Source organism: Squalius cephalus, assembly GCF_949319135.1.
Source record: "Squalius cephalus genome assembly, chromosome: 2".
NCBI classification, from domain to species: domain Eukaryota; kingdom Metazoa; phylum Chordata; class Actinopteri; order Cypriniformes; family Leuciscidae; genus Squalius; species Squalius cephalus.
Genome location: NC_137123.1, coordinates 30,783,319 through 30,901,808, shown reverse-complemented (window position 1 = coordinate 30,901,808; position 118,490 = coordinate 30,783,319). Strand labels below are relative to the sequence as shown.

The following is a 118,490-nucleotide window of genomic DNA, read 5'->3' as shown; positions in this document are numbered from 1 at the left end:
CCAACAGGCAGGAGATAGGGTATAAATCTGTTAGTTGAATAGGTATAAATTCTCTCTAATTCCACTGTCAATTAAATTATTGAATAAAAAGGAATGATCTGTGTGTGTAGGTGCGGATAAATGGGTAATGTATTGGGTATTGTGTCATGTCTTAAGTGTAGGTATAGTGTAACATTAGTATTGTGTAATGATTGATGTATGTCATAGTTATGTTTTTGTGTTGTATGGATGAAGTGTAATTGTATAGTGAACTGTTGTATGTTGACCTGCTCTCTCAATTGCCAAAGACGAATTTCTCCTATAGGGAGATTATATGGATAAACTAAACTAATCTAAACTAAACTAAACTAAACTAAACTAAAAAAAAAAAGAAGTTAAAATGCAAAGATGGGTGTCATTTCCAACTTTTATTACACATCAAATGGTGTCACTTAAAATGAAGGCATCTGGACAAATACACACAAACAAATATCAATTGGGACTTTACTTCTGTTACAGCATTTATTTTCAGTTCCATGGTGTAACAAAAGTGTGACGCATTGCTGTGCCATCCGACCATGCGGCCTTTATGGTTAAGATACAGTATGTCTGGGTTTTTTGTCATTTTGTCTCAATACTGACAAGATGATAAATGTTGTATGAAGTGCCCTCCTGGGCCTGTGACGCAGATATCACAGGTTTGTCACAAGTGGCCTGTGAAATAAGCCTCTTGAAAAAGGCACATCCCTATATATATATATATATATATATATATATAGGGATGTGCAGAGAGTTCCTCAGGGGCAGGGGCTCAAATGTAAAAAGGGGCATATGTATATACTGTATTTACTGTCCTCTGAAAATAACTCAACATACAGCCATCATTGTCAAAATAGCAGGCAACAAAAGTGAGTACACCCGAAGTGATAATAGCTGTACATCGTTTAACCATGCAAAGCAACATGTCCTATTCATCATTTTCATGTTTTTGTCTGCTTAACAGGACCATACAAATTTGTGTATCTTGTATTAGAGCAGTTAAAATTTGTGCTTTGAATACCATTCTCTTATCGTGACCACTGGATGTTCAACATGGCACCTCATGACAAATAACTCTCTAAGGATTTGAGAATTAGAATTGTTACTCTCCACAAAGACGGCCTATAGGCTATAAGAAGATTGGTAACACCCTGAAACTGAGTTACAGTACAGGCCAGGGTCATACGGAGGTTTCCCAAGACGGGTTCCACTCGTAACAGGCCTCGCAAGGGTCAATCAAAGAAGTTGAGTCCTCGTGCTGTGCGTCAGGTGCAGAAGCTTCAAAAAACATGCATGCGTGCTGCCAGCATTGCTTTAGAGGTTGCAGAAGCAGAAGCTCAGCTTGTCAGTGCTCAAACCATACGCTGCACACTACATCAAGTCAGTTTGCATGGCTGTCGTCCCAGAAGGAAGCCTCTTCTGAAGCTGGCTCACAAGAAAGCCTGCAAACAGTTTGCTGAAAGCAACCTGCCCAAGAGCATGAATTACTGGAACCATGTCCTGTGGTCTGATGAGACTAAGATAAACTAGTTTGGCTCAGATGGTGTCCAGCATGTGTGGCAACGCCCTGGTGAGGAGTACCAAGAAAATTGTGTCTTGCCTACAGTCCAGCATGGTGTTGGTAGCATCATGGTCTGGGGCTGCATGAGTTCTGCTGGTACTGAGGAGCTGAGCTTCATTGAGGGAAACATGGATTCCAACATGTACTGTGACATTCTGAAGCAGAACATGATGCCCTCCCTTCAGACACTGGGCCGAACGGCATGATAACGACCTCAAACACACCGCCAAGATGACAACTGTCTTGCTGAGGAAGCTGAAGGTGAAGGTGATGGAGTGGCCAAGTATTTCTCCAGACCTGAACCCTATTGAGCACCTGTGGGGCGTCCTCAAGCGGAAGGTGGAGAAGCGCCATGTGTCTAACATCCAGCAGCTCCGTGATACCATTATGGAGGAGGAGTGGATCCCAGCAACAACCTGTGCAGCTCTGGTGAACTCCATGGCCAGGAGGATTAAGGCAGTGCTAGATAAATCAAATAATTGCAGGCTTGATGCGCATAAGGAACTTCTTTAAAAAAAAAAAAATAGTAATGTGTGTGCAAATTTTTGACAGTGTTGTGCAGTGCTTTGTAGTCAATTAACATCAATTAGTTCAACGACGCAGATTCAGATCGCTTCATAAATGTAAATTCGTCTGCCCCTATTATTTTTAAACAATTTATTTATAAATGACCAGAAAATTACCGCTCCACTTCAGTGAAATTTGAACTTGCTGTGCCAGATGACAGTTGGTCGGTGTATTACATGACAAACAGGCTTCAATGAATTATGTAATATTTTTAAATATGTGATATGTGGATTTTTAATTGAATCGACACACAACCTTTTATTATGAAAAAAATAAAAATAAATAGCAATGACACCTCAGACTGACAAAAACGTAAAAATAAACCAATGCCACAAAATGAATGCTACCTTTTCACACTTTATCTTCTCAGTTCTTGCACATGCGTCGTGGCGCTCTCGTGAACTCACGTCAGAGGCCCAAACAGAAGAAAATGAATAGTTGAATAAAGTCGTTATTTTTGTTGTTTTTTTGCGCACAAAAAGTATTCTTGTCACTTGATAAACTTAAGGTTGAGCCACTGTAGTCACTTGGACTATTTTAACAATGTCTTTACTATCTTTTCTGGGCCGGGAGATGCAATTACCTAGAAGCTTATGGAGAAGTGATCCAGCTCTCAGATTTAACCAAAAATATCTTAATTTGTGTTCTGAAGATGAACGAAAGTCTTACAGGGTTGGAACAACATGAGGGTGAGTAATTACTGACAGAATTTTCATTTTTGGGTGAACTATCACTTTAAGTAATACGTTTTTTTTACTGTTTGCAATGCATTATGGGCTGTGTTAAATTACAGTACAATGCAGTATTTTTTTTATTTGGTGTTGGAGTGTTGGTCTGTTTTGTCAGTTAGGTCAATTTTCATTTTTCGAGCATTCAAAATCATTTTCAGTTGGGTACTTGTGATGACAATTGTTCACAAACGTCATTTTTAAAATGTTTATTCAACGCTGAAATGAGAAAATTTCTAAATTATATATCTACACGCATTTTAAAATCACCAGGTTTTATCAGCTTGTTTTAAATCATCTATAAACTTTGAAGACTGGTAGTGGTTGTCACTAACTGCAAGTTAATCTGTTGCCCGTTGTAAATAGCCTTTTAACACATTGATAAAAAGTTATTTTAAAAAAAGTAAAAGTGTGGAAAAAATCAGGAGTCTAAAATAATGAAAATCTAAAAACTTAGGCTAAATGAAATCAATTAGACCAACCACAGTTGATTCACATTGTAGCTGAATATCTGTCCAGGTGTTAGTTATTCAGTTTCATTACAAAAGGTAACATCTTAGGAATAATGTTGAGCTGTAATGTAAAAATTCTGCAGTGAATCTGAACAGTAGAAACGTGTTAAAAAATACGTTGCTAGTGTTATGGAGAAATGAGTTGATTTGAGACATGCAGGAAGTGTTTTGTTAGTCAACACAATTATTAATCTCCTTGTTATGGGTTGTACTATACATTGACATTTTATTTTGATAAAATATTCTGTTTGCTGCTGTTTTACAGTTGTACCCTGGAATACATCAGGAGATAACATGCAGCCATGTTGATGTTCATCTTGGTTGGTTGGGTGTAAAATGATTCAATGTTCATTCACCTAGGACTCTTTTAGAAGGTACACATGCCTTCTCACTACAACATTTTTAAAAAAGTGGGAAAAAACCCTGAACAAATGTTTTTTTTTTTTTTTTTTTTTTTTGTCACTAAAATGTTACATTTGTTGCATGTTACATGCACTTGGTAGTGCATAAATTTTTTTTTTTTAAAAAACCTTTAATATGTTTGGTCTCAGGTTTTCATGTTGTAAGGGGGTATACTTTGTTATTTATTTATTTATTATTGCCATTGTTTTTATTTTTAAGTTGATTTGTTAGCCAAAATCTGTCTTCTCTGTTTTTTTTTTTTTTTTTTTTTTTACCTGGGTCATCTATTTTTGGTTTAGAATCCTTGTTGAATGTTGACTGCTCTTTTAAACTAAACTTTATTTTGATTTAGAGCCTCTCTAAACTGGTGCCAGTATTTTACAGTTATCTGGGGTTTAGTCAAATCTTACCGGAATTCGTACGAATTAGCCACACACTCGTCCAAATTTTTGTGAGTTAGTGTTGGTTTTGCCCCCCACGAAAAAAAAAAAAAAAACAAGAAAACAAAACAAAACAAAAAAAACCTTGCGCTTTGATCATAAAACTAGGCATTCAAATATCATCTTATTAAGACAAATTATTGGGAGATATAGAGTGACAACTGATATTTATATGCATTTGATGTAAGTAGTCTGCTATACCATTATAAAGATCTCATTGATTTACATTAGGCTACATTTCCTTAAATATAATGTCAAAAAGTGACCTATACGGTTAGTCACTCAGGTGGCACATTCTCATCTAAATGAGAAGTTAAACAGATTTAAAGCCAAAGTGTCTGTGAGACTAAACTCAAAGGAAGAGTTTTGTTTAATCATGTCATTCTAAACTTTTGGTATTAGATGTAGTGCGTTTATCTGTGCATTGATAAATATTTTGATTTCATTTGAGATATTTTGATCTGTTTGTCTTGTAATTTCAGAATATACGAGTAGTATCGGTTCATTTCACACTATAAATTGTTGTCCTTTGTGAAGCTTTAACATTTTGAACCCCATTGATTTCAATCATTAAACTATTTTTCTTTTTTTTTTAAATATCTTCTTGTGTTCCACAGAAGAAAGAAGCCATACGAGATTGGCTCTTTTTTGGGGTAAATATTAGCCTGGGTTTCCCCATGCTGCCTTGAGCGCAGCGCGATTTTATTCACGCTGCTAGGCAGCCTCAATTCCATGGACCAGATTTTCGCCTCAGCGAGGGGACCAATCACAGAACGGGGAGGGAGCAGCAAGACGATGGCACACCGAAGCAGTTTGTTTATATCTATGGATCCAACATGGCAGCAGACGTGAAGTTACCTTTCGATGCAGCCTTAGATAGTGTTCTAAGTAGTTTAGAACGCAAGTTTATTTCGTCTTCTTCCTCGTCGAATTTCTGCCACTCTATATAGGCCTACGTCATCTGGTATAATTGAAACGACTGGCTATGAGCTACGTACAGGCGCATTTGATAGACGTTCGTAGCGCCCAATAAACGGCTCTGGGCATTCGTAAACCACGCCTCAAATACGAGAAAATGAACATGTGGTTCCCAGACCACGGCCGTTTCTCAATACCAGGTACGCAAACTTCGGACTTGCGTCCTTGATAGTTCGGACTTGCCAAGTTCGACTCAGGAGAACGAACTCCCGAGGACGGGAGGACGCAAGTCCGGTTATTCTGCAAATGGAACAGCAGCGTTCTTGATCCTGTCACTCAGCTCGCTCTGGCTACTCCGGTCATCTCTTTATGTAGGTTTTAGGCAACAATAAAACGAAATATGGTATAAAATACAACTCTGCCTCTTTTCGTCAACAATAAAACGAAATATGTTATAAAACACCACTCTGCCTCTTTTCATTTAAAAAAATCTTAAAAATCTTAATGGCCACATAAATGTGGTTCAGGCAAACGCGTACATTGATTATCTTCACTGCATATATTTATAACACGAAATATAAAACACAACCCTGTTTCTTTTTGTTTTCATTTTAAAAATATGAAACATATTGATAATTAAAACTGACATTTACCAAACAGAGACAGGGTTGTGTCATTTTATTTTATTATACATGTACATACAGTGAAGAGAATGTACTAAAATAAATATAAAAAAAATATTCTATATATTTAAAAATATATCAAATAAAATGACACAACCCTGTCTCTTTTTGTTAAATGTCAGTTTTAATGATCAATAATATCCAGTATAAAAGTATAAGTAGGCCTAGCCTAAAAGGTATAAGAAGCTATACAATGAGAAATAAAGCAAACAATTCAGTCAAACATAAGTCAGTTCTCTAATAGGCTACAAAGTTAAAGTTAAATAGCCTAAATATATTAAGTTGTGAAACTTCACTTTGCCAAAACAATTTGCCATGGTACAAACTATAGATTAATGTGACCAAAGATTGACGTATACACAAGACGAATTATATCTCATGTTTAACCAATAGACTAGAGACATCAGAGCCAGCGGCAAACATCAGAAGTACTAGCCGAGGAAAAGCTGTTCCAGTCGGGGTTAATGAACGTTGAGCGCCCGGTGTTCTCCTGGATCTCACAACTCTGAAAACGTCAGATGCATTTTTCAAATAGGCGCTATCTTTATAAATAAACCACAGATTTGAGCTTTAAACAACTACATTCTCTCCTGAAACACTCTTAAAATTACATTTTGTGACACAATAACAGTAGTATTTTGATATTACGTGGGGTTTCTCCTCTGCTATTGACGCTTGCTGGTTGGTGCGACATGCATTCTGGGATACCTGGCTGTCTCAAGTCCGCACAAGTCACCTCTCAATGCATCCTCGGTAAAAGGGGCGGATCAAGAACACATCCGGGGATTTGAACTGGACTTGGCTAGATGTGAACTTTGAATTGGAACAGTACTTGGGCAGCGACTGATGACGTTTCACAAGTCCACAAGAACACAAGTACAGACAAGAACGCATATTGAGAAACGGCCCACGTCTCAATGAGAAAGAGGTCTGACGTTAGCCAGGCTAGGTAAATATATTTATATACACAATTACAAAGTGGCTGCAATAATAAAACCACTATGGCATACAGTATTTAAATAAAATAAACCAAAGTGATATATAAAATTATCAAAAGTGTACCAAAGTCTCAGAGGTGGACAAAGTACACAACGTCCTTATTTGAGTAAAAATACCGATACTACTGGTCAAATATTACTCTTACAAGTAAAAGTTGTAAAGACCGATTTTTACTTAAGTAAAAGTACAGAAGTACTCGTTTTTAAAAGTAAACTTAAGTATCAAAAGTAAATAGTTTGCCGCCTTTTATGACTAATACTTGTCTTTGTGTGAAGATCAATCCTTAAGTGAAATCTTCCAACTCCACAAACTTGTGAAGCATAAAAAGGCCTCTAAAGATACCGACCACCATTACAAGGTAATTAAACTGTCGACCATTTTGACCTTCAGGGAATTTATCCATTTCACTCGATGCTAATACCAAACGATGTGCAAATAATGAGGTTACAGGCTCATGTGCAGCACAAAGAAAAATAAGAAGTATCAGGGTTGATAGACACATTTAGGCAGATATAGCATTTTGTATGTTAAAAGGCCATACACATATTGTGTAACAGTTGTTATCCAGTCCATTCATCACTTAAAAGCTTAGGTAATGTTTTTGGTTTATAGCGGGTAGGAAAGTATCTATTTCGATCTTAGCACAAAGATGTAATTTTCCCATGCCTTTCCATTGAAATTTATAGCTTCCTTATCATATTTCTGCAGCAAGACGTTTGAAAACATCTCCGTGTGGAAAAGTGCTCCATGAAAGTTCTTCAAAAATGTTTACTTTGTGGTTTGAAAAACAAAAAATAAGGATTCAAATGACACAAGGGTGAGTAAATAATGAGACAATTTTCTTTTTCGCGTCAGTAATTACTTTAAGAACATTTCAACTTTCAATAGGCGTCCTTTCCTAGCAAACAAAAATAATTTATCCATGTGGGAATGTTTGCATTCAACCTGGAGGCAAAGCTGAACCTACAAAATAGCCTGACGTAAACAGTTAATTCTCCACTGGTTAAATGAAATGACTTGACATCTGCTGTAAACAAAGCCTAGAGAAACTGGAGTTCCGCAGGAGGAATTTTAGCTTTGGCTTTTATATGGGGATCAGATGAATGGGTTTTTTATATCTAAGATAAGCTATAATGACAAATCTCTGCTCCGGGGAAAGACTGACAGAATGAGAGGAAAGTGACAAGCCGTGTGAGAGCATCATCACAAAGGCTTCCCGTCCCTCCTCCCTGCGTAGCCCACCTGTTCGTGCTGGTTTATATCCTTCACTCTCTCTTTTTTGTGTCTCGCTCTCATTTTTTCCTCTTTCAAGCAAGCCCTGGCCTTGTTACAGGCACTCTTCCTGTTCAGATCCCAATCTCTGTACCTGCCTTATTAGAAATCCAATTCCCTGCCTTTCTGACCTCCCATTCTCAATACATTTCCTCTTTCAACATGCTGCAAAACTGTTGATGTGAGCAAAACATCCTGTCCTGACCAATCACAGTTTCGTTTGCCTCTATTAAGATGCAATCTCACTCTTGGGTATCTTAGAATACATTACCTCCATGTGCTCTAGACCTTCCAGAGTTTATTTTTATAAATGCACCGCTGGCTGTCATGAAGCATGAACCCTGTCATTTATTGAGTGTGCTGATATTTGGTGGGATCTGTTCTGCTTGTTGAGGTCTGAGCTTCACCGGTTACATAACAGCCAGATTGCAGAAGGTTTCCTGGCTGAAAATGAATCATAGTCTATTGAACCACCCTGGAGGACCTTGGATAGCATCCTCCACAGGACCCAATAATCACTACAACACACCTTATACCACGCACTGTAAAATGTACTTGGGAAACTGGAAAGTAATTTCCCCTGATTTACTATCTTATTATTTATTTATTTAGTCGAAAATAAAGTAGTGGGAAAATCTTTACGTGAGTCGTGCTCACGTTAAACTGGACTCAATGGATGTAATTGCTGAGTAATTCTTCTCTAAAACAGTGCCTCCCGTCCCTCTCATTAAGAACCTGTCTAGCGCACCACAGCGCGCGGCTTCCCACGCACTAGATGAGACGCTCGCGCTCTCATCTCATCAGAAGCATTAAACTACAGCAGTCACACGCAGCTCCGAACACCGACATTCCGGCACTCTCACAGTTCCGTCAGGGAATTCCGTGTAGGGAATTTTTATCCAGGGAAATCGTGCTGAATCGAAGACTTCCTCTTTGGAATCACTAAAGGTAAGTCAAATACCAACTGAGGTTGACCACCTGTTTTTCGAAGTGTGTTTTACGATGTGTAGGCATATATATATATATATATATATATATATATATATATATATATATATATATTGTAGGCTATACATGATTTTCAGGCTTTATTCTGAGCACAACCATATTGATAAATATTTTAAAAGTCATCTGGAATTACTGTTCAATTAACCTTTCTATTTATTTATTTATTTATTTATTTATTTATTTATTTAAACGTACATAGAAAATATCAAGCCTAAATGAATTCATGAGAATTTCTTGCTCCAACCAAAGCAGACAATGAAAGCACAGTATGAGCTCAGGTTTCCATAATGGTTTTGGTCCAAGAAAATGATGACAAGGAATTATTAGCTTCTGTCTTCTGCTTTGGCTTCTTTATAGCATTAATTAGTATACATTCACATAGCTAGAAACGTGATAATGTGTTTGTTAATGTTTACACATGAACTTAATAAACATTGATTAACAGATTATTATTTAATATAAATTGATATGCTTACAAATGTCATTGCATTCTAAATTTGTATATGCATTTCTTAAAAATCTACAAATGATTTAAACAGATGTTATACAATGATTAAAATCTTATTTGTTAATGTATCCAAATGCTAACACATTTCTTTAAACTTGTCTGTAAAGGGTGGTTAGTTAAGTTTAGCTAAATGCTTGCTAAACAACAAAAATAATTGTAATTTGGGTGCAAAACATATTTTTATCACCACAACACTTTGTATATATCCTTAAATGGAGGATATTCCTTGAATCATACATCAACAGGAGGAAACAAATAATATGTTTCACAATAATGTTCACTTCACTGTTAAATTATTAAAACAATAATATAACCGTGTCCCCTTAATTGAACCCTGTACACTGTTGACCTCTTAACCAACCCTTAAACCTACACATATCACCAAACCTGTCCCTAACATTAGCCGTATCACACCTCGATAGCAGCAAGTGTTTTGGAATAGAACATAAACACAATCCTTTTTTTTTCACCTTATATAAAGTGGGACCAGCCATTCTTATATTTTTCAATTTTCCATCTAAGTCAACACCTTTTTGCATTTGTACATTTGTAAATGTAAAAAAGGGCATTTGGTAATGAATTGAAGTTTAATGATGTGTTAGCATTGTCATTAAACTTCCAGTTCATATGATGATGCACTTCTTAAAAATGTACAAATTATTTTTTTCAGATTTCATACAGTGATTAAAAGCTTATTTCTTAATGACATCATAGAGTAATGATCTGGTAATCATTGTATATTGTTTAATAAGTTCATTAGTAAACAAGCACACTATCTCATATTTCTTGCTATGTGAATATATGATGTTTTATTAACAAAGTTCGGGAGGAGCACGTTCAGATAATTAACACAAGTGGAGAGCACTCAGCAATCAATGGTAAGAGGTATCAGGTATATATACATTCAGCAGTCTCACCTCAATCCATGGACAGTTTAGCAGCATCCCTCCACCCCTTCTAGTCCTAAACACTTACATACAGCTCGGAGCCCTCCCCCCTGGACAGCACGCCAAATACGTATTAAACTTTACCCCCTCTAATTGTATGTAAGTGTGAACTCGTGAAATAACTATTAGCTAATGATCCATTAACCATTATATAATGTTTGTTAATGATTTAATGAAAGTTATAAAGTGTTACCAAAATGGGTAAAAATATATATATTCAGAACACCAGGGTAATGTTTGCAGATCAGGCAGGGGAAAATACTCCCCCAGAAAACAATAAATGTAGTATAGAGAAAGACTGTATTCATCAACATGTTTTTAAAAAAAATAAAAACAACAGGTCTGACACTGTTTTGGCAGTCCCCGTGAAGTTATTCCAGAGCTGCGCTGTGACTCTGTGATGCAAAAAAAAAAAAAAAAAAAAAAAAAAAAAAAAACGCTCTGGGGCAGAATACATGATAAATTACAAGAGCTTCTTAAAAAAACTGCAAAGACCTATATCTTCTCCTTAATAATACAAATTATGATTACTAGTCTCAGATATTTGTTTTTAGAATTTGAAGATTAAAATAAAAATAAAAACCTGATAAATATGCGGTGCATATTGATACTGAGTGCCATCCTTATCTCTGCCAGTCCTGCACCTTTGTCTTTGGCCTATAGCCAGATGCCCTATGTTGTCTCATATTTAATTCAGGGCCAGTCAGGTACATTTTGTACCTTACAACAATTATTATGAGCATACAGGGCCAACGGTAAAAGATACTGATTGCAATTTGACTGACTGTTAAAAATAAAGATTTTCAAAAGATGACGTGGATGATAATAACACTAATATACTGATGACAGTTTGTCTTAATGTTCAAAATAGTTTTTAAAAACATTTAAAATATAATAAATCATGGCCGGTTTCACAGACAAGGCTTAAGTCTAGTGCATGTTTGAGCTGTTTTAACTGAAAGCAACTTGCACTGACATGTCTTAAAATATAGGCCTACAGATATTCACAGGGTTGATATGGGGCATGACGGTAGGCATCATTCTGACCAGGAGTCACCGATTTATTGATTTCTTATTTCAGACTGGTAGAACACCAACTCGTCTCGCTTGCTTCCTCCAGATATCCATCCCGCCAGACAATGTATTGGCACGACATGATTGACATTTAGTTCTCATTAGTTCTCTGAATGCACACCTTATGGAGATTCAATTACTGGATGAAGAATAGGGTTTTGATAGTGTGACTGTGTGCATGTGGAGTATGAAATATCCCATGAGCCAAGTAAACAGTGAAATTAAAACAAAATGAAATTCTTTCTAAGAAGCAAAATAATTACCCAAATCTCCGATGGGGTGCTTTTGGTGTGCAAATAAATGAGTTTGTATAATGGGGATTTGTTTCTTTTTTATTTATTTAATTTGTTATGAGAGGATATCTTCTAATTTTGCATTAAATATTTGGAGACTTATAATGAAATATTTAATTGTTTTGGCGCATCTATTTTATTCATAATAAATTGAATAATAAAATGAAATTTATTTTCATCTATTAAAAATCGTTGGCTTGGGCTGTTTTGAGTGTGCTTTGAACCCATAATATGTAAATAAGCTTGGACATTTAGGGTAAAAAACTGCTATGTATCATAAACAACTGAATACCTAATGAATAGTTAGCTCTGAATTTTTATCCAGGAAATATCAATTGACTAGAGTTAATGTGACCAAAACTTCAACAGATCTTTTTAGCACCTCACACACTCCAGCTAATTGGACGTTGCTGAGAACTGGCAGCTACGCAAATTAAACCAATTACATCTGCTTAGTTTCTGAAGGTGCAGAACAAGAGTGTGTTTGATGCACTTCCAACTCATTTTAGAAGAGTGCGGCTTTATTGATTGAGGCCATGCGGTCAGACAGCCCGTAATGATCTTGTGATTGTGCCCATAAAGATTTTAGTGCCCAGAAGCATTCCATCTGTTGACTTCCATCTGAATCAAGACAACACCTGTAGGCGACCCAGGTGGCCCTATGTGTACAAACATCCACACCATGGCTTCATTTAGCGTAAGGTGCCACTGGACTGGGCTGAGACTAGTCCTGTATTATCTGTTCTTTGTGTCCAAGACATGACTTTGGATAGGAGTAGTAGAGCCTTAAACAGTATTAAAGGGAATGTCACAACCAGGCTGCCTCCAGCCTGAAGTGCCGTCACCAGTCCAACACCCAGAAGGCTTTTTGGCACAGTCACTGCTGAAAGTTTGAGTAGGACGGATCTTCAGTCATTCTGCATCTGGCAATGTGTTCTGATATCTCTCTGTGACAGTCTGTTGTTGTTTGCTCTCTGAAGCAGAAATTGTGAAAATTGCATAACCTCTTAAGACGTGTTGCATAAGATTTATGTAGCATACTCCAAGGCACAATTCTTAGGTTTGTGAAATTCCAATATCCAGATGGTTACATCATGCCTCGAGAAGAATGAAACTTAATGCGTAAAACTTTTTCCTTGGAGAAATGGAATTCTGTAAAGATACTTAAATTTGATGCTATTTCATTTTTTAATCCACAGTCCTGTCTTTATGTAAATAATTAATTGGTGCAAGCATGATATTCAAAAGGGAAAAAAAAATTCTCTGTAATCATTAATCAAATGTAGGCTAATAACTTTCCTGTGAAATGGCCTTCCTTTTCTATTTACGTCAATGTGAATAGACAGAATAATTTCAACCCTTTAACTACCTGTTTACTGCTAGCTGCGACCATCACAAATATCAACTAGTGTATCACATTCCGCCTGCTGAGAAGTTGCATATTAGTTCCCTAATCCCAAACTATGTAGGTAAATATTGCTGTTTATTGCTAAATAAATTGCTTTATTGCCAGATTGTGGAGGAGGTTCAGCGGAGATGAAGGAAGAGCTCGATTTCTGACTTGACAATAAAATGTGCAGGGCCAAATGCAGTGAAACTGTCGCGGGACAGAGGTGGAGGACAGCTATATATACCAGCTTCCTCTTGCACTGATTGGTTGGATTACCTGAACGTGCTCCTTCCGAACTTTGTTAAATAATTTTCATTAAGACATGACAACACGTAGCGCTATACATGGAGCTGTTAACATCCTCAGATTCAGACGTATACATTTCTCTTGCACTATTAAAGATGCGTTCATGTCATGTCATAATAACGGTAACGATTCTGAACAGTAAAAAGCATTCATGTGCTTGTAGAACTTGTAATTACAACGTGTAAACTCGTTTTCTGAGTGCTACAACTTGTACCACGTGGCCACCTGACCACTGCAGATTTAAGGGGTGCGTCCGAAAGCTTTAAAATGTTGCCTGCGGACGCATTCCAATGTAGGAAGGCATCAACACTCTAAAAAATATTGGGTTATTTCTTTCTACCCAAATCCTGGGTTGAGCCTTAATTTTTTGGGGTTATTTGTTCAGTATTTGGCTAGTTTTTGTGTAACCCAGATCCTGGGTCAGACATAACAACCCAGTGTTTGGGTAGTTTTTGTGTTACCCGGATCCTGGGTCAAATATAAAAACGTAGGGGTTGAGTTATTTATCCCAGGCTTTTTGCGACCTCTTCAGGAGAGAGCAGTGCAGCTCCGTCAAAATGGTGCATGTCTTCGGTAAAATACAGGTTTGTGTACATTTTATTTTATCAATAAATTCGTTATTGTGCTGTATATCTTTTAATTTTATGCAAAGCAACATACAGGGACGCGATGTAAACTCACCTAAATGAGTGTCGCGTCGGTATTTTTGCGTGATGGATGGAACGCCTGATGTCTTACAATTTTATGATTTTACTTAAAAAGACACAGAATATACATATGTTAAAATATGTTCTCAGAACTGTACACTGATTGTTTATGGACAGGTTATGGAGCCTGTCGCCGCATATTTCGGCTACGAGTGAAACTTCTGCAGAAGTTCCCCTGCTGAAATTATTCAAGCTCCGGTGTTGTGCCGAATTTCGACCCCCCTGCCAAATTATTACCCCCCTCGTTGAAGTCAGTACCTGATTGCCTAATCCTAACCCCACCCCTAATCCTAACCCCTCCCCCACAACTAATCCTAAACCTACCAATGCTAGGGGGGTAATAATTTGGCGGGGGTCGATATTTGGCACAACACCGGCAAGAGATCCTGCACCGTTACGGTGGAAATGGGATAATAGAGTCTGGTCGATTACACTTTAATTACTTGTAAATGTTTAATTTTTACTTTTAATATTTGTTAAACGATCTTAAATGTTGGCAATAGGCCTATGTATTACAAAATTATATAAAATATACTTTTTGAAAAGAGATTGAAAATAAAGGAATTATCATGCAAGACAGTGGTTGTAGTGAATATTTTAAAAAAGTTTAGAGGATTTAAGTTAACCCGTAGACATTAATGCATGTAAAGTAAATAAAAAGCTAATATTATTGTAAAAATATATAGCTGGGTTAAATCAACCCATTATGCTGGGTTACATAAACAAATTTGCTGGGCAAAATTAACCAAACATGTGTTCTGTCCTATATTTACCCAGCCCTTGGGTTGAAAACAACCCAAATTGGGTTGTTTTTAACCCAGTGTTTGATTTAACCCATGCATGTTAGCTTTACTTCCTGTCTCCTGAGATACCTTCACCTGATTGATTTTTGAAGGCAGCATAGATGTGTCCTTCGCTGCCTTTGATATTCCACAATCCTGTGCTTTATCTGTGCCAGATAAAAAAAAATAAAGATGACATCTGAAAGTTGCAGTTGGTGGTCAGTTTGTGTGTAAATGTACGTTTCTCGCCTTTCATGCCATTTCTTGTGAGAAATTACTATTGCAATAATAAAATATTTGCTTAATTATCATCAAAGCTCGCTCTATTTTACTGGATATCTATATACAGTATATCTATATCTATAACTATTATTCTGTTTCAGAAGTTTGTCCGAAATCAGTTTCATTTTCTCAATGTCATTGCCTGCAAAGTCATTGCTTGATAACGCAGTGAGGCAACAAGCCAGCTGGCTAAAGTTTTTAGATGCAGCCAAGCTGTGTTTGACTTGAAGCGGCACTGTGCAGACTGATCAGTGTGACATCAAAGTACCGCGAGAGCGATTCAAAAGCATACAGAGCTTTTTACGGTAATTATGAGATGGTGTGAACGCAGCATATCTCCAAAATAAATCTGCAGTGCTCGCGTGATATAGCGGTCAAGTTGTAGCTTTTAGAAAAATAGTCTAAAGTAATAATTGCGAGGAATATGATCACATGAATGCTTTTTACAAGTTAGAATAGTTACAGTAATTACGACATGGCATGCAGTGAATGCAGTACCACGGGAAATAGGGGTGCTGAGGGTGCTGCAGCATCCCCTGAAATAGAGCCCACGAAAAAAAAAAAATCCCCTTACTTTAGTTTAAAATGAATGCTTAGTTTGTGGTTCATTATTATTTTGTAATGAAAACAAAACACAACTTGAGCTTTTGCCTCCGCCATCGTCCTTTCAGTCATCACCCCTCACTCTTGTCATGTGACTCATGTGGCTCTGTGCTGCTTCTCTTCATAACTGTAACATCCGTTGTCCAACTGAACCAAATTTATTTTTATTTCTATAAAAATGCAAAACGACGGTGGACAAGTAATGTAACCCTATATAATAATAAACAAAAAATAATATTACGCAAATAATAATATTAGTAGGCCTATGTCCAGAAATCATTGAGTTTAATTTATTGCCATTGAACTTGTTTAATGTGATCGTTCATCCTTACATATACTACAATATATTGTTAGGCTCGAGAGTATTTAAATTAGATAACAAATCCGTTTGAATAATTGTTTGTCCTGGTCTGGTGGTAAAATGTTTGGCAGAGGTTCTGGGCTCTAGTCCGCCCTTTGTTAGATTTTGCTGTATTTGGCCAAGCGGGTGGCTCGCCAATATATTACATTTCTCTAATACATAAAATAAGTAAGCTTGACCAGAGTTCTTGTGGGGAGAAGAATTTATTAAAGATAGCACAGTTCTTCAGCAGTGATGTTTGCGTGTCGGCCTTCAAAGAATCTTAACCCAAAGTTCTGTCTGTGTTACAGAACTTGAAGACAGAAGGGCTACATACAATAGAAAACTGTTTGGAGCTCCCACAGGAGATTGATCTACACTGCAATCTACTCTGAGCAATGCTGTTTCTTTGTCATTCACACCCATCAGTTTCTATGGGCCATACATCTGAATGGGCCATTTGGTTCACACCTTTACAGACACAGACAGAGTTGATTGCATCTGAGGCACAGTCACAATGTAAATGCGTCTGACTAAAGATGATTGAAAATACACATAATCTTTCATCTTGTATAGCTTTTTTTCTCTCATCTAAACTGATCATCAGTGATTGTATATCAAGAGCAGGGACACATTTGTGTGCATTTTGTTTTGTGACTTTACTTGAAGCGCACGTCTGTGTGAAGACATTACGCATGCACGAGCGCCAAGAGAACACCGTTGCCTTCCGCCACTGATAACAGAGGCAACGAGCATCCCCCCACCCCACACTCAGCCACCCCTGCTCAAAATACATCCCGCGGCTATGCGTGAACGCATCTTAAGAGTCCAGTATGCGATTTCTGAGAATCATTGTTGAACACTGAAGATATTTGAAATCACCCCAAACAAACACACCACTCCCTTCATTGCTCCGGCCCCAAAACGCACGAACATGCAATGCAAGAGTGGATGCCTCTTTATCATAGCAGAAGCGAAGCAACATAAAGCGAAGACGACGAACGAACGACAAGGAAAAACAAAGAATTAGCATAGAGATATACAAGCAAGAGTATGTTAGTCGCCAGCAGCACACACCAATGTTAGTCACGTATGGAGCAGAAACAACGCAACCTTGGCGTCTGTTTTCAGGCCTTCCGGCTTAGATCTCTCCAGTGCTGGAAAGCTTGTCTAATATTAACGCGGGTTTTAAAGCTCTTGCCTGATTATAACCCTTCTTTTTCCTGTGATATTCCTCTGACCCTTTCTCTTATGAGTCTCTCAGCTATCTCTTTTTCAACAGTATTTCTTCAAATCTCCCTCTTGCTCACTTTCTCTCCTCCCCCATCATGAGTGTATACGCCCCCTGCTGATTGGCTACACGTTTTTTTTTTGTGGTGCTCGGTCTGAACCACTTTCAACAGCGTTTTTTCAGAAATTGCTTACTGTACCTTTAAGGATAGTTGATCGTTCTTGATTCAACGGACCCGACTTTGAATTTGCATGATTCCATTCTTCTCCACTTTTCCATCATATATCAGCTAAGTGGCATTTATCTTAAATAACAATGAAGAAAATGTTCAAAAAGTGGAAATAAAGTGCTCAAAGCCAAGTTTAACTGTATTATGGATGAATTGAAATTGAATGTGGTGTCCTTGCGTTGGTTGGGTGGGCTGATATATCGACCGCAACATGTGCAGCTCCCTTCCTGGACCTTTGAGGATACATATACTGATCAGCAGGTTAAGGGTAGGGGTAGATGTAGGGGTGGGCATCTAACACTACTTACACTTAGTTCAAATGGCATCTTACTATGTACATATATAAAAAAAATGTTTTTAAAAATTGCACTAATTAATCGTAGGCCTAATAGTATCTGCCTAAATTTTAATAACAGGATATCTCCCATCCCCAATACACAGGCAGTCAGGTGTCATCCATGTGCATTATTCTGACTTCAAAAAGGGATAAGAAGTGGGGTGCCAGCATAATATATAATTTACCCTATTTTTTTAATACACATTGCTGGTGTTATTTTGCATGATACATAAATCTTTGACTTTCATTTTTAAAAAATGACTTTCCTTTGTGGCCGTCTTTATTAATCCTATCTATATCTCTCAGCCTAACGGACCGATCTGAAATACAGAAAAGGCCCCGAACTCTCTGCTGCATCTCATTAAATAGTCAGATCTCTTTCACATGGAAACATGTGCTAACAAAAGAAATTTGCATGCAGTGGTCACACCTTCATGGGGGTGGGTGACCATTTGCTTGAGAGACCACCTTCCTTTGTAAGTCAGTTATCCATAAACTCTTAAAACCTTATTACCTTTTATTTTATCTATCTGGATATGAGATATCTGTACCACTCACTTTGAGACATTTCAAATGACACCAAAAACATAACAGTCAATGATAAACATTCACATTAAACCATATTCTTGTGTTAGTTCTTAGTAGTTTGCGGAAGTGAGGTCGTATGGGGGAGGTCAAATGGTAATTAGCCCTGTGTCTCAGACCAGGGCCTCAACCAGTATTTTCAGTCTTACAGTAACAACCATTTCTCATGATCCAATCCAATAAAAAAATTGATAGAAATAAGTCTTTCCCTACATTTCACTAAGAAATTAGTCACATGGTTTCATGTTAAATGTTTCATTTAGAGCATCCACATTTGGAATACATAAAAAGCCCCCACCAAATTCTACACATGTTCTCTATCCAACCATCACTAACAGTCAAAAGTAATAATTTTCCAAAATTTCACACATCGTTTAGTGTTTTCTGAATCACCATATTTGTTTACTTTGTTTTTGATCCGCTAATTTACTCTGGGAACATGTGTCAGAGCTGAAGATGCCACAGCACTAACAAAAACTGACGAATCTGCCGTACCATATTAGTGCTCCGTGAATGAATAGAGTAGGTCATTTGGGAGAGAACTGTGAGACCTTATATATTTACTGAAACTTCTCGCAATTACCTTTGGTCTTCCCTGAGGAGGGGAATTGCCATCAGCAGGCAACCCAGGCAGGGATTTAAAAGTCTTCAAGACATATGGCATATGCAAATACTTTTAATAGAGTGTAAATCAAGAAATTATTGGTGTGAGATACTAAGTCCCTATTGCCTGCACACATAGAATGGAGTTATTTGTTTTCTTTGGTAGAATATGGCTTTTATCTAGCATATTAATTTTAGAGAAAGAATAATTTTCTGAAATAAGATCTGATGACTTGTTTTGCATACTCCAGGAATCCATATTTAATATTACTGTGAGTGAAAGGTCTTTAAATGCATGAACGTGATGAAAGTTGGGTAAAGATTAAACAATTAAAGTTAATTTATATATGATTAAATCCTTTAAAATACTGCTGTACATATTACTGCTAATCTGATATTCAGCTTAACCTACGCTTTGTTTAAAAACCTATTGAGCTGTCTCCGTTGGCAGCACTTCAAGCATTATAAGTGCATGAAGATTATTGAATGTTGGCAGCATAATTATACCTCTTCCTAAGATACCTTATTTTGGCAAGATTCTAAGGCAGCTTCTCATGCAATCCCAGAATGCTTATGGTGTGTTGCCCAAAACAGCATCGCAGATCAAACCAAAGAAAATGTGAGGTATGATTTGCAAAAATAATAATTAATAATCATGAAGTAAGTTTTATAATTATGAATTTTACTTTTTCAATCATTTAACCACATCATCACACTCCATATCAGGTATTGTTTATTCAATTCAAATTTATTTCTATTGTGCTTTTCACAATTTTGAATAGTTGCAAAGCAGCTTTACATACATATGGAAAGTAGTTACAAAAGTAAAGATATGTAATTATGACAAATAAAGAAAACAACATGTAGTCAGTTTGAAATGGTGAAAGAAATTCACGTACTTGATCAGAAGTTTTATTAATTTAGTATTTCTACACTCCAATGCATACCATGCTAATACACTTTTCCCATTAATGGTACTTTAAAGGGGCCATGAACTGGATTATTTTATTATTTTATAATGTTTCCTGGGGTGCCCTTATAATGTTAGTATCATTTTTACATAAATAATTTAGAAATAAAAGGCATTTTTCCCTAGCCTGATTTTAGCCTCTGATTCGAACACTCTGTTTGAAGGGGTCGAGATTAACGAATCATGAAAAGTGTTTAGATCTATTCCCATCACATGAAAGGTTGCAGTGATGAGCATTGAGCAGATGACAGTCTGTTGATTGCGTAAATACAGCGATCTCATCATTGGAACGCAATTTCTGCACTCTCACGAATGTTTTCACCAAATAACAATGCAAACATGATGTATACAGTAAGAGCTTCATTGTGCAGTGTAACAGCATCATTGATTTCATAACGAGTTTTGGCAACTGTCCAGATAAACTCGCACTGTGTGATTGACAGCTTGGGCGATTGGAAAGGGAGCGTTTTTTGATCCCTTTCTGTATATAATTTAATCACAGTTTAAATAAGATTATTTTCATCCTACTAAGAGAAACGACGTGAAGTTGATCGTTTAGTCACTGGCTTGATTTGCTGATGCATAAACAGTATTGAATGATTTTGAGAGAAAGATAATCTATCTGAACTTGAATAATTACACATCAGAAATCACTGATCACAGATGAGGCATTAGAATAAACATGGTTACATTTGTGGCATTGCTGGCAGATCCATATCGTAAAAGTGTGTTTGCAAAGCCTGGGCCGAAATTGCGACTGATTTACCAAATAATCCACAATGAAATGCACTGAATACAAACAAATATTGCACTGCTTATTTGCACTGAGCACTGAGTTATTTGCATTAATGCACTGAGACATTCACATTGTTGGAACAATTGTTTTTTGAGTTTTGAGTATTAGTATAACGACCTCTTAACTGTCAAAAGATCAAGGAAAATTTTAATTCTCAGTTCATGACCCCTTTAATGGCCCGTTGCACTTTGAAATGTGGACTGCAGACCTTTTTATGTCAAGATATTATGAATTATCTATCAATAAATTACAGAAACGTCTGTCTGTCTGTCTGTCTGTGTGTCTGTTATTCGCATATCTCTCGAACCGTTAGTCCGATGGATTTCAAACTTGACAGGTGTCTTGCTACGGGCACGAGTAAATGCAGTGCCAAGTTTGACGTTGTTTGGATAGGAAATGCTAAAGATATTGTTAAATATATCGGTAAAAGAAGCACTTAGAAGGTTGTGGTTTAAAAATAAACATGCTGACATAAACACTCTGTCAGCTAAATATTAAGTCATCTACACTGTTTACTTCTGAATATTATATTTTATTCGCGGCCATCATTTGTAGTAGCCTATTCACAAACTGTTTGCTCAAGCGTAGCGTTTTTTCGGAGTTCACTGTGTAGCCTGCTCCCTGAATCGTCGCGCTTATTCATTTGTGGATGTTAACTGAATCTGTAAGTCAGCTATGCTGTTTACTTCTGAATATTATATCTATCTAAAAATTACAGGAACGTCTTTCTGTCTGTCTGTCTCTCTGTGTGTGTGTGTGTGTGTGTGTCTGTTATTCGCATATCTCTCGAACCGTTAGTCCGATGGATTTCAAACTTGACAGGTGTCTTGTACGGGCACGAGTAAGTGCAGTTCCAAGTTTGACGTTGTTTAGATTAGACATGCAAAAGATATTGTTAAATATATCGGTAAAAGAAGCACACATTGGCTTTTGTCGTCCTAGCCGCTGGCCACTCCCCCTCTCACACTGCACACTGAGTGAGCACAGCACAGGACCAGAGGCCACTCCCCTTCTCACACTGCACGCGTGTCGAAGAAAGCAGCGGAGCTTAAGTAGCGTTTTCTCAGAGTTCACTGTGTAGCCTGCTCCCTGAATCGTCGCACTTATTAATTTGTGGATGTTAACTGAATCTGCAAGTCAGCTACACTGTTTATTTCTGAATATTATATTTTATTCTGGTGCGCTTAACATTATCGCTACTGTGTAATAGTAGCCTATGCTATTCACCAACTAAACATATTCTATTCAATGTGTTCACAGTCTCTTTCACGCCCATCATTTGTAGTAGCCTATTCACAAACTGTTTGCTCAAGCGTAGTGTTTTCTCGGAGTTCACTGTGTAGCCTGCTCCCTTAATCATGTAGTTAAATTTTCCATATGTATTGTATGTCATTATGTCAGTATCAGTATTTGCTTTCTACCATGCACAAATAAAAATGTCACTGAACTTTTGCTGTGTAATTGTAACAATGGGCACTCAAACACACCGAACCAACAATTACTAAAAACACACACAAAAATTGATTTTGCACGGGCACTTTGCACTAGTTAAACAAATTATTAAAATTATCATGACCAGTTCTCAAAAATTACACTAAAAGTTCAAAAAATTTAACTGCATGAAAAGTAACAACGTAAAATTTAAATAATTTGAATTCATGTGTAACATTTAAATCTGCAGTGTAATGAGAGACCATTTAATCATCAAATAATTTCATTGCGTTTTACATCAGGAGGACACAGTTCTGCAGTACTTTGAGAGTTGAAGCGTGCAGAGACAATCTACAGAGAAATGTTACGGATGGTTTTATTCCATCCACTCACACTGAAACATGTTCACATTCTTCTACCAATGTGTGTTTTAGTGTGTGCACAAAAATAAAACTAATGGTATGCCGATTTATGCAATTGCTTACTGCAGCATTAATGACATATCATGTCGGGTAAAAGGGAAGGAAGCACTTTCATGTTCTATAGCCTACAGGCCGTTTCACGTTTATTTTCAAGCACCACTACTGCGCATATTGATACTTTACTCTGCGATTCGCAGTCATTAAATCCATATAATTTGTGCTGTCATTGATGTAAAAATCTGTTTGCTTATAGAAGTAGTCTTGTAACAGTATAGAAAGAACACAAATTAAACTCAGTTTTGCGTGATGCATATCAGCGACCCGGGTTCGAATCCAGTCCGTAGTGTATACATTGAATGTACATATATCTGTTTCAATTGTCTCACTGATGTTCTCCGGATAAGTGAGTTATTGGTATACTGGGGGTGTCTGTAAAATGTCAGTAAAAGGTAAATTCTTATGCTGTGCCATTATTTATAAAGATAACTTTATTGTATTTGAAGCACACGATAATGATGCCATTAGCACACTTCAAGTATACTTGGAATAGTTCCACTTTAGCACAAACAGGTCAATTTAATACAACTTTAGTTGAACTTCAGGACTGCTTTTCGACAACTAAAATGCATTTTGTACAAAATGAGGTGTTCCAATTTAACAGGCTTTAAGAATAGCAAATTATAGTGTGCTACAAATACATTTAGTTATACTAAAGTACTAACGAATAAATTGTGCTTATAAGTATACAATTTTTTCACTAGGGTAGCTACCGACTATGCAATGTGCTATGGTAGTAAAGCTGCGAGTTACGCTATTGTTTGAGAAATGCACCCAAGTTTAGTACTAGGTTTTGCTGATCATAATGTACCCATTAGCCCCTGTTGGTAGATGATCTAACTGCATTTAATGTCAAAGAGCATCTTTCTCCATTGAGGGCCATTCAAACGTAACTGAGTATTTTGACCATTTTTTTTTTTTTTTTTTTGCAAGTGACCTAGATATTGTCAGTTTTTAATTACACAAAGTAGATGTTTTACCAGTGACTGGTTCTTTATGTAGGGCTTGATATCTCCCTGTCTGCAGCCTTCAACACGACAGCTTAAATTAGCTGCTATTCTGACTGTGTGTGTTGTTGAGGTGCCATCAGTCAATCAGCGATTAGTCACATGACATTTAGGTTCAGGTGGCAGAAAACCTGGCAGGAGAACTGAGCACCGTAAATCACCATAAGCAAAGATGGCAGATTTTAAATCTTGTACCTCTAAGATTAGCTTTGCAACATGCTAACACAAAATTCTATGAAAACAAAATGTGAGTTGAGCATTCTGCGCACTTCACATGAGGAGTGCTATTGTGTGGCTCAACTTTGTTGCTGTCTATGTAGAACATTTCAGATAAGTCACTTATGATGTTCCATTTCCGTTAGGATGCATATGTATAGAAATACCATTCTGAACAGAATGCTCATTATGCAAAGGTTGTTTCCAAAAAGTAGATTTTGTAATTTTGACAAAATTTCAAGCAACATCTCCTCGGCAGACAATCCCAGAAGACACAGCAGCAAGCTTAGCGAAAAAAAATTCAGTTGATGGTTGAAAGCCAATTATGAATATAAATGAATACATACAAAACATATTGGCTAAAAAATAAATTAAAAGTTCACTATTTTACTCAATATTTGTGTGTTTTAGGTTTTTATTTTTACTTATTTTTATACTTAGTGTTTTTTATACTTTTTATACTCTTAAACTGCTGTCATACTAGCACTTTTGGTGTGCACCCGGGTTCGATATTTTCGGTTCATGATGCTTGGATGATTTGAACGCTGTTTTCCTGTCCTGAGTCCGCTTTAAAAAGGTGGTGTGGGGTATGGTTCATGTGAACTCTGGTATGGTTTGCTGCTGACATGAACACAATCCAAATCGCTGAAGTGAACCACTATCAATGACGTATTATTCAGTAAAACTGTGTATTAGTGTGCATTTCCTGAGATCCGGGATTGACGCAATGCCATTAGAGAGAATGTAGCTATTTCTCAAGGTACAAAAACCTAGTATAAAAGTGAGACAAGCTAAGTTGCCACTTATGACGCAAACATACAGTCCCAAAAAAATACAGTGTGAACACTGTTGAACTTGGGTTCGACCCAAACAAACAACCAAATGTGAAAGTAACGCATTTGACATGCTAGCTAGTGTCAGAGTAGGCTTTATATTGGAGCCTACTTTAATTGTTTACAGCTCACTTTTTGGTAGTGCCAGTGTTTATAGCTAATGCGAGTAAATATGTGTTTATAGTGCCAATAAAGGTTTAATTCTAAAAAATATTATTAGAGAGAAGAGTGCTATTAGTGTTTAAACAGCCTGATAGAATAGTCTGATCCTGCTCTATAACCAACAGCTGGAAGTGAGAAGTGTGGTTGGTAGGAGAAAATAGCTGGGATGATCACACTGACTAGGATGACTTGGCATTGATAAAGACAGGGCTGGCCATCTATTCCCTGCTTTTTAAGCTGGCAACGCGCTTACTTGTGTGTTCCCTTTCAGTCGGTCATGTTCGACGTAGTCGACGTGTCAACTGATTGGGATCACGCTAGGGAGTCTGTCATCTTCGAGTATTGTAAAAACGAGCCAATGGACATTGGTGTGCGTGAATCGCATCACACGCCCCACCCCGCAGCGCAGGTATGAATACAGAAGTGGATGCACGCACCAGTTGTCTTTTGCTTCGGAGCTGATCGGTCTTGATGTTTCTGAAGAGTACTGTTTACAACGAGCGAGTGTGTTGGTGTTCTGTGTGCTCCGGCACTGGTGATAGGTCCCATTTCCTGAAAGAACAACACGGGTGAATTGCATCTTTTTCAAGATGTCATTCCACCCGTGCGTTTCTGGATGCGATCGTTCTCTGTCCCCCCAAATGGACAGTCACAATAGCTGTATCACGTGTTTGTGGAAATATATATATATATATGTACGGCACGTTGAAGCAGCTTTTGTGGATAGTTCATGTTCTCATTGCGAGAATATGACTATCGCGGTGTTGAGAATGAGACTTGCCTTCATGCGTGAAGGTGGAGTCCCCATTACCATGCCCGCTATGGCACCGTGTGGGATGGGACATCAGAGGATCATAATGAGGCTTCCCTGCCTGGTAACCAAACCCTGTGGGCCCCTCACTCCTTTATCACATCGCAGCCGGTGGAGCCTCCCGTTGAGCCCGCTGGTCCATCTGTAATGGACCGACCAGCTGTTTTATTCTGGGCCTCTCCAGGGGACAGGGGTACAAAGCCTGTAGGCAAACCGCCTCCTCTTGCATGCCATGGTGCTGCTACAGGTCTATCAGGCCAGGGCACTCATGGACATGCACGAGGGTAGCCCAGACCCTGCTCTCATAGGTGAGCTCCACACCGCATCCGACCTCGCCCTTCGGGGCAGGAGTGTCGTGGCATGCATGATCAGCCTGGCGATGTCCACCTTAGTGGTCCAGGAGCACCATTGTTGGCTCAGCCTGGGTGATATGGCAGATGCAGACAAGGTTCGGCTCCTGGTCGCCCCAATTTCCCAGGTTGGGCTGATCAGCGAGCTGTGCCCAACAGTTCTCTGCTGCCCAAGCATAGATGGAGGGCTTCTGGCACATCCTGCCCCCGGAGGTTCGCTGCTGCCTCCACCCCGCCGGTGGCAGTTCCTCCGCCTGCTCGTCAACTGCTAGGCCTCCGCAGCAGCCTTTAGCCAGGCCTCAGCGTGGAGCCAGCCACAGTAGGGGCGCCAAGCCAGGTGGCAAGCGACAGCGAAAGCGTTCCTGAGCGGGCCACTCAGGGATGGAGGAGGATACTCTTGGAGTTGGTCCGATCCACTCCCTCCCCCCGGTGGAGCGCCAGAGTGTGTGTGACTGTTTCGCCGCTGGCGCCCAAAAATAGCGGAGCCGGCGGTACCCACACTTCAAAGAAAGAGCAGTTTCCTCTGTTCCTGGGTTCAAAGAGGGCCAGACTGCCGGTGTGTGACCCTGTAAAGCCTTGCACCCCTCAGCTACCTCTAGTATCGCCAGCCGGCAGTTGGGTGCGGTTCGAGGACCCGCACACACTCTCTGCTGCCATGAACAGACAGGTAAGAGTCACACTACACACTCAGACTCGCACCTGCTTCGGGCCTCCTTCAGGCCTTAAGAGCTGGGTCTCTGTTTTTTGCCTAGAAGTCTGTGGTATCCGTGGTTCCCCTACATCGCTCAGTTTTAGCACTACACGGTGCTCCTGGCTGATCCAGCGGTTCCCCCGTACCAACAGACTCGGCTTCATTAGCTGGCATTGAGTGCGTTCAAGGACCCGGTCACTCACTCTCTGCCACTACAAAAACTACCGACAGGTGTTAATCACTCAGACCCTGCTTCGGGCCACCTTCGGGCCTTCCGAGCTGGGTCCCTGTTCTCTAGCCCGCTGCCTCACTCTGAGTACGTCTCTGATACCTTGGGCCCCCTGTGTTGGTCCGTTTTAGCACTGAAAGGTGCTCCCGACCGACTCACCCGGTTCTTGTATCATCAGACTCGGCTAAGATGATTCAGTTCATCCGGCACCCGCCCATGTGCAGCCCTATTTGTTTCACATCTGTGTTCCGAAGTTTGTCTGCCGTGTGTACGGTTGTCGCTTCCTACTGGCAAAGGTTGCGATCGAGCCATTCCTCCAGCCGATATGAAGATAGGCTTCCAAGTGAGGACTGTTCTTCATTGTACTCAAACTTAAGTGAGTTAGACCATCAGGGATCTGTGTGCTCGATTCGGGCCCTTTTTCAAGCCTCCGTTCAAGTTACAACACAGTACGCATTACTAATGCTCATCCCCGTGAATGGTCTGCAGCGTGGGACCTGAAGGACGTGTACTTCAGATATCCACTCCTTCGCAAACACGGGCCATCCTGTGTCTTGCGTTGAGAGGTCGAAGTCTCAGTACAAGCCCCTCTCTTCGAGTGCTACATAGCCAGTTGGGTCTTCAGGTCAACTGGAGAAGAGTAACTCGTCGACGGACTGAGGAGCTTTTTTCCAGTTTGGAGGTGGACTTGGTTTACACGTTTCTCAACTGGAACGTGTCCGGTCGGTGCTTAAAAGTGAGAAAGGGTCCCACCGAATAACCTTCAGAGGCTCCTGGGGCACATGGTAGACGTAGCCACATATAACTGGTTTCCTCCATATGATGACCGCTTCAGCACTGACTTCTTGACCAAGTCCCTAGGTGGCCATGGCAGAGCAGCACGCTCTGTTAACAACACCTGGTATGCTGCCAAACTCTCAGCAGTGTTCAGACCTTTTGTTTCTCCGGGCTAATCGCTCCTTGAACAAGTGTCTACTAGCTCAGGGGCCACGTATAACGGGCATGCAGTAAGGAGGGCTTGGGCATACATCACATTGTATTGGCATTCGGTTGCCTCGATTTGTTAGCAGTTTCCTTGCTTGATGCCGCTGCTCAGCAAGATGCACTGCCCAGTACAGCGACTGTTGCTCATACGCTTCCCTCGCATGTCACAACTCGCACGCCACCACCTCCTATGGATTCAGAAGCTTCTGAGGTCGCTTCTTCCACTTTAAATTCCGGCCTGCTCAATTGTGCTGCCCAGGTGGCCTGTTGCCGAAGAGAGTGGAGACTCCATCCCCAGGCGCTCCAACTGTCCGGGATATCTTCGGGGCCGCACAGTTACATCTGTTGCCACTCTGATCTTGTCCCCTTGCCAGTTGTTTACTTCCTTAAACACGGAGACACCGGCTTACAGCTGACGCCGCGGCCTATGCAGAATGCATTAATTCCCTAGTAAGCCCTCTTGCACATCACTGTGTTAAGTCAGGTAAGAAGGAGCAGGTTATTTTAGTTGCCCCATAATAGCCCAACTAGGACCTCGTTCCCCAGACACCCTTCCTGACTCATTCCTCTGAGACGTCTCAGGAATGGGGCACCGTTGGCACCCGCACTGAACCGGATAAATCCAGGTTCCGTTGCGGTGGTTCAGCTATCTACCTCTAAAAGAACGTAGATACTATATCTTCTGTGAGAGCTCCCTCTAAAAAATGAGGCTTGCTTACGATCTGAAGTAGAACCTGTTCATTGTTGGTGTTCTTCTCACGTGAGTGTTCGATCACTTCTGTGCTTCCTTCCTGCAGAAGATGGGTCGGAGCGTGGCTGTTCCGCTCCACTCTCAAAATGATGTTGCCCTTATATTAACGCACATCAGGATGCAGTCGAGATATAGGAAGTACGACTTGATTGTCAGGTTCCTGAGTGGTGCAAGGAGATGAAATCTTCCTGACTCCCCTCTATACCTTCTTGGGACCTATCTCCAGTGCTACTGCACTCTGAGACCTCCCCTGAGCACTTGAGTTAGTTGAGCAGGCAGTTGAGTTAAAAATTCTGCTTTTAAGAAACAGTTCTCCTGCTTGCTTGCTCTATCAAGAAGGTAGGGGACCTGCACACAAATCGTGCCTGGTTTCGGGCCGGCTAACTCTCACTAATATGAGACCCTGGCCTGGATATGTGCCCAAGGTTCCGACCTCTCCCTTAAAACAGGACCAGGTGGTGAGCCTGCAAGCGCTGCCCTGGAGGAGGCGGACCCAGCCCTGACTTTTTTCTGTTCCTCCTGCCTTGCGGTTATTCAGGACAGAATGCAAAGTCACAGGACCTCTCCAGCTCTCGTCTGTTTCGGAAACCAGCAGAAGGGAAGGTGGTTTCCATGCAGAGGTTGGCCCACTTAAAAGATTAGTGTTGCCATCATCTTGGTGAGTTTCCCAAGGTGCACCGTGCCCACCTGGGTAGTGAGCTCCTCCAAAAAGAGAGTGTAGCTCCTTCCTGGGTGTTGACACGAGTGCCTTGCTGACAGAATTAGAGCTGTGGGCTGGGCTGCTTAGAGCTGATGTGTCGAGCCGGTTGCTTTCCGTGGGCTCCCTTCACACGAGGCCAGCTTCACCTTAGCCTGGCTTATAGTGTCGGCTTGCTGCGCCATTCCCCTCATATGAACTGGATAAGTGCGCATTTCTGCTCAGTTGAGTTCCAGAGAGGAACAGTTGAGTTCCCTCTTCCGAACCCTGTTGAGTTCCTCCTCACCCCTTCGGTGTTGGACGTGGCAGAGCGTTCAATGCTAGACCTATCACTTGTATGCTTGGTAACTTGTGTTAGGTGGGGTCCATATGTTGTGATCCCTAAGCCGATCCCATATGTGTATTCTTCCACGGGTTGACTTCCTGCGGCGAGCCCGTGTCTTCCCTTGGCAGAGCCTGCTCTGCCGTCACTGACCGGTTGCGTCTCCCCCTGTTATCGGCTGGAGCCACCTCAGTGACATATGTTGTACTGTAGGAGGGAACAGAGACGTAGTCCCCCAGCCACTATTGCTGTACCACCGCTGACCGGGTTCCGGTCAGCTCCTCAGCGAAAAACAACTGGTGCATGCATCCACTTCCGTATTTATACCCGCGCTGTGGGGCGGGGCGTGTGATGCGATTCATGCACGCCAATGTCCATTGGCTCGTTTTTACAATACTCAATCCACTCAATACTTATCCCAACCAGTCGACACGTCGACTACGTCTCCGTTCCCTCCTTCAGGGAACAAGGGTTACATACGTAATCGAGACGTTTCTACTGCACTGTGAAAAATGTATCACCAAACTTGTGTGAGGCATATTAGATTGACAGGGTGGTGCCAATGTCTCTCAGTGTTATCAGCATCTTACTGCAAGGCCAGATTCAGCTTTACCACCTTCACCAGTAGTGACACAAATAGTAAACATTTTAAGATGCTTTCATCTAGCTTGGCATGTATAAGCATAAATCATATGCCTCAAAACAGAAAACTAAAAGTAATATGTACCTTTTAAGTACCCGACATATTTTTAAGCAGTGTACGGTAATCCTGAAAACCATTTTATGCTAATGTGAGGGGGTAATTTGGACAAAGGGACAAACAAATTTGCCACCTTGAAAATTGCATAGCAGACTGTACCAAAGTGCTTGAGTTGAGTTTACAATTGAAAATAACATATCTAAAAAATGAACATAGTTTGTGTGTTTCCTCAGCAATGGGCACTTGAATTAAGCCTGTGAAATTTTAGTAAATTAAAATTAAGCTTTTCATACTTAGTAGATTATGTAATTTGTCCACTAACAATGTCCAACAGAAGAAATACTGTCTTTTTTCTGAACTCAATTAAATTATATATTGTTTTATAGCATTCTATGATGAAAACAGAATTTTGAAATAAAATGGCAAACTCCTTTGTCTTGCTGAAGCTAATTTAAGGGCTAGCCACAAAAGTGCCACAACTGAAGGACAGTTAGGACATGTAGGGGAAAAAATTATTAAATACTTTTCACACAATGAACGTTGAAATTCTTTGATTATTACATTCTTGGTTTAGAGTTTTAAATGTATTATTTCATATTTGTTTATGATGAATTTTTTAATTGGGACACAGTTATAACAATAAAATACATGCATTTAAGGCATTTAAAAATAAAAGATAAAGGCTAGCCCTCCACATTATCATAGTTACTATTAAGAAAGGGGGAAAATACAAAACATTTGGAAAATTAAATTATTTTATTTCCAGATGACATGCATATCTGGTGACAATTTTGTATCAATATAAATGTACTTGTTTAATTGAAAAAAATAAAGCCTTGAATCCTGTTCGTTGTATGTGCTTTTCTTAAAAAATTACCCCATGATTTTCCCTCAAGCCATCCTAGGTGTATATGACTTTCTTCTTTCAGACGAATACAATCAGATTTATAATAATAAATACCCTGACACTTCCGAGCTTTACAATGGTAGTGTATTGCAACCATCAGTTTGAAGTGTTAAATATGAATATTTTTCTTACACAAACTCATCGCTTTGCTTCAGTTGGCCTTTATTAACCCTCTGGAGCTGTAGGTAGTTATTTTATGATGGATGGTTGCAATCCACTGCCATTATAAAGCTCGGGGGGTTTATTAATATAAGCGTCAGGGTGTTTATTAATATAACTCCGAATGTATTCGTCTGAAAGAAGAAAGTCATATACACCTGGGTGAGTAAATCATATCAATGTAAACTGAAAAGTCAATGTCTTTTTATTTTTCTAACGGGAAGGAGTTTTGCTCTTGCTCATACTTTTGCTTTATCTAACTCTTACAGGTCACAACCGTATGGCGAATACTTTCACCATGGACCCCAGCAATTGCTCAGCTGTGGATCTCTCTGATGTTTTGGCCAGCCAGATGAGTCCCAGCAAGATCCTCCTCTCCCTGACTCTCTCCTTCCTGGCTGTAGCGACCACCGCCATCAACTCCCTGGTCATCACTGCTATCCTGATCACCCGCAAACTCCACCAACCCGCCAACTACCTTATCTGCTCTCTAGCTGTGACAGATCTCCTGGTAGCTGTTCTAGTGATGCCCATTAGCATCGTGTACATCGCAGAAGAGACCTGGGTTCTTGGTCCGATAGTGTGTCACCTGTGGTTGGGTGTCGATGTTACATGCTGCACCTGTTCAATTTTACACCTGGCTGCCATTGCACTTGACCGATACCGTGCCATCACTGATGCTGTGGCGTATTCCCAGAAACGCACGTGTAAAAGAGCAATCATAACCATTTTTTCCCTGTGGACACTGTCTGTGTTGGTTTCTCTACCACCTTTAGTGTGGAGGAAATCCTCAAGTGTTGAACACAAGGATGGGAAGAGGGAAGTCATGGACTGCTGGATTGAGCACGACCATGTGGCCTTCACTGTCTACTCCACTTTTGGAGCATTCTATATTCCACTGGCCCTCATTTTGGTTCTTTACTACAAGATCTACAAGGCGGCGGAGACACTGCGTAACCGTCGAGGGAGCAGCCGATTAGTCAAACAGACAGTGAGCAGCGTCATGCTTTCAGGAATGAGCTCTGATAAGGACATCACCCTTAGTCCCGACACATTCTGCCCAATCGAGAAGTCGTTTTCCGAACCATCAACAGATGGGGAAAGGGTGCGCAGCACTTCCTCGTCGGGTAATCTCATCAAGGTCCGCAGGAACCCAGGGGCTAGGGAGAGACGGGCGGCTTTGACATTAGGACTAATCCTGGGAGCCTTTGTGGTGTGTTGGTTACCGTTCTTCCTGAAAGAGGTGATAGTGAATATTTGTCTGAACTGCAGCACCTCTGCTGTGCTTGCAGATTTCCTCACCTGGCTTGGGTATCTCAATTCCCTCATAAATCCGCTAATATACACCATCTTTAACGAGGACTTTAAGAAAGCATTTAAAAAACTTCTGCCCTTCTGTTGCAGCAATGTCATTTGAAATTGACTGGGAGGGAAAGAAAAACATGAGGTCTCATCGGACAAACTTTTGAGTTGAAATCTGCAAGTTACAATGACAATCCTGTCATACTGTAAATAAACGGACTTAACGCAAGAATTACACATCTTTCAGAGACATTTCATCAGTATATTGTTTATATAGTGCCTGTAAATAATTTGGTACATGAATACATGTAAAACCAACCCATTTGCTCCACTCAAAGATTTCAGTATTTTGAAATAGAGAATTTTATATAAAATTAAAAAGTGTCATGTAAATTGATAGTTGTCAAGTTTACACCAAGGGGTAAAAGTTTGGCTGGTTAGCATGACCCAGTTAGCCCCTGCTGATATGTCGTAACTACACCATCTGGATCATTAATTAACAGCCATTCAAAAGTTGCTGTGTATACTGACGAATTTTTTTTTTTTTTTTTTGAAAATATAAATCTTTATATTATATATAATATTTTTAGGTATATTACATTAATAATGTTTTTTGTTCTAATGATTTGTTTTATCTTAAAGTTCCTCGGGTTTGAACAGAGCTAGAAAAAAAAAGGCTTTAAATAATGCTTATTCTGCTAATTTACAAAACATCTTAAACCTGAATATGCTTCCATCATTGAACGAGTTTAAGTTACTTTTAACAGATTATGTGTTTTATCCTTTGGTATAGTGCTGTTGTGATCCTTGATTGTGTTTTTCTGTTATGACGTGTATATGTTTGTTATTGTAGCTGCTTTTCAGGTCACTCTTGTAAAAGAGATTTTAATCTCAATGAGTTTTTAACCTGGTTAAATTATGAATGAATGGAAAAAAAATAATATACAAAAAAATTGCCAGTGACTGATTTTTAGAGTCATTTTATGTCAATTTATTTTTAGAGTCAATTTAAGTCAATTTATTTTGGAGGGCTCTCAAATGTGTGAAAGAGGCCTTGGGATTACATGTTTGTGTGTGGGGATTACACGATTGACTATTGCTTATTATGTACCAAGTGTTGGAAATACCAGAATTATGAGTTCCAAGCACATGAATGACCAAAGAAAGTCTAAAAACTCCGAATTCTAGATTATACTAAGTTGTGGCATTGGAAGAGCCAAGCCTATTTGAAACTATTGCGGAAACACTGATCTAGTAGATGCTAGCAAGTCTGAAGTTAGTTATGATTTTGCACATTTTTTTGATTGTAGGCTACATGAAATATTTTTATCATTTTAAATACAGAACAGCTAATAGACAAGTATAAATTGAATCATTATAATCATTATTATACTATGTTTAAATAAGTGCTTTTAATAGAAATAAAACTATAATAGAATTATATAATTTCATTTTCATAAAAATTGGTTTATATCGTTCACAATGTAATTATTTTGTCTAGTCTACTTCAGTGTTGTTTCCAACTTGAATATGTGACATATCGTAATAATGAACGCCTGACTCTGAGGTATAAATTTCCTATGTGCTAATAAAGGTATATTCACACGGGATCAAAAGCTTAAAGGGGTCCTATTATGCTTTTTCACTTTTTCACCTTATGCTTTTTCACTTACAAAGCTCAAAGTCTACTCCAAAGGGAGATATTTTATTTAACAGAATCCACGGTCCAAGAAGTACAACGAACGACAACAACATTTTTTTGTGAAAAAATCTTTGTGAAGTCATAATGTTACTCATTTAAAACTGGCCTGGTTGAGCCTTTTTTTCCCCACCCCGTTTCCAAAACTCATTTGTTTGACTTTCCTAAGGCTGACAAACTTATAGAGTGGTTTAAATTTATTTTAAACATTGTTCCTGAACATTATAATCCCAACATTTATCTGTGTGCTGCACATTTTACGGAGAACAGCTTCCAGAACGACAACGCAGACTAAGCACAAAAGCTTCTACTGAAATGGAGCAGTTCTCACTTTGTCAGTACAATCTGCTGTTTGTGGATCAGAACTTGTCTTATTTCAAGTTGCGTTTTCTATTAACAGTTCCAATTAAAAGTTTTATGCTGTTGCTACGATGTAAACCAAAGGCAGAGCTTTGCATCCGCTCACCTGCAAGCCAACATTAGTGTTGATATAGTGTTTTCTGTGGCTTTTGTAAGCTCTCGCTTGATTACTGTTTCTATTAGTTAGTTTTAGTTTTCCGACAAATATCATGATTAAATGGCGTTACATCGTATCTAAAATGTATACGAAATTTACAAAAAACAAACAAACATACCACTCTGAAACCTCCTGTGAAATCCATAGTCAGTGCACAAAATCCATTCTGGACGATCCTCTTGTTTATTAACATTAAGTCTGAACCAGGCTTGAAATTGTCCTTAATATTTATTAATATTTCCTTAATATGAATATCTTTAATATTACATCTGAGTAACTCACAGTAATGCTAAGGGCCATGACATTTCCCAAACACAACGATGCCAATCACAAAACACTGGGCCAGCTAACCAATCACAGCTAATTTTGTATTCAGAAGGCGGGGCTTCATCAAAACTGGAACCATGCGCGACACACTCGGGTCAGACTGGGGAGAGAGATGCTGTGATGTAAAATATTTGAAAAATGTGTTTTGAACAATCAAGCATGAAAGCATATTCTAGCTACACCCCAAAAACATCAAGACTTCTTTAAAAAAAAACACAGGTCCTCTTTAAAGGTGCATTGTGTAATATTTAGGAGGATCGATTGACATAAATGCAGTAGCCTATGATATAGCCTACATAGGCTAACCATGTTTTCAGTGGTGTAAAAAGACTTTTAAAGAATTAACCATTGAAAATGGTTTTATTACCTTAGAATGAGCCAATTATATCTACATACACCACGGGTCCCCTTACATTGAAATGCGTCGACATGTTTCTACAGTAGCCCTAAACGGAAAAACGCATTTCGTCACTATGTTGTTCTTCATGCAATGAAGCTAGCTAAAGTCAGTGAATAAAACACTGACACAATGATGAACAAGTAACAATAATATTCTCAATAACATATCTTTTTACTGAATTAAGTAAACAATTTCTTATAAAGAAACTTCGTTGCTTAACTGGCTACTCTGTTGTCTCAGACAAAAACATCATCTCCTGTCGGCCACCGTAACTTCTGTTGCAATTTACAACCTCACCACTAGATGCCGCTAAATTACACAGTGCACCTTTAAGGGATTAGCTAAAAATACACAAATAAAAATAAGTGGAACAGAGCACCCATGTGCAAAGATGGCAGACATAGCCCTTCTCCCTGGGGCGGTCTTCACGGTTAGCTCAAAATGCATAACGCAGCAAGATCCCAGGAGAAAGACGAGAATATTCTGTTTGAATGGAAGATGGAAATCAGTATGCTAAATAAACTTGCTTGAAAACAGCTGGTCACAATTGACTGACTGCTAATATTCAACATTCATGTTAGAGTGTGCTACATTTGCCGTTTGCTTAAAAAAAAAAAAAAAATTATATATATATATATATATATATACACACACATATACACACACACACATCAATAGTTGGGTGAATTTTCAGAACAGGCATTCACAGTTCTATGCCATTACTACAGTAGCTGTAGACAATGATGGAAAACATTTTACCACATGACTGAATTAAAGCATCCTTGAGAAATTACTTTCTCTTAAAACAGATGGAGGAACTTCTCTTTTAGTAAAAATAAAAACAATTCACTGACTTTGAATCACTTATCTGATGGGTCCTGCTCCAGCCACAGATGAAAGGGAATTATAATAAGCTTTGTTTAGGTATGGCACATGGCAATTTAATTTGTTTGTCATTTTGCAAAAGAAAAAAAAATAATTCCCTAAAGCACCGGTTATTAAAATGGACTTTAGAAATCATTGGCAGAGTACAATAAGACCGGTGCCAAATTTACCAATGGCATTATTTAGCCCACCCTGGAGGAAGAAATAATTTGAAAAATTATAATTCCAGCCATTACAAAAACAATACTGCCATCTGTTGGATAAAAACTTCCATTTTATTGTTACATATTTTTATATATTAATAGAAAGTAATAGAGCAACAGGTTAAAATTTGTAGTTTACAGGGAGGTCACACGAACAGATGTTTAAAAGGAGGGAAAACAGACACATCAGTTTTCAGAAGTCAAACATTCTGCAATCACACATACTCCAAGCGCTCCCTTCCATTTTGAGAAGCCGGCATATACCGTCCCCCACCGGACGGCCTTCCTTTTGGGCAAGAACTGCAGAGAAGGCCTCCACCAACCAGCATGAGAACCGCTGCCCCCCAGCAGATAAAGATGGCTGCTCCTAACTCCCTCTTCTGTGCTTGGGCCACTAGAGGATTGTAGAAGTCTCCAATGACCCCATGGGCAATCCAACTAGATGGCACCAAACCCAAGACTCCTGCAGTGACGAAGGCGGCCCCTCCTACTGCAACAACCCGAGCCTTTGCGAAACCGTCTGCCAAGCAGTTAGTACATTTACCACCTGCAAAACTGGCAAATATGCCTACTAGACCAAGAAGGGCAGCAATAATAAGGATAGCTCGAGAGGCTTGTAGGTCTTGAGGAAGAGCCAGCATGGAGTCGTACACTTTACACTGCATTTGACCAGTGCTCTGAACCACACAGCTCATCCATAGTCCCTCCCACATGATCTGCGCTGTCACAATGTTGTTTCCAATAAAAGCGGTCACACGCCATAGAGGAATCGCACACGATATGATGATGCCCAGCCAGCCAAGAATGCCTAGTGAGGTTCCAAGAAGCTGTAATCCAGTAGACATGTCTGCAAAAAGAGGGAGAAGCCAATAAACCAAAAAGGAAAGGAGCGCTGGAAGTAATGCAAGCAATGATAAAAAGAAAAAAAGAAAAACAAATTCTTTGTAACACAGTGGAGTATTAAAGTAAATTCATGCTCATTTTAAAACTCACAAGCTCTTGTGACCTAATAACTTTCCTCTCCCTCTTGCAACTACTCTTCTCTGGTGAAGACACATTTACCAGTGTGAGGGAAGGACAACCTCTTGCTCACATCATCATAGCAATAGCAAACCACAACAACCCAATCAATTCTCAATACTTCACAATAAGGAAGAAAACACTAATCGCAACTTCGATTTCACACAGACTTTACAGTGTGGTCACATTTAGCATTGGTCAGCTAATTGTCAAGGGACAAACCCAGTTATTTCAAGAGGAAATCACACAATCTGTAATTTCTCAATGCATAAGACTTCCCCCCGCAGATTTCACAACAGGTTCAAGTCAGTCATGCGGATTCACCATGTTTAACAGAAGAAAGCAGATTGGTTTTAAGTAACCAGAGGTAAACACCCTGGAACTCTACTTACTGTAAGGACCTTGTGAAAAAGCATAAAATGTGTTTGTTTTTTGGTTAGCCATCAATTTTTTTTTTTTTTTTTTTTTTTTTAAAGAATCTCAAGACCTGCCAAGGATGGTTTTAGCAGTGTTTCCCACCAGCAGGGTGGACATTAAAATAATATAAAATAATATTGAAAGTGATATGAGCACAGCATGTCATACATAGCTACACTATTGACAATAGCCTTTTTTTGCCTGGACAATTAAACCGCACCTTTAGTGCCGATTTAGTTTACACCCTATTGCCAAACTGTAGGAAATAGAATTTAAACTGATTTATTGAAAAGTTAAGCTAAAATTTTTAGATGTTATAGAGAAATATTTTTACCTGTCTGTAACAAATCTCCACGATAAACATCTCTTACCTGAGAACTTCCAATGCTGTTGATGAGCTTGCAACTTATAACACCCACACCAATCAAATCACAATGATTTGTACAAAATTCTGAAGCAAGCACAAAATGCTTGTGCGCAAGAAAACAAGTATTTTAAAAGACTTGATTCACGCCAACAAAAATTTCCGTGTGCTCCTTTAATGCTGTTTTCTGCTGTTAATTACTATCGATCTGTGATTGGCTGATTATCAATCAGTTAAATCACTTGTTTCTAGTTTAACGCTGTACTGATAACGCTGACTGTTCATTATTAAACTATTCATTATTACTATTAGTTATCAATTACTCAGTTACTTACATTTCGCCCGATGATTTTATAGATCTTATATTTCATAAACATCAAATAAAAGGCCCATGATTGTGAAACATGTTGGAGGCATTAAGGCAAGAATATGGGAGTGCGCGTGTTTGGAAAACGTAGTTCATTAGAGAGACGATTAAAGTGATTTTGACAACTTATTTGTTTTGGTGTGTTTATTACAAAACAGAAAAATATAAGGTTCTTGCCTAACCAATCAAATATCCAGAGTGAGGATACACTCGGACTGCCGTTTGATCGAAGGGGTCATCGTCCAATCACAAAGCAGACATTTAATGCTCAGCAGCAACTGACAGGGCATTCCACCAATCAAATGGTTCCGATGGGCTGTCCTTACACTCACGGTAACGTTCGTGGTCTCTGTTGTACGCGCTGGTTTAGACAAGCAGTATGGCGGAAGAAGAGAGTGAATTGGAGTTAGACAGGTTTAAGAAAGAACTGGAGACTTTGTCAAAGACTAGGACAAACGACGAACGCGGACTTCAGAGCAAGACGTACTGTGAAAGGTTTTGCGAGGTAAGATGACACTGGAATGGACGAAAGCGTTTGCAAGCTTTTTTAAAAAGGCAAACAGAGATGTGCTAACCAGTGTTAGCAGCATGTCAGCAGATTCCCCTCCCCCAGTGTACAGCCACCGTGAGCCAACATTCACATAGTATTTTACCTCTCTATCTACAGGTGTTTTCAAAATACCGTTGAAGTAGATCTCAATAGAGCGATAGTTAATTTCCTATCACGATTTATAGAGGACGTACTGTCTGTCACTTTCTCTCAGTTAGCTCCATTAGCCTGGTAAGTGGCTAACGATTAGCATTCCTAAGTTGCATTCCAAAACAAGCAGTCTGCAGAAGATGTAAGCGTCTGCACTCTTCGTAATATTTTATTAACCAGCAATTTTATGAAACCCTAAACGGGCAAACCTAGTCTGAGAAATCATTATGCATGACTGTAGAGTGTTAAATTATAGAATAACTCGATGCTGTCAATGTTAGCAGTGGTTGTTGTCCTAATAACCAGTCACTGTAAAGTTTTGGTTTTAAACCGCTGGTTTCTTCTCAACAGTTATCCAGCAGCTTTTAATTTCGAATGAAATGGTTGCTAAATGAATGAGTCCAGCCTTCTCTTTTAAAAAATAAACTTTTTATGCCGTTTTACAAAAGTTTGATTGATGTTTGATGTTTCGAAATTTGTATCACTAAGTCCATGTCCTGCCATTGAATGGCAGTGACTCCTATGATTATAAACAAACACTATAAGTCACCTGACAGTAATGCTTTCTATTTTTAGAAGCACATAATGATAGTAATATATTTAGTTATTCTACTCTTTCTCTGTTAAATTTCTCTCTTTTTTTTCTTTTAGTTGGTGGTGGAGCAAACCGGGCGATGGCAAGTGCCTCTTCCCCAGCTCCAGGTGTTGCGGAGTGCCCTGTGCTCTTTTGTCCAGGGTGTGGCATCATTTCCTCCAGAGTGTGAGCATGTACGCTACACACTGAGTAGCCTGGCCCTGTGAGTCTGCACTTCTGCTTTTGCCATGAAATAGAAAATAGACAATATATTAGTATTTATTCTAAATTATTTATCTTTTTTAAACAAAAAAAATTAATTTATGTTCCCTCTTACTCTTTAAGTGAGTGAGTGAGACCCTTTACACCAGGGGTCCCCAACCCCCGGGCCGTGGACCGGTACCGGTCTGTGGGTCATTTGGTACCGGGCCGCACAGAAAGAATAAATAACTTAACGTATTTTCAGGACTATAAGTCGCACTGGACTATAAGTCGCATTTATTTAGAAATTTATTTCACAAAAAAAAATAAAAAAAAATAAATTGTTACGGACGGGACAGTTCTCGGTTACGGATATGTAGGATACGGAAATATAGTAGAAAATAGATCATCACGACACGAAGGCACCGGCGCGTGAACTGGAGCTCGTCTCATAAATTAACCGAAACTCCGCGTATAAGGTAGCCTACTTGCCTCACAGACCTGAGACATATATAAAAAGCTTGAAATGTCTACTTTTAAACAGAACAATCCAAAACGAAAGAAAACAGACTGTTCTCTGCTTATGTAATTCGTATGAAATGTGCATTTCTCTCTGGCGCGTTCACTACTGCGAAGATCGCGAGTCAGCATCGTCAACTTCATCCTTGCAGCTGACACTGACACAGAAAACACTTGTTTATTAGTAAACAATTAAAATGTCTCCTGCTATATTTTACATATTCATAATTATTAATTTTGCCGGTTCTTTGTGACAGCTTTTAGGTGCTTTATTGGCAGTGTCACCCTTACATGTTACATGAAAGCGTCAGCACCGAAAACATGGAGATTTTTTTCTTTTTGGGGGCATTTTGTTTGTGTTCAGGCTTTCTCAGTTGTCTTTAGGCGCAATGTTACGAGGACGCTGCTAATAAAGTTGCGAGTAGGCCTACACATTGGATTCACGTTTATTACTATATTTAAAAAATATGGGACAGAAATCGCTCAGATTTCATTAAAAAGATCTTAATTTGTGTTCCGAAGATGAACGAAAGCCTTACGGGTTTGGAATGACATGTGTGAGTAATTACTGACAGAATTTACATTTCTTTCATCGAAATTAACTTGCCCTCTCTTGCATCAACTTCCCTGATGACGTGTTTACCGGCGCAAGGGCGAGACAACCGGTCAATCACATGAGATCACATCAATAGAGTGGTGCAGGGATGATGTATTTTTCTAGGCCAACCCGGAAGTTAGCTAATTACCCAAAAACCCAATAGGATTTTTCCTTCAGCTTTTGGGTTATTGCTGAAAATAAGGTCTGTGACAAACGAAAGCTTCTGATTCTTTCTCATTTTGTTCATTGTGATAATCATAAATATAATCGGCAGAAGTCAAAAGCTAAATGTAGGCTATAAACAAACTACACCACGGTCACATGAGTTCAATGTCACCGTCACTAAGCAACTCTTTCAGTCTTTATTTAAAAACATTGTTGTAATAGTTTGCAAGAGGGTATTACTGATTTATTTTATATTGTAGTATAAAACATGAAAGGATCTTGAGCTTTTGTCGACCGGGAAGATTTTAAAACGAGCCGTTCATCCATAAATACGCAAGATCACTGTGAAAATACAGACCGGAAGACAAAAGACAATGAGCGCAGTGCTGAAAAGGGGCGGGGCTACATAAGGTCTATAGCAAACGACAAAAAGACTCCCACCCTACATTTTTTCTTGTTCTAGAAGCAGTTTCACTTTTATATATGTCACAATAGGAAAGAAAATACTATCACAACTTCCGTTTCATGCTGACTTTACAGGTGCTGTATAACTTAATTAGAACAAATTAGTAAAACAAATTAGGAAAGTAGAACGTACGTCTGGTAAAATTGAGCACTCTTGTCATTTGCTTACTTTCATGTTGTTCTAAACCTGTATGACTTTCTTTCTTCTGTGGAACACAAGATATTTTGAAGAGTGTTTGTACCCAAACAGTTTTGATTTCCATTGACTTCCATTGTATGGACTTAAAAAAAACACTGGTATTTTTCAAAATATCTCTTATGTTCCCCAGAATTTAAATTGTTAGGTAAACGATCCCTTTTAAGTTATTTTAACCTTTGTCTGTAATAAGGGTGCTCTGATCAGAATTTTTACGCGAATACTCACCAAGCTGGGCATTTTGACACATTTTTGTGTGTATTTAACCAATTAGGCATGAAAGTTCACTTTGCTTGTCCGTGTTCCACTCCGTCTCGGAGCGCCTTTCGCGGCTTAATGCAGTTTTAATAACTCTTGTTATCTGTATTTTACTGTTTACTTGAATGTAGTGAAGCAATTTTAGCTGCGCATAGAAAAATTGTCCCGGAAGTTTTGCGTTATCTGATCGGGTCTTCTGATCGGCCTTTGTAGAGACCATCGATCAAACTAGATGAAGCTGTTATCAGACGATAACGATCGTCCACATCAAAAATGACAAATATAAAGATAACTATAACGAAAATTATATTAGCGTCCACACCAGCAGACGATATTGTTCTGTTTATTCTAAGCGCGTCCTTGTCTGTCGCTTGATTCTGATTGGCTTTTGTATTGTTCATCAGCTAAATAAAATCGTTCTGAAAGTGATTCCACCTATATCGTTACTCTGTGCCTTTATCGTTATAGCTGGTGTGGACTGTTAATCTTTAATATTGAGAGGCTCTGATAATATTTCTCCACCTCCTAATATAAAACTAATCCTGCCTGAAGATAGAAAAGTGGCTAAAATGCTTACTGTATTGTTTATTGGTGCAACAGGTTGTAAAAGTGAATAATTGCAGCGTCTACTCATTTTTTTCATTTGCAGGAGTATCTTTGAACTGCTGTTGTTCTTTGGAAAAGATGAATTCATCGAGCATCCTTTAAAAGATATTCTAGACTCATTCCAGGTAATCGCATGACATCAATCCTATTATTCTTGGGGAGCATCATGTAGAATTCTGCTCTTTAACCTTTCAGTGGTTATCTTGTTGTGTCACTCGTATGTTTCCATTAATATGGTTTAATTTTTTTTTCTGTCTATTCTAGGACTGCTATGCGAGCCTGGTAAGGCACCAGAATGTTTACCTTCTGCAGGTTAGGCATATTATTAAAGATGGAGGGCCTTGGGCAAACCCTGTACTTCAGGCCATTCTCAAGGATTCAGAGCTACCACAAGAAGATGGTCAGTCTATCAATGTTTTGTTTAAAAACAGTGTATCTTGATCAAGTAATCTTTACCTTGGATTTTCTAAACTGTGAATGGAGTTGATTATTATAATTCTTAATTGCTGTTTTTGTTTGCAGTGGACAAATATCTGAGTTCAGAAGTATCCATTTTCTTTGAGCTGCGTTTGCGTTACCTGGTGGCATGTGAGAGGCTTCCGGAGGCCTTGGCACTGACAAGGAGATGCATCCGGCACTCTGTTGTAGGGAGGCATCTCTATTTCAAGCAAGCCTACCTCATCTGCCTTCGGAGAGCTTCTCTTTGTGAGCGCTTGTACAAGGAGGTGAGTGAGAAATTATCTTGGTATGAAACGGACCTTATACACAGTCCACTTTTTTTGGGCAGTTTGCATACCTGAACAACAGCAAAACATTCTCCATTCCCTATTGTGGTTTATAGGGCTTCTGACTGTTCTGGACTTTCTTAGTGTTGCCTAGTTGTGCATTAAAGTCCTGCCTTGAAATGATTTGCCCTGTTGGGTTATGTATTAATAGATCTTTTTGTAACACTTTCTATGAAGTCCATGTTTATAATGAATTATAAATATATTTATAAAGACTCATTAAGACCTATACTGCATTATAAGAACAGTTATAGTTACATTTCGATTATTTTTATAATTACTTAAGCCATGGATTTGCTTTTTCAGTGCGCATGCTCATAATCCATTCCATTATACACTGATTTATAAGTATTAATTACCGTAGTCAGTCGTATGGATCCATGAATGTATTTATAAAGATGCAACCTGCATTGCTATAATGTTGTTATATTATAGTTGTCAAATAAGTCAATATATTGTTATTAATAGCCATGTTGTGTTATTATACATACTTACTGTTAGTGATAATACAGTTACTAACCTCTATAACTGCATCATTGATGGATTTAAGTGAAAACATGGGATGCAATTTTCCTAAAGTAAATGTTAAGAAATTATGAAGATGTGTTCATTATACATTTTAAGTTATTTACTTGTAAATGTAACTAATGAACAATAATAATACAAATAATGAAAAATAAGAAAAACAGAAATTAATACAAATAGTTGATTTTTCTTTTTTTTTCTTTTTTAATGTCACATACTAGCAAAATACTGCAACAATATATTTCTTTTTAAGTATAATTCCAAACTGCTATAAGCAATACCATGCATATGGCTGAGATTTACATAATTGATAATTAATTGGTTCAGCAAACAAGTGTCTCTGGAACTATATTATATTTGATAATTTATAAATCAGTGTATAATGGATTATGAGCATGTGCATTGAAAAAGCAAATGCTTGCCATATAAGTAATTATAAAAATAATGTAAATGTAACTATAACTGTTTTTATAATGCAGTATAGGTCTTGATGAGTCATTAGAGGTGGGAATCTTCAGTCACCTCACGATCCGATCCGATTCCGATTCTGGGAGTCACGATCCGATTCCAGAACGATTCCCCCCCCCCCCCCCATTAATTCATTAGTTTACATAAGTAATTAAGTAGTCTATTTTTTTTATAATTACAAATAAAATAAATAAAACATTAAAACAGTTTTATTTTAAGAATTTTAAACTAATATAACTTCAAACCATATAAATAGCAAATAATAAAGAGAAGCATATAAACAAATGACAAAGAAACAGAAGAGTGCTTTCAGTATTTAAGATTATCTGAACATTTTCCATTCAAGAACTGTGAGTGATTTATTTTCATCATACTTTTGTTTTTTACTTTGACATCTTATTAGACTGAGATATCTTAGATATCTATTTAGCTGCATTCACGCTCGGATCTCTTTTTAAATACAAGTAGTAATGTGGTTTGTCCTCACCGTTTAATCCCTTAAGACATAACTTGCTGTGTTTACGTTCATTTTGCACAAGTATATTAAACCACTTACTAGGGGTGGGAGATATTGACAAAAATGAATATCTCGATATTTTTTTCCAATATCTCGATATCGATATTCAGACGATATTTTTGCCATCCTTCAAAGAAATGTGTGCAAACTGGCAAAGAAGGTCCAGTTGGTCTTTTGACTTGCTGCATTTGACTTATTATTGTAGGCTATAGAAAAAAAAAAAAAAAAAATAAAGGAGCTAACTAAACAGAATCTGAGTTAGCCCCTACTTTGTGCACTTACAAAAAAAAAAAAAAAAAAAAAAAAACCCGGAACTAGACACCTCTTGCAACAGTGATTATTAAATCAAACAACAATATTGTTGATGATAAATTCAAAGTAAAAAATGTTCTTTTCAAAACGCTATAAATCCCTCAATTTTTTCCCCAAAACGCAAAATCCATCTTTTTTCCGTTTGTCTTTTTAAAAAAGTCTTTTGTCTTTTATTTTTTGTGTTTGCATTTATGAGGAAAAAACAATATTACGTGACAGTTCTCCATTATGGACGCGAGCGCTCTGAAAGCGCACTAAAAGACTTTCAAACTTTCACAGAGACCTCAAAACAGAAAGCACAAAGCCTTTCTTTAAAACGAATTTCGTTTTGTATTAATTGTATCTTAGTTTTAATATTTTTTTCATTACCAATTTCTGGATTTAATGCATAAAAATAAAAATAAAACTATGTAGCCTAATAAATGTGCATTTCTCCGGTGCGTTCACTAGCCTACTGCAAAGATCGCGAGTCAATAGAATAGCCTATCATAAACTTGCAGCCGACACAGAAATTAATAAACAATTAAAATGTCTTATTGCAATATTTTACATAATCATTACTTTTGCTGGTTCTTTGAGGCAGCTTTTTAGGTTTATGGCGTTTTGGAAAAGAGCTCTTCACGTACAAACACCGTTTCACCAAGGCACAGCGGCCCTTCAGCACATAAGAACAAAAAGAGAAAAAGCACGGACTTACTAATTACGAAACTTTGATGTGGTTGAACAGGTGAAAAAGTCACAAATTCCTCTGCAACTCAAACCTTCTCAATACGAGTTATGAAGGAAGAGAACAGCATTACAGTTTTCAGCGCGTCCTCCTCTGATTGCTGTGTTGTGACTGAAAAAGTGCGTGCAGGAGCACATGCGCAAAACGTAGGTTTGTAAAATGTCCTTTTGTAAAATGACATATTATAAAATAAAAATAATTCTTATATCATTTTACAAAACGGTTTTGCGCATGTGCTTCTGCGCGCACTATTTCGTGCGTTTTTGACGACACGGGACCATGGGCTGGGCCACTCGTTGCTTCCGGGAATAGTACTGCCCTACAGTGTTAAAAGTCGCTACATATAATTGTTTAGAATGTTATAGTGTGCGTTATTTGTTTTCTCTTTAACTTCTTTCAGCTCTTTTCATGTTTGGGGGGTCGGATTGTACAAATTATGAAATATTCGATATCCCAATTTTGCATATCGTCCAGACAACAATTTGGATATTATCGTCTAAACGATATATCGCCCACCTCTACCACTTACACGGAGTCGCACAGCCGCATGCGCGAGCAGTCAACACAAAGCGCGCATCAGCATTTGAAACTGAAAGCAGCCTTCTGTTAGCGAGGTTCATATTTTAAATATATAAGTCCACTGCATTCCAAACCACATAAACGATGACTTCGTAGAGCATTTTTAAGGAGAATATCGACGCGCGAGACAGCACACTTCAAGTGTAACATCAAACATGCGCGTCTCTCACAGCGCATCCTGTACAATGAAGCCTGTGAATGTCCTTATAATTCGTTTCAACCTTACGGAACTTTATTAAATATTATTTTACTGAAGGTACGTGTGTGGGGAATTGTTAGCAAGCAGAAGACGGGTGTTTCTAAAGCAAACTCTGCGTCATCGCACATCTGGTTATAAACTAAGCTCAGAATCGATTCTGAAATTCTCAGAATCGATCCAGAATCGTTGGAGAGAGAATCGCGATGCATCGATGGATCGATTTTTTTCTCCCACCACTATGAGTCATTATAAAAATATTTATATAAATGGAGCTATAATTCATTATGTGCATCCTGATGGCTTTCCTAAAGATAAAAGTAGAAACACAATTATTATTTAACTTAATCAGGTAATGCACAATCTTTAAAAATACTACTGTCATTGTTTAATGCATCAGTGCATGTTGGAATTTAACATTAGCCAAGCTTAATAAGTGATGAAAAAAACTAAAACTAAAGATTTACTTATCAATCAAACAATTACAATCAGAATGTGTGCTGCATAACCTAAAGTTGCTAGTTGGTATCCAGCCTTCTCGCTTCACTGCTGCAATCCAGGCATCACATCTAAAATCTAAACACTTTAATTTTCTAAAGTAGCTTAGTTGCAGCCTTGCAGGCGTGAGGATGCATCCAACCACTGAGCAACATGGATGTATTTTTTTTATTGCCGGATTAAATTAATTATCGCAATCCGACTGTTCATTAAGCGCCTCACGCCGATGTTTTGAATGCGCTCGACAGCTAACCGGAAATATCCAAGGGCCAAAGACGTCACTTCCTTAAAATAACGAATAACTGTTGAAATGGTCCATGGGAACCGGAGCTTCTAACGGCAGCTGCAGTGACGCAGTGACTTTACCAATCAGCTCTTTTATTTAGAAGGCTGGACGTATTCCGCCATATATGCACGTTGCACTCTCTCCCACTCATTAGTAATAGGACTGAATTGTGTATATCTATACTTGTATCTATAGTCTTTCGTTTAATGTATTATTTTTATTTTTTGATGCTTCTAAGAGGGCCAGTGTGAAGTTGGTCATTTAACTGGCACAGCAAAAAAATAAATAATATCATGCTAATTACGTATTTTAATGTAAATCAATGCAATATCACAGGAAATAATTTATTCTAAGTTTTTTGTGGTCTGTTCTAGGGGTGTAAATCGGACAGTTAATCACGATACGATACGATATCGGTTCTCTCAGCCAGCGATACGATATTTGCCGATACCTCAAAAAATTCTACGATACGATTACAATTCGATTCAGGGCTATATCGATCGATTAATCGATATTTAGATATTACGTGCCAAGTGTACACAACCAGTTACGTTTATTAACTCACACTAATATGCAAAATTATGTAACATGAAAGTTTAATTACTTAAGCTCTTTGAAAATTGCACACCCTCTCCCAATTGGGACATTTACAAGTTATTTGTTACAAGTTTTTAAAAAAAAAAACATACATGATCCACAAGCCCAATATTGACAATAAATGTTAAATTTAAAATAAATACAAAGAAACAGTTTGTGATTTTTTTTTTTTTAGGTAATTTACTACACATTGTCATAGGCCTATACATACTGTGGATTATTAAGGCTAAATTTTACTAAACACTCTTGCTAAATGAGGTAAGCACACTTACTTTCTCATTTCAGATTAGGGGTGGGAATCTCTAGGCACCTCACGATTCGATTCGATTACGATTCAGAGGGTAACGATTATCGATTATTAACGAATTTTTTTTTTTTTTTTTTTACTTGGTACTTTTAAAGCAAAGTATTTATGATGACCCATAACAAACTTACTTCCATCTTCCTATATTAATTTTATTAATAAAACAAATGGAAGTGATTTGAACATTGCAAAGAACCAACAGGAAAATGTGCCTGTACTAGCAGCGTACTTCTTGTAAATTAATACAAACTTCAGCATATTCTGAATCTCTAGCATTTAATAATAGACTTCTAACCAACATCCTCTTGTTATTTCCAATGAGCAATATAATCCTTCAGACAAAAAACATTTTGCTGTAGCAAAATCACAAACAGTTTTTGTTCAAAAATATAGAATTATGTACCAGCAGCTCTCATATAATGCTTGTGGACTTATGCATATTCTGAATAATTAGTAACATACAAAGCCTCTCTTATTCACAACTAAATAATAAAGAGTTATGACTTGAAAGGTTTGCTATTTACCACAATCAAAAACAGCTTATACAAAAAAAGTGAATGAACATCTGCAGAGAGCACAGTCAAAATGTAACTTTTTGTGACTGGCATTGCACATATTGCAGGGCAGTACAATGTACGTATAAAAGATCGGTTTACAGTATATTGATGTGAAAACTAAATGGGCTACTGAAAGCAGCTTTCATACAAAAAATACTAAATAGGTAACAATGAAATTTTCCATACGCTAGCTTTTAACGAAGAGTGTGCCGTTCGAATTTGGCGCTCAGCCATCATGCGTCTGTTAAGTGCGCGAGTCTGTTATGTGCGTGCCACAGACTGCACGCGCACTGCACGTCCGCTTAGAGTTCCGCCTTTTGCGTTCCGTCAATATTACGTTTTTAGAAAAAAAAAAAAAAAAACTTTTTTTTTTTAGAGAATCGATTTTTTGACATTTGTGAATCGATTCAGAATCGTCCACGTCCGCATCGCGATGCATCTAAGAATCGATTTTTTTCTCCCACCCATATTTCAGATGTGTATGTTCTTCTCAGTAATGATTTGTTATACACCGATTCAGACACTGACGGGCAGACCAATTGCTTTAACCATTCATTATAATGAATCGGCTCAAAGGAGTCATTAGGTCGCGAATCGGACTTTAGCGGACGTGTTGTGTGGGAATCCTGGCTGTTAGGACATCACAAAAGATTTGTCAACACACGCAAAAAAACCCCACTTCAAACCCACTTCCCCACTTTTTTTTTTTTTTTTGCATTTATTTAAAGTTATGTCAGCTGCATGTGCGGAATGCTTGTCACAAGTTGTAAGAGAAGATAAGGCAACTTTTTTTTGACTGCAATTCACACCCAGCGCTAATTCAGCAAAAATATTCTCCGAATGCACCACGTGAAACATGGATTCGGTCTTCCGACCTTTAGGATCAGTTGATTTTGATGCGAGGGAGAGAGCAAAGACAGAACTGAAGACGAAGAGTGCCCACGCGGGGGTGGGGCGCTGTGATCGTTCTCTCCGTCACTCCGTCAGTAGCCTGCTTCACTCACAAAACACAATTACAGATCAAATAAGGCTTTGGCGGGACAAAAAATCGTTTTGGCGGCCGCCAAAAAAATTTCAATGTAGGAAAAACCCTGTCGATGCATCGTATCGTTAGACGTTTGATCGATGCATCGATCCATATCGATGTATTGTTACACCCCTAGTCTGTTCAGGTGTAGAAAGGTAGTGTGTTGTTTGTATATAAACAAAGCTGAAGCTATAAATAAAGTGACATGAAAGATTTCCAAATATATGTAATGTTTTTCTGACATAATGGAAGATCACCATATTTCATGAGAAATGTCAAAAATTACACTCTTGTTTTCTTTTCTAAAGATGGCAGATATCGATGGGAAGGACGCTGTAGAGATACTCTGCATGATGGAGAATGAAGAGAAAGATGAGACTATTTTGATGCTGAGTAAAGGCTTCCTATCTCAGAAGCTCCAGATTGGAGACATGTACTACCTTTGGTGGGTCTCAATAGCTCTACAAACATTTAGAAGGGGATTTGTTTTCAGTGTATTGACCCTCTTTTTAGCATTTTATATTTTTTACACAGTTATTGCAACAACCTGAACAGAAGATAGTGTTGAGGTTGCAGAAAATTACATTCTCATTAGGGCCCGAGCACCGATGGTGTGAGGACCCTATTGGAATTGCTCCGTTTATTTTTTTATGTATTTCTTTTTTCCTTTAAGGGATTTGGTCTTCATATGGAGCAGACTCTACTTGCGGTTGAACCTTTCTAAACAAAACTTCCTAGAGGAATGCAAAGTAATGATATTGTCAGCCACCAACATAAAAGCGATTTTCCCATTTATGAAGGTGATTTTGGCAGAGGTAAGATATTATTTTATCATTAATTTACTGTATTACGCTTGTAATTGTAGACATAGACAAAAATCTAAGCAAACACACCATTTGTCAATATTTATGGAATGGTCTTTTTATAATGGCAATAAAATATTTATTTTTCAGCTTGGAAAAGACGGCCTGGGGATTTGTGTGGAGCTTTGTGCTCGAGCCTTGCAGACTGACCTTAAGAATGATCCAGTCACCAAGTCCCTCATCTACAAAACCATTGCATACCTACTTCCTAATGACCTTGAGGTCTGTAGGGCTTGTGCACTGCTAGTTTTCTTCCTAGAGAGAACTGTTGAGTCATACAAGAATGTGTTCCTCCTATATAGTCACCCTGATCAAGAGTATCATGCAGACACCAGTCTTGTGGGTAACAGTGTACGCTTTGAGGTTCTCCAGATCCTGAAAAAAGGCCTGTACTTTGACCCTGAGTTCTGGAGCATTCTCAACATCGAGACAAACTGTCTGAAGCTAATGAGTGATAAGGTCGGTAAAGCAGCCTTATGTGAAATCATGCAAAAGGACAAGTGGATTCCAAGTTACTGTATGAAAGGATATTGTCAGTGTCACGCGGACAACACAGACAGGACTATTAATAAAGCAGAGAAACCTACAAACCGAAATGACCAGGAAGCAGAGTCATTGAAAACATGGGTTAATTCTGCCTCAGGGGAAGCATCCTCCAAACCTCCAGGTAAAAGGCGGGGGAGGAAGCCAGGGACACATCTTGTTAAAGATTCAGAGGCCTCTCCAGTTCGACGTTCATTTAGGCAATTGGACTTGGCAAAGAATCACACCAGGCAACTTAATAGCAGGCGTCAGAGACTACTTTCCCGACAGACAGAGATGAACACTCTGAAACGCAAGGGCAGGAAACCACAATGGCTTTTGGACCAGTTAGCTGCCCAAGCAGAAAACGGTGAACCTCGACAGGCCAAGAAACCAGGAAGGAAACCAAAGCAGTCAAATATTTTGACAGAGATTTCACTTGAGACAGCAATCAGTGAAGTCACAATGAAATTTTCATATCCTGATAATGAAGTTGACCTCTCTTCTGATGTTCAGGCCTCACCGTTTTCCACAGAGACCCCTAATATCCCTGAAAGCAGTACTAAAAGAATTCAAGAGAATTTGAAATGCCCTGACAGTAATGCGTCTCTTCTTGAGTTACTATCAGCAGAATCTACTCCATGTAGCAAAAAAGACTTCAAGGTGCGGGAGGAGATTGTTTTCTGGGAACAAGGCCTTTCTATGGTTCGAAAATTCCACACATATTCAAGACAAGCTGAATTGGAAGGAATATCAGTTGACGGTTTACACCGAGATAAAGAATTTAATCTGGACCATAATGAATCCAAACAAGAACCACAGTCTGCTGAGCAACAGTTTGAACCTACAGAGAGCCTGGGAGCTGCAACACAGGATAAAAATGCGGTGGAAAGCATGGCTACACCAATCCCAGCTTTAAATGTGGAAACATCCACTTCAGTTGAAGCCATTCTTGACCCAGTTAAAGAATTTATTGAAGATCCAAAATTAAATAGCGAGTTATCAATTCCCCAAGATGCAGACACTAAATATCCAGACTACGGTCCTTACAGTCCTATTAGTCCTGCTGAAAATATTAATGTTGATCTTTCACCAGAAGTGACAACTGATACCAGAGCTGACACCATTCCTGTACCTCATAGTACGCCAGAAAATATGACGGTTCTTCATGAGGATGCTCCTCCAGTTCTTACTAAAGAGACAATGCTCCCTGATGAAACAGTGGCTACTTTTAGTGAAACTGAGATTGACACTCTTGACACTAAAAGTGTGCCTGAGAGGACGGAGGTGCCAGTGGTGCCATCAAAACCTGAGGAGACATCACCAGATATGCATGCAGCTGTTGATGGTCTAGTCTCTGACCTTATCCCCGCAAGTGATGCAAGTTGCCAGCTTTCAGTTACCTGCAGCCTTTGCAATAAAGAAACCAAAAACCCACACATTCTACGGCATGCACTGTGGCATCACCGAATTGACAGAAAGTGCATGTTCTGTCACAAACGCTACACTCATGGGCGCAGCCCATCAATCCATTTTAAAGTGCACATTCAGGAACTGAAAAAGTCTAATGGGCTTTTTAGTGAAGCTGTTTGTGAGAATGCCACCGAGACCGCCTCACAATATGCCCAGAAGAGACTGTTTAAACGTGTGAAGAATAAGTTTAGAAACCTCAAAATGAGGTTAAACTGCAGTTTGAACATCACAGATTTGCACAAGGAAGGGCAAAGCACAGAGCCTAAGGTTAGATTGCGGACAAGGTTGGTCAAGAATTCAGATCCCCCAAGTACATCAGATGAACAAAAAGAGAAGGTTTGCAAGATGAAGACAAAATGTCTAAGGAGGGTTTTAGCAAAGAGATCTCAGCCCACAGATGAGAACAAAAAGTTTTTCAATATGAAACTAGCAAAGAAGAGACCAAAGGCTATGCAAGCACAAACTCCAGAGGACAAACAGTTGGATTCCAATGGCAACTCAGCTCATAGGGTAAATGGAGTGATCAGAAAGAAAAGGAAAGTTAAGAGTGTGACTGAGACAAATACCTCAAATGAAAAAAATCAGACATCATTACCACAAGATAACAAACAGAAAATTGAAACATCATTACCACAGGACAACAAAGAGAAAATTGAGACATCATTACCACAGGACAACAAAGAGCAAATTGAGACATCATTACCACAGGACAACAAAGATAAAATTGAGAATGCAGAATGTGCAGAAAGTCAGAAAGACAATGTCAAGACTGAATCTAAGAATGTAGGACTAAAAAAAGACAAGAGCAAATCAAAAATTAAAAGAAAAGATGAAATTGTGAACTCTAGGGTAAAAAAGAAGAAGATTACTCCTGGAGACCAAAAAGAGGATGGAGAAGCTATAAAAAGGAGGAAGATGACAAATAGTCCAGAAGACAGTTCTGAGAACCAGGAACCCATAGACAATAATACAGAATTTAAGGAAATAAATGCAGTGGGGTATAAAAATGGGACTCAGACAAAGTCCAAACAGCCTTCAACACCATTCCAGGGAAAAAGAACTGGTGCATCTACGCATGTTAGATGCCCTGTGGAGATTTGTACATTTAGTGCCAAGTCAATCCTTGTCCTTTCACATGTGCTATCACACCACCATGGCGACAAGAAGGCACTTCTGTTCTTTTTCAATTTTGGAAAGGAAAAATGTCTTTTCTGTTGTAGAAAGATATATAATCCCCAGCATTTTTTTGACCATGTGATATGCCACAGAGGTGAGCTGAAGTTCCCATGCTATCATTACGGCTGCAAGGAAAGGTACCAAACGCGTACAGAACTGAGCGAGCACATGTTAGTCCATCATCCATTGAGAGCGATGTGCTGCTTTCCTGGTTGCTCTATGCAAGCTGAGACTATTTTGCTCCTTTATAAGCATGAAAAAACACATTATCGACTTGATACAAATTTGGAAATAAAGACATTCCCCAAAGATTCTGAACCAACAGGGCATGGAGCCCCTCAAATTCTGGAAGGTAGTATGGAGGCAGCAGCAAATTCTTCAGTCAGTCAACCAATTCAGGGTGCAGCCAAGTGGAAGGACCCTTCAAATCAAGATGATGATGGAAAGCCTTTGGTCCTCAATAAAAGTTCTGTTAGCTACAGTAGCAAGAACCATAGCCTTGTTAATGGGCATAGTGAGGGTAACAAAGAAGTTTCTGCCAAAACTTCAGATCCAGTCATTAAAGAGCAGGAACCACTTGTTTCAGGAAAACCTGCAAATAAACAATTCATTCGACCCCTTCCCTCAGCTTATCTAGATGAGTCGTACATTAGCATGCCAAAACGCTGGAAGGAACCCCAGGTGGCCTCAAAGTTATTGGGCTCAGTGTCAAAGCCAGTAAAACTTCCTACCAGGCAGCGTTGCTCTCGATGTTTTGAGTCTTTCAACAGTGAGGAAGAGCTGCAAACACACAAGGACAAATGCACATCCCTCTTTGGTTTCGATTCGGATGATGAGAGTAAGTACCTTTTTGTTATTGATTTTAAGGTTATTTTAATTTTTGCAGTTTGTTAAATATTTTATTTTTGTCTTCATAGGTGCTACCTGAAGACAAGCAGGTCTTTCTACTGGGAAAACTGCTAAATGCTGCTGTAGGCAATCAGCGTTCTCACATGTGTGCTTAACATCTTCGTCAGCATCTCAAAACTGAACTATATTGAGATCCACATGGGAAACGAGTTATGCCTCCTTGTAGTCTCGTATGACCGATCAGCTGCTTTATTTCAGAGCAAAGGTCTGTTATCTCTAGTTAAAAGTTCTGATGTTGAAAATGCATTTTTTTTTTTTTTTTTTTATCTTTTGAGACTTGGGAGTATTTATTTTTACTTAATCATCAACTGCTTTCTCAGTAAAATAGTAAGTTTGTCTTTCTATAAAATACACAGCAGATGCTTTTCAATACTTGTCATCACTTTCTGGCAAAGATTTTTTTTCAATTCCTGGTAATGAGAGGCCACAAAGGACCATAACACTACAAGAGGATTTGGCCAGTCTTTCTGTTCAGGGTATATTCCTGCTCTAGAAAGCACAAAATGTTGTGCTCAGTCTGGCGTTTAATGGAAGGTTTAACTTTACTGTTTTGTGACAGTTGGTCAGGTGTCTACCAGTCTTACATGGTGCTTTATGAGCAGAAGGACTGGATAGAAATTCACAGGCCACTCAAAGTAGTGCAAGCACACTAAACATTTTCTTTTCTTTTCTTTTTTTTAAACCTTGATATGTGAACCATTGTAAATTGTCACTGATTGCATATTTTGCAAATGTCATTAATTTGCTTCTGTTTAAGTCAGTGGTCACTTGAGAAGAATTAAAGACACCAAGTCTTTAAATGACAGACTGACTTTTGTTGGGATCAGAAGAACTGTTGGCTTATAACAGCAGGCTGGTGTTGGTGGGAAGGCCTAGTCTAAACTGCAGATACTCATGTTAATGGTGGAGTGTACATGTGCCACAAAGACTCACCGAATATTGTCATGACATATTCTAAAGGACTTCTCTTTAAACAAAAAAAAATCTTAAAGCGGAGGACTAGTTTGTGTCTCAAACAGAGGCATGTTTAAAGCTGTTCCATTTATGAGCAGTAACAGTCTTATTTATTCTTTTTTGTTTTGTATCTTCTGTAAATGTTTGAAGAGTTTAAATTGTATATGATTGGATTGGGTGACTGGGTTTATATATTGAGAGCTTTTTTTTTTTTTTTTTTGTCCTAATTAATAAACACATTTTAGGGGGATTTGAGTTTGTTGGTTTATTGTAAACAGACATGGATTCTTTGGATATCGTTGGCATGCTATACATGACAAAATGCAGATATTACTTTACTTTGTCTCACAGAAAGAATGGTGCCACCACAATGTTTTAATTTATATTACCCGTTTATGTAATGTGAAATTTTTCATTTCATTTTTTAATTACCTACAGTTTGCTACGTCTCCGTCCACGGGAGGCACTGTTCACTTTTTAGATTACTTTACTCTTAGGCAAGTACAGTGCAAGCAAGTACTGTGTTGCCAAGTCAACCATTTACAGACTGATATTTTTCGGCCACTTCGATCGACGCAGTATCATAAGGGTCTCGGTGTAAAGATTATAAGCTGTCCGAGTACAAACATATGTTGAAGGCTAACAAAGAAAGTTTCCATTTAATTATTTTTTCATAGTTTACATTATATCATACAATGTTTTTAAACACTTGGCAACCCCGACCCTCGACGAGCTTGTGGCTGCAGCCATAGCAGCCAAATTCAGCTTGGTCAACAAAGCGGACTGCTAGCAAGCTAACAGTTATCCCGTTACATCTTTTTGCAAAAACAAAACAAAAGGTCTAAAATTGAGAGTAAAGCATTCACCGGGACGTCTTTGAAACAGTATGTATAGTCATTGTATAATAGATATATAGATGTAAATAGATTTTCCATCTAAAGACATACGAATGTAATTGAATAGTTGTAATGGATCGTATGCAGTAGCTAACTGGTTAGCCTTCAGTGAGGGTGCATTGATTCGAGTAGCTAGTGAGCAAAATGAAACTAAACTCTATGGTCAGTTTTGTAAGTGATAATTAAACAATGTAACATAGTTGGTCATCTTTAGTTTATTCTGCCCTTATTCTCTGCTAGAATGATACAACAAAATGTCTTTACTCAAATCACGAGTCCAAGATAGGCATACAAAAGAGTGATAGCAGATAACGGGTTGATTTAAACACAAAGGAAATAAATTAGCCAGGAACTTTAGTAATCAGGCAAAACGGCTGTCATGAAATAAAACAATCCCAGTTCAGACACTTGGGGTGAAATGTTTAATCTGATGGCGAACTGCTGCAACTGGTTGAAACGATGGAGAGAACCTGCAAGGTGAGTGTCTATCTACAACTTTGATCCATTGAGTCAGAGAGACCGTAAGACCATTTACCATTTACTAACTGTTTTTCTGAGCAGACCTCACCTGTCAATTCTTATAATGTGCAACTGTGTATATCTTGTACAGTGTTCCCAATTTGTATTTGGACACGGAAGCCACACAAAAAATGACCATGGGTGTTTTTTTTTTACTTAACTGTGCGACTGTCTTCTTTATACTGTAGCCTATGTCATTGTGTTTTTATTTATGGCAACAACAAAAAAATCAACATGGCTGATGAAAGTGATGATACACCAAGTACATTTGAAATTTTTACTATTATTTTGTATTGCAGGGGGAAGTGCAATGTGTAACTTTCAAAATGCATCATTTTATGGAAAACTATTGGTAATGATTGAAAGCAATGATGAAACATTTTTTCCCCTTTGTGATTTAATAATGTATGCATCACAGGGTCAATGTAGCCTAATAGAACATAACATATCTAATCAAGTTGTATTTATTCTAAAGCATAGTTTACCCAAAACAAAAATTGTTGCTTGGTACTTGAGAGATGTTAGGCAGAGTAACAGCTTCTAGTTACCTTTCACTTGTCATGAACATGTGGCTTCAGAAAATGATGACAGAATTTTCATCTTTGAGTGAAATATCACTTTAGAGAAAGACAAGTTCATACATCTTTAGTGGTCTAAATACATTCTCTAAACAAGATCTTGAAACCAGTTGGTTAAAAGTAATAATAAAAACATTATTATTTTTAAGAAAATGTCAAAAAAATTTAACACCAATTTGTTTGATATTTGGCATGGTCACACCACTTTAGTTTGAAAGGATTTTTTATTTTATTTTATTTTTTTATATTAAGATTAAGCCAAGTCACTTAATTAGCTTTTCTTTTCAAGAATTTCATTATTTTAATTTAGCCGTTTCATTTTGCATTTCATCAGGACAAATGTATCACCCTCATTACTTTGTGCCCCAAAAATATCAGGATTAATTCTAATACAGAAAAAAAAAAAAAAAAAATGAAGGCAACTTTAAACTTTTTGACATTAAAAAAAATACTTATTTTAAAAAAATATGTACTTATAGCCTAAGTATAGTTATGCATAGTCTTTTTTTAAATAAGTTAATTGGCAACATGTCTATTTTTTAGTTTTTCATCTAGCCTAATATTTATAATTTGTTTTATTCAAGCTTTATTTTAATTAATGACTATATATATATATATATATATATATATATATATATATATATATAATATTTTTAAAACTGTTAACAAAACCGTTTTGCTGGTGACACCAAAGCACTTGTGCCAAGATATTTTGTTCGTTTTCCATTAGCCCTGGTGTCATTTTCAATTTCAGTATTTAAGTCCACTTTCATAAAGATGCTGTATGTTGATTAGAGGCCCTAAATGCACCTCTCACCATACACGTTGGAACATGACTCACAATCAGGCATAGGCTTAAAGCCAAGTGATAAATATCTGATTACTCACATCACCTGCTGTGCCTGAAACAAGATGCTTGATAAGGATAAATCTGGGTAAAATGTTTGATCGTACCTAAGAATCAGTCCGTTTAAAGTGGAGATGTCTGGCCCCAAACGTGCCAGTGATGTTATGGTTATGTCTTACTGACGACTAACTGTCTAAGTTATTGTCTTATTTCATTGGCTGAACGTAGTGTGTCCTCTAGCACCCTGTCACTGATCTTGTTGGGCTAAGTAGAAATCCCCAGCTAATCCCTCAGATACAGAGCTGACCAGAGGCCAGGAGAGACAAAAGAGAGAGCGTGTGTGTGTATCAACAAAAACAACCAAAGTCAAGGGAAAGCTAGCTGTCATCTTGATCTATTCCCAGTCTCAATGAAAACCTCCTGGTTGCAGAGAACTGTCACCTGGATAGTGCGCTTGATGTCCCTGCGGCGCAAGTGCCGCAGTTAAGTATCTGTTTGTGTGTGTATGTTTTTGGTAGCTAAGGACTTTAGCTTTCCTGTTTGCATCAGTGATGGCTGAAAGGTTTGTTTACGCTGCCTGGCCCATGTATTTGTCTGACATTTCTTCAGAATTAAGCATAGGTTGATGATGGTGAGCAGAAATCCCATGTCACTTCCAAGATATTTGTGTTACTCCACAGATGTCTTTTTATGCCTCTTAAGCCTCCACTGGAAGCCTTGTAGTCTAAACAGCTGGGACTCTACAGCCCCGGACAGCTTATCATTTAATTTATATTTCTGACGTCATTTGTGTCGGAAAAGGCCACATTATTTACTTGGTATTTTTGTGTGTGGTATGCTGAATCATCCTCTTTATCCCTGTGCGCTTTTGCCATGAGATGATGCATTAACGCACAGGCTTAGCTTGCCTTCGCTCACAGCTGTGGGTGAATTCATAAGTTTATGTCAGTGTTTTTTTTTTTTTTTTTATGTCAAAAAGGCAACTTTAGACAGATTAAAGTTGACTTTATGAACATATTTTGATTACTTGATATGATATATCTTGATATTTTTTTGGCCATAACATTTTTTAGGATGATACATTTGTCTTGATATCAAAATGGGTTAGGGTTAGTCACAATAATGAAATTCTTGAAAAGACTCACGTATTAAGTAATTTGGCTTAATCTTAGATTAATATATATATATATATATATATATATATAATAATGTCTTATTAACATTTGAAAAACTTTATTTTTTCTACCAAATAAATCTAATGTGGTGTGACCATGCAGAAAAAAACCTATAAGAAACAGGCAAATTACAGAAAATGATATAATAGAAAAGAGCCCATGTAGACCTTTTAGTTAATCTTTTAGGCAAGGTTAGTTGAAATAAAATGGCACGTGGTGCAACTCCTCAAAAAAGTTTAGATTTAAGAATGATTAAAAATTATTAATTGTTTTTAAACTTTTTAAATATAATTTAAAAATAATGATTTTTTTTTTTAGTTATTTAATTTAACCTTATCATCTTTAAATACTTATTTCTTGAAAATGGTATAAAAAAATCTAAACTTTTCTAAGTACTTGGCACTGGTGTTTTAAACTAGATTTTTCTTTTGCACCTCAAAGATTAGCACCTTAGAAGGGCCGTCTTGAACTTTGGTAGGTCTGTCTGATGCATAATAAAGTGATGCTGTATTTGTGTTCTTACAGGAAAGTGACATTAGTAATGGTTGGACTGGACAATGCTGGAAAAACCGCTACAGTCAGAGGAATCCAGGGAGGTAAATCTTCACTATAATATTTTCTTTCCTGTTTCTAATTATTTTTTGTTTTCAAGATCCAGGATAATTCTCATAATGTGTATGTTTCTGTCATAGAAAGTCCTTTAGATGTAGCCCCTACAGTGGGCTTCTCAAAGGTGGACCTGAAGCAGGGGAAGTTTGAGGTCACAATCTTCGACTTGGGTGGCGGTAAACGTATCCGCGGCATTTGGAAAAACTACTACTCTGAGTCCTATGGAGTAGTGTTTGTTGTGGACTCCAGTGATGTCCAAAGAATCCAAGAAACCAGAGACACAATGGCTGAGGTTCTCCGGCACCCTCGTATTGCAGGCAAACCTGTATTAGTGTGAGTTTTCAGAACGTGACATGTTCTTGTCATTGAATGTGACTTAATGGCTGGAATAAGTACAGATCATCAAACATGGAAGATGAGATGGCTGTCGATAGAATAAAAACAAGGCATTAGACAAAATGAATATATAACGCATGTATATCAGCACAATGTACAGAAAATTAAAGAAAATATGCAGTGCCCTTCAAATATATGTTTACATCTGTAAAATGTGTTCTAATTGGTTCTTGTGTAATAACATTAATTGGCAATCAATCAGTAAAGCTATAAAGGTGTGATGACCAAATAATCTTAAAAAAACAATATAGAAACCTGGGCCAGTGTAATCCATTAATCAGACATCACAGCTGCTAAATGGGTGTCTGAATGTGACATTTATGCATCGCCGTTATGTATTCAAAAAGAAAGTAATTATTGCTGGTCTTCAATGATAAATGCAAGTTACTTTAATGCATTTGCTCCAGTAAATAATAGGGATTTATGCTGATATTGTGCAAAATCCCACTTTACCTAAAGCATATGTACATACTGATGAGATATGCAGATTCATGTTTAGAAAGGAGAAAAGTAAAATACCCCACCTTCATATACCGCATTAAGTGTTTAGATATAATGGGGAAATTAATGTAAAAGGCTTTTGTTATGGTGGCTGGGGTCTTTAATCTTTTTTTTTCTTTGGCTTTAGTACTATTCTGCCTTATGAAGATTTGCATTTTGGGAAGCGCATCCTCATTGATACATTCAGCTTTCTACACCACCCTGTGCATGCCTCTACAATTTTGCATGGTCCAGCTCCTTTAACAGGCAGTAATACTACCAGACAGAATGATTTCATTGGTACACCTGTAAAAAGATCTCTGCACCTTGGGGCCGATCCTAAACAAGCTGTCAGCGTATGTGGTTCATGCGAATCCTTCTTGTTATTGGTGGTATTTGGCAATTATACCAACACCATCATGTCAATTCTTAACTATCCTTACTAGCTCTTATTGATCAGACCCACCAAAACTGCGTCAACAATAATGTGATGGAGTTGAGGCTGTGTAAGGACTGTCTATTAAAGAGCTGTGTGGGTAAATGGGAAAATAGAAGAGGGCTCAGAATAGAACTCTGGTGAACACCCATTTTTAAATTTATGCAGCCCTTCCTCACCACCCATGCCTGCCTGTCAGAAAGAGCAAGGTGTTTAGAGCCAAGACCTTGAGTTTGTTGATGAGCCTGAAGGGTTTGATGAATGTCGAGCCGTAATCAGTGAAGAGCATTCTCACATAATTCCTGCCTCTAGTCCAAGTGGATTGGGGCGGTGTGCAGCAAATGTGCAATGCATCATCTGTATATCTGTTGGAGCATTGGACAAGCTGCAGTGGGTCAAATTAACTGAGGAAGTGAGCAGCAGATGAAGTCCTTGACCAAATATAGCTTGTTAAGTGTGCTAATAAGTCAAGAGTGCTCAACATCTCAAGGCTAATTATTCAGTCTACCTCAGGCCATTTGTTTGTGACAGCTTACCTAGTAACCTGCAACACCTAGTGACCAGCTTGTATTCTTTTGATTGGCTTTCAGACTGGCTAATAAACAGGACCAAGATGGGGCATTGGCTGAAGCAGATATCATCGAGACCCTGTCATTAGAGAAGATTGTCAACGAGAATAAATGCCTCTGTCAGATTGTGAGTTAATATTTAAAAAGTTTATATTAATCAGAGACCAGTTTGAGTTTGTAATTAATGGGGAAATAATGAGTGGGGAAATTTGCTTTATTTTTATTTTTATATTTATAATTCAGCAAATTACTTGAAAGAAATGTTGCAAAACAATCATATAAAACTGAACTAAATGTTGTTTTCTCTGATCTCAGGAGCCCTGTTCTGCTGTGCTGGGTTATGGTAAAAAGGTTGACAAATCCATCAAGAATGGCCTTAACTGGCTCCTGAATAACATTGCCAAGGATTACGAGGCAATTTCAGAGCGTGTGCAAAGAGATACAGCAGAGCAGAAGGCTCAGGAAGAACAAGACAAGAAGGAAAGAGCAGAAAGAGTTCGGCGGATCAGAGAGGAGAGGTCAGTGAGCTAACAAGACTTTTCACATGGGTTGTCATGCTAATCCCTCTTTTCCAGATATGTCAGGAGCCACATATTCATTAAGAATAGTTGAAAACAATGTAGTTTAGTTCTGAAATTAGTTAATATCAACTAAGCTGGTTTTATTTGCTTTTATATTCAAATATGTACTCATAGTTAGTCTGTTTTTCTTTGTTTTACTGCTTGAGTTACTACTTGAAAGTCAGCATAAAATGAAAATGTACCCTGTTTAGTAAATGCATCTTATAGATTTTATTGTGGATGATTCATCCATGTATATGTTTCTTTTTTGTTGTTGTTCTTGTAATGTTTAATCTAAACTCAATCTTCCATGCAAGTGACAGACTATTCTCTCTGGTGAAATGCCGGACTTTTCCAAACTTTTGGGTGCGCTTAAACCCTGCCCCTTGAACAGTTGTCTGCAAGCTCTCATTAGCCGTGTTTCCACTGTTGGGCCAAAAGCGAGTGCGTGCCAGGGTCAGTCGCATTTCCATTGTCACTTTCGGGGCTTAATCGTGCCTTGTCGGGCATCATTGTGGCCAACGGCCAGAGTTTTTTGGCCCACCGAATTCCTTTGTCCAAAGCAGGCCAACAAGGGCTTGAGCGGTGGTTATGAACAGAGGCGGCATTTGAGAGTCAACACCGCAGCTCATTTCCCATGTTTTCATATCAGGCTAACAGCTAACCTCAACATTAAAGACATTTAAAACAATTTTCAGCTCAAAACTCAATTTCAGACACCAGCGAGTGTGTGAAATAACTTCCGATTGTGATCCGATGGGGATTCTGATCACAGTATGAAGCAGAAATATATTTATATGTGATGCTAAAAGCTACTTATTTTAACTATTGTCATAATATAAATACAGATATGATTAAAGAAATTACCTGAGGCTGCTTGAAGAACTTAAACAAAGCATACATGGTTGTAATTGTGTATTTATCAGTATTATTTTCCCTGTGCCTTTGTTGATACTGGACTTCTGCATCCACATACAGTGCTATGCATAAGTTTAGACACCCATACTAAAGTTGACTAAAAAGAGGAATAAAAAATCATCTTTTGGAAACTGAACTTAATGCCTTAATTAAAAAAATGAGGAAAAATCCAACCTTTAAGGACACCGATTTTCTTTGTGAATGAATAATGTATCGCAAATAAATAAATATTCTTCCTTAAAATACAGGGTGCATAAGTTTGGACACCCCTATGTTAAATTCCCATAGAGGCAGGCAGATTTTTATTTTTAAAGGCCAGTTACTTCATGGATCCAGGATACTATGCATCCTGATAAAGTTCCCTTGGCCTTTGGAATTAAAATAGCCCCACATCATCACATAGCCTTCACCATACCTAGAGATTGGCCTGGTTTTATTTCAGTTAGCCTAATAGCTAGTTTGATTTGCATTGAGAGATGATCTTATGGAAAGTACTCCATGCCAATCTCTAGGTATGGTGAAGGCTATGTGATGATGTGGTTCATGATGTGATGAACTCAAACTCAAACATCCTCGAGATCGCATAATTTCGTGGACAATTAATAGAAATGCTCATTCTTTATAAAAAATTGTGACGTAAAATATGATATTGTAATAGTTTTTTTCTAAATGTGTAAGGCTTTGTACTTAATGGAGTTGTTTTGTGTATTGCTATGATCACAAATAAATTGAGACAGGCACAACTGAATAAGTATGTGTGTTCACTTTTTATGTGAAATAATATGTTGTTTTGATTCAGCATGTTTGATGTGCACTCCCGATCTAGTTAGTTTTCAGTCCGCTAGTTTCCCTGTGCTGGTAAAACGGTGGGGTTGTGTGACGTTGTTCTATGGAAGCATGTTAAGGGTGGGTTTTAGTGTAGCACTGCGGGGCTACTGGCCCGACAGTGGAAACGCAGCTTGATTTTGGCCTTGAGGTCTGAGGCTACAGGCCCTGCCCGGCACGCTGTTAGCCTTGGCTCGCACTGGCCCGTCAGCAATTCATTTGAGTGCAACACAAAATCCAATCAACAGCCAATTAATAGAACCAAGTCCCCACCCTACATTCTTGCTGGTATTTTAAAAGAGAGAATTATACCAACATCACCATGTCAGATTCTCTTCCGTCTCATCGCTCTTAGCGATCAGGTCCATCAATACTGCATCTACTGCAAAAAACACAGTTGAGTTCAAACTGCGTGAGGCCGCAGAGCTGTGTGTGTAAAGAGAGAATTGAAGAGTGCCTAGGACAGAACCCTGGGGAACACCCATTTTTAAATGGCTGCTGATGATGTTTGCAGCCTCTAACCACATTTTTTTCTTCTGATAATCTGTTACGCTCAGATGTACATTACAATACCGAAGAAAATATCTGTCTCTACTTGTTTTATTATGACTTTAAACTGTTCAAAATGCAAACAACAGTTTAATGAAGATGTTTTGCACTGACAGAGACAGGCAGGAGCGAGAGGAGGCTGAGCGAGAAGGAAGGACACTGAAAGAGGATGAGCTAGATGATGCCAACATGGCCAACCCATTCCAGCCAATAAACAATGTTGTTACTGAGGTTAGTTGTCACATTGTTTCTTTTAATACACAAGTTGGATGAAATCATTAAGATGCAAAAAATACTCACTTTATCTAAAAATCCCAGTTTGAAGACAAATTAATTCAAGAGCAAGAGATGCAAAGACAGAGAGAAGAGGGCCAGCAGAACAGTGTGCAAGAACAGACAGCCTTTCAAGATGAGGAGGAGGAGGACGAGGAGGAGGATGAAGAGAGCGAGAGACAGACCCCGGAGAGTACAGAATCAGGTAGGACCACTAATTTCCTCAAAAGGAAATAATTTATTACTGAGAGTAATAAATTAATAAAGGTTTATTTTTTGTATTGTCAGTTCATTTCAAATACAAGCTTTTACTATTATGACACGAGAAACCTTTTTGGCTCTGAAATCACTTAAAAAAACTGCAATGTATCTGTCACCTTTAATCAGGAGCAGTGGACCAGACCAAAAAGAAAACTAGGAAATTGCGATTGAAACGCAAGCATAGAGTTGACCCTCTTAGAGTGGAAGAAGCAGTAGCCAAAAGCCCCACCCCTACTCCCCTACCAGGTAAGAATGCCTCTTTTACAAGTAGTTTCTCATGAACAATGAACAAATAATTGATAGAATCGATAAAAAATGTTACCGTAGTTTTTGCACTATGAACTTTTGTCAAACAAAACAGTTTTTTTTTTTTTTTTTTTAATGGCTGAGACCAGAGGGTGAGCTGCAGCGAGGAAAAAAGTGTACAACACAAGCATAGGAGCACTTTATATTAAACACTTTAAAGAATGCCAGAAAACAAGCAAAAGAGGGAGGGAGTGGAATAATTCACACCTGGCTATAAGTCGCACCTGGTCAAAATTGCATTGTTGAGAGAATAAATACAGATAAGTTGCATTGGTCACATTTTTTTATTACGTTCAGAAATAATGTAAAACACTGATAAATAAAACCAAACCAAATATTTACAAACATTATATTTGCTGTAATCATGTATTTAGTTCCCTTCACTCCACAACAAATCCTTTAAATGCAACAATATTCAGAACAGAACAAGAATGAAAAATATAAGAATAAAACAAACATAAATTAAAGTGGCAGTCATTATAAACAACATTTATTATAAATGCCAAGCCTAAAGAGATTTATTTAAAGCTAAACTCAAACTACTTGTATGCGGGAAATGCACTATACAAATAAACTTAAGCTCACCTACCTTTCTCATTTGGCACAAATCCATATGTTTTGCATTCGGCGCAAATCCATGTTTTGTAAACTTGATGTTAATTGCATTATATAAGTCGCAGCATGTTTAGGTTAATTAAAAAAATGTGACTTGTATTCTGGAAAATACAGCATGTCAAATTTAGCTTTAGGTAATTTATTTCATTTACAGTGGGGCGAACAAGTATTTGATACACTGCCGATTTTGCAGGTTTTCCTACTTACAAAGCATGTAGAGGTATGTAATTTTTATTATAGGTACACTTCAACTGTGAGAGACGGAATCTAAAACAAAAATCCAGAAAATCACATTGTATGATTTTTAAATAATTAATTTGCATATTATTGCATGACATAAGTATTTGATCACCTACCAACCAGTAAGAATTCCGGTGCTCACAGACCTGTTAGTTTTTCTTTAAGAAGCCCTCCTGTTCTCCATTCATTACCTGTATTAACTGCACCTGTTTAAACTCGTTACCTGTATAAAAGACACCTGTCCACACACTACGCCGTCATGGATTAAAATCCTGCAGCGCACGCAAGGTCCCTCTGCTCAAGCCAGTGCATGTCCAGGCCTGTCTGAAGTTTCCCAATGACCATCTGGATGATCCAGAGGAGGAATGGGAGAAGGTCATGTGGTCTGATAAGACAAAAATAGAGCTTTTTGGTCTAAACTCCAGTCGCCGTGTTTGGAGAAAGAAGAAGGATGAGTACAACCCCAAGAACACCATCCCAACCGTGAAGCATGGAGGTGGAAACATCACTCTTTGGGGATGCCAACAACCTCCTTCCCTCAGTAAGAGCATTGAAGATGGGTCGTGGCTGGGTCTTCCAGCATGACAACGACCCGAAACACACAGCCAGGGCAACTAAGGAGTGGCTCCGTAAGAAGCATCTCAAGGTCCTGGAGTGGCCTAGCCAGTCTCCAGACCTGAACCCAATAGAAAATCTTTGGAGGGAGCTGAAAGTCCGTATTGCCCAGCGACAGCCCCGAAACCTGAAGGATCTGGAGAAGGTCTGTATGGAGGAGTGGGCCAGAATCCCTGCTGCAGTGTGTGCAAACCTGGTCAAGAACTACAGGAAATGTATGATCTCTGTAATTGCAAACAAAGGCTACTGTACCAAATATTAAGGTCTGATTTTCTGATGTATGAAATACTTATGTCATGCAATAAAATACAAATGAATTACTTAAAAATCATACAATGTGATTTTCTGGATTTTGGTTTTAGATTCCGTCACTCACAGTTGAAGTGTACCTATGATAAAAATTACAGACTTCTACATGCTTTGTAAGTGGGAAAACCTGCAAAATCGGCAGTGTATCAAATACTTGTTCTCCCCACTGTATATCAACTCATATTTATTTAAAATCCAGTCCATAACACAAGTAATATTTTTTATAGAAATAATACCTTTAATGGCATACAAGAAAATAAAGAATAGTCCCTTTACTTGCCTATTAACAGAAGAAAAGTTTAAAAAGAAGTAGCATAGCAAAATAGTTTTTTTCTGTATTGTGACATACATCAGAGTAAATGGATTATTGAAAAGGGGTCTGGACGTCCAGCATACGTCACCAGAGAGAAGTCTGTCATGTGGAAGATTGAGTTATGACATTTTGATTAAAAACTATGAGCTAAAAAAACAAACATTGCAGTGGTGAATGTTTTCTAGGATTACAACAGACTTCTGGAAAGTCAGAGAAAATCTCTTCTATCATTTGCTAAACATTCATTTTCATAGTCAAATTAACCACTGATTTGTCCTAGTTTTCCCTTTTGTTGCTTCATTTTAATGACCCTAACAGCTAATCAATTTGACTTTTTTCTTGGTTTTAGTTGGATGGGCTACTCCCAAAGTTTCTAGGCTCCCCAAACTTGAGCCTCTTGGAGATACAAGGCATTCTGGTAATTGTTGGTTCATTGCATCTGTTCCATCTCCGGCATGCGCATCACTAACATTTTTTTTTCTTTTCTCATTCCGTTTCCTAACCATGTAAGTGTCTCCCATAATTCTGTCTTTAAAGCTTTGTTTTCTCTCCATCCACACAGCAAGCCTCAGCCACATCCTTCCTGTACAGTCATCTGTCATCAGCCAACAGAAATACCACAACCATCCACTTTAATATTGTACCTAACAAATGCTACTTGCATATTCTCCTTAACAACTTGCTTCCTGCACTGTGACTAATGTATGCAATTTATTTTCCTGATGCTTGTAGGAAACATTTTGAATTCTACATATAATGTTCTATGTCCTCTTTTGAGCAAGCAAACATTGAGCAGTGACATTTTAATCTAGGAATCTAATTATGTATTTTGTGGTCAGTTGAAATTAGTTGATCCTTGATTTTTTTTAAAAATGGACATTGCTGACCTAATTTTTTTTTCTTCCATGACTCTCTTTTATTGGCAGATTTCTATGGCAAACCTCTCCCACCTGTAGCAATTAGGCAGAGGCCGAACAGCGATACTCATGATGTAATTTCCTAACACTACCTCTGCTTCCCCCCCCCCCCCCCTCGCTGGTTCACAATTCTTAAGGGTCCCAACCAATCAAAGTATTGTTTTGTTCTTATCTTCAAGCACGGGCAGTGTAGCAATCTACGCAGATGTAATTGCCCGTAAGCGAGGAATTGATACCCAATCAGCATACCCAGATGGATCACATGAACTCAAGCAACCAATGACTGATGGTCATCAGAAGCTGTTTCCTGGCCAGTGTTTATGAGATGAAGGGACGTGGACATTCACTGTTTGACATATTCTTATAATGTTCTTTATTTCTGTAGAGCTGTTTGTTTAGTTTTACCAAAATACTTAAAATCAGTATTAACAGACATAATGCAACTCAATTGAGTTGTTTTTTCTTTTCTTTTTTTTTTCTTTTTCTTTTTTGTGGAAAACATGTTACAGACCTATTTTTTAAGAGAATTGAAAAATATGTAAATATATACAAGTTTAAATTTGTGTACTTGAAATTGTACAAACATGTTCTTATGGTCCATGTGCATATCTTAAGCTCTTGTGCATATAAAATGTGCAGTTAATTTTGACACAGTTTGCCTTTAAAATATCAGCAGCATCTATACGTTTATACACTACGCTGTCTTAATTTTGAGAACGACATTCATACTCTCAAATAGCACCAGCAACAGATAAACATATCTCGAGAAAGTAAACTTTTACATTTGATTTGAAACATTTTAAAGTTTGTACAAGCTCGTTATTGAGTTATATGGTACATCGTGCTTTATCAGGGAGGAAAACACATTTGTCATCTTCTGAAGGATGATAGTGTATTACTTTAAGTGTAACAATGCTCACCCTCCATATATATTTTTTAATGTATTATGTCATATACTGTAAAAACCGGCTTTCATATTTATTTTATGCTATTGCGATTTTTATAATTTACATTGTTGGCTGTATTTTTTTTTTTTTTTTTTTTTTTTACCCCACTAATATTTAGTTGTTTAGATCCATCATCCAGTTTGCTCTGCTTCCAGTAGCTGCGCCCTTTGTAACCCGTTTACATTTAATATGAATGTCAAATTAAAAAAAGAGAGAAAGTTTATTCTGTTAATTTTCACTCTCACACTCAACACATCTCCGTGTCATTACAACTGTTTGATAATGCACATTTGCACAACTGTTAGCGGCGCCTTCTGCTGGTACATGCAGTAACTACACCATCAAGGTTTTGTTCATTGCAACTATTAAAGAGAGCTGAACTGTGGAAATGCTTTCTGTATAATTCATGGAAAAGAGACAAAAATGCCTACACTTACAGTTAAAGTTAAAGTTTTTTTAACTTTAAAAGGTTTAAAAGGTTTTTTGTTTTTGTTTTTCTCCGCAAGGGTGATATTAAAATTCAAAGGGAAATCTGTTTTACATCTGCAATCTGCAATCAGATAGTGTAACGAAATGTAAAAGGTTTGAAATCACCTTTGGTATAGTTCATATTTTATACTGATTAAAAAAGTTAAACTAGGTTTAAAATGTTAACGTCTATATTCCTCCAGAATGTCATCACACATCTTTCAGGTCTTCCTCCATTATTTGCCCTTCCAGTAGGCCAGTAATTGTAATCAAACTTTGATCATCGCTCCAAAATCCATAGCATTCTAAAGTGCATTATTAAAATTACTGAAAGCACTTATGCTCATCATTTTCTAGGCTTGCATATCACAGTATCTGGTACTTTTAAAATCTCTCCTTTTGAACAACTCTGATTGCAAAATTAAAATGAGCAAAGAACAACAAAAAAAGCTTCCTCATTTTGAGTGTGAAGGTCCTTAAATGCTTTAAACATTTAACAAATAGGCCTACTTTTGACGAAAGAGACTTTGGTAACACTTAACTTAATGGTGTCCAGTCCTGCAAGCATGCATAATTACAAGCAGCAACTAACCCTATAAATCAAACCCTAAGCCTAAAGTAAGTAGCCTAAGTAGTAGCCTACTTATTTAAGTAATTACACTTTTAACAATTAGGCTAACTTAAAATAAAAAAGTAGCTAACACTTTAATATACAGTGCATTTCAACTTAAATTACATAAAACTGACTTTTAAAAAAAGAGAAAACTTGAAAACTTCTCAGCTTATGTTGATGAGTTAAAGTAGCCTAGGTAAAAATGTAAAAATAGCCTATATGTGGTCAAATAACTTAATGATCATATCATTTTATTGTTTTATGTTACATGTTACATACTTACAACAGTATTAATAGTTAATTATGCATAATTACATGCAACTAACCCTCAACCAAACCCTAATCCTAGTAAGTAACATGCACTTAATTAATATTACTCAGTACTTAAATATACTCCTGAGACCCAGCCCATTGACTTATGTCCACAGTAGTGGACATTTGAGTTTCATCCCTCTCCTTGGAATTTTTTGTGCAAGTCTCTTAATTCCTGCTGTACTGTACAGAGGTCATCCTGGGTTTTTCAGTGATATGTTATTTGATTGGCTGGGAGGCTGGGAACCCCCTCTATCTTTCAATCCAAAATGGACGGCATAGGAACAAACACATTTTATGGAAAGATAAGAGGTGAGTCGAATATTGTTTGTCTATGGTTTTGTTACTATGATAATCATATATTTTCTTGTTCATTAAGGTGTTAGGAATCTATGAAGGTAAATCAGTAGCAAAACTCGAGAGCACGTAGATGTGAATTTGAGAACTTGTACAATAAATATTCGTACTTGTACATGAACATTTACACTCACAGCTCAAATGTGAAAACCTGTAAAATAAAAATCTGAAGTTGAATGTTGAAATTTGCACTCGCAGACAATAGTCACAAACCTGTATTCTGAATCTGAAGCTGCAGACAAGTAGACACAAATGTTTAAAATGCCATTCACAGAAATACAACGACAGACACAAACTTGTAATATATATTTTGCGTTTAATCTTACATTCACATTCGCGGTACAACCTCAATTAGGCACTTGCAACTTCTCAAATCTGTCACTGCAATTTCAAATTTCGCGCCTTGACTTTTGCTACTCTTTTCGCGATATATCAGGTGCAAAACTAACTTGTGCACTTGAAACTCAGAGGCGGTGAGCATAGATATCATATAAAGGCGGTGAGAGAGAAAGGGGGGCGGGAGGAGGGGGGTCAAAGGAGCCGTTTTATTGGTTGGCACCTAGCCAATGAAATGGGACTTCGATGATGTCATGAAACCCGCGTGCACTGAAACTATTAGACTGATATTAAAAGAAATAAACAATATTATCAAACTCAGTAAACACCATGCTAATAATGCATACTACAGAAAAGCAGATGAGCACAGAATATGAACACAACGCGTTTAATTGAGACTGGTATTAAAAGACCAAACTAAGGAAACACCATACAAACAAAGCACACAGAAAAGCAATTGAGCACAGAATATGAACGCAACAATTGTACGTTTTCTTCCCATAGAAAACCAAGAAAACGCTTAATGAGGCTTAATGGATCAACAGTTATATATATATATATATATATATATATATATAAAAAAAACAATAACAAAAAACACATAATTCGTTGCATTATTAATTAAACACAGGCAGCAAGTTTATTTGCACTGAACACACATTTGCTTTCTTTCGTCATATTCTGTGCTCATCTGCTTTTCTGTAGTATGCATTATTAGCATGGTGTTTACTGAGTTTGAAAATATTGTTTATTTCTTTTAATATCAGTCTAATAGCGTTTCAGTGCACGTGGGTTTCGTGACATCATCGAAGTCCCATTTCATTGGCTAGGTGCCAACCAATAAAACGGCTCCTTTGACCCCCCTCCTCCTCCCGCCCCCCTTTCTCTCTCACCACCTCTGAGTTTCAAGTGCACAAGTTAGTTTTGCACCTGGTATATCGCGAAAAGAGTAGCAAAAGTCAAGGCGTGAAATTTGAAATTGCAGTGACAGATTTGAGAAGTTGCAAGTGCCTAATTGAGGTTGTACCGCGAATGTGAATGTAAGATTAAACGCAAAATATATATTACAAGTTTGTGTCTGTCGTTGTATTTCTGTGAATGGCATTTTACACATTTGTGTCTACTTGTCTGCAGCTTCAGATTCAGAATACAGGTTTGTGACTATTGTCTGCGAGTGCAAATTTCAACATTCAACTTCAGATTTTTATTTTACAGGTTTTAACATTTGAGCTGTGAGTGTAAATGTTCATGTACAAGTACGAATATTTATTGTACAAGTTCTCAAATTCACATCTACGTGCTCTCGAGTTTTGCTACTGATTTACCTTCATAGGAATCATATATTTAGTTCTGATAGCAACTACATTATGTATCTTTTGAAAAATTAGCCATTTTATGAATGTCAGTTGTAGTGGACATCAGGACTATCTTCATGTAAATAATGACTCCACATTGTTATAGGAAACAGAACTGAAGCAGAAAGAATTCTTTACAAAATAGTCGAGGGAGATTCAGATTTAAAGTTGTCAGATGATGAGAGAGATGAGGATGAGTTTCAACCAGTGAGAGAAGACGGTGATGAAGAAGAGGAAGACGATGCAGAAGGCTCAGTTGAGGGGACAGATGCAGACACAGATACAGACAGGGATGAGCAGGAAACTCGACACCCTCTGTGGGCCAGGAGTAATATGTATGTTTGATGCAGTTCCACAATTTTAAATTCAGCTGCATTGAGTATTTAAACTGTTATTATTTATAATTTATTATTCTTTTTTTCCTTCATATCAGATTTGCACCTGTGTTACCTGGGCTTCCTGTGTGTCAAGATGACCCTACAACATGTGCAGACTGGAGTCAAATTGAATACTTTTCACAATACATTGACAACAAGGTCTTTGAAGATTTGGCAACATACACAAATCAAAGAGAGCTGCAAAGCAGAGGAGTGTGTATGAACGCTACGCCACAAGAAATACAAATCTTCTTTGGCATTTCAGTCCACATGGCCTGCCTTGGCTATCCCAGAATTAAAATGTTTTGGGCCAAAAAAACTAAAGTGCCAGTCATAAGTAGCAAAATGACTCTTCAGGATAAGAAACTCCCTCAAGATTGTCAATGACCTGGCTGTAACAGAGGAAACAAAGAAGGCAGATATTCTTTGGAAAGTTAGGCCAATACTCAATCGTGTGCGGCAAGGCTGTCTCAGCCTTGCAAAGCCAGAAAGGGTCTGCATTGATGAGCAAATCATCCCATTCACAGGCCGTTGTCCAGTCAGGCAATATGTTCCCGGCAAGCCAAACCCTAATGGCCTAAAGGTCTTTGTCCTCGCATCCCCAAATGGTCTGATGCTTGATTTTGAAGTCTACCAAGGGAAGAATACCTTTACAGTCCAAAGGATAGGAGTTGGAGCTGCAGCAGTTCTACGCATGGTTGAATCTGTTCCAACAGGAAGCCACATATTCTTCGACAGGTACTTCACAACCATAGATCTATTGGACGCATTGCTGGCAAAGGGCCTTCCTGCAACTGGAACTATAATGAAGAACCGTGTCCCAAAGCTGTGCCAGCTACCAGAAGACAAACAGTTGAAAAAAGAGGGGAGAGGAGAGGAACATCAGTGTCAGTGGCCTGGAAGAGTCCTGAGCTGGCCATCACAAAATGGTTCGACAACAAACCAGTGCTCATGGCATCCACTGTACATGGGAAAGACATCTGTACCAGATGGTCCAAGAAAGAAAAGCACATGGTCCAGGTTAAAAGACCAGCAGTAATTAAGCAGTATAATGACAACATGGGTGGCGTGGATCTTTGTGATCGCATGCTTAGCTTCTATTGTATGTCAAGCCAGACCAAGAAATGGACATCGCGTGTGATCAGTCACTTCTTTTATGTTGCCATCACAAACTCCTGGATACAATACAAGTCTGACAGCAAAGCTCTGCACAGATCATCCAAGAACACACATCAGTACCTGGACTTCAAATTAGTCCTAGCTGAAGAGCTGTTGGAGAGTCCAGAACTGGATAACAGCTGTGAAGAGAGTGAGGATGAGTATGAGCCACCATCTAAAATGAGGATCCCACAACCAGAGCCATCTGTGCGCAGACTATAGGAGCCATGCACATGCCTGAGATGATCGATACCAAGCATGCAGAAAGATGCAGAAATAAGGGCTGCAAGAGCAAGACGTACATGAGATGTACAAAATGCAAGATGTTCCTCTGCATTACCAAAAAGGGAAATTGCTTCCAGGACTATCACCACTAACAAAGAACATACTAAGAACAAAATGAAGAGTGAAGGAAAAACTAGATTGGATTCAGTTTGACAGAAGGAAAAAATCAATTTCACATTAGTTCATTGTTCAATTAACGCTAAAAGGATTCAAGGGGACCAATAAAAGGATACGGACATAACAAAGTGTTAAGCTTTAATAGTAAAGACATCCTTGCAAAATATAAGGAAAATGATTCAAGATGTGTCTATTGTATAATTAAAATGTCTGTTCTTGGATAATAATCAATTTACAGCCCAAAATGTATGTATTCTTAGTTAAAAAAAAAAAAAAACTCTATAATCTGGTAAAATTTGTATCTACCAAATGTGTCTGTTTTCGTACTCAAATGATCCTGTTGTCCACTACAGTGGACATGCTGTAAAATAAAAATAAAAATAAAAATAAAAATAATGTGTAAATTGTAGGATGTTTTTTTTTTTTTTTTTTAACCCTAAACAGGTATGGAATCACAAAAAAATATGATTAGGAAAAAATTTGTTTTCCTTGGTTCTCAGATAATAACACTGCAACAATGACACCGTAAAATAAAGTGTAACCTTTATTTTTTATAATGCACGTAGGCTAGTATAATTACATTGTAACAAGGGCACACAATAAAGTGTAACCAAATAAAATGTACGGACTTTATTTCACAACACTTTCACCAGTTGTTGGGTTTTGTTGGACCTGTTGGTGTTTGTTGGGGCTGTTCGCAATGCATCGGACCAGAATAATAGTATTAGCAGTGCTGCAAATGACCTGACGCGGAACGAAAGCCGACCTGTGAACACAGAAACACGGAACTAAGATCATAATCCACGTTTCTGGGGGAACACGGTCAGAAGACGGACAACACATTCTTTAAAAAACCGGTATACCAACATCGATGTTTTCTCCGAAATTATGCTGTATAAAGGGATTTTCAAGCAGTCCTCTTCTCGCGCTGAAGTATTTTAAGTGTATTCTAATCGCCTCGTCTCATGGTCATTGCACAGTTACTAATACGGTGAGCGGACTAAACATCGAGGGTAGATGTCTATGGTTAACGTTATATTACTACAAAAAAAAAAAAAAAAAAAAAACCCTGGCAACACTTTATTATGTGTTATATGTGTATCAAGTATAAGATAATTGTTATAATCATTCTAATTAAATACACACACACACACATATAAATCATTTCTTATTAACATTTGAATATATATATATATATATATATATATATATATATATATATATATATATATATATATATATTATTTAAATATGGTTAAATAATTGTTCACATCATTAGCTTGCAGCACAGTGTAAATCTGCACCTCGGAGGCAAGTCTGTAAGACTGTACTGAAGCATTTTGATGCACAGTACAGTGAAGAGCTTGGAGAGCAGTGGCGTAGTGCAAGGTGGGCATAGGATTTTTCAAAAGAATCATTTTCTAAAATACTGTAAACACGTTTTCAATCTTCATTTTTAGCATGCTTTCACTTACTAGGTTATAATGGTATTACACTTATTATGGGAAGGGTATTATGGTTTTACATTTAAAGCCATGGGTGACACTTCACAATAAGGTTTCATTTGTTAACTAACAATGAACAATACTTCTAAAGCATTTTATTAATCTTAATGTTAATCCTAACATTTACTAATACATTATTAAAATCAAAAGTTGAATTGCTAACATTATATGACCATAACATCAATGAATATGACCATTTTTATTAACTAAGATTAATAAAATTGCTCATTGTTAGTTTATTTTAGTTATACCGATTGCTTTTAAGTTCAGGCATACTAGGCTATAACTTATACCAGAAGGAAGCATTTTAAATTCATAGTACAACCTGCATGGATAGCTCTAGCTTTCTGGAAGACAAACCGTTCAAAACTATTTGATAACTTGTCTGTTTAATACCAATAATCTTACTACCTTGGTTGACAATGCCATTCAGTGAGTTTCAATGTTTAACATTTACATTACCATACCAACAGCATATAGAGAAGCAAAGGACATATTTAATATAATATGCATAGTACATGGTCATAAGAAGACAGTGTAACCGTTGCTGGCCTTTTTTGCAAACTGCTTCAACATGAGTATCAAAACGCAACTTATTATCAATGATAAAGCCCAAGGTACTTGTAACAGCTAGCCCATTCCACCATTTGATCTTTCACTCTTGTTGGTCAAGAAGCCAAAGGACTCTAAAATCAATTACCATATCTCTGGTCTTTTTTACATTTACTTGCAAAAAGGCACCGTCACACCATGTCATAAAATCATTCACCGCTGGACCATGTCAATTCTCATCCTTAGTCAGAAAACTAACAGTATCATCAGCAATATCTGATTACCACCCCAATATCTTAAATTCTAATTTAAATTCTGAAATCAGTTTCTTTATGACACATGAATAGTATTAAAAGCTGAAGAAAAATCTACACAGAGCAATCTAACATGGGTTTACTTCCCTCCAGATGTTTCATAATCATATTTAACAGGGTAGATGAGGCATCATCAACTCCCCTTCTGTCATGGTAAGCTATCTCCAACTGAACTAAAAGACTAAAAATTCATTCCTGACAAATTTATCAAAACATTTAATCACCAATGATGTCAGAGCAACAGGTCTAAAATCATTTAGAGCCTTAAGATAACTTGTCATCCCTACAGGCAACTATGGCCTCTTTCCACAACTTAGGATTTTTTTTTTTTTTTTTTTGATAAAGCGATTTTTTTTTACATATGTTTTAAAAAAACAGGACCCAAATGAGACCGTATTGTAAAGTGTTACCAAACCATGATACTTTCACAGTACTTTTTTGTTGTTGTTGTAAGTATTAGCTTTCTGGAAATGTAAGATTTTACAAAAGAGCAATATATTAAACAATCTCTGAATTTAGCCCACATAAATGTTTGATGTCTTCAGGGATGTGCTTCTGAATCCACTCTCATGGCAATACGGTGTCCTGCTTAATCGCTTCAGTGACCTTACAAACCTCAAGCAGTGTCTCACAGCTCTTGGATACACAAACCTCCTTCCACAGACGGCACATCCTGAATCCAAGTCCCATACGACACACATCCCCCTGCAGTGTTTTATTCATCGGGATCCAGTGCGTATTCCCACCCAAGGCCACCACCCAGGCTGGTTAAAGCAGTACTACCTCCTGAATGCAGCCTCTCTTCTCCCAGTACTGACTTTGAATGTGAAGGAAGGAGAAAATGTGCTTGATCTCTGTGCAGCTCCTGGGGGGAAAAGTCTGGCCATATTACAGACAGCCACTCCTGGTAAGTTGCAAACCTAGTCTAGAGTCAGGTTAGCCATAGCCAGGGCCAGGACTAATATATGTGGAATGATCTCTGACTGGAACATACGTACCTAATGATATACCATGTAGTGTCATTTCAAAAGTTTGGGGTTGGATCTTATGCTCACCAATGCTGGATTTTGTTGATTTAATATACAGTAAAAGCAGCAATACTGTAAAATACTATTACAATTTAAAGTAACTGTTTAAAGTCTTTGCTGAATATAAGTATATTCATTTATTTAAAAAAACTTAATGGCCCCAACATTTTTATCAATAGTGTACATTTTAAAAGCAAAGTGGCCTGGTCTGTTGCCTTTTCTAATTTTGAATCATCTTGAAGTAAAGGATGCCAACAGGAATCAGAAGTGAAGAAAGTGGGGGTAAAGTTTTAAACCATCTCTGTGAAAATAGAGAGAGAGACATAAGTGAGGATATGAGCAGAGAAACAAGAGATTCCAAGTGTATTCTAGTGGAATAATTTATACAATTTTAGGTTACACTTTATTTAGTCCACTTTAGACATTCTACTAACTAGAAGTAACTTTGCAACTACGTCTACAAGTCAACTAACTCTCATTAGAGTATTATTAGTAGACGATTAGGTTAGGGTTATGGTTAGTAGAATAAGTTGACATGTACTTGCAAAGTTACTTATAGTCAGTAGAAGTTTACACAAAAATATTGAAAAGCACAACTGTTTTCAGCTGTGATAACAAGAAATGTTTATTGAGCACCAAATCAGCATATTCAAATTATTTCTGAAAGATTATGTGATATTGAAGACTGGAGTAACAATGCTAAACATGTAGCTTTGCCATCACAGTGATAAAATGACATTTTTAAAATTATTCATTAAAATAGAAAAAAAGTTATTTTAAATTGAAATAATATTTCACTAATACTTTTTTTTTTCACTAATACTTTTTACTGTATTTGTGATCAAATAAATGCAGCCTTGGTTAGCATAAGAGACTTTTATATATATATATATATATATATATATATATATATATATATATATATATATAGCCTATATATATATATATATATATATATATATATATATATATATATATATATATATATATATATATATATATATATATATAGCCTATATATAAAAAAAAATCATACCCATACTTGCATACAACTCCAGACAGTAGTGTATTTTATGTTTAGACTTGGTTGTTCAGAACTGAAACTTACAGCACATTTATGTAGTACATAGAACTTCTAATTTAAAATATAATTTTCATTAAATGACCCATTTAAATGTAAATGACTTTGTTGTACCCTACAATTATAGTTTTGTTAACTCCCAGGTCTCTTGCACTGTAATGAGCTGGATAGGCACAGACATGATTGGCTACTGAAGACTCTGGAATCATATTTTCCTCCTACACTACGACATCTGCTTTCAGTGACTCACCTGGACGGCCGGAGCATTGGGAGCGTGCGGCCAGGGGCTTACGACAAGGTACCACTCTCACCTCTGCTCATCTGCCACAGCCATTAAAACTACAACACTTAAGCCATCATTTTGCTATTTTAAGCACTGATTTTTACCCAGAACGAATCATCAAATGACTTCTCCAGTGGAGAGAGCATTACCTAACATTTGTAAGATTCTTTTAACTGCAGAAGCTAAATGCACTGAATTAACCTCCCCTGAATGTCATCCATCCAAGTGTTTGGGGGAAAGAAACCTGCTTATTTGTGAATGTCAGAGTGACACTCTCACATGAGAACCGATGATGCCTCCAAACTTCCTCATTTATCACAGTTGGCGTAACACTTAGTGCAAGCCCTTACTTTCTATCTCAAAGCAGCCAAAAAAGCTGCAAGGTGGAATAGAGGTTTTCTGCACACTCAGTCATTTGAAGGCAAAGCTGCATATGTACGCATTTTTTTCCCACTCATCATGGGGTGACGAGACACTAGGCAGGTCGCTAGCAGCCCTCCAGACCAAACATGCCAATCAAGCAGTGAATATGGAGCTTTTAAGGTTCCCAGATACTGCTGACTGAGTATTATCGTCTTCTGGCGGTGAGAGAAGAGTCGGGCCACTGAGCAGAAAGGTAAACGAATACACAATGCGACAGGAGGTGTCGTGATGGTTTTAAATGAAAAGGGCTCAGGGTGGCTGCGATGTTAGGAGAAGTTAATTTTTTTTTTTTTTTAAGTGGCTCACTGAAAAAACATCCCTGTGGCCACAGTTCTACAAAATGGTATTACTCTGCTTCTTGCATGTTTCACGTCACTTTCAAAGTGAAATGTTCAGTGGCTGGCGCTAAAAAAATGTTCAGCTTTATCCGATACTGATGAACGTGAATCTGGCATTGTTTTATGTTGGATGTTGTACGTATCACAGCAGTTCAGAAATTAAATGTCTGGTGAGTTGCGCTAAAAGGTTAATGCTCTATTGCGTTTGAAAATAACGCACCACCTACATTAAACCCTACCCTAAACTTAACCGATAGTGTTAACAAAAGAAAACTAGAGATATAAATGTATTTGCTGTAGCTACCATGCTATTTTAGCTTGCTCCTAAAATATTTTTTTTGTGTGTGTGTGTCGTGCTTCACGAAATGGCAGCAGCTGCGTTTATGAAACGAGAGAGCAAGGCCATGATACTGGATGGCATAATTAAATAACTGTACACAACATATTGATTCGACTGAGTTTTAATATTTTATAAGCTCACCAAAAGCAAAACTTCCACGAAGAAAAAACATTCCTAGCAAGTGTAGAGCGCTGCTGACTTCAGTAACCCAGATGAGCCTGTGTTATCTGTTTTCAGCGGTTATTATCAAGGAATAACGTACCACTGGATGACGCGATTGACCAATCAGAATCAAGCATTCCACAGAGCCATGTAATAATGCGTTTTAATGCTCCCGTTCATAGAGATTTTTAGATGAGTGCGGAGGCTTTTTAGGTCAGGTAGAATCTCCGATCTCTGACCCAGTTTGTTCGCTGGCTTCCATGGCTGCAATATGGTGTGTTTTCCGCCAACTGGCAACCTGTGGTGGCGAAATACTATTCAGTAAACGTGCGGGTATCACACAGACCAAAACAAAACCAGACATTCCGACACGGAACGCACATTTCAATTCCTAAACATCTGCAAACATATTATGGTATTTGTATGCTTTAGTACAGTCAAAAACGTACATACAACACCTTTAAAAGTGTTTTGAGGTCATAACATTGTATTGTAAGTATTGTGCAAGGAACCGCAGGAAAGTAAGTCTTTAATAATCAGTAATCTGATGCTGTAATCATAATTTGTGTGAAAAGGAATAAAAGTTGTTGGGGTTTTACTGCCACAAGCTTTCATTTCAGATGCAGTGAATTGTATAAGTACATGGATGTGATACACCGATCCAACCAGAAGGTGGCAGTGTTGTTTTTTTGTTTTGTTTTTACTCTCACTGACCTCCATTCACATTGGACAGATGCTTAAGATCCCCGGGACCCTCGATGGAGGGGACACAGGTACGCGTTCAAGCTGTGGTAATGAAACCTCCTGTCCCGAAGTGACAAAAGAATAGGTCTCTGACGCCCATAATCAAATCACTTTATCAGTGCTGGCACTTAGATGAGGGTAACAGGTTCAGCTCTCCTCTTAAAAATGCAACCGTTCCTAGATCACATTGTCAGGCCCGCGGGGGTCTTTCCACACCATCATGTCCTTTAGTGACGTCGGTCTCCAGAGTGCCCCCCGGCATTCTCTTAGCCAGACAGGCAGCAGAGCTAAGAGAGGGAATTAAGAGGCTCTAATACAAAGCTGGCAGGGAGAAAAACAGTGGGGCTCAATTGTCAGCTTGACTGCAGTTTCAGCCAGTTCTAATGAGGAGAGAGCAGTCTCAAAGGAAGCCGAGAAAGATGAGCTTAGCTAGAGCAAGGAACGAGGGGTTTTGGTGGGTATGGGGCCGCAGGATTTCCAGAGAGAAAGAGAGGTTTGGATCATTTTTTCATCAAGTCCTGTCTATTGCTCATCTGAATCATTCAGGGAGATTCTTGCCGCTTGCGTTAGTTGTTTGTTTAACCACTGTAGAAGATTCTAGCTCAGGTGCGATTTGAGATTATTGGCCCCAGGTGTGTGTGTGGTGTTTCCACTATACCTCTCTCTCTCTCTGCCTCAGCCACTCTCTCATTTGCCCAGCCGGTCTCACAGAGGACGGTGGGAGTGTGTTGGTTCTTTTAAAGAGCTAATGAGGCCGATACCGGCAGGTCCCTGCTGTCCTTCTGCTTTCCTCTTTGTGTTATGTTCGCCATCCCCCAGGTGAACATGAAATATTCCCCTTCAGTCTCGTACACTGTTTTTTTTTCCTCCCTGCGGAGTTAAAACCTGTTCTCTGATGTGTGTTTTTCTGTGTGCGTTGCTCCGTCCATGTGTGTCAGGTGCTTGTTGATGCCCCGTGCTCTAATGACCGGAGTTGGCTTTATACCCCTGATACCCACCAAGGGGAAATGTGGCTGAAGGAGAGAACTCAACTACCACTCTTACAGAAGGAGCTGCTCTGGTAAATATCTATCACGGGAACGCACACACACACACACTCATGTGGGCAAGTAGACAATGCTAAACAAAGCTGCTTCATTATTTTTCTTGTTTCTGTTTCATCTGAGCAAAGTTCTTGACCTTTTGGATATTATGTAAAATTTTAAATCGTACAACAATAAAGGCATAATTTTGACACGAACGGTTTAAAAAGCCTATTTGTAAACTAAATTTAATGACCAAAAGCATTATTTAGATGTGTACGAAATTTAATGCACGACCCTGCTGTTGCATGGTTTACTAATTTGTACAAAAAAATTGTCAATTTTTGTCATAGTGATAACATTTGTATCCGTCCAACAGTATGGCAGGAAGAATGTTTTTAAAGCATCTCATTGCATTTTAACAAATGATTTAATATTGAAAATATTAATATGAGAAGTAATATATAAAGTTATATAATTTTTTTTAATATTTTAGTTTATTGCTAGAAAATTACAAAATCATAACAGCGTTCCAAATATCGCAGACCTCATATAATGAAAATAAAACGGCTTAAATAATAATTCTGTATATCCTATTATAGTGTTTATTAATATTTTGAATTAGCTTTTATTTGTACATTTTAATTTGAGTAATTTAATTTGAGTAATTTTGTGCTTTTGTTATTTTTTGTTTTAGTGCATAAAGAATTCAAAGGTTATTAATTTGTTTTCCAGTGGTATTTAAGTCTCCTGCAACAGTTTACATGTATCCAATGTCAAAAAACACTTAAATTTTTTTCATAATATACATTGCAGAATCACCTCTTTTCTTACAGAGAATGAAACAGTTTGATAAAGGATCCTTTCTGAAAGCTTACTCTGCTCTGATTGGTTAGATGGCCCAGTGTGTTTGTGATTGGTCTACCGCTTACAACGTGTGTCAGAAATGAAACCGCCATTACCTTATCTGAATTTCAGCTCCGGAGGCTTCCTTGGCACTTGATACACAGTGACTAGAAGAGGCGTTGGTTTTACTGAATCAATTCGAGCCAGAGTCCTCATCCTTTTGGATGTCTATGAAAAGAGGATTTGCTTTCACAGCGCAGAAATGTGCTGTCCTATGAAGACCATAGGCTGGAATTATGCAAATTTGTCACAAACATCATGCACTTTGATCTTTGAAACTTTGCACACATTTTAAATTCAAAAACAGCTAAATAACTCACTACATGAAAGGTAATATCCAAAAAAGCACAATAGGTGGACTTTAAACATTTAATTTCAGTTTTAAGTTTAAGTTTTTCATGTAATAGTTATATTGTTTTATCTCAGCTTTATTTCAATGAATGAAAATGTTTTTTTAATAGTTTTAATTGTAGGTAACAATAACACCACTGCTTTTACTAACATAGTTTTAGAAATAATGGTTGGCTGGTTGTGGTTTTTATTGTTTTTCAGTTCGGCACTAGCAGCAGTGCGTCCTGGAGGAGTGGTTGTCTACTCCACTTGCACCATGTCACGAGCCGAGAACCAATCAGTTGTGGAGGCGGTCCTTGCGTCTTATCCAGGGGTGGAGCTTCTGGACCTGGAGCAACAGTTAATTGACTCTCTATCTGATCATTTCTACTTTGCCCACCTCCATCCTTCAGTGGGACAGTTAGTGATCCCGCAAAAGGGTAAAACTTGGGGACCTATGTATGTTTCTCGATTACGGAGAATATATTAAAAACTTACTTGGGGCCATGGTGCAGCATGCAGTTGTACTTTTAACACATCAGAGCTGGGGTGTTCACATGGGTCTGAGTTATGACTTTCTGTCCTAGCCCTCTTCACTAAACAAACAATACATAGATAAATAATACTGTTTGAGAATAGTTTCATTTTATTTTTGTTTATTATTATTTTCCACATTTCAAAATACAGTAAAAACTAATCATGTGAAGTATTATTACAATTTAAAGTAACTTTTCTGTTTTATTAAGTCATTTATTTCTGTGATGAAAGCTGAATTTTCAGCATCATTATTCCAGTCTTCACATGATCCTTCAGAAATCATTCTAATTTCCTATCAACGTTGGAAACAGTTGTGCTGCTTAATTTGGAAGCCATTATACATTGTCTTTCAGGATTCCTTAATGAATAGAAAGTTCAAAAGAACTGCGTTTATTAGAAATAGAAATTGTCTGCGTCAATGTAAAAGTCTTTACTGATACGTTTGATCAATTTAATGCATCCTTACAGAATTAAAGTATTCATTTATTTCCAAAAGAAAAGTATTTTTGCAAGGTCATGTATATCTGATGGAACTTGCATCTGAACTTTGATTTTCTTCATGCCACGGCAAAGGCAAAAAACAGCACAGGTTAGGCAGAAATGTTAATCGCTGGCGACCCTCCAGCTGAAGCACCACTTAAGATGATCTCTCGCAAGTGAAGGCTGTTTTGAAATCTCAGAACGCAACACATGAACAAGGTTTTGAGTAATGAATGCGGGCTCAGGTCTCTTCTCTTTTGCATAAGTGTTTTAAACGTCTCAGCTGAACCGCTTGAGGAGGTTTCGCTGTTGCCAGCCTTTGAGCTCAATGACAAATTGCGTCTAATAAAACTTGAGAGTTTTCCTGAATCATGGAAGAGCACACCTTTAATGTTTACCATTAATATGATATATGAAAATGAGATCGCATGCACCTCGGCTCTTAGACAAGGTGTATGGATTTAAGGAACAGTCTATTAGTGCTGTAACAGCAGCATTGTAGCTTTATTTTTATGAAAAAAAACTTCAGCAGAGTACAGAGGGTTATGCATTAACAACATTACCCTAAGAGGTCATCAATGCTTGTTGCTATTTCAGATATACATAAACTGCACTTAGATGGGTTATTTAACTATAACTGCATTTGAATATACAAGTATTCACTCCCCCAAAGATTGAACCTGGTTGGATCACCTCTGGCAGGATTGCGGTTGTCAGCCTCCGTAGCCTCCAAGTCGGTATTGCACATCTTGATAATGGAATTTTTGCTCATTCTTTCGGAGCAATATTGCTCAAGCTCTGTTGCGGTATGTTTTAGGTCATTGCCCTGTTGGAAGATGAATCGTCTTCCAAATTTCAGTGCTTTTGTGGATTGCTGCACGCTGTCCTCAGGGATTCTACTGTACGTGCCTCCATCCATTTTTACTTCTAACTTTATGAGTTTTCTAATCCTTGCCGCAGAGAAGCCAACCCAAAACTTGATGCTGCAACCACCATGATTCACTCTGAGGATTGTGTTCTTTGTGTGATGTACTACTAGGGTTTTGCCTAAAAGCGTGGAGGTTCAGCCCAAAAGTTCAGTTCATATGATTATTTCATGTTTCTGTTGAGCCCATTACATGCTATCACATGTTGACCCTATCATATTTTTTCTTGCCACGCTCACTTGTAAGATTTGAATTGTGCTGTTTTTGTATCATTGGACACCATATGGAGGACTAACTTTATTTAGGAGGACTGACTTTTTTTTTTTAGGCATTTAGTAATGAAAGGCCTCTTCTTCCGCTGGCATTTTTAAGGAGGATCATTTCTGCGTGGATTCACAATTGTTCTATTCCTTATGCGTCATGTGACACATTTCTTTTGCACATAGCTTCTGATGAAGATTTCAGGTTTTTTTTTCTTTTTGTTATAAAGCTGTCTTAAACGTTTCTTCATTTATATTTGACACTTTTCAAATGCCCTTTTTTTGATAGATTTTATTGATTCATTCTTGTCCACATCTTAAATATGAAAAATATAACATAAAATGAATAAAATTATGTTCTAAACCGAGATAAATAACCATTTTAATATTTATTGTTAATTCTATTATTATTATTATTATTACTATTATTATTATGTCCCACAATTAGAGCTTCGTTTCTAGCACACCAAACAATTTCTTTAATACAGTTTTTTTGAAGGTAAAATATAATATTCATAAAATATGTGAAGAAAATAGGGAAATCAAGTTAAATATAAGTGAATGGAATGTTTCTATTGTGCGTTGAATCGAATTGTGCCTTATTTCAGTCATTTTATTCCAAAAATATTCAAAAGGTAAATTACATTAAACTATGGAATTTGAGATGTGGTGGAAATGACACTGTGGTGGGAATTATCATGACGTTCATAAATTCTACTGTGATTCGAATCATTTTCAAACTTAGTCTGAGAACCAGGTTTCATTTTCTAAACATCCAAAGGACAAAAGTGCCCATAGTTGAAGAAACACCCTTTTATCAACAAAAATATTCACTGAAATTGCTTAAAAAGTGGCTTGCAAAATTGATGGACTATATTTTAAGCATTTTTCACCTGGATATTAAATGAGAAACGAAACCTTAGCTTGGCAATACCATGATGTTTGGTTAACCCCTCCAATGTTTTGCTAAAAATAACCCTTGAAGTCTAGGTTTGCATTTACTATGCATAAGTCTAGGTTTGCGATGCATTTTAAGGTCATTTAGATGAATATTAGTCTAGATATTGTTCAATTACTTATTTTTCCTGCACAGTGAGTCACAGGGTTATTTATGTAGTAAAATACTTGATTCTTGGACTTTATTGGCAATATTGAATTGTGTTAATTGAGTTGCATAATCTTTTAATTACATACATCACAGTTTTGTGTTGTATCATATAAATTATTTACGGTCTTAGGGGCTGAGTATTTCTCCTCCAAAACGTGTATATATAAATATAATGTATATGTGACCCTGGATCACGTCGCACGGGTATATTTGTGGCAATAGCCAACAATACATTGTATGGGTCAAAATTATTTTTATGCCAAAAATCATTAGGAAATTAAGTAAAGATCATGTTCCATGAAGATATTTTGTAAATGTCCCACCATAAATATATAAAACATTTATTTTTGTGAGTGAATGCAGCACAATCATGAACATAAATGAACAACTTTAAAGGAGATTTTCTCAATATTTCGATTTTTTTGCACCCTCAGATTCCAGATTTTCTAGTTGTATCTCGACCAAATATTGTCCTATCCTAACAAACCATACATCAATGGAAAGCTTATTTATTCAGCTTCCAGATGATGTATAAAACTCAATTTAAAAAAATGGACCAATGTGACTGGTTTTGTGGTCCAGGGTCACATATGAAACCTGTGGAACCCTTAAAAGTGTGTGTGAAATATCTTCACACTTAAAAAAAAAATGGTACTTTCAGTTACACTCAAATGATCCATCAGTAGAGAAGTTACATAAATGTACAATTGAATTTCTGTTCTGAGGTACATTAACTGATGTTAACTTCATAGAATTATCACAATGTTGCTATTTTATGTACAATAAACCAAACTGGAATGTATTTTAGAGCAGCTCTGCTTGCATATGGAAGGAGAAAAAAATATCTCAGTGTGAGTTTGTGCCGGGACGGCAGGTGTCTTCGCCCTTCCATTTTCTGCATTGGGCTCCGCTTGCCCTTTCAAATCAGTGAGCGGCTCATTCGCGCAGGAAATGAATTATTGCCTCTCAGAGGGAGAGAGGAAAAGAGGAGAAAGCGAGGAACGATAGACTGGCAACGTTAAAGCATACTCAGTAAAGATCGCGCAGAGTCCATTGCCGGTCTGAGAAATGGGCCCTGGTTGGGTAAAGACTTTAAAATAGCCACTGACATTTACACTAGCTCCCCATGTCTGCTGTTTTAATAATGCCACTGTGAGAAGGACAGAAAAAACTTGCACACCTGTGACGAGTTGAGAAATTGTCCACTGTTCATTACGATTTTTATGGAGGAAACTGAATGCATGAAAGTTCAGGTTCAACCAAATTGGTTTCGCTGTCAAACGAATGGTGAGGTTTTGTTCATCCTTCTTAAAATGCATAAATGCTGCTATGAGCTAAGTCCTGGAATATTCTGACCAGTGAGGGCAAAGTTCGCTTACATGATTTTTATTGTCGAACTTTTGAAATGTTTCCTTAATAAATGAACAGAAGCCAGGAGAAAAAGCAAACAATACATGTCTGAAAACACCCTAATATAGATTAAGTAACTTTGCAACTACATATCAACTAACTCTAGAGTATTAGTAGACTGTTAGGTTAGAGTTAGTAAAATAAGTTTTAGCAGATGTTAAGCATTACACAGTCACAGTTTACTATTACTCTAATGAGAGTTGGTTGTGACGTGGGTGCAAACTTGCTTTTGGATAGTAGAATGTCTAAAGTGGATGACATGGTGGACTATCGAAATATCGTGTTACCTTTAATTTTAGGTAACAGTAACAACACTGCGCCCAAAGAAGTACTTGTTCATGTCGGTTTTGTACAAACTACACAGGTTTAATGATGATTTTGTTGTCACTACCTGAATCTTTGTGGAGTGAATTCAGTTGTAAAATGCAGTTGTCACCCCTGTAAATAACGGAACTGGATTAAGCACAGTGTGTTCGTGGCTCTTTTGTTTCACTTCAGTTCATGTGTAGCTGAACCGTCTCATCTATGTCCTCATGTGGGTGACAGAGCGCTGGCGACCCATACTGATATCTGATTTAATCTGGTGTTGCCCTTTGCGTTCGCTCTCTCTCTCTCTCTCTCTCTCTCTCTCTCTCTCTCTCTCTCTCTCTCTCTCTCTCTCTCTCTCTCTCTCTCTCTCTCTCTCTCTCTCTCTCTCTCGCAAACTCTCTCTCTCTCGCAAACTCTCTCTCTCTCTCAAACTCTCTCTCAAACTCTCTCTCTCTCAAACTATCTCTCTCTCTCTCTCTCTGTCTGTTTGATGTTCAGATTGCTTTCCTGGCCTGCACAGCAGATACCAAGCCAACTCTGCGGGTTGCTACACAGTACCCAGTGTTAATGGGGGTCTGTTTATGACTGGCCTGGCTCTGCTTATAGAGGAAATATGCTCACAGCTCCAACAATGTCTGTGTGTTTGCCCATGCTTACCGAGGCATAGCTTATATTTGAGATGTTTTTGCCTCATTTTATTGTAGTTATAATGAACTCTTGTTATTTTGCAAACAATGTCACGTTATGAGGCCTTGTGAGTTTCTTTTTCATTCTGATCTCTCAAGTATTTATAGGTATTTGTAAGTAACCATCCATCCATCTGTCTATCCATCCATCCATCCATCCAGAGAGAGAGAGCTTCTGAGGAACTGGAATACGATGTGGAAATAGAATGGATTTATGCTGATGGTGCGTTTGTCATATTTGTAGCAGTCCCACAGCAGTTAAAAATAAAGATTAAATAAGTAATGATTGAATAATGTACTAATTAAATCTTACAGTCAGTTTAGACTTCTTAAAAAATTATGTTAATATGGCATCAGAAATCACACAGAAAAGAATGAAACTCATAGTGTCAAACGGTGTAAATATGCTAAATAAATGTGATAACATTTTACACATTTAATTAATCATCCATTGAATACAATACATAGTCATGAACATAAACAAGTCATAAACATTTGCATGTCTCCAAAGTTGTTCATATAAAAAAAAAAAAAAACATACATACATACAATTTACGTCAATAATACATTAACAGCATATGTTTCAGTGACTATGCAAATGTATGAAAATATTTACACTTTATGAATGGATACTTTTTCACTGATGATGAAACCAATAGTCACAAACATTCCTAGTCGATAGATCTAAATACATGACATCTACAGTATGACTCTTTTAGTATCATAATCTGATATCAAAACAGCATATGATGGAGCAGCTTCTATGATAACAGAGCACAAGTGAAACAGCTGTAATGAGTCAGCTTCATCTCGCCTGTTAATTACTTCATACACATTCTGCACTGTTGCTTATGGGACTAATTATGAGGTAAACAGGCAAAGATTTCAAAGTGTCTCTCCTCCAGAACGTTGAAATGTCAAATGTATTCACGGGTAATGGTGCACAGAGAGACACAGAAGTTTTTCTCTTCAGTGTTGGTTTGCTTTATGTTTGAGGAGCATGTCACATTATCCTTAAAAGATTATGCCATAAAGATCTGTGTCCATCCAAACAATGGCTTCTGCACTTTCCTGCAATAGATTATATAAATATTATATAAACTTCTTTTAAAAATATATATATACTGTATATAGGGTCGGGTGAAAAAAAGCAACATTGCCTGTCAACTGACATGAATCACAGTTTATGGTTTTAAAAAAATAACATCATGTCCCCCCCCCCCCACCTTACACCTTGAAAATGGAGTGTACAATTTGTATATATATTTCTCAAGGTAAAAAGTTGTTAATTATGACTTATTAATTCATAAATATTATGATTTCGAGGAGCCACACCATATTCTATTTTTCAACCTGAACTAGCTGCCTTGTCATAAATTATATAATATTTCAGTAGATTTACTGATCTTGACATACAGTCATGATGAGGGTTTCTATTATATCATTATGATTTCACTTGTTTTTATTATTTATCTGCAGGGATGCATGTTGTTTGTGCCACATGCCTTTGATTTGGCAGACAATTTTTTTGTCAAATATTGTTTATTTGTTTTTCAAATATTAATAAGTTGTGAAGCAGTTTAGTTACAATATTATTGTTTCTTTTATAGGAAATAGGATTACGCCGAACTAGTATATGTTCTTTTCAGCTCATTCTTTTATTGAGTCTTATTTCATCATTCTTCATTTAAAAATAATAAAATAAATGTAATTTAGAAAATAAAAACATGCTTATTATAGAAGAGTTGTGTTCAAATCATTGCACAATATGGATTGCACTTACAAAAAAAGGAATTCCACAGTGATCTGCAGTTCAGCGGTTAAATGAAAGAATAGTGAAAGGAGTCAATTTACTAATATATATATCATTTTTTTGATCATTAGCCTGTCTGAAACCAGTTTCTTTAGGAGTTCAGGTGCCTTAATACATAAAACCTTGCCTGTTAAGTCATTGACTGACTGGGCAGCTGCCATATGTTTCAGAAACATTCTTTATAAAATCTAAATTTGCGACATGGGCTGACCTCGACCACAACAGCCATTTTGTTGACCTCCGTGTGAACCCTGTCTTTTTTTATTTGCTTATTTTGGCAGGCTGTCCCTGAGGCAGCTGAGCTGTGTCGAGCTTCACCCCACTTCAAAGGGAGAATATAGGCCTGCTTTGCATAATCAAGCAGAGAGAAGAAGAGCGAAAATCTCAGCAGTGAAGCTACAGCAGGAACATACAGCGTTTGATAATCTCTCCCTTACACTAGTCGCAGAGCTACTAACATCCAAGCCCAAAAGGGAGAATGATGGGACATCAAGCCTTGTCATGGAGTCTGGCCGTGATTACGGCCATGTGTTTATCTTGTTTTGTTTTACTTGATCTGAACATCCAAGCTGGTAGAGCTATAGGCTCTAATATGAGGCAAAGCCATCACATACATAAAATGTTGACTGATGATTAAATGCCGAGCAAATAATTGTGATTATCAATTTGAACAGTTTTGTTCATGTCACTTACACTGTAAGCTTAATGCAGATGCACATTAAAAAGTTCTTTATTCACAACGAATTTGGAGTTATACAAAAAACTTTATGATTTTCTTCAAAGCTTTGTAAACAAATATTACACAGGGGTAGAATGACATGAATAATTCACTCTGAAATCTTTTATTACCCAAACAACTATTATAACAGAGATGCGCCAATATAAATAAATAGCAATAAGCTAATTTGCATACCGTGACAGATAACTGATAAATACCTATGGCATGAAACACTAGATGGGGCGGTCCTTAACTCATTTGATAGCGCAGCTGATTGGTTGCTGTTGCATCAGCAGCCAATGAGCTGTGGCTCAACATTCAAATACTGGGCTGCGTTCAGCCCCGACAAAACGTTGCACAACGTTTTTTAAACAGAAACGGTGATGCGTTGAACACACTGTTCTGATGATGCAAGAGTTGCAACTATGGCAGCTGAGAAGGCCATTCTTTGTGTTCTTTGTGAAGAATTTTCGGAGCCTGATGAAGTCGGTATAAATATGTTTTTAATACTACAAAATATGCCCGATGTTACAGTTACTGCACTTGCCGCCCAGAACAAAAGAGAACATGTCAATCGAGTGAAGGGATTGCTGAAACTGAAATGGAAGCACACATCTTACCTAATTCAGACTAAAACACATCTATTTAGCCTCACATACTGACTTTATTTGTAGTTCATACTGTTTTAATACCCTGTATTTTCTTTCTCATTTTTAGGAAAAGCACTTAATTACCATTGTTTATTTCTATACCAAATGTCATACACTTGCAATGAAGCTAAAAATATAAACAACTACATCATTATGTTGATATCCTATATTTTTACAATAAAACTTACGACAAGCATGTTTTCTAATATCCTCAGTTGTTGCGTATACCGAGCTGCATCGAACACATATGTAAATTACTTTCCTTGAACCCATTGTGCGAGTTAACTTTAATACCGCCTGCTTTATATACATGTTGCTGCTGATTGGACTGCAGTTCTGACACACCCACCAAACAAGAGAAAACGTATCTCAAACCCCGTTGCACACCGGTGCACGCCATTTCCAGGAAACATGACGTTCAACCCGGAAACCGTAGCAAAACGTTGCGCATCGTTTTGAACTTGAACGTGCCCCTGGTAGTGTGCTGTTAGCAGTCCACAGCGCGCTTACAGAAAGCATCTGAAATCAACATATTTTACTCCATATCTTTGTGCATATTTTGCGTGGCTTGCTTATTCAATCGTAAGAGTTTAAAATAAGAGTTGTTTAACAGTCTTATGGCGTGATTTAGTAAGCAAATAAGATGCAGCGTTTACGCAATTGTGTTTATGTAGCAGCAAGCAGTCTATTGTATAAAAGTCCCTTTAAGACAAAGTCATTTCACTCGACGGCCATCTTTGAAACGCCTCTGGGGCATGGAAGTGCGGCTCCTATCTTTTTGAATGGGGAAACATCAAATTCCCCAATCCAAGCTCTTGTTCGCCAAGCTTACGATTACATTTCATATTTGAAATCACCAATGAAATGTGACACAAAAAAAAAAGTCTCCTAAATTTTGTTTCTAAATGCTCGAATCATGACAAAATAAATGCATTTTTCAGGCTGGACCAAGCTATTCCCTCATTCACTATTCCCTACATTACTCCACTAATATAGTCCACTTGAAGGAGTTGATAGAAGTGAGTGAATTCAGACACTGAGTGCGCTGGAAGGGCTGCCGCTTTTTCATAGTTTGTGCTTGCTGTTTAGTAGGAAACTGGCAGCTCCAGTAGTAATGAAAAGATTTATCCTGAACTCTGTCATGGAAACTATCATGTATAAGCCATAATTAAACATTTTAGTAATCAATTAAAAAATAATTTATACCTGTATGATATTAGGCTGGACCAACAGGGTTTTTGAAAACGGATGGATGGATGATTCAGCCGCGAGTGCAATCTCCTGGCAAGACGCGGGAATTCATTCAGCGCACGACTCTCACAGTGCGTTATGGGTATTCTCTAGCTGTTGAGCGTGCATCAGTTGTACTCTCATTATTGTGGTGCATTGTGGGACTGAATGAGCGCACTCGTTGGCTGCGTCCGAAAACTTAGGCAGCTGACTTGTTGCCTCACTGCCCTATCAGGTAATGACTTTGCAGGCAGCGTTTGCGCACAAAGGTACCTCACGAAACTGACTTCTGACGCAGCATAACGGTTTAATGATCTACAGCAAAATAGAGCGTGCTTGGGTGAAAACTAAGAGAATATTTAATGACTACAATAGTCATTTCTCACTAGAAATTACATCATAAGTGGAAAACATTGACCAAAAATGTACATTTACACACTGACGACCAGCTGCAACTTTCAGACGCCATCTTTATTTTCTAGCTCAACTGTCACAGAATGGAAAACACAGGATTGTGGGATATCAAGGGCAGCGAAGGATACATCTATGGTATACCTTCAAAAATTGATCAGATGAAGGTATCTCAGGAGACGGGAAGTGAAACTAACATTGCATTCAGATGTGCCTTGAAACCTTCTGACCTTGAAATATGTCCTCTGAAGGCAACATTTATCGTTTAAGTTTTCGGACGCATCCAATAACGTCTACTATGGTTTCGGACACCACTACAAATGGCTGTTCCCTCAAATAGTGCCCTATTTAAGGGTATAGGGGACGATTTCGGACACAGCCTGACTGTTTCTATTGGAACCGGAGCTTCTAACAGCAGCTCCAGTGATGCAATGACTTTACCAATCGGAGATTGGCACTTTCTTTGTTTGCACTTTCTCTCATTCATAGTAATACGAGTGCACTGACTGTCTGTATAGTCTTTGATTGTATGTAATTGCTGTGAGGATACGCTCTTTACGCTGTCTAAGCTACAGATATGAGAAAAGGTTAAAGTGAAATAAGCATTCACACTTTCAATGGGTTACCATGTTTAGCTGCATATTTTCAAGGGCAATATTTTCATTAGCTTTGCTAATGTGTGCAGTTGATCTCATCTGCACGCAGCGTCAGATCACAGTCCTATCTTTATCGTCTCAATAGCTTTTCACTTATCAATAGGGTATAAGGATTATGTCAATGATACATCAAATGATAATTATGCCTCTTGCTCAGGTGGTTGCTGGGTTGCACATATATGTTAAAACATGCAGTCTCGTGGGTCTCTGAAGAGAAAATAATAATAATAATGTTGCGCCCACTCCCTGTCCCACTGAAGTCATATACTGTCATATAGTCATATAGTTTATGTCCCAATATCAGCATAAAAGGAATGCTGAGTTAGTTCTGGCCTCAGATCGAGCTCCTCATCAGCGGCATCAGTCACAGTCCAGTGCGGTCTAATGTCCATCACTTATGGGTTGAAGCAGTTCTTTTGCTGATCTGGGACCGGTTTTACAGTTCTGTCATGGGCATTTATGTTGGGGCAGTTTTTCCTGCAGCTTCAGAAGGAGGTTTTGACTTAGAGGAGATAAAGACAGAATGCATCAGCCTTCATCTGCGACCATAACAGTCTATCCTGCTTTATGTAGCCCATTAAATGTGATTCTTAATAAAGCTGACTATATTAGCTAACTGACCAACCTACCATTAAAAATGAATGAATGGTGCTGCATGATGCAAGCAGAAAGCTAAAGGTCTGTGTATATGGAGAGGTAAAAAATAGAGTATGAAGAAAGAAGTTTAAATGCCTCATTAAACAGACTTTTTAATAGCCAGTGAGCAATATGACCATTTTATTTTAGAAACATATTCTGAATTTGATTTGACATGCAGTATGCTTAACAGTTGCATAATAATTTAAGTACGGCCAGATAATCAGCTTTATAAATGTTAAATCCATTACAGTTCCTTCTGACAGCTCTTCAATGCACAGTAGAACTTTTTGCTGTAACTTTACAGCTGTGTTGCCAGCCACTTACTGTATTTCTACAGGACTCAACATTTCAGTATAGTGTTATTACCAAATATAGTATCCTACTGTAATATTTTACAGTTTTAAACTGTTACAGCAATTGTTTTTAACTGGGAATACTATAATTAGCCTACTTCTTATTATAATGTACTTAGATCATCACATAAATATACTGTTTATTTTTCATAGGAGTGGCCAAAAAAAGGAAAGTTTTGAGTTTTAAAACAAAAAATAGATAATTGCCTTTTATGAACATGTAAGCTGAAATGTCAGCTATAATTTATTTTTATTTTATAAATAACAACATTTAACCCTTTAATGCATGAATGTTTCGGCAATCATTATTACATATTCGGGTCTTTATCGGCCCGGATCTATATCTAACACGGATGGATCTCTACCTGTCGCGATAATATAAAACTCTCCTGATATTAGAGTAACAATTAAGAATAAAATAAACCATATTTTGTTACTTTTGGAGCTTGGAAGAGTTCAGTTTGAGCAGATATTTTATACCATCATCATCACTGTCCTCATCAGTGCTCATTTCCCAGTATATTCAGCATCTGGCTCATTTTCTCAAAACTATAATTTTCAACATCTTCAAAATCAATATTTTTATCGCTGACAGCTTCTTCACCAGATCCACCATCAAGTGACAGTGACACTAATATTTGATTGTGTTCAGTACTTTGCAGTAAATCGCTGAGCCATTTCAAGTTTTGCTGATGATACTTCAATTCTTTTGTTTTCTGCCTGCGGTACCTATGAGTGAAATGTCACTTCACAAATCAGACATTGCCACCTTGGGGAATAAAGGTGAATTGCACTTATTCAGTCATCAAAGGTTCATTTATTGTTGTGCAGAAAAAAATATACTTACACTGTGATACACCATGGGTCATTAGCAACCCTATCCAGTTTTTGCAAAAAATGAATGGAAAACAGGCATCTTTTATAATTTTATAATTTTGTTCTTGTTATATTGGTTATAATGAATTGTTTGACGAATACTAAGAAGGTTGATGTCTAACCTTAAAAAGTGAATGAGGAGGAGAGTAGTGAATGACATCTCGGGTCACTAAAGACCCAGAGTATGCGTTTAAGGATTAAAGTGCAATTAGTTGTAAATAATTAACAAAACAGTAATCTTATTTACTTTTAATATTCTTCCAAATGTGGAGTAAAAACAAGTTTTTTCAGAAATGTATTTCACAGTATTCAGGGTTAAATTTTACATTAGAGTAAATGTTGATGAAGTGCAGAAAAGGCAGAAAAAAGGAATAAAGAAATAAATAGTGAATAATGATAATGCATGTAAAGACAGATGATGTATGCAAAAGCTTTTTTTAAATACAGTTTAATTTGAGACTGTAAGAGTGACTAAGTGTTAAATGAAGTTTTTTTCAAACAGTTACACTTTTCTTGACATAAATCACTGTATTACACCTAACCCTGGATCAAATTAAGCCATCAATGTGAAAATGTGGGGAACAAAACCACATTTTTTATGGTGTTACTTCTGTCATGCTACTTTTAGTGACAAACCCAACCTAGATATGAATTAGCCACCAATTTGTCAAACGGTAAAACAGTTATGAATTGAGATTGATTTAGTGTGTGAGTGAACTGTATATGAATGATTTGAACTGAAATGTGAACTTATTCTATATGGTGCTAATCCATTTGACTGATTAATTCAAAGGAACCGACTACAAACTGATTAATTTGCATATTGGACAGAACCTTTATGATTCCAAATAACCACTGGAATAATAGCGGGCACAGGACTTGATTGCTGAAATATTGAAATGGAAAATGTGACAAGCCGACACTGCTCTGCATATAACAAAGATTGGCTAATAATATGTCTTACTTTTCTCCAGCACCACTGGAGCCCTACCCAGTCTATGTTAATGTGGCCATGGTCACACATTCAGGACGGTTGAAAAAAATAAAACATTACATTAGCCAAAAGATTTGAATGCATGACAAACACTTTTCTTGTGAACTTTATTTCATCACATCAATCTCAAAGCTGTCTTGTGCAAAAGACTGAAGAGGAGAAATACCCACACAATTTAAAAAGCTTGTTATCGTGGTGTGCCTTCATTTGTGCTTTTCACTTATACCATTATTGGTGTATGTAAGGGTTCTTCCATAAAATTTTCAGGAGACATTCATGGAGTCAACAAAGTGTCATTTTATTGACTGCAAAACTTAAGTACTGACCACACATTGTGCACACATAAATGGGACATCAGCACATTACTGAGTTCTGGGTCTCAGATGTTTCTCAGGGATCCCTCACCAGAACTAACCCAGCCACAGAAAATTAAGCCCTTTTAACCAGACCAAACCATTTTTATAATTACAGGGGTCTCACAGAAATTCTCATTCCATTACATCAAACTTAAAGGGGGGAAATATATATATATATACATAAACTCAAATAAACATAAAATCACATTTACCATAAAGCCATAGTGAAAATACACTTAAACATAAACACACAAAATTTTCTTTAAACACTTTTAATTAACACACAACCCCAACACAAAAACTACATTTCCCATAATTCCCAACCGAATATATAAAGGACACCAGGGGTGCGTTTCCCGAAAGCATCGTTGGCCAGCTATGGTCGCAAGTTCATCGCAATGTCCATTGAACTCTATTGGTAACGACGGAACTTGCGACCATAGTTGGCCAACGATGCTTTCGGGAAACGCACCCCAGGAAAGGCTGCACCTTTTTAATTCCAAGCCTTTGTGCATGCTGCAGTCATGGATCCCGGCGGAACCACAGATAAGATGGACACATTCAAACAAACTTAAATAAAATGTCAAACCCATATCTTGGTTGTGGTTTCATTTACTCACTAGCATGCACTCTAGAAATAAATGGTTCTTGGCTTTGTCACTCTTTGAGGTTTAATGTGCGCAAAAGAGACAACGTAGCACCTCCAGTTCCAATGTTTGGGTAAATATTATTTAAGAAACAAAACACATTTATAAATAAACAGACAAAAAAATAAATAAAATAAAAATGTATCCCTTAAACGAAATATCAATTTCTCATGCAGAAAATAAACTAGAACCATTCAAATGAAATGTTCATTCAGTGTGGACTGCCATCACAGTGTAATAATAATGAACAACATAAACTATATATTACACACATTTAAGTGTTTTATGACTTCTAATAAATAATGGTGAATCAGTAAGTTTCTCTGCATTTAAAGATGATCATATTATTCTGATACATTATGAATCAAAATTCCCTTCTGGTGTATCAGCCTGGTGCATGCAACCTAGAGCTGCTCTTTGCACTGGTTCATATATATATATATATATATATATATATATATATATATATATACGAAGACTTCAGATGCAAATCTGAAATTTTCTTCTAAAATTAGCATTTTTATCAAGCTTGTATATTTAGGTTCAGTAATTTCACTTTAATGACAATTAATAGGTGATTTTCATTGCCATTAAAGTGAAATAACTGAACATAATCATACGAGCTTGATAAAAATGATCATTTTAGAAGAAAATTTCAGATGGCACTTAGAGGCTTGCATCTGAAGTCTTATATATATATATATATATATATATATATATATATATATATGTGTGTGTGTGGGAGAGCGGGGCACAACCTAACGTGGGGCTAGTTGTAACACCCTTGTTTTAAATACTTCCACACATGCTAGCATGAAGAAACGTAGGGTATTTACTAGTTGCCATATCAACACTATATAGAGAAAAAAATTGTGCCAAAATTCAGAAATCTTTGGAAGATATCACTAAACATTTATTTAACCATAGCAAAATTTCTTACTTATGTTCATTTTTCTTCTCTATTTTTGGTGTTTATTTTAAATTAGACAAATCTGAAATTTTAATCTCCAGTATGTTATTTAACAGTTGATATGGTTCGTTAATGCTTTGAATAAAGACTGAGAGTCAATGTTCAGTAATTATTAATTATTATTATGTTTTGAACTAAGTTGTTTAGCTGTGTTTTCGTTGTCAAACTCAAAAATTATTTTATTTCTAATTATTCAAAAATGCCATTATTTTATATGAAAAAGTAAAAAATGTTATTTTATTGAGAAAATATTTTAGTTTGTCTTGTATATTCTTTTGATTAGATCAGATAACATTTAATCTGTCATAGTTACAATGTGCCCCTCACATTTTACAATGTAATCAAGACAAACGTATACACTGTATTAATAAAACAAAACCACATAATTGTACTAGACATGTGTGAAATTAAATAAAAACCCTGAACCCTAAGTATATTTACACAAACTGAGAAAGTCAAAAAGCGTTAGGTTGTGCCCCGCTCTCCCCATTTGCTTATCACACATAATTGGATCATTTTTTTTTTTTTTTTTAGCTATGTGTGAGTCTGGATGTCTAGAACTTATGCTTGCTGGTAAATGATGATTATAATTAAACACCTTTTAAAATGTTGTTATGCTGTAATTTGTTTCAAATCCTAATGAATCTAGGAATAAACTCTACATAAATACATGAAAAAAGTTATCAGATTTTCAAAAGAGTTCTTTAATTGTTCTCCAAGAAGCCTCTGATTAATACCTTAAGTTTCTATACACCCTGAATCTTTTATTTCTCTGCATTGGACTCCTGAATGGTCAACTGATTCAACTGATTCAACTTGAATTCATTTTTGGGGGTTCGAGGGTGAACCACATCTGCTGAATTCTGACAGATGTGGAGATGGCTGAGTTGGTCGAGGGCTTCTGGAAGTGGGGCTTCATGGGTCAAACTGTAACTGAAATGGTTCAGTTCATTTCTGGGCTCTTGCTGAGCAAAATAACATCTTTATGGCACTCTACCAAACTCTGGCAAGTGTTTGGGAGCTCTGCCTCATTGCTCATGATGTGCTGACACATCAGGTCAATTAAAAACAGAGTGTGATCTCTGCTGAAGACCTGATGAGAAGGCAGATTAGTGGTACTAAGGAACAGATGATTGGCAGCTATAAGGGAACCAGGCTGGTCAAATGGGGAGTGGGGCGGATGTAAATACATAGATGTACCTATATTTCCATGTGAGACGAATATTGTGTGTTCACTTTGTCATGTTCTCATCATTATACTATTCTGGATCTCATTCAGATTGATATTATAATGCCTTTAGTAGCCTGGTCAGGTCTGGGCCCCTAGAAAACTAAAAGAAAATGTATTCAAAAGAATCACTATGCTCATGTTCATGTTTTAGTATAAACCTACCTACTGTAGTTAGACCTTTTCCTACAAAACCCCATGGGAGTCTTGTTCATTTGTTGTTGGCCCACTCTGAATTATGTTAACTAATAAAGAATAAAACTCAATCACTGCTTCTGACTGAAATTGAAAACCATTCATTTCTATCACTTATTTATGCATGGTATCGAACTAATAAATTTCCAAAAAGCAATCCTCAAAAAGATTACAGAGTGACATAGCTGATCCATAATAAATAAGAATGCTTATCTTTCAAACTTGTACAGTCCCCCTCAAATATACATTCAAAATTAACCTAACTTATTTTAATTAATTTATCTACTGATAGCCGATCCATAAATATATATGCATATAGGCCTAATGTATATATATATATATGTGTGTGAAGAGTTCAGAAAAGCCTCTAAGTGCCATCTGAAATTTTCTTCTAGAATGGTCATTTTTATAAAGCTTGTATATTTAAGTTAAGTAATTTCACTTAAATGACAATTAATAGGTAATTTGATTTGCCATTTAAGTGAAATTATTTAACTTAAATATACAAGCTTGATAAAAATGATCATTCTAGAAGAAAATTTCAGAAGCCTGCACTTAGAGGCTTTTGCATCTGAACTCTTCATATATATATATATATATATATATATATATATATACATATACATTTATTTTTTTCTTGCGTACGTTGTTGTCAGTGTTGGGTTTCTGTTGAGTCCTGTCTGTCTTTATTAGTTCATTTGTATCACCTGTGTTCTGTTTATCATTAGTTCATCATCATCACCTGTCTTGTCAATCACCTTCATCTGTGTCACCTGGTTTATGTTCATCAGTGTCTGTATTTAGTTCCGTCTGTTCAGTCAGTCTTTGTCTGTTATCGTCTATGTAACGTCGTGTTTGGTGTGTGTTAATCTTCTGCCTGTATGTGCCTATCTGAGTGAATTAGTAAAATTTATGTATTGGCCTCTTTGTCTTCTTCAACCTACACCACACCGTAACAGAAGAACGGACCCATTTAAAATGAACGTGGAAGACTGGATCTCTCAGAACGGTCGCTTGCTGGAGGATTATGTGGAGGTTTACCTCTACCTGTATCAGGATGCGAGCTGGGATGAGGAATCTCTCAAACAGCAGTTCTGGAGCGGGTTGGATGATCTACTCACCCAGGTGTGGCAGTCGTCGAGAGTCCAGTGTCTCCTGTTCCTGTCCTCGTCCAGAGTCCGGATGAGAAGGACTTAACTGACCTTTTTTCAGAGCCTTCACCGCTGGTCCCGTCCAGAGCCTTCGCCTCGCATCTTGCCCGCCGAGCCAGAGCATCACGTCAGTCCTGCCGAGACTGCACTTCATGTCACTCCTGCCGAGCCTGCACTTCACATCAGTCCTGCCGAGCCCGCGCTTCACGTCAGTCCCGCCGAGCCTGCGCATCATGTAATGCCTCCCAAGCCAGAGACTGTTCACGTCATGCCTGCCGAGCCAGAGACTGTTCACGTCACGCCCGCCGAGCCAGAGACTGTTCAAGTCATACCTGCCGAGCCAGAAGCTTCTCAACTGCTGGTCCCGTCCAGCCCAGAGCTCCCTTCGCCGCTGGTCCCGTCCAGCCCAGAGCTCCCTTCGCCGCTGGTCCCGTCCAGCCCAGAGCTTTCTTCGCCGCTGGTCCCATCGAGCACAGAGACTATTTTGCCGCTGGTTCTGCCCAGCCTTGAGCCTGTCACCATCCCAGAGCCTGAACCCTCGTCCCCTGAGATATTGACCGGCGTCTCACCCGAGCCCCTGATTTGGCCCAAGAAATTTTTTTTGGGGGGGGCAATAAGTCTCCGCCATGGCCACCCGAGGGGTCATCTCCGCCACGGCCACCCGAAGGGTCATCTCCGCCACGGCCACCCGAAGGGTCATCTCCGCCACGGCCACCCGAAGGGTCATCTCCGCCACGGTCACCCGAAGGGTCATCTTCGCCATGGCCGCCTGCGCTGCCTGATCCGCCATGACCTTCTGTCCGGCCGGTACCATCCTGGAGTCCACTGTCCTAGTTCACCATCCTGTGGTAGACTCCAGGACGCCCTACCTCCCTACCTCCCTACCTCCCTAGACTTACCATCTGCGGTGCGAGGTCACGCCTACTGGGAGGGGGGAGTACTGTCAGTGTTGGGTTTCTGTTGAGTCCTTTTTGTTTTTATTAGTTAATTTGTATCACCTGTATTCTGTTTATCATTAGTTCATCATCATCACCTGTGTCTTGTCAATCACCTTCATCTGTGTCACCTGGTTTATGTTCATCAGTGTCTGTATTTAGTTCCCTCTGTTCAGTCAGTCTTTGTCCATTCTTGTCTATGTAACGTCGTGTTTGTTGTGTGTTAACCTTCTGCCTGTATGTGCCTATCTGAGTGAATTAGTAAAATGTATGTATTAGAGCCATTGGCCTCTTTGTCTTCAACCTACACCACACCGTGACAGTTGTAGCCCAGGTGAGTTTGAATCCCTGCACAGAAAAGACTGACAGCATAATGCTCCCTGCCAAAAATGCTAAATAATGCATATTAAATAATGCAGTGTCCTTTGCTTCTGTCCACAATGCAGACGCAAATGCACAGAGAAGTTAAATTAAAATTCTGCATATAGCTTAACCAATTATTATCAGAGGTAACCAAGTCAATCGGTTTTCAGTATCAATTTAGAGCATCATCATTGAGCATTTTAACTGCATGTAGTTAAGACCAAAGTGAGAAACTTTAATGTAGCCAAAATATTGACTAAAGGAGAGACTGAACAACAACCTGATCTCATTTGCTATAATGATGGGGAGTAGTTGGAATGGGGCTCTCCATTCATAGCCCAAATGTTTATAATGGTGATAATCTGTACATTGTTGCAAGATTGTTCCTGTTTATTTATTCTGGTTTCTTTATCAAACATAATTATAAGCCCCCCAAAAAACATCATCAGTATCTCTGAAAATTCATTTATGAACTGGGTTCATTACACTTCCCTCTCGAGTCTGTAGCGTATAGAAGCTTCTTTCCTCCATGGAATTAAAAAAATAAAAGATAATTGTGACTTTTTCTCTCACAATTCTGACTTATTTTTCTCACAACTGTGAGTTTACATCTCCCAATTCTGACTTTCTCAGAATTGCGAGAGATAAACTCGCATTTGTGAATTGCGAGATAAAGTCACAATTACCTTTGTTATGTTTTATTAGGAGGCGTAAACAAGCTTCCATAGACCTTATTCAGAGCAGCTCCATGACAGGTATGAAAGCGAGGATGTGAGGGATGGACTTACCGTGTTTTCAGTGGCATCCACTGTAAAAAGCTGTATAAAGCTCCTAGATCACTTACAATTTGCCACAGCTCATGCTGTCCGGAGTTTATCTACTGGAATTTCTTGGAAAGATATTTTTGCAGTGATTCGTCAGCAGAACAATCCAAAAAACACATTAAATAACAGTATAACCCACTGAAGAGATGTATGTCCCTCACAGCCTCGCTTTCATCCCTGTTAAATATCAAAGATGGCACTGCTGTGAATAAGGTCTATTAGCACACACCTCAGTTGCTGACGGTAAGTGGGTTCCAGGTAAGCCAGGAAGTGAGACAGCCGATGAGGAAGGCATCTTCTGAGAAGCGCAGGAGAAGATCACGAGGAGCAATGGAAACGAAGGTGTTGGAGGTTAGGAATGGAGGTAAGGCTTTCTCAGGTAGGAAGTTGATAGTCTGCATTGAGACCAGACAAGGAACTGTGTGTGCTTATACTGTGGTGTTTGGCATGCTGATGAGTGACAGGTGCTGGCGATGTATTGTGGTGGTTGGGATCGTAGTGAGAGAGTGATGTGGACCTGGTGAATCCTGGTGAATCCTTAAAAGCCAAATATACAGTAGCAATTTCATAAAGACCATTTAAATGATTAGTTTATTTATTTATTTATTTATTTCCATTCTAACATTGAAGTTCAAGGATGAGTTCTTATCCCACTGGCAAATTTGTTTCCTGACTATTGATGTGCATAACTCCGAATGGACTTTTATGGCTTTTATGGCACTCTTTAAAATGAAGCTTCTTTTTTGGCATGGATAGTTCCACGAAGAATCTTTCAAATTCATTGAGCCTTCCCAATGCAAAAAAAGGTTCTTTATTAACTGAAAATGGTTCTTTAGATTATTATAATGATCTTCACACAAATAAAGTAATGGTTCTTTTAAGAAATTTTTACCTGAAAAGGTTCTATATGGAGAACCCAAAATGGGTTCAAAATGGGTTTTCTATGGCATCACTGCAAAAACCCTATTATGGAATCATTATTTTTAAGAGTGTGGGAACATATTTAGTACCAGTTTTTTTTAGGTAGAAAAACACTACCTTATACGATATATATGGTCACATATATTTGGTCACACTTTAATTTAGGGTCCAATTCTCACTATTAACTAATATGACTTTTGCCTCAACAAATTCCTAATTAATAGTTAGTAAGGTAGTTGTTAAGTTTAGGTATTTGGTAGGATTATGGGATGTAGAATATGGTCATGCAGAATAAGGCATTAATATGTGCTTTATAAGTAGTAATAAACAGCCAATATCCTAGTAATATGCATGCTAACAAGCAACTGGTTAATAGTGAGAATTGGATCCTAAACTAATGTATTACCATATTTTTAAATTTATTTTCTTCATATATTTGTTTATTTTACAGGAATAATACAGGATAACATTGTTACAGAATTCAGCAGATGCTGTGTACATATCAGGCTTCTACTGTAGCTAATAGCTAATTTGCAGCCTCTGTCCCTGCGGCTAGGCTTATTTAAAATAAAAATAAAAATACAGTTTTAATTTTATATTTGATTTGAATCGAGGTGGACCCTGGGAGTAGATATTGTTTTGTTTTTTTATTCATCTGCTGCAGGGATAATTTGACAGAAAGACAGACATAATCCCATTTTAAACTCTACACAGCTTAGTCTCATTAGAGTCTGCACTCCGAGCTGCAGTGTGCTGACTTCATTAGCTAATATTGGACAGCAAAATTGGCTGTTGCAAAAGGCGAAGACATCCGGCACTGCCAAGGAGGAGTCCAATATTAGCTAATGAAATTGAGCTAAAATGAGCTTACAAAAGCACAAATTACCATTACCATTTTAAGCTAACATCCGTGCAGTGCCATAACTTTTGTTGGTCCCTCTGAGTGAGGACATTGACGGTTAATATTAGGCTTATATCTTCTAGGTGAACACATAATTGCACATTTGTCAGTCAGCTATAGCTTTATCAATGGTTTGCAATTGTAAGATACATTTAATTTACATTTCCTGTGTATTACTCCCTCACATATAAGGACACCAGAGAGATACACTTATGGCTCCAAGGTGACTACTGTTTGGAGATCAGATAAAAGCAGCAACTGAGGTTTGTTTGTGTGTTTCTTTTTTTTTTTCCTACTCGTACACCTTGATGATTCTTTGATCAAGGTCTCAGTCTCCTTCATCAGCATGGCAAACGCATGCCTTGTGTATTCAATGAGTGTCTCCGAGTGTGCATTGTGCTAGTAGTGCTAACATAGACTAAGCTTCGGAGCGGCTCTGTATCCAGGGGGAATTGTGTATGTAGAGGGAGGGAGATTGCGAAAATGTCTGAAACATTAATATTGCTGTAATCTGATATAGATTTCACTTGGGGCAAAGACATTCATCACGCAGAGAGAGAATGACTAATGAAGGATTTATGATATGTGGCGTATCTCAGTAGACACTTATTACAAGTTTAGAGGTTGATATGTGCCAGTGTTTGCGTGTGCACATTTGAGCATGTCTCTGTGTGTTAGTACATCTGCAGAGTTTGTTTTGATTGCCTAAAAGTTTATGTTTGGATAGGGATATTAAAGGGTCTGCAGTGTCTTTAGAAGCTCATGCAATTTTTCAGAGATCAAACAGACCTGTCAAACTATATAGGAACACAGCAGAAATAGAAGAGTGTTTTTTTTAATCAGTTACGTATGTCATTTAAAGCCTGCAAATTACAGCCTGTCATAATGCCACGAAAGACGTTCAGTAGCACTACTTTTGCACAAAACCACAGTCTACTTTACTAAATGTTTACCATGCTAGGTTTTAGATAATAGCTTTAGCTGTGAGGCCACAATAAGCTTAAGTCATTGTTTAAAGAATCATACATGATTTACGCATGTCAAATACAATGTCATTTGCCCTCACTGAATATAGAGTATATGATCTTGAAATTCATTCTTGCATTAACTAATTTGCATTGCAGTTTGACAGTTTATTATTGACAACATTTCAACAAACATGGAGATTTATGGTAGTGTTGGGGAGTCGACTCAAAATGAGTCGATTCCTTGACTCTGAATAGCCCTAGTTGTGACAGTCTTTTCTTCCTTATTGTGGCATATATCCAAGTGAAACAGCCCCTTGAACAAGACAAAATGTAAGACATGACTTGATCTTGTCCATCAAGAATTGATTGGATTGCTGTGATTTGCTATTGCTGTGATCCCATGTGAGTGACAGGTTATTCTGCCCTTGCGTCAGTAAACATGTCATCAGAGAAGAGAAGCTGTTGCAAGAAAGAGGGAAACATTTTTATTAAAGATTATGAGGACACATGGAGTAAAAAAAAGAATAATATTGATGTGCATGGATAAATTATTTATAATAACCAGAAATATTCCATAAAAAATAAGAATTGTCCATTTCTTAAGACAGTTGCAAGCATTTTTTGGGTAGAGATGAATCAGACTCAGCTGGGAGAGCCTATTCTGTTCAAGCATTGCAATGAATCTATATATACTAAATATTATCTAATTTTATAGTATGTGTAATATATCAAAAAGCAATGAACATTAGTCTTGTAGTGTGCATCTGGCTTAATGTTCTCATTTTGTTTCCCTCGCTTGGCTATTTGCTTATCAAATATGCCACTGATAAGGCCTGTGATAATTCTTTATGCTGCTCTTTATATATATATATGTATATATGTGAGTGTGTGTGTGTGTGTGTGTGTGTGTTAATTTGTAACACCTGGTCTAAAAGAGATCTTCCACAAGTCATAAAGTGTTATGAGGCAAATTGGTGTCTGCATGTGAGTGCTTGTTGTGGGTACACTCATTTGCATGCTTTGTGTCAGGTTGAATTAGAAACATAAGCTTTAAATGGGATTAGGTTTGACTATGTCTGCCACACAAATCCAGGTAAACAAGGTATTTCAAGGTCTCTGTGTGTGTCTGACTGTGTATGTGTGTTTCTGAGAAAGAGAGAGAAAGAGAGAGAGGCAATCTCTTGCAGTCAGCAGACAGGACAAGGCTTGACATGATGCAAATTTCCACCTGCCTCGCTTGCTTCTGGCTGATGTAGTGTGTATATATGTGTGTGCAGCATAACACAATCTCTTTAAATGACCCTGAATATGTTTGTTGACAGTATTTGTTGATGTGCCAGAGGAGACCTTTAATTCTTTCCAGTAATTCAGAGCAGTAAACCAAAAATCGTCCAGAGCGAGTGCAGTCATTTTCTAATAAATAAACAGACGTGAGACAGAATAACAATTCGAAATTGTAAATCAAAACATCCAATCGGGAAGATGCTGTAATCTATTGGATGGCAAATAAACCCAATTCTAGACTCTGTTTTGATGTGAGTGCTCATGCAAATGTTACAGGTAACAGAAATCTAACCCCACAAAGCTAACAGGTTTTCGGTGGTTGCCAAGTTGTTAAGTGGTTGCTAAGCAGGGGCATTTCCTCTGAATGAATGGGGGAAAGTCACACGAGAGGAGGCAATGTCTCCATCGAGCTATGATTGTTTTAATTAGATATAATTGGTTTGTGCGATAAATCCCGCCTCTTTTTCCATGCGCATTCGCAAATCAATCTTATCTGAATGAACAAAACAATGGTGTTAATGGGAAGACTCTAATTAAAAAGAAAGCAAACAACTCAGACACTTAGATATCACCACTTTGTCATGTTTGTAATTTTTTTTTTTTTTTTTTTTTAATGGCCTGAATCTTCCTGTCTGTGACCAGTGTTTACTGAGCTTGACGAACGATGGTCCTAAAATAAGTTGACTATTAAAAAGAACAGCTGCACATCAGTTCACACATAAAATATATTGTTTTAATTGGTACTGCCTTTATAATAAATAATAATTGCAAAATATACAATAAAAAGTAATTTTGTGGCAAATAATTTGTCGCTTTTATCCTATTGTTTACTATATTTATTTGCTTGGTCACTGTCGATGTGGGTTTTAGTTTTGTGGGCTGTAAAGACCATTGCAATAACTGAAATCATTTGGCGAAGTGAAATGGAACTGTCGAGACCTGCCTGAGCAGTGCGTTTACCTGAAAATAATTGCACAGAACAAATTTTGCCTCTTTATTTCAGAACACCACTGCACGCCACTGTTGTTAAGTTGTCCTGATAGATTTTTGGTGAATGACAAACAGTGTCCAAGAGCAAGTGCAGGGCAAATCTTTTTAAAATCTAAATTAAAACATATTACAAGTTAGAAATGTATTTTGTGTATTATGTTTGTTTCATGTAGTTTTATTATTTTTTTAAAGCTTACCAAACCAAAGCAACCAAAGCAATAAACATGTACGTTTGCATCTTAATCATTATTTTTCAAAAGTAAAAAAAAAATAAAATAAAATAATAATAATAATAATAATAATTTCTTGCATATCATTTTTCAAGGTATTTGTTTCTTCTACAACTAACGTTTTTTAGGAATTTTAGCACCAGAACTAACCATGCCATGTTATAAAAGATCAAATTATCTAACAGATTTATTGACTTGGCATTTCATTTCCATAACCCTTGTATAGGCCTATAATTATTTTTTTATTTTTTTTCTGAATTCTAGTTGCACCACATGTCATTGATTTGGAGGACAAAAGTTTTTCAAATATTAATTATAATATTAACAAAACTGCTGGTTTTTTTTTCTCTAAGTAATAATTGTAAAAGATTATGCCAAACAACTTAAAAATATACATATACTCCTCCCCAAAATAATTTCTTTCATCATTCAACCTCATTCCATTCCATATGTATTTGACTTTCTTCTGTAGAATACAAACTGAAATGTTTCGAAAAATAATCTAATCTAATAACTGGGGGTCGTATGGATTACCATGAAATTGTTTTCTATGGGTTTTGAGGTATCAACTTTGGGGTCCCATATGCAAAAAATGGATTTTTTTTTTTTTTTTTAAATCTTTGTGTTCAACTTGTTGAGAGAATTTCAGTTTTTAAGTGGAGTATAACAAGGTGTTAATGAGCTCTTTTCGTGATTTCATCATAGTATCACACGGGCAGTCTTTATTGACCCATAATACTTAGCGTAACCGTAAGTATGAGCAGTAATAGCGATGTTAGCATTAGCAAATTATACTAATTATTCTAGTGTCTGTGAACATGCTTTTATAAAACACTGTAAATCAGATGTAATTGGATGCTGTTTAGTCATGTTGTGGCTAATGATGCCTCCTTCTGTTTCACTTGTCTGTTATTTCTCACTTTTGGTCCACCTCTCTGTGCCCCTCTTCTCCTGTCTGCACATTGGGTCAAAAGAGCAAAAACGATCATGCTGATATTTATACTTTTGGTCAGAAAGTAATTAGAGAAGTACAAGTTCTTTCACATTAATGATAACAAGCGGTGGTGTTGGAGAATGCATTATCAAGCAAACTCATCAGGTCAGTTAGCCAATTAGTTTCTGTATTATGTGTATGTGTGTGTTACTGGACTTATTCAAACACAGTAATTGAATCTCTTTGCACTAACTTTGGCAACCTTGGCCAATAAGACTTGCCATGCAAACTTTGATAAATGAAGTGAGTCTGAAAAGGAACAAGATATGTCTGGGAAAAAGTCAAAGGTAGGACAGTAATGATATAAAAACGTTGCACGAAGGTCACACGTCCGACATAGAGAAAACCGTCTTGTGCACTCTTGTCAGGGCACATTTAACTGGCGTGAAAAATTGCATCGCCAATAGGTGCCTCTATATTTAGAGTCTGGCTTTCTATCAGTCCTTCACTCTTGATATTCACATTGTTTTTGATGTTCATCGGCCAGAATGATTGATGGCCTGTGCCACGCCTCCGAGGCCACCTGACAGTCTCATTGTCTGTGTTCTTCCATCATTCTACCCTTTCTTTCCCTCTTTCTCGCTCTCTTTCCTGCTCAAGACCTGTTTGCATTCAGCCTCAAGGGCACAAAACCCTCATTCAGCTTCTGAATACACCACAAAGTAGCTAAACCACAAGTGACACATTTACTTTAAAGGGAAAATGAATCAAGCGAGTCCTGGCTGAAGAGACGGAGCCCCAGCGGTAAAGCCAAGCATCCCGTTAATGCGAGTCTCCTGTACCGAAGCCAGACGCAGAGCAAAGGTCAGACGTGTTTGTATGAATTGAAAATAAATGACAATAATCATGATGTTTTAGCCAGAATCCTGCATCTTTATGAAGAGGCTTCTATGCTCTTGAAGGAACTTTTGTTCGACGCCCAAGGCTCTATTTTAATAGTGATGCAGACAGAAAGGCCATTGTGTTCACTGTGTAAGCGATATACCAATGTATGTTTCCCAAGACATTAAAGGCTCAGTTATCTCTCTCGGTTCAAATATATCTGTCCTGGCACAATCCTGCAATAGCAAAGTTAAAATAACCTTGGAAAGAACAGTGTATACTCAAACAGGACAAACGTTCAGAGCAGACAGCTCAGTCGACTCAGGGTGGAACTTTCTATTCTACAATGACACAAATCCACTATTTCTGCAGAGTCTGCCTGGATTTTGGGAGGTGAGCCATGGGGATCTGTGTACATGTGTATATGTGTGGACTTCGAGAGTAGACAGTTACAGCATTCTTGTCCTCAGAGTTATCTGAAACCAATCGATTATGAACAACTATGAATCAAAATCAAATTAAAATTCAGGCATGGCTTGAGATATTTGATTATTAGCGAATAATTATTAGTGAATATTATTTGGTGAATAACAACTTAAATTTTGGTTCATTCCTAAAAAAAAAGTTTTGAGTTTAGAAGACTTGGGATATAGGGCATCAGTTGTAAGGACTGTTGTCATGGTATATGTTTTCATATACTTTTTATTTTTTTATACACTTTTGGTATATTTTTTTCTGTTACTATTGTCTCTTTTTAGAGCATAGTAGGGATGCACGATTTGGGGGGAAAATCTAATTGTAATATTTCTGATAAAAATTGCTTAGGCTGCACAATTCGAATAATTTTATATTATTATTTTATATAATAAAATGACAATATTAATATTTATGGCTGTCTTAATTCATTTTCAAACATGAATACCTTTATTTTGGTGGAAAACCACAGGGAGATCTTAAAGCTTCTTTTTTGTTGACAACAGCTGATTTATAAGTGCTTCTCATTACAGGTTTTGGAAGATGGTTGGCAAACTTTGCGCTCCTCAATCCATTTTACAAGCGCAAATTCACTGAAACAAGCAACGCTAATATTTAATTGAATCGGAGCATTCACGTTTTGATAATCGCACTAAGCCATGTCATGATTTCTGTTTTCTTTGTGATTTCTGCAGCCCTTAGAGCTCAGTCACCATTATGCTTTTGTTGTACTGAAAAGAGCAAGCATGAACATTTCTTAAAACCTCTCCTTTTATATTTAATTGAAGAGGGAAAGTTAAATGGGTTTATTTGGAACAACATCTAAAAAGCCCAAACTGGATGTTCCACACTCATTTTCAGTTAATTTTTAGCTTGATTTGAATTATAAATATGAAATCACTCTTTTCCGTGAACCCGGAAGTGTCGTTATACATTTGTTTGATAACAGTTATTTCATCTATTCAATTCTATGACCTTGCTGGCTGTGGATCAGAGGCCTCGAGAGGAGCAAGAACAGTGTGGAGTGTTTTCTGTGGAGTGTGTTTGAGTTAGTCCAGCGAGTAGTTAAGAGCCCAGACCTCATCCATCAGGCGCTGACGGGAGTGCTGAAGTGTGTTAAAGCACAGCACCGCTGTCATTATCTCTTATGATTCCCTCCTGACACTCAACCTATCATGTAAGCTGTCTTCTGTCTCCTTTTCTTTGTTCCTCCTTTCTCTCTTTTTCTTTCTATAGATTCTCTCAATATATTTCAATTGAGAACAATGCTATATATTTCTCACTTTCTTCTCATTGTTACCCTTCCTATTACAGTTTTAGTCCAAACCAATGTCTATCTTCTCTCCTTCTCTCCTTCTCACATTTCATCACACACACACACACACACACACACACACACACACACACACACACACACACACACACACACACACACACACACACACACACACACACACACACTGCACATAACCTAAAATGAATCCATCTTTGTAACTCCACAGGGCACTTTTGCCTCCCGCTGAAGTTACACTGTCTGTTGGATTTTTTAGCACAGTCCCCACAGAGCCGTTGATTTACATCATATGGTTTGAGGCCTTGGAACTCACTCCTGTCACTCAATCATTCTGTGAAGCTACTTTCTGTATTTAAATAGTTAAACTACAGTTGCTCTTTTGAGAAAGAAGTCAGCTATAGCACTATAAGTTTGATAAAGCAGTGATATATTATATTATATTATATTATATTATATTATATTATATTATATTATATTATATTATATTATATTATATTATATTATATTATATTATACTTTGAGAAGGCCTACTGCATATAGAACAAATGTTTTGATTTTTGCAGAGTATAATCCTTGTATAGTAATAATAATTAAAAGTGATCAAAAAGACAGTAAAAATATTCTGAAATATTATTACAGTGTAAAATAACTATTTTCTGTTTTAATATATTTTAAATTTAATTTATTCCTGTGATGGTAAAGCTGAATTTAAAAATAAATAAATAATTTGTTAGTGTGGCATGATTCCAATATGCTGATTATGTACTCAAGACATTTCTTATAATCAGTTTTGAAAACGGTTGTGCTGCAAAACATTTTTTTTTTTTTTCAGGATTCTTTGAATATGATAATAGCATTTATTTAATAGCATTTGTTTACTGGCTCTTTTGATTAATTTAATGCATCCTTGTTAAATAAAAATATAAATTTCTTTCTAAAATAAATAAATAAATAAATAAATAAAATAATGTCCCCAAGCTTTTGAATGGTATGAACATCATTAAGCTTGGACAGATAAATATGTTGCCAAATGCTACCAGAAACATATGCTGCACATAACTTTAGTTAACATATTTACATTAGTTAGTCTGTGTGCTCTTCCCCTGAAACAAAGGGAAAAGTGGGTGTGATGGGTCCATTAAATCACAAACTTAATCAAAATTGTGTTTTCCTTTTGATTACAGGGTGGTGTAATTAAAATAATTTAGCATCCTTTTAAAAATCCTTACACAGACCAGAAGAAGTCGAAGTGGAACAAGCCACAAATTAATATTCTTCTTGAATGAATAAACAAACTTTGCGTCATTGTAGTACACCTCTGAACCTGAACGGTGGCCCGACAACCATAAATTTGACTGTAAAATGAGTTGTTTTCTTAGTACCTGGGTAGAAAATAAATAAATAAATATGTAAATAAATAAATGAATAAAAACAAGCTGATATTTGTTATGCACAGGGGTCCATGTCTAATTTCCCTCCTGTTTGTCAAATTAATTTAGCAACTTTTTATCGAGACACAATAAATGTTAATGAGGCTCTGGATGTTTGGTACAGGCTTTATTTATGCTCAGAAGGGATTGAGGGAAATGCTTTATTTAATGAACTGCATTCAGAGAAGCATGTTTTTCATTGTGAAGGCCATTTTATAATTTCTCAAATAAGACAAACAGCTGTGGACTATGGGAAAGTTGAAACATTATTTTAGGTCACATATATATTTTCGTTACTCTTTACCCTTCACTGCTGTGTCTGTCTCTCCCGCAACACCTGTACTCAAGTGGCTCCTATTATGGTCCATCCTGTGTGTTTTCTTTCATCACTCTTCTTGTCCTGGTGACAGAGAATTATGGGTAAATTATGAGATATGATGAATGAAGATCCTTTCTCCTCTCCTGTCAGTCGATACTGATGGATTGACAAAAGTACGAGACGTTCTTTTACTGTGTTGCCCTTTATGCCACTTTCATTTTACTTGCCATTACAGGTTAAATGAGTTCATGGTCACTGAGAACCCGACCCAGACAGTCGCCGCTATTCAATTAAAAGAGAAAATGAATGCAGACTCTACCTCTTTTGTTTTTACTTGGACATACAACAGCATCATAATCGACGAAAAGCTCTTCAGCCTCCGGCTTTAAACGGGCCGGAAAATTGCTTTCTTTATTCTACAAATGTAGTATTCAGGCAAATTGACTTTTTATGTGGGCTGGAAGAACTGAATTCATTGAGTTACCAAACACTGTGTTTACTTAACTTCCTATGATTTGAATTGCTCAGAAACTGAGAGACTGATGTTAAGTTAAGTTTTTTTTTTTCAGTAGTTATAAGTAGTGAACTTCTGAAATGAGGCAAAATACCCTCTCAGGGTTTGGGTTTTTATTTAATATTAATTAATTCAAAATTATTTCACTTCCATTGATATTTGCTTATTTTCAGGTTAAAATCTTATTGAACATAATTCACCTTACACTATGAACTAATGTGTAGTGTTTCTCACACTTGGCACCGAATTAGAGGGTTTTAGTCACATATCACTTAAAGGGTTAATTCACCCCAAAATAAAAATAATCCCATAAATTACTTTGCTTGAGTTTGTTGCCCTGCCCTATTTGTTTGAGCAGCGAGAGGCCTAATCTACTCTGACCTAATCTTACGCTACTCCTATATCCTACGTCATACGTTGAGTCACTCTTCCGCCAGAACTCAACTTGCGTATGGCTGTTACCAGAAGCCAGAGATTATCAAAATCTAAGGTACCATTTACTCCCATTATAAAGCTTGAAAGAGCCAGGATATTTTGTTTATATTACTAAGTTTGTGTTTGGCTGATAGAAGAAAGTCATATACACCTAGGATGGCTTAATTGAGGGCGAGTAAATTATGGGATCCGTTTCATTTTTGGGTGAACTAACCCTTTAAGGTGAGTGTGAGAGTGTCAGGTGACTCCTTCCTTCTTTTAATTTCAGGGAACTAGCTAAGGATTTTCACCTTGACAGTAAAAAAAGAAAGAAAAGTAACTTGGAGAGAATATGTCAGCTGACCAATCTGAAGGATTTGTAAAATATCGGATCAACTGTAGAGCCTTTTACTGTATTATCTACAGAACTGTAATACAATAAATATTATTAATATATGAGCAACTAACACTTATTTAGTATACACTATCCTAAATGGATAAATAAATAAAGTGCCTGCATAGAATATAAGTAATATAGTTGGATGTTAAGTTATCAAGATTTCTTAACATCCAGAAAGGTTTCTCTAAAACTAATCAGGTAAATAGCCTAACCTTATTCCACATTAAACAAATAAATGAAAGATGATTTTTTATTTATTGGCATCAGCTAAACAACATCTAATGAAAATGAGAAAATCATACTGACAATACACTAATGCCAAGGTCTCTGTTAAGAGGTTTGGTTAAGTGATATTTTCCCACTGGTTGTGCTG

General features: G+C 37.6%; 5 protein-coding genes across 11 annotated transcripts; 4 read left to right on the top strand and 1 right to left on the bottom strand.

Annotated features, from left to right (window-relative positions):
• The first annotated feature begins 8,942 nt into the window (after positions 1-8,942).
• htr1fb (5-hydroxytryptamine (serotonin) receptor 1Fb) lies at positions 8,943-33,438 on the top strand. Its single transcript, XM_079852534.1, has 2 exons — positions 8,943-9,048; positions 32,090-33,438. Exon 2 carries the CDS (start codon positions 32,101-32,103, stop codon positions 33,235-33,237), a length of 1,137 nt encoding a protein of 378 aa, XP_079708660.1. The 5' UTR covers positions 8,943-9,048; positions 32,090-32,100; the 3' UTR covers positions 33,238-33,438.
• Positions 33,439-37,253: 3,815 nt separating this feature from the next.
• cldng (claudin g) lies at positions 37,254-39,126 on the bottom strand. Its single transcript, XM_079859847.1, has 2 exons — positions 38,962-39,126; positions 37,254-38,000 (listed from the first exon to the last, which is right to left on the bottom strand). Exon 2 carries the CDS (start codon positions 37,996-37,998, stop codon positions 37,369-37,371), a length of 630 nt encoding a protein of 209 aa, XP_079715973.1. The 5' UTR covers positions 37,999-38,000; positions 38,962-39,126; the 3' UTR covers positions 37,254-37,368.
• A 538-nt stretch (positions 39,127-39,664) lies between these two features.
• On the top strand, positions 39,665-57,127 carry znf654 (zinc finger protein 654). Its single transcript, XM_079852383.1, has 9 exons — positions 39,665-39,826; positions 40,673-40,818; positions 43,647-43,728; positions 43,868-44,003; positions 44,126-44,328; positions 51,290-51,426; positions 51,655-51,796; positions 51,935-55,853; positions 55,933-57,127. The coding sequence occupies exons 1-9, from the start codon at positions 39,701-39,703 to the stop codon at positions 55,941-55,943; spliced, it is 4,902 nt and encodes a 1,633-aa protein (XP_079708509.1). The 5' UTR covers positions 39,665-39,700; the 3' UTR covers positions 55,944-57,127.
• A 992-nt stretch (positions 57,128-58,119) lies between these two features.
• arl13b (ADP-ribosylation factor-like 13b) lies at positions 58,120-71,411 on the top strand. 5 transcript variants are annotated; one of them, XR_013819337.1, is made up of 11 exons: positions 58,120-58,251; positions 61,419-61,489; positions 61,586-61,835; positions 63,405-63,510; positions 63,699-63,901; positions 66,352-66,466; positions 66,554-66,713; positions 66,896-67,015; positions 69,517-69,585; positions 69,730-69,869; positions 70,094-70,143. XR_013819337.1 is itself a non-coding variant. In XM_079852491.1 (11 exons), the coding sequence occupies exons 1-11, from the start codon at positions 58,193-58,195 to the stop codon at positions 70,303-70,305; spliced, it is 1,260 nt and encodes a 419-aa protein (XP_079708617.1). In that variant the 5' UTR covers positions 58,120-58,192; the 3' UTR covers positions 70,306-71,411. The 5 variants fall into 5 exon arrangements, 4 of the variants coding, with proteins under 4 accessions (XP_079708617.1, XP_079708619.1, XP_079708618.1 ...); XM_079852491.1 differs by lacking the exon at positions 69,730-69,869 and adding an exon at positions 70,264-71,411 and having other exon boundaries at positions 70,094-70,158; XM_079852493.1 differs by lacking the exons at positions 69,730-69,869; positions 70,094-70,143 and adding an exon at positions 70,264-71,411.
• A 5,809-nt stretch (positions 71,412-77,220) lies between these two features.
• Positions 77,221-87,966, top strand: nsun3 (NOP2/Sun RNA methyltransferase 3). Of its 3 annotated transcripts, XM_079896259.1 has the most exons (7): positions 77,221-77,400; positions 77,689-77,798; positions 79,326-79,687; positions 81,033-81,187; positions 83,859-83,998; positions 84,118-84,239; positions 85,660-86,819. In XM_079896259.1, exons 1-6 carry the CDS (start codon positions 77,281-77,283, stop codon positions 84,194-84,196), a joined length of 966 nt encoding a protein of 321 aa, XP_079752385.1. In that variant the 5' UTR covers positions 77,221-77,280; the 3' UTR covers positions 84,197-84,239; positions 85,660-86,819. The 3 variants fall into 3 exon arrangements, with proteins under 3 accessions (XP_079752385.1, XP_079752384.1, XP_079752386.1); XM_079896258.1 differs by lacking the exon at positions 83,859-83,998 and having other exon boundaries at positions 85,660-87,966; XM_079896260.1 differs by lacking the exon at positions 83,859-83,998 and having other exon boundaries at positions 85,180-86,465.
• The last annotated feature ends 30,524 nt before the right edge of the window (positions 87,967-118,490 follow it).

Coding starts and splice junctions, on each gene's coding strand:
- htr1fb (XM_079852534.1), top strand. CDS start 32,101: ATGGCGAATACTTTCACCATGGACCCCAGCAATTGCTCAGCTGTGGAT.
- cldng (XM_079859847.1), bottom strand. CDS start 37,998: ATGTCTACTGGATTACAGCTTCTTGGAACCTCACTAGGCATTCTTGGC.
- znf654 (XM_079852383.1), top strand. CDS start 39,701: ATGGCGGAAGAAGAGAGTGAATTGGAGTTAGACAGGTTTAAGAAAGAA. Junction 39,827..40,672: donor ACTGTGAAAGGTTTTGCGAG/GTAAGATGACAC, acceptor TTTTTCTTTTAG/TTGGTGGTGGAGCAAACCGG. Junction 43,729..43,867: donor ATATTCTAGACTCATTCCAG/GTAATCGCATGA, acceptor TGTCTATTCTAG/GACTGCTATGCGAGCCTGGT.
- arl13b (XM_079852491.1), top strand. CDS start 58,193: ATGTTTAATCTGATGGCGAACTGCTGCAACTGGTTGAAACGATGGAGA. Junction 63,511..63,698: donor ATAAATGCCTCTGTCAGATT/GTGAGTTAATAT, acceptor CTCTGATCTCAG/GAGCCCTGTTCTGCTGTGCT. Junction 63,902..66,351: donor CGGCGGATCAGAGAGGAGAG/GTCAGTGAGCTA, acceptor TTGCACTGACAG/AGACAGGCAGGAGCGAGAGG.
- nsun3 (XM_079896258.1), top strand. CDS start 77,281: ATGTTTTCTCCGAAATTATGCTGTATAAAGGGATTTTCAAGCAGTCCT. Junction 79,688..81,032: donor ATTACAGACAGCCACTCCTG/GTAAGTTGCAAA, acceptor GTTAACTCCCAG/GTCTCTTGCACTGTAATGAG. Junction 81,188..84,117: donor GGCCAGGGGCTTACGACAAG/GTACCACTCTCA, acceptor CATGTGTGTCAG/GTGCTTGTTGATGCCCCGTG.